This window comes from Cryptomeria japonica, chromosome 11 (genome assembly GCF_030272615.1).
Source record: "Cryptomeria japonica chromosome 11, Sugi_1.0, whole genome shotgun sequence".
In the NCBI taxonomy this organism is placed as follows: Eukaryota; Viridiplantae; Streptophyta; class Pinopsida; order Cupressales; family Cupressaceae; genus Cryptomeria; species Cryptomeria japonica.
Window position 1 is genome coordinate 301,482,832 of NC_081415.1, and position 144,179 is coordinate 301,627,010.

The window sequence follows — 144,179 nt, forward strand, 5'->3', positions numbered from 1 at the left end:
GGTCGATCTTATCCTGTCGCATCATGGTGCATGCTCATTTATCATAATTTTGGACATAGTCAATCCTAATCGATGATAGAATTAGGTTTTTTTCCTCTTGTCAATCTTTCAATCATCTTTAGCTTGTTACTAATCATTTGTGATTATCAACTCGTCAATCTTGTCATTTTGTGATCGATTCATCATCGATCCTTGTCCTTTTCAATCATGTCAATTTGGATCGATTAGTCATTGTTCCTTGTCAATTGGCGCCTATCAATTTGATCTCCATGTTAATCTTGGTCAATTTGTCATTGATTTTTGTCAACCAATCTCAATCATTTATCAACATTGGTCCTTTGTCAATTAGAATCATGATCGAACCTACATTAATTTCTTATTGTCTTGACCTAATTCCTTGTCCTCTTATTTCTAGGGTTTTATGATTTGTTCATTTAATCCTTTTCTTCTTCTTTATGGGTTAAATAAATCTATTTATTTATTCCTAGGTCTCTTTCATGAATTAATTAATGGATGAAAACCTATTAATTAATTCACCTAATTTCTATTTCTCCTATTTTCTTTAATTTTTTTAATATTTCCCCTAATTTCATGGGAATGGCATTTCAATCTTGTCATACGCCTTGCATAGAAATTGTCATACATTTGTCATAATTTTGCCATTCTTGATTTGAATTTCCTTTCAAATATCTTCATTATAATCTTGTCCTCTCTCCAATATGTCTATAAATTGGATGATTTTCTTCAATGAAGGAATCAATCGATTAATCATATTTTCAAGTAACCTTATGCTACAAATTTCATTTCATCAACAACTTGCTTTCCACTTGCATTTTGCACTTGTAGGTGAGATCCACATTAAATTTGAAGGTGAAACAAGAACAACGGAGCCACATGAAGGAGATATCTGTGTCGGTTTGCTTTGATTTCATTTGATTTGAATATCTTGTCTTTATGTCTTCATTGATTGGATTAGGATTGCTTTCATAGCAACTTTAGGTTTTGTGGTTGTCCTAATTGCTATTGTTTTGATGATTTTCAATTTCCTGATCTACATTTTGGTGAACCCGATGTGAACTATCCCCTAAATCATGTTTTGAGTGCTTTTGAGCTGTTTGCAGGTGAAAAACTCAAGAAACAAGGCAACTCGGAGCTCTCTAGGCACTTCTGCACCTGTGTAGGGTACACAGGCGCATCTTGATTGGTTCTATGCCTATGTAGAGATGTTCTATGCCTGTGTAAGGTACACAGACTCATCTTGATGGGTTCTATGCCTGTGTTGAAGCATTTTGTGCCTGTGTAAGGCCAGAAACAGAGGTGAAATCAGTTGTTTTTACTTGCAAATTTGTTTGTTTTCATTCTATTTTTTGCATTCTGGTTTTTCTTTGGTGCTAATTCTCTGTGCAACATCTTGGCATTACATGTGACGAAGACTAAAAATGCAACTACTAATGAATCTTATGCAAGACGTGGTCAAAGACTCTCAATAAAAAATCTTGCTTGTGGTTTTTAAAGTAGTTGCACATTTCATTTCTTAAAGGTTAATGAACACCATGCATGTTTTGTCTGTTTTTAATTTGATTGCATGTTTTAACCCTTAGAACTGGGCCTGCCTCCCGATTTGCCTAGCACTTCGCATAGGCATTGGTGAGAGGGAACGACCCAAAGTGGTGATGGGCTAGATCCAAGCTCTTCCGAACCACTCTAAATAACTATGGATGTAACAAAAGTTGTAGACAATGGGTGCTGGAATGGTATTGTGATGATTTATTCACTAGATCAATACCCACCCGAATGGATGCCCTTACTAGAATCTCTTGTTTTTAGATGCCAAAATCCTTCTATCTATTGGCTCAGGCATTGTGATATGCACATGTCGAAGACTCCTCTCATGTACTGCTCAGTTAGAGATAGTAAGTTCTTGGGAAGTGATGCCCCTTGAACTCGAAGCTTGGTATGCTTGAGAAGTGAGTGCACTATAAGGGGGAGCCAGTGCTACCAAGCATCTAGCTATCCGGCTGAGTGTTGCATTTTATGGTTAGAGGATTCAACAGATATTACCCTTGCCAGCCATAGGATTTGTTGTGAATGTGCTTGATTGTCTTGAGTCAAAGTCAAACAAACATTTTTGTCTTCCGTGATTGTCAAAAGTTAAATAAAAAAAAAACTTTCAAAAGTGCTCATAATCAACTTGGGTTTTCAAAGTCAACAACCTTCAATTCAAAACAAAATCCAAACAAAAGTCCAAATTTGTCCAAGTATTCATCCAACATTTGAACATGGCTTGTCAAAACATTGAATGTCTTTGTTTCAAAATTCATGTCACTTTAGGCTAGGTTTTGCATAGTCCAACTTAGGTCCTAGGACATATTGTCATCTCCCTTCATTTTAGTCCTTTTCATTGCAAGAGTCCTCATTTTGTACTTAGGTTCAAAATAATTTCCCTAAGTTTGCATTTCATTGTCATATCCAAGCTAGATTTCCATTTAGGTGACATTTGTGCATTATCCTTGTCATGCTAAAATTCGGTCTTGCCTAGGTTGCATTTTGCATATTCCAAGTCATTGGTCTTCGCATATCCTTATCATTGTATTGTCATCTTGTCTTGGCTTCATCTTGTCATATCATATCCTTAGATCATTTTCATGTCATATCCTAAGTCATTGTCATAATCATTGCCTTCTTGCATTTAGTCTCAAAAATTTGGTTTGTCAAACTTGAAAAATCAAAACTTTGGATGATACCCTAAGTTGTTGTTAGGGAGTCTTGACCTTGTCTAAAATTTGTCCTTTCATTAATATCATTTTTGTCGAACCTAGCTTAGTATCCAAGCATATAGGTGAGACATTGTCAATTTGTCCTATTGTCATTTGGTCCTTTTTCCTTTAAGGTCTTGACTTCATTTCAATTTCCCAAGGTTGTGTCTTTAGCTTTGCATTTCAAAAGTTTGTCTCCAAAAATTCAAAAAGTCCAAAAACATTAAGTTGCATTGTCATCCTTTTAGGTTGCATTTGTCAATCCCATTAGTTGCATTGCATAGTGACATGTTTGTTGAAATGAGGTCTCAACCTTCTTACAAAGCCATGTCATCACAATTAAGAAATCAATCATGTCAGTCCAATCTCTACATGTCTTAGAAATTGGATCAAACTTATCATGATGATGTAAATGTCCAAATACAAAAATTGGAGGAGAAACTAGCTCAAGAAAAGGAGATTTTGGAACAAAAAGTGAAAAACATTGAGAAGAATAGATCACAAATGTCCAAAATGTTTAAAAAATTTCTAGGTTGAAATCCCAATATTGAGCCAATTTATGTAAGATCTCTTATTGAACAATCAAACATACCAAATCTCCTCTCACAAATAGAGATGATGAAACAATTTCAAGAAAAGAGACAACAACATTATGTGCCTCCAAAACAAGAACAAGAAGGTGTTTACTATTAGTCAGATTTTCAACCATCAAAACCAATTGTTCAACAATTCCAACATTTCCAACAGACACAACCAATGGTCCAACATATACAACCAACACAACCAATGGTCCAATTTCAACAATATGTCCAACCAACTGTTAATTATCGACAACAAACTCAGTATCAACAACTACAATCACAAATTCAAAAAAAAAAGTTGCAACATGCACTAAGCCAAATTTTGAACATGTCAAACCAATTTGATCAACATCTAGTTTGAAATCAAAACATGACATCAGACCAGAACCAACTCCTTTCCAAACAAGTTCAAATTCCAGATACAACTATGTCAAAACCTTGAAAGAAAGGTGGCCTTATTGCAAGGATCTTAAGGAAATTACCAAGTGAGTTCTTTGAGGAAGATCAAGATAATACACTTATGTCTAGCAATGCCTCATCCCCCACAAACAAATTGACTCTCCAGTGGCATCTATCCCTACACCTTTAGAAGTTTCACAAGAACCTTCCATATTGTCCTCATCAAACAATACACCCAAGGATGAAACTAATCAAAGGCTATCCATAATTGATTTCCAAGATAATCCAATTCATGATGCACATCCTTGTCATGTTTCAGAAATACAAGACCCAATGCCACCATGCACTTTATTGCCATTACCTGTTTTAGAGGGCTCCATTCAAAGTCCCTCTTCCTCATGTTCAAGCATTGATTCCTTTCTAGAATCCATCACAAATGTTCAAAGTGCATTTCCTTCATGCCAAAAAATTGATCCCTTGTCAGAATCCCCCATGCATATCCAAAGTCCAACCCCATGTCAAGAGGATAATTTAGAGCATGAAGAAATGTGTCTTAAAAAAGATCAAGATCAAGATCCCGAAACCTTATCATCCCATCCAATTGTTGACCAGGACCCCATGTTCCTAGACACTCACAATGATTCCCCTATTCTTGTCCATCCTATCCAAAGTCCTATTGACACTCCATTCCCCGAGCAAGATCAAGATATCCTAGTCCATCCAATCCCAAACGATCCCCTTCCATTTCATGAAAAAAATGTCCTTTCAAATCCCATTGGCATTCCACTTCCTAAGAAAGATCAAGATATCTTTTCCATCCTTTATGATGATCCCATTAAAAGTCTAGAGCAAAGCAACTTTAAAGAGGATTCCAATGATCTTCCTCCTTGTCAAGATCAAATTATTCCTTTAAATCCTCCACACAATCCTTTTGTTCCTCCATCTCCTTGTCTTAATGCTCCATATACACTCCAAGATCTCATTTCTTTTAATGATCCCATTATTTCTCCCATTCCATCTCTTGAAGAGCCTGTCATTGAACCATGTCCACTACACAATCCTAGTCCCCCTCATGATCCTAATCCCCCTCATGATTCTAACATGTCAGTGCAAGATCATGAACCCTCAACATGCATAATGGGTTCTTCCACTTTGGTGCAATCTGATCCACTTCAAGATCTCATTATTTCTCTCATATCATATCCACCTCATAATGGACTTGCATCTTCTTCCCAAAGAAAAGACTATCTTACAAGTCAAGATATTCATAAAGGCAAAGGAGTAGATCTCCATAAGCAAGAATCCCTTCATGTTAAAGAAAATATTAAGGGTAATGGCCTTAGTGAAATTCCTCAAGATGTGCGTACCCCTACTAAATCCAACATCCCTTCAAAATCCAAACATATCCCTTCCCCTTTATTCCTTCCATCCATCTTAGGTCCTTATAATATCCCTGTGTCTTGTATGCAAGGTCAACAAAGGAACACATATTTTAGTAAATTTCATCCATCCAAAAGAACTCCATTTCATTCATATCCATCCATGCATTCCTTTCCCCCTCCAAGCAATTTGGATGGCAAGTATAAAAGTCATAAGTCTAGAAATCCACATGTATTCAAGGATCAACATGTCCAATCTAATCAACATGTCAAAACAAAGAAAAATATGATCCAAAAAGAAAAGAAAAAATCCAAAAGGTCACAAAGGCCCATTGCTCAAAAACAAAAGTCAAAATATATATGGGTTCCTAAATCCCTTATGCAATCAATGCACTCCAAGGAACCACAAAAGCATGAAAAATCAAAAACCATGTGGATCCCTAAGAGACTCCTTGAAGCACAAAAGCCTAAAGAAACATCTAACTTGGCATCCAAAGTTTCTATTCCTCCATCACCTTCTTCATCCATTTTGGGCCCTAATGTCCCAAAATCCCAAGCTATTCCTCCATCGAGATCTCACAATCTGAGATCCATTTTTCCTCCATCAATCGACCACCCCTCAAGGTGTGTTCCAATGGTGATCTTGCCAACATTTCCATCCACCAAAGCCCAATTCTTCCAATACCCTATCCATTATCCAATGCATATTTTCCATCCTTTGATCCCTTTGATCCTATCCTTTGCATAAATCCTTGCCTTAATTTCATCTCTTTTTCCATGTCCTTATCCTACCAACATCTTTGAGCATACTTTTAAAGGTCATGGTCCATTTTTTTTTCAAGGCTACTATCCCCCCAAAAAAAAAGATACTTGAGTCCTTCTTCCATCCCCTATCATGTGTCCATATTTTATTGAAAAAGTCAAAATACAAAAAAAAAAAAAGTGAAAAAAAAAGAGACGAAAGAAAAAAGTAAAGCAAAAATAATTCGTCCACTGGTGAAAACTTGGCAAACAGGTGCCTTGGGAAAGTAGTGTGATGAAAACCTGGCAAACAGGCGTCATGTGTAATCCATGAATTTCTTGCATGTCATATTTGGGGGTAGGTCTCCTCCTTCATTATCTTGTCATATCCTATTACACTTCATTATCCTATCATGTCTCGTTACCCTTCATATCCTATTGTCCCTCATGTACATATCCCCTTTTCCACCTTTGATCTTGACAAGGCTGAGGATCTTCATGAGCATCATGGATCTTGTTTGCAGCTTTTAGTCCATCATAGCTTTTGGTATTTATCCATTTGCTTATTACAACCTTTCATCCATATTCCCTGGCTTATTGCAACTTTTTGCCACTATCCCTTAGCCTACCTCGACCTTCAGTCCATGTCCCTTATCCATTCTTGGTCTTTCTTATCCTATCCATATCTTATCACTATCCATACACTCTTTTTCATTCCTTGATCTTGAACTGACATAAGGACGCAAAATTTAAACATGGTTTCAAAAACCTCTTGACATGTCCCTCATGCCATGTCATTGCTTTACATTGTCATATCTAGTCTCTTGTCCCATTGTCTCCATAATAAAAGGCCTTTGTCTTCCCTCTATCCACCAACATTTCAGAAAGCCTATTTATTCACCTGTCATATTTCTTGCCTTGCTAGACACTGGGGGCAAAATCATAAAAATTGAAAAATGTCCTGAAATAATCATAAAAATTGAAAAATGTCTTGAAATAATCCAAAAACATTCAAAAACATCAAACAAATCATGTGTCCATTTTCAACTAAAATGTCAAAATCCAAAAAAATCATATAATGTCCTAAAAAAATCCAAAAAAATCATATAAATGTCCTAAAAAAATCCCTAAAAAAATTCAAATAATGTCCTGAAAAAATCCCTAAAAAAATTCAAATAATGTCTTGAAAAAATCCCTAAAAATCAAATAATGTCCTAAAAAAAATCCCTAAAAAGTCAAATAAAGTCCTAAAAAAATGAACAAAAAAAAAAATTTTAAAAAACTCGAAATTCCTACAAAGTGAAAAACATCAAAATCCAAAAACAATTTCTTTGGCATTTTGCATTTTGTCAATAAATGGTCTCCTTGTGCATAGACAGATCATTGAGCATACATCCAATGACAATCAATCAAACATTGTGCTTTAATGAAATCACGCATTAACAGATAAACTGTTCGACCAAGCAAGCATTCAACCTGATCATAGTTGTCACATCAATCCAAATAGCATCAACATTACCATTGGTCCTTGTCAACATTATCATGGGTCTTATACAGGGTGTGGTATACTCGAAACCAGACTGTGTCCTATCTTCGACGGGGTACCGCATTCCCTAAAACCAAACAGCATGATCATTCTTGTTTTCCACTTTTGACAATGACGATCAAACTGTTTGTTTGACTTGATTGAATTTGTGCATCTTATCTTTTTACTGATTTATCTTTGGCTTCGATCATGTTCCTATGTTGCTCGATGATGTCACTGAGTGATTTAGAGTGACCGGGATCGTTCATGGTCCCTTTTCTTTTTTGTTGTGTTTGTTGTTTGTGGAATGTTTGTCACAAACTGGGGCAACTATATCATTGGGTGTCTGTGATAAGTATGTTCGCTTTGTGAACGCTGCACATACCTCGACCCTTGATGTATGCACCCTAGGATGCTTCACTCATTCCTTGTGTGCGATGTGTGTATCTTTTGCAAAAGGGGTTGCGTTCCAGCTCTGGCCTTCAATGCCATGATGCTCTGCATCCACTTTGCTACAATAAATAAAGGTTCTCACCTACTTCTGTGCATTTGTGAAAGCAAGTTTTCCTTCATCTGTAACTGTCCTCTGTCTAATTTCTTCTTACTAACATTTCTTCTGTCAATCTTCGAAGTCGGCTCAAACCTATCGTCTTCTGTCATTCTTATCGATCACTTGGCCTCTTTTTTGGATTTTTCTAGCCAATTCCTCGAGGGGGCATGCATATGTTATTGTTATTGTCTGGGGCATTTTCATTATTGTTCTTTGAAACAACGCTTAGAATCACATTGCCTCAAAGAGGGGCAAAATGTAGACATCTAAAAATGGTCAATGCTTGTGGAGTCATACTTTAACATTTGCGAATTGCCTTATTTTAGGGTTCTTGCATTGCATTAACATTTCTTCTATGTTGCGCACTTGGTCTTTATCATTTGTGAGCATTGAGTCTTTCTTCTACATTCCTCATTTTTATCGCTTTCGAATTAGGACTTGTCAATAGTAATATTCAGTCATGATTTTGGTCGATCTTATCCTGTCACATCATGGTGCATGCTCATTTATAATAATTTTGGACATCGTCAATCCTAATCGATGATAGAATTAGGGTTTTGTCCTCTTGTCAATCTTTCAATCATCTTTAGCTTGTTAGTAATCATTTGCGATTATCAACTCGTCAATCTTGTCATTTTGCGATCGATTCGTCATCGATCCTTGTCCTTTTCAATCATGTCAATTTGGATCAATTAGTCATTGTTCCTCATCAATTGGCACCTATCAATTTGATCTCCTTGTCAATCTTGGTCAATTTGTCATTGATTTTTGTCAACCAATCTCAATCATTTATCAACATTGGTCCTTTGTCAATCAGAATCATGATCGAACCTACATTAATTTCTTATTGTCTTGACCTAATTCCTTGTCCTCTTATTTCTAGGGTTTTATGATTTGTTCATTTAATCCTTTTCTTCTTCTTTATGGGTTAAATAAATCTATTTATTTAGTCCTAGGTCTCTTTCATGAATTAATTAATGGATGAAAACCTATTAATTAATTCACCTAATTTCTATTTCTCCTATTTTCTTTAATTTTTTTAATATTTCCCCTAATTTCATGGGAATGGCATTTCAATCTTGTCATAATTTGTCATAATTTTTCATACGCCTTGCATAGAAATTGTCATACATTTGTCATAATTTTGCCATTCTTGATTTGAATTTCCTTTCAAATCTTTTCATGCTAATCTTGTCCTCTCTCCAATTTGTCTATAAATTGGATGATTTTCTTCAATGAAGGAATCAATCGATCAATCACATTTTCGAGTAACCTTATGCTACGAATTTCATTTCAACAACAACCTGCTTTCCACTTGCATTTTACACTTGTAGGTGAGATCCACATCAAATTTGAAGGTGAAAGAAGAACAATGGAGCCACGTGAAGGAGATATCTACATCGGTTTGCTTCGATTTCATTTGATTTGAATATCTTGTCTTTATGTCTTCATTGATTGGATTAGGATTGCTTTCATAGCAGCTTTTGGTTTTGTGGTTGTCCTAATTGCTATTTTTTTGATGATTTTCAATTTCCTGATCTACAGTCAATATGTTGAAGAGGCATGAACCGGCATGAGCCTTATGTAAACTGGCATGAAGACATAATGATATTGTATGTTGTCATTGATGTCAATATGAGACATGGTAAGAACCGGCACATGTGATAGGTGAAGAGAGAAGAACTGACATATGTATGAACCGGTTTATATGCCAAAGTGAAGCGGCACATTTGTTCAAGGTGAACCAACATGTAGTGATGTGAACCGGCACATGGAAGCACTGTATGGTTACCGGGTTGTAGGTAGCTTCCACTTCAGGGTTTTCGGTTGGAGCAACTCAAGTGACTCAATCGATAATCTTTGTGTGATGAGTTAGCAGTATGATGGAGGACAGATCATGTTGCCACATAAGCTCTATGCATGTGAAGGATCTTGCATGAAGAAGACTATTCCTATCCACCTCGGGAAAGTGCGAAGTCTGTCAAACGGTGATAATGCGTGATGGGTTATCAGCTGCCATGAAAACGGTGGATAATGGACGATGAAGAATGTCTCGAAATCAATTCAAGATTGTTGCATTTAATGCAGTATGATTCAATGGTCAGGATCAAACCATTTGAATTGCTTAGCCTAACAGGTTTAGGGTTTAGGGTTTTTTCTACCGACCTGTATGTTTGCTATAAGGTCGATGTTGGGCTTCTATCTGAGGTTGTTGGCAAAAGTTGCGAGTGTGTATCCAAGGGAAGTGATACGTGATTCTTGCCAGACTAAAGGAGAGAATAGATATCTGCAAAGTGAATGTGTAGAAGGTGAAGAGGAGCCAAAATAGATTTGCATTAGCATTGAGTGTTGTCAACAGATCATTGTAATACCTGTTGATCTCTAGACACTTCAACAGTTGTAAAATCCCCTAACAGGGTAGCCTTAACTAGTTTGATTCAAAATCCCTTAAATTGGGTGGTCTTAACCGGCTTGTTTCAAATCCCTTAATCGGGAAACTCGAAGCTAATGAGTTCTCAGAAGCTAGAGAAGCTTAGGAGATCCTTTCAGCTATTGAGTTCTTAAAATCCTCTAACAAGGTGACCCTACCGAGTTTTAACCCTTAACCGAGTATCCCTTAACCGGGTGATCCCTAACAGAATCGGTTCCTACTAGAACCTATTGAAATGTTCTTAACCGGACAAGGCTCCTAACAGAGTAGACTTCTAAAGAGTTCAAAAAGCAGCTTGTGGGTATTCATCCCCACTGTGGTTTTTCCCAATTGGGTTTCCACGTGAAAAATATGTGTGTCATGTGAAATGCTTTTGTCTTGTGATGCTTTATTTTATTTGTTATGCACATGAATTTTCTATGTTTTATGCCCGTCTATAAAACATATTGAACTCACTTTTGTGAAGATTTGATGGTTAAGTCTACTAGTTCATGCATGTGAATATTATGATAATGTGGTATTGAGCTAAGAGAAAAGCTTATTGGGTGACCGGTTCATGACTGATTGAGCTATACTCGATGTTACCAGTTGCACTCTATTTTACCAGTATCTTTGTTTATCAATCATTTGGAGTGTTTGTTGTCAAACCGGTTTTGGACTGTATTTGTGTTTGTATTGATTCACCCCCCCCCCTCTCAGTACCGGTTTGGTACTAGTGGTTCATCATTGAGTTATCAATTGGTATCAGAGCGCTCCAGGTCCTCTGTGTTGTAAGCTTAACCACTTGAGGAGAAGATCCTAGCCAAATGATGAAGAGGGAAGGTCCAAAGTTCAACAGGGAAAACTTTGGCATATGGAAAGACAGGATGAAGATATTCATCAAAAGCATGGGTGTTCAACACTGGAGTTATGTTGAAAATGTATATGTTGTTCCTACCGGTACTCTCACCGATGACCAAAAGAGAGAGATACAAGAAAATGGGCAAGTCATGGAAGCCCTCATCAGTAGTCTATCTGACATTGAGTTTATTGATGTTCAGGACAAGGCAAATCCCAAAGAAGTATGGGATGCTCTTGAAAATATCTATGGTGGTGATGAGCATGTAAAATAGGCTAAGGAAGAGAGCTTGAGAGGAAAGTTTGAAGACATGAGGATGGTTGAAGGAGAGACCATTTAGCAGTATGGAATAAGAATCAAAATAGTTGTTGGAGAAATAAAAAGTGAAGGTGGCAAAATAGAAGATTCCACTATGGTTAGTAAAGTTCTGAGATCCTTGTTGTCGGTCTATGCAATAAGGGTTGCTGCTATTCAGGAGTTGAGATCAATAGATAAGTCTAAGGCATCCTTGGACTCCATCATAGCCAAGTTGACAGCCTATGAGCTGAATAGTTTTGATGGTAGTGTTCAAAAGTCAGAATCAGCTTTTAAAGCTTCTGTTGTACCATCCAAAAAAGGAAACGAGGCTAGCACTAGTGGTGAACCTAGTCAGAATAGAGAAATGAAGGATGAAGATTTTCTGATGGAATTTGAAGCTCTTCTAGCTAGGATATTCCCAAAAGGAACTAGTAAATACAAAGGTAAGCTACCTTTGAAATGTTTCTCCTACAACAGGATAGGACATATTGCTATGAACTGTCCTATTAGTGACAACAAGGACAAACCGGAAAGGTTCAAGAAATTCAAAGAAGGAAACTGGAGAAATTGTTTTGTGGTAGTTGATGAAGGTGTCATAGATGAGGAATCAGAAGATGAAGAAAATGAAGACATTGTGTTTGTTGTTGTAAAGGAAGATGTGGTAGACAAGAAGGCTCTTGTCTCCCGGTTTGAAAATTCCAATGAGTGGATCATTAACAGTGGCTACTCTCACCATATGACTAGTGACTGGAGTAAGTTTCTATCATTAGAAGAGTATGATGGTGGTGTGGTTCGCTTTGGCAATGATGCACCATGCATGGTCAAAGGCAGACAGTCCATCTCCTTGAATGGAAAGAGTTGTGCTGACAATGTGTATTGTGTTGATGGTCTCAGACACAACCTTCTAAGTGTTGCCTAGTTAAATGACAGTGGACTCACTCTACAATTCAAGAATGGAGTCTGCAGAATCAAAGGTGAAGATGGTAAATTGGTAGCCATTGGCATGCAGACTAAAGGTAACCTATTTCATCTAAATGCTAATATAAGTACATGTCTTATGGCTAATCTTGATGATAGTTGGATATGGCATAGGAGATTCTATCATGTGAACTTTGACAACATTGTGAAGGCTAGTAAGATCAAGGCAGTTAGAGGGTTGCCGGTGCTGAGAAAACTGAATAATACCTTGTGTAGAGAATGTCAATTGGGGAAAAAGTCTTCCTCAAACTTTAAAGGTAAATCTTTCACTATTGACAACTTGCTTGATCTTGTGCATACTGATTTATGTGGTCCCCTGAAAACTAGAAGTGTACAGGGTGATAGGTACTTCATGATTCTCACTGATGACTGCTCAAGAATGATGTGGGTCACATTCTTGAAAGACAAGTCTGAAGCTTTTGGGAAATTCAAAGCATTCAGAGCATTAGTGGAGAAGGAAAGCGATAAAAGGATCAAATGTCTCAGAACTGATCAAGGAGGGGAATTCACTTCCAGTGAATTTAACAAGTATTGTGAAGAATTTGGCATCAAGAGATAGTTGTCTGCCCCCCGGACTCCATAGCAGAATGGCCTAGTAGAGAGGAATAACTGAACTATGGTTGAAGCAGCTAGAACTATGTCGATCCAAGGAAAGGTTGCTCACACCTTTTGGAGAGAAGCAGTGAGCATGATAGTTTACACTATAAACTGGGTACTCATCAAAAAGGGTAAGGAAAAAACTCCTTATGAGTATTGGACCGATAAGACCCCTATGGTAAACTACTATAAGGTATTTGGTAGCAAATGTTACATCAAGAGGAGTGAACATCAGGGCAAATTTGAAGCTAAATGTGATGAAGGAATATTTCTAGGATAGTCCACCAAGAGTAAAGCCTTCAAGTGCTAAAACAATAGGACTCAGAGAATTATGGAAAGCATCAATGTAAGAGTTGATGAATCCTCTAAGAAGAATCAGAAAACCGGCAGTGAGCAAGTTGTAAATGAACCGGTTGCAACCTTCTGGGAACCGGTTGTCAGCTAACCGAGTACCAGTAATAGTGTTCCTGAACCGGTGAATGTTGATACTGATGAAGATGAGGATGAAGAAGAAAAGCAAGAAAAACCAATTAAGACCATTCCTCGGTATGTCAAGTTGAATCATGATCACAAGCAGATCATAGGTGATAAGGATGCAAAAATTCTTACTAGAAGAAAGATCAGAGAAAACTTGTGTATGATATCTGATTTTGAGCCTAAATCATTCAAAGAGGCTCATAATGATGAAGACTGGATCAAGGCAATGGAAGAAGAACTTGACTAGATAGAGAAAAATGGTACATGGTCCTTGGTACCTAGACCAGAGCATAAAAATGTCATTGGCACCAAATGGGTGTTCAGAAATAAGTTGAATGAGGATGGCACAGTGATTAGGAATAAAGCCAAACTGGTATGCAAAGGATATGTTCAAGAAGAAGGTGAAGACTATGGGGAAACCTTTGCTCCTATAGCCAGATTGAAAGGAGTTTGTATGCTTCTTGCATATGCAGCTTTTAAGAGATTCAAGGTATATCAAATGGATGTAAAATCTGCATTCCTAAATGGTGTACTTGAAGAGGAGGTATATATTGAGCAACCAGATGGGTTTACCTTATCTGAAGACAGTGACATGGTATGTAGGCTACATAAAGCATTATATGGTCTAAAGTAAGCACCTAGGGCATGGTATGAGCGCCTACATTCCCATCTTGTGAAGATTGGATTTGAGAGAACAAGTGAAGATAGCAATATCTACTTGAAGTCTGAAGAAGATCAGATCTTGATCTGTGAAGTTTTTGTTGATGACATTATCTTTGGAGGAGATGACAAGATGAGTCATGAGTTTGCTGATGAAATGAAGAAAGAGTTTGAGATGTCACTCATAGGGAGATTAAGTTCTTCATTGGATTGTAGATCCAGCAGATGAAAGATGGAATCTTCATCACTCAGTCCAAATATGTCAAAGAGGTGTTGAAGACTTTTCGCATGGAAGATAGAAAACCGGTTGGTACAGCGATGGTGACTAGTTGCAAATTGACAAAGGAGGATGATTTCGCACTAGTTGATGAGAAGGAATACCGGTCAATGATTGGTAAGTTGCATTATGTAGTGCATAGGAGATTGGATATTGCACATGTAGTTGGCATCATTGCAAGGTTCTAGAAGAGTCCAAGAGAATCTCACTTGAGTGCCCTCAAGCGGATTCTTAGGTATTTGAGGGGAATAGTTGACTATGGATTGTGGTACCCATACAACAATAATTTCAGTCTGAAAGTATTCACAGATGCTTATTGGCCCGGTAATGTGGATGACCGGAAGAGCACAACCGGTGGTGCATTTTTTCTCGGTGGTAGACTGGTCTCATGGATGAGTAAAAAGCAGAGTTGCATCTCTCAGGCTATAGCAGAAGCGGAGTATGTTGCAGCTTTCATGAACTACACTCAGACAATCTGGATGAAGCATGTATTGGAAGGCTTCAAGATCCCTGTATCTGAACCGGTAAGTATATTCTGTGATAACACAAGTGCTATCAATATATCAAAGAATCTGGTTTTACATTCTAGAACCAAGCATTTTGAGCTTAAGTATTATTTCTTAAGGGAAAAGGTTCAGAGCAAAGAGATTGCACTAGAGCATGTGTCCAATAAGGAGCAGTTAGCAGACATATTCACCAAACCTCTCCCAAAGGCAACATTTGTGCATTTGAGAGGTGAATTAGGGGTATTGCCCCTTTAGGAGGTGAACTAAAAGTGATTGTTCCACATTAGTCAGGTACTGAAAAGACATATCTTTTGTTGATTGGTGTGTTTATGAATGCTACTCCTCAGGGGGACTAGCATGATGAAACATTGATGATTGTACCTCCACTTTGGCATTGTTGTCAAAGGGGGAGAAGGAGTGAGAGTGAAGTGAAAAGATATCTGCAGCAAATAGGGAGAAGATGTGAAGCAGAGAAGATATCTTTTGTATATTGCCATCAATGCCAAAGGGGGAGATTTTTGGCATTATGTGAACTTGCATGAGCCTTATGTAAACTAGCATGAAGACATAATGATATTGTATATTGTCATTGATATCAATATGAGACATGGTAAGAACTAGCACATGTGATAGGTGAAGAGAGAAGAACCAACATATGTATGAACTGGTTTATATGCCAAAGTGAAGCGACACATTTGTTCAAGGTGAACTGGCATGTAGTGATGTGAACCGACACATGGAAGCATTGTATGGTTACCAGGTTGTAGGTAGCCTCCACTTCAGGGTTTCTAGTTGGAGCAACTCAAGTGACTCAATTGGTAATCTTTGTGTGATGAGTTAGTAGTATGATGGAGGACAGATCATGCTGCCATGTAAGCTCTATGCGCGTGAAGGATCTTACATGCAGAAGACTATTCCTATCCACCTCGGGAAAGTGCGAAGTCTGTCAAATGGTGATAATGTGTGATGGGTTGTCAGCCGCCATGAAAACGGTGGATAATGGATGATGGAGAATGTCTCAAAATCGATTCAAGATTGTTGCATTTAATGCAGTATGATTCAACGATTAGGATCAAACCGTTTGAATTGCTTAGCCTAACAGGTTTAGGGTTTAGGGTTTTTGCTACTGACTTGTATGTTTCCTATAAGGTCGATGTTGGGCTTCTATCTGAGGTTGTTGGCAAAAGTTGCGAGTGTGTTTCCAAGGGAAATGATACGTGATTCTTGCCAGACAAAAGGAGAGAAGAGATATCTGCAAAGTGAATGTATAGAAGGTGAAGAGGAGCCAAAACGGATCTGCATTAGCATTGAGTGCTGTCAATAGATCATTGTAATACCTGTTGATCTCTAAACACTTCAACAGTTATAAAATCCCCTAACAGGGTAGCCTTAATTGGTTTGATTCAAAATCCCTTAAATCGGGTGGTCTTAACCGACTTGTTTCAAATCCCTTAACAGGGTAACTCGAAGCTAATGAGTTCTCAAAAGCTAGAGAAGCTTAGGAGATCCTTTTAGCTATTGAGTTCTTAAAATCCTCTAACAAGGTGACCCTACCGAGTTTTAACCCTTAATCGGGTATCCCTTAACTGGGTGATCCCTAACAGGATCGGTTCCTACCAGAACCTATTGAAATGTTCTTAACTGAACAAGGCTCCTAACAGAGTGGACTGCTAAAGAGTTCAAAAAGCAGCATGTGGGTATTCATCCCCATAGTGGTTTTTCCCAATTGGGTTTCCACATGAAAAATATGTGTCATGTGAAATGCTTTTGTCTTGTGATGCTTTATTTTATCTGTTATGCACATGAAGGTTCTATGTTTTATGCCCGTCTATAAAACATATTGAACTCACTATTGTGAAGATTTGATGGTTAAGTCTACTAGTTCATGCATGTGAATATTATGATAATGTGGTATTGAGCTAAGAGAAAAGCTTATTGGGTGACCGATTCATGACTGATTGAGCTATACTGGATGTTATCGGTTGCACTCTGTTTTACCGGTATCTCTGTTTATCAGTCATTCAGAGTGTTTGCTGTCAAACCAGTTTTGGACTGTATTTGTGTTTGTATTGATTCACCCCCCCCTCTTAGTACCAGTTTGGTACTAGTGGTTCATCATTGAGTTATCAGAACCGGCATATGTGAGAACCGGTATAACACTGTGAACCAGCATTTGTGCCAAAGTGAAGTGGTGTGCTTGTTCAAGATGAACTGGCATATGGTTATGGGAACCGGCACATGGAAGCGTTGTATGACTACCGATTGGTAGTCTCAACTTCAAGGTTTCTGGTTGAAGTGCTTCAAGCCTATATGGCTCAACCGGTGATCTTTGTGTAATGAGTAAGTAGTATAACAAAGAACAGATCATGTTGCCATATCAGCCTTGCACACGTGAAGGATCTTGCATGAAGAAGACTATCAGTATCTACCTCGGGAATGTGCGAAGTTTGTAAATGATAAAAATGCATGATGGATTATCAGCCACCATGAAATCAGTGGATAATGAACGATGGAGAATGTCTTGAGATTTATTCAAGATCTACTGCATTTAATACAGTACGAGCAACGATCAGGATTGAACTATTTGAATTCCTTAACCTAACAGGTCTAGGGTTTAAGGTTTATGCTACGGACCTATCTGTTGTCCTATAAGGTCGATGTTGTGATTCTTTCAGAGGTTGTTGGCAAAAGCTGTGTGTGAGTATCCAAGAGAAGGGATATGAGATCCTTGCCAGACCAGAGGAGACAAGTGATACCTGCAGAGTGTAAGTGCAGAAGGTGAAGAGGAGCTTAAGAGGATTTGCATTGGTATTGAGTGTTGTTACTAGATCACTGTAATACATGTTGATCTCTAGCCACCTCAATAGTTGGAAAATCCCCTAACAGGGTAGCCTTAACCGGCTTGTTGTAAATCCCTTAACAAGGTAACTCAAAGTTATTGAGATATGGAAAGCTAGAGAGCTCTGGAAATCCTTTAGCTATTGAGTTCTTGAAATCCTCTAACAAGGTACCCTTAACAGGGTTTAACCTTTAATAGGGTTTAACCCTTAACTGAGTATTTTAACCATCCCTTAACCGGGTGATCTCTAACAGCATCGGTTCCTAGCAGAACCTATTGTAATATCTTTAACCAGACAAGGCTTCTAACAAAGCGGACTTCCAAAGAGTTCAACAACAAGCTTGTGGGTATTCATCCCCACCGTAGTTTTTCCCAGTTGGGTTTCCATGTGAAAAATATGTGTGTCATGTGTGATGCTTTTATCTTGTGATTCTTTGTTATTACCTGTTAAGCATATGATGGTTCTTTGTTTTATGTCTGTCAATAAAACATGTTGAACTAGTTGTTGTGAAGATATGATGATAGATTACCTGTTCATACATAAGGGTGAAATGGTAGTGTAGTTATGAGTTGAGTGGAAAGCTCAGTGAGTAATCAGTTCATGATTGTTTTAGTTGTTCTGAGTTTTACCAGTTGCACTCTATTTCAAACCGGTGTCATTGTTTGCCAGTCATTTGGAGTGATTGCTACTGAACCAGTTTAGGTTTGTATTTTGTCTGTACTGATTCACCCCCACCTCTTAGTACCGGTTTGGTACTATTCATTCATCATTGAGTTATCAATTGGTATCAAATCTCTCTAGGTCCTTTGTGTTGTAAGCTTAACCGCTTGAGGTAAAGATCCCAGTCAAATGATGAAGAGGGAAGGTCCAAACTTTAACAGGGAAAATTTTGGTATATGGAAAGATAGGATGAAGATATTCATTAGAAGCATGGGTGTTCAACATTGGAGTTATGTTGAGAATGTCTATGTTGTCCCTACCGGTGCTCTCACCAATGACCAAAAAAGAGAGATACAAGAAAATGGGCAATTCATGGAAGCCCTTATTAGTAGTCTATCTAACATTGAGTTTATTGATGTTCAGGACAAGGTAAATCCCAAAGAGGTATGGGATGCTCTTGAAAATATCTATGGTGGTGATGAACATATAAAACAGGCTAAGGAAGAAAGCCTGAGAGGGAAGTTTGAAAATATGCAGATGATTGAAGGTGAGACCATTCAGCAGTATGGAATAAGAATCAAAATAGTTGTTGGAGAAATCAAGAGTGCAGGTGGTAAAATAGAAGATTCTACTATGGTAAGCAAAGTCCTGAGATCCCTATTGCTAGTCTATGCAATAAGGGTTGCTATTGTTTAGGAGCTGAGATCAATAGACAAGACTAAGGTATCCTTAGACTCCATCATAGCCAAGTTGACAGCCTATGAGCTAAATAGTTTTGATGGCAGTGATCAAAAGACTGAATCAACTTTTAAAGCCTCTGCTATACCATCCAGAAAGGAAAAGAAGCTAGCACTAGTGGTGAACCTAGACAGAGCAGAGAAATGGATGATGAGGAGATTCTGATGGCATTTAGAGCTCTCCTTGTTAGGAAGCTTCCTAAAGGAACTGGTAAATACAAAGGTAAGCTACCTTTGAAATGATTTTCTTGTAACTAGATAGGACATATTGCTATAAACTATCCTAATGGCGATAACAAGGACAAATCAGAAAGGTTTAGGAAATTCAAAGGAGGAAACCGGAGAAACAATTTTGTGGCAGTTGATGAAGGTGTCACAAATGAAGAATCAGAGGATGAAGAAAATGAAGATATTGTGTTTGTTGCTATCAAAGATGTGTCAGACAAGAAGGCTCTTGTCTCCTAGTTTGATAATTCCAATGAGTGGATCATTGATAGTGGTTGTTCTCACCATATGACTGGTGATCGGAGCAAGTTACTATCCTTGGAGGAGTATGATCAAGGTGTGGTTCGCTTTGGCAATGATGAACCATGCATGGTCAAAGGCAGAGGGTCCATCTCTCTGAATGGAAAGAGCAGTGTTGACAATGTGTACTGGGTTGATGGTCTCAGACACAACCTTCTAAGTGTTGCCCTGCTGAATGACAGTGGCCTCACTCTAGAATTCAAGAATGGAGTTTGCAGAATCAAAGGAAAAGATGGTGAATTGGTGGCCACCGGCATGTAGAACAAAGGTAACCTATTTCATCTGAATGCAAATATAAGTACATGTCTTATGGCAAAGTTTGATGATAGCTAGATATGGCATAGATGACTCTGCCATGTAAACTTTGATAACATTGTGAAGGCTAGTAAGATCAAGGCAGTTAGAGGGTTGCTGGTGCTAAGAAAATTGGATAATACCTTGTGCAGAGAGTGTCAATTGGGGAAAATGTCTTCCTCAACCTTTAAAGGTAAATCTTTCACTGCTGACAACTTGCTTGATCTTGTGCATACTGATTTGTGTGGTCCTATGAAAACTAGAAGTGTGTAGGGTGATAGGTACTTCATGATTCTCACTGATGACTACTCAAGAATGATGCGGGTCACATTCTTGAAAGATAAGTCTGAAGCCTTTTTTAAGTTCAAAGCTTTCAGAGCATTAGTGGAGAAGGAAAGCGGTAAAAGGATAAAGTGTCTTAGAACTAATCAAGGAGGGGAATTCACTTCCGGTGAATTCAACAAGTATTGTGAAGAATTTGGCATCAAGAGGCAACTGTCTGCCCCCTGGACTCCATGACAGAATGGCCTAGTAGAGAGGTATAACCAGACTGTGGTTGAAGCAGCTAGAACCATGTTGATTCAAGGAAAGGTAGCTCACACCTTTTGGAGAGAAGCGGTGAGCACTGCAGTCTACACAATGAACCAGGTACTCATCAAGAAAGGTAAGGACAAAAATCCTTATGAGTATTGGACCGATAAGACACCTGTGGTTAGCTACTTTAGGGTATTTGGTAGCAAATGTTACATCAAGAGGAGTGAACATCAGGGTAAATTTGAAGCTAAATGCAATGAGGGAATATTCCTAGGATATTCCACCAAGAGTAAAGCTCTCAAGTGTTACAACAATAGGACTCAAAGAATTATGGAAAGTGTCAATGTAAGAGTTGATGAATCCTCTGAGAAAACTGAGGAAACCGATAGTGAGCAAGTTGTAAATGAACTAGTTGCAACCTTCTAGGAACCGATTGTCAGTCAACCAAGTACCAGTAACAGTGTCCCTGAACCGATGAATGTTGATACTGATGAAGATGAGGATGAAGAGGAAAAGAAAGAAGAACTAGTCAAGACTATTCCTCGGTATGTCAAGCTAAATCATGATCCTAAGTAGATCATAGGAGATAAGGGTGCAGGAATCCTTACAAGAAGAAAGATCAGAGAAAACTCATGTATGATCTCTGAATTTGAGCCTAAATCATTCAAAAAGGATCATAAAGATGAAGACTGGATCAAGGCAATGGAAGAGGAACTTGACCAGATAGAGAAAAATGGTATATGGTCCTTGGTACCCAGACCAGAGCATAAAAATGTCATTGGCACCAAATAGGTATTCAGAAACAAACTGAATGAGGATGGCACATTGATTACGAATAAAGCCAAATTGGTGTGCAAAGGATATGCTCAAGAAGAAGGAGAAGACTATGGAGAAACCTTTTCTCCTGTAGCCAGATTGGAAGGAGTTCGTATGCTTCTTGCATATGCAGCTTTTAAAGGCTTCAAAGTATATCAAATGGATGTAAAATCTACATTCCTAAATGGTGTACTTGAAGAGGAGGTGTATATTGAGGAACGAGATGGGTTTTCCCTATCTGAAGATAGTGACATGGTATGTAGGCTACATAAAGCCTTATATGGTCTAAAGCAAGCACCTAGGGCATGGTATGAGCGCCTACATTCCCATCTTGTGAAGATTGGATTTGAGAGAACAAGTGAAGATAGCAATATCTACTTGAAGTCTGAAGGAGATCAGATCCTAATCTATGAGGTATTTGTTGATGACATTATCTTTGGTGGTGATGACAAGATGAGTCATGAGTTTGCTGATGAGATGAAGGAAGAGTTTGAGATTTCACTCATAGGGGAAATTGAGTTCTTCATTGGACTACATATTCAATAGATGAAGGATGGAATCTTTATCACTCAGTCCAAATATGTCAAAGAGGTGTTGAAGACCTTTGGCATGGAAGATAGCAAACTAGTTGGTACACCGATGGTGACTGGTTGTAAACTATCCAAAGAGGATGACTTTGCATTGGTTGATGAGAAGGAATACCGATAAATGATTGGTAAGTTGCATTATGTAATACATAGTAGACCGGATATTGCACATGCAGTTGGCATTACTACAAGGTTCCAGAATAGCCCAAGAGAATCCCGCTTGGTTGCAGTCAAGCAGATTCTAAGGTATCTAAAGGGAACTATTGACTATGGATTGTGGTATCCATATAGCAAGGACTTCAACTTGAAAGTGTTCACAAATGCTGATTGGGCTGGTAATGTAGATGACCAGAAGAGAACAACTAGTGGTGCATTCTTCCTTGGTGGTAGACTGGTCTCATGGATGAGTAAAAAGCAAAGTTCTATCTCTCAGTCTACAGCAGAAGCGGAGTATGTTGCAGCTTTTATGAACTGTACCCAGACTATTTGGATGAAGCATGTATTGAATGGCTTCAAAGTTCCTGTATCTGAACCGATAAGTATATTCTTTAACAATACAAGTGCAATTAACATTTCCAAGAATCTAGTTTTACATGCTAGAACCAAGCACTTTGAACTCAAGTATCATTTCTTGAGGGAAAAGGTTCAGAATAAAGAGGTGGTATTGGAACATGTTTCCAGTAAGAGCAGTTAGTAGATATATTCACCAAGCCTCTACCAAAGGCTTCATTTACCTATTTGAGAGGTGAATTAGGGGTACTACCCCTTCAAGAGGTGAACTAAAAGTATGTGCTCCAGATCAATCAGGTATTGCAGTGTCCAATCTTTTTTAGGATTGATGTGTTGAAGGATGCTACTCCTCAGGGGGAGCAACATAGTGGAACAGGGAAGCTTGCACCTCCACTTTGGTATTGTTGTCAAAGGGGAGAAGATGTGAAGAAAGGAAGATATCTATAGCAATTTTGCAGCTTTCATGAACTGTACTCAAACAATTTGGATGAAGCATGTACTGAAAGGCTTCAAAATCCCTGTACCTGAACCGATAAGTATATTTTGTGATAACACAAGTGCTATCAATATTTCAAAGAATCCGGTTTTACATTCTAGAACCAAGCACTTTGAGCTTAAGTATCATTTCTTAAGGGAAAAGGTTCAGAACAAAGAGATTGCACTGGAGCATGTGTCCAGTAAGGAGCAGTTAGCAGACATATTCACCAAGCCTCTTCCAAAGACTACATTTAGACACTTAAGAGGTGAATTAGGGGTATTGCCCCTTCAAGAGGTGAACTAAAGGTATATTATCCACATCATTTATATATTGCATAGTCAAATCTTTCTTCAGGATTGATGTGTTGAAGGATGCTACTCCTCAGGGGGAGTAGCATACTGGAAGCGAGAAGCTTGTGCCTCCACTTTGGCATTGTTGTCAAAGGGGGAGAAGATGTCAAGCAGAGAAGATATCTGCATAAATTGGGGGAGAAAATGTGAAGCAGAGAGATATCTTTGTATATTTCCATCAATGCCAAAGGGAGAGATTGTTGGCATTATGTGAACCGGTATGTGGACATAATGACATTGTATGTTGTCATTGATGTCAATATGTTGAAGAGGTATGAACCAGCATATGTGAGAACTGGTATAACACCGTGAACTGACATTTGTTGCAAAGTGAAGTGGTGTGCTTGTTCAAGATGAACTAGCATATGGTTATGGGAACCGGCACATGGAAGTGTTGTATGACTACCGGTTGTTAGTCTCAACTTCAGGGTTTCTGGTTGAAGTACTTCAAGCCTGTATGGCTCAACCGGTGATCTTGTGTAATGAGTAAGTAGTATAACAAAGAATAGATCATGTTGCCACGTCAGCCTTGTGTGCGTGAAGGATCTTGCATGAAGAAGACTATCCCTATCTACCTCTGGAATGTGTGAAGTTTGTAAATGGTGAAAACACGTGATGGATTATTAGCCACCATGAAATCGGTGGATAATGAATGATGGAGAATGTCTTGAGATTTATTCAAGATTGGTTGCATTTAATATAGTATGATCAACAATCAGGATTGAACTATTTGAATTCCTTAACCTAACAGGTCTAGGGTTTAGGGTTTATGCTACCGACTTGTCTGTTGTCCTATAAGGTCGATGTTGTGATTCTTTTAGAGGTTGTTGGCAAAAGCTGTGTGTGAGTATCCAAGAGAAGGGATACAAGATCCTTGCCAGACCAGAGGAGAGAAGTGATACTTGCAGAGTGTAAGTGCAAAAGGTGAAGAGGAGCTTAAGTGGATCTGCATTGGCATTGAGTGCTATTACCAGATCATTGTAATACCTATTGATCTCTAACCACCTCAACAGTTGGAAAATCCCCTAGCAGGGTAGCCTTAACCAACTTGCTGTAAATCCCTTAATAGGGTAATTCAAAGTTATTGAGATCTTGAAAGCTAGAGAGCTCTGGAAATCCTTTAGCTATTGAGTTCTTGAAATCCTCTAACAAGGTACCTTTAACAGGGTTTAACCCTTAACCGAGTATTGTAGCCATCCCTTAACCGGGTGATCTCTAATAGGATTGGTTCCTAGCAGAACCTTTTGTAATGTCTTTAACCAGACAAGGCTTCTAATAGAGTGGACTTCCAAAGAGTTCAATAACAAGCTTGTGGGTATTCATCCCCACCGTGGTTTTTCCCAGTTGGGTTTCCACGTGAAAAATATGTGTCATGTGTGATGCTTTGTTATTACCTGTTAAGCATATGATGGTTCTATGTTTTATGCCTGTCAATAAAACATGTTGAACTAGCTGTTGTGAAGATATGATGATAGATTACCTATTCATACATAAGGGTGAAATGGTAGTGTAGTTCTGAGTTGAGTGGAAAGCTCAATGAGTAACCGATTTATGAATAATTTGGTTATTCTGAGTTTTACCGGTGTCACTGTTTGCCAGTCATTTGGAGTGATTGCTGCTAAACTGGTTTAGGTCTGTATTTTGTCTATACTGATTCACCCCCCCCCCCCTCTCAGTACCAGTTTGGTACTATTTGTTCATCATTGAGTTATCATTTCCTACAAGATAAATCACAAGCATTTGACAGATTCAAAATCTTAAGGAAGATGGTGGAGAAATAAAGTGGGTGCAAGCTTAAATGTCTAAGACTAGACCAAGGTGGAGAGTTCACATCAAATGAGGTTGAAGATTACTATGAAAATCATGGACTTAGAAGGCAATACTCAGCCCCTAGAAAACCACAACCAAATGGTGTTGTAGAAAGAAAGAACAGGACAGTCAAGGAGATGACCAAAACCATGTTAAATGAGGCCAGCTTGTCAGACATATATTGGAAGGAAGAAGTTCATACTGCTACATATACCTTGAACCAGGTTCAACTAAGAACAAACAAAAGAATGACACCTTATGAGTTGTGGTATGACTGGAAACCATCAGTCAAGCACTTTAAGGTATTTGGAAGCAAATGTTTTATCAAGAGAGATATGGATGGTTTAGGTAGTTTTGATTCGAGAAGTGATGAAGGAATCTTCCTTGGTTACTCATTTAACAGGAAGGCCTATAAATGCTACAACAAAACAATAAGAAGAGTCATTGAGAGTGTACATGTAAGAGTTGATGAGAATGTGCACAAAGGAAGACAATCACAAGTAAGCCAGTATGATGATTCTAGTGATGAAGGTGAGGAAGCTCAGTCAGACAATGAATTGGAAGAAGCATCCAGAAAGGCTCCTAACTGGTATGTGCGGATGAACCACCTTGAAGAATATATTTTGGGTAATAAGAGTGATGGTGTGTAGACTAGAAGAAGACTTTCCTGGAATGTTGAAAAAGTCAACTTTTGTCTCATGACTCAAGTAGAACCTAAAACTTTTAATGGGGCCAACAAAAGACTAGAATGGATGGATGCCATGGAAGAAGAACTACAACAGATTGACAAGAACAAGACTTGGGAATTAGTCTATAGGCTAGAAGACAAGAACATAATTGGCACCAAATGGGTCTACCGGAATAAGATGAATGAACAATGTAAAATTTTAGGCATAAAGCTAGACTTGTGTGCAAAGGTTACTCTCAAGTAGGGGGCATTGATTTTGGAGAAACATTTGCAACAATAGCTAGATTAGAAGCAATTAGAATGTTTCTAGCCTTTTCTATCTATAAGGGTTATAAAGTGTATCAAATGGATGTAAACTCTGCCTTCTGTTGGCATTTTTGATGATTGATGCTGTGATTGTCATTGATGGACACGCACTTGATTTGAGATCACTTTTTGTATGTATAAGTTAAAGCTCAACCAATATTTATTCCAACCTGTATGATGTATTATAGTCTTTAGACTATTGGTGTTTTGCAGAAAGTGTTTACCGATCTGAAGCGGTATGAAGACCTCAAGCAGTACAAAAGAACGAAGCGGCACAACTCATATTTCCCAGTCTTCATTTTGTCAAACTGGCAACCAGTATTTTTCTTTAACCAGTATTTTGTATGAACTATTAATACTCTATGATGAGTTACCAACTGACATTTTGTGATGAGTTACCATCCACCGATTGTTTGGCGATGCTGACGCTTTAACGGTGCTTTTTGTGTCATGTTACAGAATATGTCTAGATGCATTGAACCTAGGAAATTGTAATGTAATCCTATTGGACCGACATGAAATCAGATTCCTTTATAAATACATCATGTCTAGGGTTTTATGTTGTTGCTAGGGTTTAAGGTGGTTGATGAGTTTTTGTAAAGGGAAATACAGAAGAGAAGATTAGGTCTGTGAGAAGAGGTAGAGTGTGAATGTGTGGAAGACTGAAGTAATGCTGGAATGCATTAGGAACGAGCTATCAAGGATCTAACCAAGCAATTTGTGCTATTTGCTAGATCACTCACTTGTTGATTACTCACATCTTCGACAAGTTTGAAGCCCTTAACTAGGTAGGCCCAAAAGCCTTTTGTAAATCCTCTAAAAAGGTGGTTCACATCTGTGGATCTAAAATCCTCTAGCAAGGTAGTCCTTAACCGGACTTATCTCCTAATAGAGATTGAGATTCCTAACAGGATCTATTTTGGTAAAGAACATTGTATGACCTTAACCGGTCTAGTTCCTATTCTGCAGATAGTTACTTGTGAGTTCCATCTCACCATGGTTTTTCCCATTTGGGTTTCCACGCCAAAATCTCTTGTGTTATGGTGTTTGTGCTTCTATGGGTGAATGCATTATTTACTATTTGGTTTGCATGTGTGCTAACCGGTTTGTCTGCTAAACTGTTTTATCGGTTTACTGGTAGTCTAGTAAAGTGTTTAAGTATAGTGATTTTTGGCATACTAATTCACCCACCCCCTCTTAGTATTCATCAATTGGTATCAGAGCCAACCTTTCTATAAGTATAACCACTTGGAAAGAGATATGGGGGAATACACTATGAGGGAACTTACTCATCGGCTCACTTAGTCTGAGCAAGCCTATGATGATCTTATGGTCAAATATAAGGCCTCTCAGGCAAAAAGGAGAAAACATGCTGAAAAACTGATGGAGCTATCTGAAAATAGTTCTTTTGATGAAGCGGACATGGAAGCCTTGATTCAAGAAGTAGAAAAGCTGAATGAATCCAATTCCAACCTAAGAAAGGAGTTGGAAGGACTAACTATTCGAATGTGCCAAGAGCTTGAGAACCGGAGGAAAACTAAAGATCTGGTAAAAGAAAAAGATCATGAAATCTCCAAGCTGAAGTAAGAGATCAGTGTCCTAACTGCTCAACTCCATGCGAGCAAAGTGGAAAAGGAAGACATGCAAGGAGAACTAAACATGACTATCTCTAAGAATGCAAACCTGATGGAAACAAATGCTGCTATTTCCAAAGAACTCTCTGAGTCAAAGTAAATACTTTCTAAGTTCAACAAGAGTACTATTAAGCTAGAGCAAAAGCTTGAATCTGCCAAACCTGTCAAGAATACTGATGGACTTGGTTATTTCGGTCATGAGGAAGGTGAGACCTCTGGTACAAATGTTGGAGCATCAAAGAAACAACCAGCATCAAAGGATAAAGGTAAGCAAAAGTTTAAACCTATTTGCTTTAACTATCTTAAAGAAGGACATACTGTCAATGTGTGTAGGAGCAAAGCCTACAATAATTTTCCTTACTTTATAAACAATGTACCTAGATCCAATAAGTTCAATGGTAATTTTTATGCATGCAACAAGTTTGGGCATAGAGCATCTTAATGCAAGTCTATTATGAACAACACTGGAAGATATCCTTAGAGGACTCAAGGAGTTGGTTTGGAACCTTTTGTGAACCGGAATCACAACCGGTTTAATGCCTTTAATCATCAGTCAGGAAGCGGTGGCTATCAAGTGGCAATCGGATGGAGAGAAAACTATTTGATCTGTCATTGTCATAGTCACACTGCTGCAACATGCAGGAGGAAGAATGGTAACATGAATAATGGACATTGGAGAGCACCTGGAATGGTCTGCTATCATTGCAACAAATTGGGTCACATTGCTAGATTCTACAGAACAAGAAAGAACATATCGGATGACATACCGGTCACTGTGGAAGGAAAGATTGATATTGAGACTATTCAAGCGGATATGAACAAAACCTGGAAGAAGAAACCAACAATGTTGCAAGAAGAACCGGTTTCTGCACCTAGTGTGGAAATCATAGAACCGGCAAACTAAGCATCAAAAAAGATTAGGGGGAGCAAACGGTGAAATGTTTTGAACCCCCGGTTTACACCGGTAAAAGACCTTAACCGATATGAGATACCTGTTAGGCGACAGAAGACCAGAAATAGTAAAAGGCAAATTAGGGTTTACGCCCTAATAGTGGAGTATTTCTTATGGTAGGTGGAGAACCTGTTTAAAAGGAATTTTGAAATCATTTCTCACTTATCATTTTTTGAGCAAAGAAGTTTTTCAAGTACAGAGTGAAGGAAAGCGATTTACACCATGATTCAAAGAGTTTATCAAAAATATGGAGAAGAATCTAAAGCTATCATCTGTTGAAGGAGTGAAGAATGCAAAGCAGTATTTCTACTACCGAAGGAGTGTCAAGCGAAGTTCAAATTGTGAAGCCCTAAATCTCAATTTGTGAAGGTACTTCTCATAATTCTTCATTTATCATGGCTTCCACATCTCATGATAGTTCTAGTGCAACTGTTGATTCTATGGACTTCATACAATGAAAGTCAAAATATAATGCCTTGTCTCAAGTACCGGCTGGTGTTATAGTAGAAGAAGGGATTTCTGATTTCATAGACTGCAAAATCGAAGATCTAGGGTCTCTTGTGATCCATTCCTAGCTGAGCTTATTTTGCAAAAAGGATAAGAAGATTAAATCGGAATTCAGCATTTTGGAGAAGAAGAAACTCCAAAATGTAGTTTACTTTCTTGAAGAATTTTTGGATGATCACATTTGCATTATTCTAAGCAGGGTACACGGTGATAAGATGTACCTAGAGCAGACGCATGATATCACATCGGAAGAGATTCATGCCGTCACTGGTTTCTACAATACAGGGGAAGTGTTAGCCCTAAGGAAGGTCAACAAGACTTAAATGTCCAAGCTCACCAGTTCAATGAGTGACTCACATGGCATGACCATCAACTCAATCAAGGACGATCTGGTCAAGTATGCTTGCATGGTGATAGGTTACCGGACATTCTCTGCTAGTAGAATTCATTCTGTCTCTGCTGCAGTGGTAAATGCTACTTACAAGATGATCAAGGAGGATGCACCATTTGATCTACGCACTTGTATGCAAAGACAACTTATGTTGAATCTTAAGTTAATCAAACAAGACAGTGCACTGAGATTCAAGTTCAAACAACTATTGGTTGGGTTGTTCTTTAACTTTCAAGGCTACTTTCTAGGAGTAGGTGACATTCAGTGGTCTGTCGACCAACTGGTAATAAAACAAATCAAGGAGAGCCTACAAGCAGTTGGAACCGACTATCCGAAAGCACTAAACAAATACTTTGATGAGTTCAAACGTAAGACGAGCCAAAGGATAAGAATATCTAGTGATTTAGTCAAAAAGTATGAGGAAGACATCTACTTTACTAGCAAAGTGGATGAATGCTTAATGGAGGCTGTTGAGCCTAGGTAGGAAGAAGTAGAGCCTATGGGCTATGAGGTAATGAATGATATGTTGGACGGGTATGCTTCTACCCTAATCACCTCACCCCTTGATCCTAAGGCAAAGAGAACTGGCACCTATTTGGAAAGGGTTGCACCGGTTATCGAACCTTTTGAAAAGAAAGGAAAGGTAGTGCCTTCAACATCAACATCGGTTACTGCAGCCAGTCCCAAAGTGACCAATTGGTCACCAGTTAAGAAGAAACCAGAAGCGGCACCTACTAAAGTCTTCGAGAGGAAGCGAAAGACAAAAAGCAATACACCTAACTCAGAAGAAACTGTGTCAAAAGAACTGCCTAAGAAGAAGACTAGGCAAACAAAGAAAAAGACAAAGAATGAACCGACATCATCTGCACTGGTAAATATTGACATTTCTTCTTACAAACCTTTGACACAGTGTCAAAGAACTATAAAGAATATTAGGAGAAAAGTGCTGAATGATTTAATTGATTGCTTTGATGATTTCAATGATGATGAAAAGGAAGCAGTTGAACAGGAAATCATTATGTATTTATGTGTTAATGACCGGTTGCCTTCAGAAATTAGATCTAAGACATCAGATTCTTTGTATAATTCTTTAGACAATAAATGGCATATTGCCATAAAAAAGGAATAGGAAATGAGGGAGAAAATATTTGCTCAACATTTTCCTGATGTATCAAATTCAGAACTCTTCAAAGTTATGAATAAATACAAAGGCCTCTTCTTCATGAAAAGAAGAAGACTCCTATTATTGGAAGGAAAGGGTTAAGAAGTGATCAAGGATACACATACTCATGCTCAAGAAGCTCTTAAGATGCATCAAGTGGCTGAGGCGAATAGGAAAGTTGAGCGAGAACCGGAAAATGGCAAACCGGATGTATTGTATGAGAGTGAAGAAGAACCAGTCATAGAACAAATGGACCCCATTGATGTAGATGCCTTAGATGGTGAAAATGTAACTCAGGATGCACCATCAGAAGGAACAGGATAGGAAAAGATGGAAGAAGAAGAAAAGAAGCAACGGGAAGCTGAAAAGAAGAAACATGCAGATGAAGAGGATAAGAGAAAAGTAGAGGAAAACAAGAAACAAGAGGAAGAGAGGAAGAAGAAGGAAGAGGATAAAAGAAAAGAAGAGGAGAAGAAGAGAAAAGAAGAGGAAAACAAGAAACAAGAGGAAGAGAGGAAGAAGAAGGAAGAAGAAAAGAAAGAAGAGGAGAAGTGGAAAGAGGAAGAGAAGAAACAGGAAGAGGAAAAGAGGAAGAAGGAAGAGGAGAAGAAGAAGGATGAAGAAGAGAAGAAGCAAAAATATGAAGAGAAGAGACAAGAAGAAGAGAAAAGAAAGAAAGGAGAAGAGGAGTAGAGGAAGGCTCAAGAAGACTAGCAAAAGCCAAGGACAAGGAAGTAGCAAAAAAGAGCACACAGGTGGAGACTCCAATGGCAACCGATAGTCAGGCTAAACTGGCTACAATTACCAGTCCTATTGATCTCCAGTTTGCAAATGACTCAGATCTATTACAGAGCATTAAGCTTGCTAAGGAGTGATTGGATGCTCTAAGGAGGAAAAAGGAGGAAGATGTTATCCAAATTGCGGTGGAAACACTTACCAGTTTGATACCTGGTACGAACCTTCCCAGTATCGATTCCTCACTTGCACAATTGAAGCTCCTATGCTCACTTGTAGAAGATCAGGTACAAAGCCTGGAAGAGGTCACAGAAGCAAATGCCAAGAAGGCACATCAAAAGGCTCTGGACACTGCCCTGGTGAAAAAGCTAATAGAGCTCCAACCTGATCTCCGAAAGGCACAAAAGGCCATTAGAGATGCAATGAATGAGGGTAATCTTCTACTCAGCAAGATTTGCCAACCTCATTTATTCTGTGATGATGTGCTCATTCAGAAGAACAAACTGCAATCTGATATGCAGTCATATATTAGTATCTTCAAGATGCTATATGATTGCTTTTCCACATATGGTCAAACTATTCACCAGCTTCAACTGCAGTCTGCAAGACTAGAGGCAGAGATAAGAAACAGGACACAAAATTCATAGGAACTTCAACTGGTCCTACTGCCAAGACTGCAAATTCTCCAGAAGTGCTACCTAAATCTTGATGCCCTAACGGTCACTCAAGAGATGAGCACGATAGATGCCATGGAAGAACAGGTCTCCCAGATGCAAATAGAGAAAGAGGTGACTACATCCCTACTTGACTCTTGGTCCTTATCCATGAAGCAATTTTTGTAGGACTTCAAATCAATTTTTGACAAGTTTTACTCTTTACTGTCATAAACACTTATTCTTTTAATACTAATGAAACAGGGGTTGATCTACAATATTATTTTTGTTGTCATTGTTGACAAAGGGGGAGAAGTATAAATTTTGAATGTTTTGATGTATACTTTCATGTCATTTCTGTTAAGAAGTAGTATACATTGTATTTTCTACAAAAGGGATAGTGTATATTCTTAGGGGGAGTAGTTTTGATTATGGCATATTTTTGTTGTAAAACACTTAGATGTAAAAAATTTCCTAACTGTTGCCATCAATGCCAAAGGGGGAGATTGTTGGCATTTTTGATGATTGATGCTGTGATTGTCATTGATGGACACACACTTGATTTGAGATCACTTTTTGTATGTATAAGTTAAAGCTCAACCGGTATTTGTTCCAACCGGTATGATGTATTATAGTCTTTAGACTATCGGTGTTTTGCAGAAAGTGTTTACCGATCTGAAGCGGCATAAAGACCCCAAGCGGTTCGAGGATCTCAAGCGGTATGAAGGAATGAAGCAGCACAACTCATATTTCCCAGTCTTCATTTTGTCAAACCGGCAACCGATATTTTGCTTTAACTAGTATTTTGTATGAACCGGTAATACTCTGTGATGAGTTACGATCCACCGATTGTTTGGTGGTGCTGACGCTTTAACGGTGCTTTTTGTGTCGTGTTATAGAATATGTCTAGATGCATTGAACCTAGGAAATTGTAATGTAATCCTATTGGACCAACATGAAATTAGATTCCTTTATAAGGACATCATGTCTAGGGTTTTATGTTGTTGCTAGGGTTTAAGGTGGTTGATGAGTTTTTGTATAGGAAAATACAAAAGAGAAGATTAGGTCTGTGAGAAGAGGTAGAGTGTAAATGTGTGGAAGACTGAAGTAATGCTGGAATGCATTAGGAATGAGCTATCAAGGATCTAACCAAGCAATCTATGCTATTTGCTAGATCACTCACTTGTTGATTACTCATATCTTCAACAAGTTTGAAGCCCTTAATCGGGTAGGCCCAAAAGCCTTTTGTAAATCGTCTAACAAGGTGGTTCATATCTGTGGATCTAAAATCCTCTAGCAAGGTAGTCCTTAACTAGACTTATCTCTTAATAGAGATTGAGATTCCTAACAGGATCTATTCTGGTAAAGAACATTGTATGACCTTAACCAGTCTGGCTCCTATTCTACAGATAGTTACTTGTGAGTTCCATCTCACCGTGGTTTTTCCCATTTGTGTTTCCATGTCAAAATCTCTTGTGTTATGGTGTTTGTGCTTCTGTGGGTGAATGCATTATTTTCTATTTGGTTTGCATGTGTGCTAACCGGTTTGTCTGCTAAACTGTTTTACCGGTTTACTGGTAGTCTAGTAAAGTGTTTAAGTATAGTGATTTTTGGCATACTAATTCACCCCCCTCCTAGTATTCATCACCTTCCTCAATGGAAATCTTGAAGAAAAAGTGTACATGGAGCAACTGGAAGGATTTTTGTAACATGATGATGAAACCTTTGTGTGTTGGTTGAAGAAAGCCATGTATGGTTTAAAGAAAGCTCCTAGAGTGTGGTATTCAAAGCTAGATTAGTACTTGAAGGAGAAAGGATTGAAAAAGGGGAGTGTTGACAACAACTTATACATCAAGAAATATGGAAACCACATGAGCATTGTGGTTGTGTATGTAGATGACAATATTTTTGGAGGAAACAAGGACACCCTTTGCAAATAATTTTCTAATCAAATGCAGTTAGAATTTCAGATGTCAATGCTTAGATAATTGACATACTTCCTTGGTTTGCAAATATCACATCAAGGTAAGGGAATGTTTATCTCACAAACCAAGTATGCAAAGGATATGTTGAATAAATTTCAAATGGAGGACTACAAACTAGTAAGTACCCCCATGGTGACTCGGAGTAAATTAAGCAAGAATGATGAATCACCAGCAATGGATCAGACATTGTATAGATTCATGATAGGAAGCCTATTGTATCTTACTACTTCTAGACTAGATATAGTACAGGTAGTGTGCATGGTGGCTAGATTTCAAGCTGCACCTAAGTAGTCACATATGAATGTTGTAAGAAGAATTTTTAGGTACTTGCAAGGAACACTCAGTTATGGATTGTGGTACCCTAAACAAGGGGAATTCATCTTGAAATAATATAGTGATGTTGATTAGGCAAGTTGCATTGATGACCGGAAGAGCACAAGTTGTGGTCCACTCTTCCTAGGTGACCCATTGGTCTCATAGCATAGAAAGAAGTAGGATTCAATCTATGTTGGTATTTTGGATATGTTGATATGGTTTTTTTCATTGATGTCAACACCTGTCATCACTTGTCAACACTTATCAGCACTTGGAGATCTTTGGTTATGTTCATCGGCAGATTATATTGTTCACCGACATTTGGAATGACTTGAAGGCTACTTGTTTATGTCGAAGACATTATTTGATTACTTGGTTTTGGTGATTTGGTTATTAGTTTATTCGAGTTTTCATATTTGTTGTTACCGGCAAATAGGTCTAGGATATGCATCGATAGGCATATCTATTCCAGATCAGCACGACACGTTATGGAGATGATTTATTATTATTGTAAATGCATTGAGCCGACATCATGCATCGGATATTGATTTTATTGTAATATCTTTTAGTGAGCCGACCTATTTGGTTGGTCTTAGGTTATGGTATAAATATAAGATCTCATTTGTGAGATTGATATGCGATTGGGAAAAGTATTGTAATAAGGTATATGCAAAAATAAGCAAAGCTATACACGTAGACATCATTTGAAGGTTGAAGGAAGATTTTTGTGAAGGCAATCAAAACTAAAATGGTACTGAATCTAGCATATGAAGATGTTATTTTATGCAGTACATCATCATTGGATTTAACCATCCAATTGTAGTAAGTGAGACTCTGATTTTGTGATTGAGCAGTGAGCTCTAGGTAGCTGGCCTTTCTACATGTGCAGAATCCATATTGTACACACATACTATCTACAATAGTATCATTTGATTGTGGGTGAGGCTTCTCACTATGGTTTTTCCCCTTACAGGGTTTCCACGTACAAATATTTGTGTTATGTGTTGTGGATGTTATTGTCTTTCTATTTCATGCATTAATCTTTACCGGTACTGCAATTAACTGATAAAACTGTCTACTGATATAAAGTTTGGTTTACCAGTATTAAGCATTAAATTTTGGTTAAGTTAATTTTGGTTGAATTTATTGGACAATTGATTCACCCCCCCCCCCCCCTCTCAGTTGTCTCTGGGACCTAACAATTGGTATCAAAGCCTAGTCCTCTTTTTGCAGAAGTCTAATAGCTTGAGGAGATCCAATGTCTTCTAACTATTGCAGGAAGGACAGTTTGAAACTTGATGGAACTAACTATGGCATATGGAAGATCAGGATGGACACACACCTGAATTGCATTGGAAAGGACATATGGGATGTTACAAAGAATGGCTATACTGCTCCTACTCAAGGTCAACCTAATCCACCTACCTTGGCTAAAGATGAGGAAAATGATTGCAAAGCAAGAGAAGCACTTTTGAGTGCATTATCAGATCAACAAATCATGGGATTATTAGACAGATCTACTGCTAAAGCTATTTGGGACAAACTGGAAATATTGAATGAAGGAGATTCCACAGTCAAAATTGCAAAACTTGAATGGTTCTGGGTCAGGTATGAAAGTTTGAAAAAAGAAGAAGAAGAAAAAAGAATTTCTTCTTTTATAGAAAGAGTAAATGAAATTGTTTTGGGTATACAATATTGTGGAGGAACCTTAAGTGAATACGAGATTGTTTCTAAAGTTTAAAGAGATTTTCCACCGGCATATAAAATGAAAGTTACTGCTATAAATGAATTGAGAACAATGCCTAATGCATCAGTATCTAGACACTTTGGTTGGAAAACTTTCAGCTTTTGAACTTGAGGAATTTGGTCCTGTTACTACTATCAAGACAGATCTAGCTTTCAAGGCAGCATCATCATCTGATAAATCTGATTGGAAAGCCTTCTATGCAAGAGAACTTGAAGAACTTGAAGCACTATTTGCAAGGAAAATTCCTAAAGGTCCAATTGGAAGTAAGTATGAAGGTAAAGTACCCTTTAAATGTTTTAACTGTAATAAGATTGGTCATATGGCTTCTAGATGTCCTGATAGACATGCAAGATTAAGAGAAGAAGCTAAAAGAACATATAAGCCTAACCCTGATTATTAGAAATACAAGTTTAAGAATAATAGAGACAAATCTTGTTATTATGTTGATGAAGGAGTTACTGATGATTTTGATGAGGATCCGATAGACAATGGATGGGATTTTGTTGCTATAACAGAAGATCAACCAACACCTACTGTTCAACTGGTAGAGCAGGCCCTAATAGCTAAAGTTCAAGATAAGGATGAATGGATTATTGATTCAGGATGTTCACATCACATGATTGGTGATAAGAGTAAATTCTTAACCTTTTAGGAATAAAATGGAGGTCTAGTAAGATTTGGAGATGATAAAGCTTCTTTGATCAAAGGAAAAGTCACTATATATTTTGATGGTAAGCACAATACTGATAATGTTTACTACGTTGAAGGTTTGAAGCATAATCTTTTGAGTGTTGGTCAATTAGTTGAGAAAGGATTTTAGTTACAATTCAAGAATGGTAAATGCAAAATCTTAAACAGAACTGGTTTGGAAATTGCAACTGGTAATCAGACTAGAGGTAATATCTTTCATTTGAACAACAATGAGAAAGCATGTTTGATTACATATATTGATGAAAGTTGGTTATGGCATACGAGACTTTGTCATGTAAATTTTGAATGCATTGTGAAAATCAGTATAACTAAGGCGGTAAGAGATTTACCTAAGATTGTTAAACCTCACAACTTGGTATGTAAGGAATGTCAATTTGGAAAGCAAGTTAGAGAAACTTTCAAGGGTATTCTAGAAAATTATAACAATGTTCTTGATTTAATTCATATTGATTTATGTGGTCCAGCAAGAACTAGAAGTATACAAGGAGATAGGTATTTTATGCTAATCATTGATGACTATTCTAGAATGTGTTGGGTTACTTTTCTCAGGGAGAAATCTGAAGCATTTAGGAAATTCAAGTTATTCAAGGTTATGGTAGAAAATGAAACCAGCAAGAAAATCAAATGTTTGAGATTAGATCAAGGAGGAGAATTCACATCTAAGGAATTTAATAAATTCTATGAAGTGAATGGGATTAGAAGACAGTTATCAGCACCCTGGACACCCCAGCAAAATGGAGTTGTGGAAAGGAAAAATAGAACTATCTTGGATGCAGCCAGAAGTATGATATCAGAAGCAAATCTACCTCATATATACTAGAGAGAAGTAGTCAATACAATAGTTTATTTATTCAACAAAGTTCACATCAGAGGTGAAACTAGTAAGACCCCACATGAACTATGGTTTGGTAATACTCCTACTCTTAAATATTTCAGAATATTTGGAAGTAAATGCTATATTAGAAGAGATAAGTATATTGGCAAATTTGATCCTAGAAGTGATGAAGGAATATTTCTTGGTTATTCATCTAAGAGCAAGGCATATAGATGTTTTAACAAGAGATTGCAAAAAATTGTTGAGAGTGCAAATGTGAAGATTGATGAACAGTTTAGAGGAAATTCAAGGTACACAGACTCTTAATTGACAATAGAGATAATCACAGATGAACCTATTGTCAATACACCAGTACAGAATGGTGATCCAGTTACACCGGCATCATCTGAAGATTCAACGGTCACTGAAGAACAACAAGAAGTAAAAACACCCCGATATGTAAGATTGAATCATTTTGAAGATCAGATAATTGGAAACAAATTTCAAAGAGTTGTGACTAGAGGAAGATTGGAAAATGAAGAGGTATGTCTTATTTCTCAAATTGAACATACATCAATTAATGAGGCATGTGAAGATAAATATTGGATTAAAGCTATGGAAGATGAATTGGAACAAATTGAAAGGAATAACATTTGGTCATTAGTTCCTTGGCCTAAAGACAATATTGTAATTGGAACTAAATGGGTTTTCAGAAATAAACTTAATGAAGATGGTAAGGTAATCAGAATCAAAGCAAGATTAGTGTGTAAGGGATATTCATAGAAAGAAAGAATTGATTACAATGAAACCTTTGCACCGGTAGCTAGAATTGAGGTAGTCAGACTTTTATTGGCTTTTGCAGCACACACGAACTATAAAGTATATCAAATGGATGTTAAATGTGCATTTCTTAATGGAGATATTGAAGAAGAAGTTTATATTGAACAACCTGATGGATTTTCTTTGATAGATAACAAAGACATGGTTTGCAGGTTAAGGAAAGCTTTATATGGATTGAAACAAGCTCCTAGAGCTTGGTATGCTAGATTGGACAAATATCTTTTGAAGCTTGGATACACTAAAGGTAATGTTGAAAGCAATCTATACTAGAAAGTGACTAATGATGACATCTTGGCTATTAAAGTTTTTGTTGATGAGATAATCTTTGGAGGAGAAGATGGTTTGTGTAAAGACTTTTCTAACAAAATGCAGCAACAATTTGAAATGTCTATGATTGGAGAGAAAATTATTTTTAGGATTGCAGATTTCACTGACTGATAAAGGTATATTCCTATGTCAATCTAAGTACTTGAAGGAATTACTAAAGAAATTTGGCATGGAAAACTGTAAACTAGTGAGCACACCTATGACTACAACTGATAAATTATCTTTGAAGGATGAATAGACACCTATTAATCCGACTAGATACAAGTCTATGATAGGAGGTTTACTGTATTTGACACAAACAAGACCTGATATTATGAATGCAGTATGTATTGTTTCAAGATTTCAGAGTAATCCTAAAGAAAATCATGAATTAGCAGTAAAAAGGATTTTTTGGTACCTACAAGGCACTACAAATCTTGGTTTATGGTATCCTAGAGATAAATTTTTTGACTTATGTGCATACACAGATGCTAATTAGGCAGGAGATGTAGATGACATAAAAAGCAGAACCGGTGGAGCATTTTTTCTTGGTAGTAGACTAATTTCATGGTTGAGCAAGAAATAGAGTTGTACAAGTCTATCAATAGTAGAATCATAATATGTTGCAGCAACAACTAACTGTACACAGGTATTATGGATCAAACAAATGTTGAAGGACATAAAGGTAAAATGCAAGGAACCTATAACTCTTTACTGTGATAATATGGAAGCAATTGATATATCAAAGAACCCGGTATTTCACTCTAAAACTAAACATGTTTCTATCAAATTCAATTTTCTAAAGGAGAATGTTGAAGCAAAAGAAGTGAAATTGGTTTATGTGAATACTAAAGAGCAGATTGCAGATATTTTTATAAAGCCTTTGCCTAAGGAGACTTTTGAATATCTCAGAGAGCAACTTGGAGTCCTACCCCCACTGGTAGAGACTTAGACAGTTAATGTTTGTCATCAACCAATAGAATTAACAAAGAAATCTTTTATTCCAGCTTTGATGAAGAGAGCTACTTCTCAGGGGGAGTATTTGGTATATTGACTGAGTTGGTATTTTGTATTCAAACTGGTTTTTGTAATGCTTTGGCATTTGATGTCAAAGGGGTAGAGATTGATATGGAAAAACACATTATCCCTTGGGGGAGAGATTGTTACTTTGGGGAGAGATTGTTGGGGAGATTAATTACTCTCTGTATCTGTATTTTCATTTCTGGTTAATGATCTCTTTGGGAGATTGTTGGTTTTTGGTTTTCGACATTTCTATTTTGGCACTTTGATGGTTTTTCCATCTTGTGTTGCCATCAATGCAAAAGGGGGAGATTGTTGGTATTTTGGATATGTTGATATGGTTTTTTCATTGATGTCAACACCTATTATCACTTATAAACACTTATCAGCACTTGGAGAACTTTGGTTATGTTCACCGGCAAGTCAGAGACTTATGCACAGTCACCGGTATTTGATTCACCAGAAGATTATATTGTTCACTAGCACTTGGAATGACTTGAAGACTACTTGGTTATGTTGAAGACATTATTCGATCACTTAGTTTTGGCGATTTGGTTATTAGTTTATTCGGGTTTGCATATTTGTTGTTATTGGCAAATAGGTCCACGATATGCACCAAAAGGCATATCTATTCCAAATCAGCACGACACGTTATGAAGATGATTTATTATTATTGTAAATGCATTGAGCCAACATCATGCATCGGATATTGATTTATTTGTAATTGATTTTATTGTAATATCTTTTAGTGAGCCAACCTATTCAATTGGTCTTAGGTTATGGTATAAAGATAAGATCTCATTTATGAGATTGATATGCAATTGGGAAAAGGATTGTAATAAGGTATATGCGAAAATAAGAAGAGCTATACATGCAGACATCATTTGAAGGTTGAAGGAATATTTTTGTGAAGGCAATCAGAACTAAACCGGTACTGAATCAAGAATATGAAGATGCTATTTTATGTAGTACATTATCATTGGATTTAACCTTCCAATTGTAGTCAATGTGACTCTCATTTTGTGATTGAGCAGTGAGCTCTAGGCAGCTGGCCTTTTTGCATGTATAGAATCTGTATTGTACACACATACTATCTGCAATAGTATCATTTGATTGTGGGTAAGGCTTCCAACCATGGTTTTTCCCCTTATAGGGTTTCCACGTACAAATTTTTGTGTTATGTGTTGTGGATGTTATTGTCTTTCTATTTCATGCATTAATCTTTACCGGTACTGCAATTAACTGATAAAACTATCTACTGACATAAAGTTTGGTTTACTAGTATTAAGCATTAATTTTTGGTTAAGTTAATTTTGGTTGAATTTATTGGACAATCGATTCACCCCCCCTCTTAGTTGTCTCTGGGACCTAACAATCTCCCTATCAACTGCTGAAGCAAAATACATTGTTTCTGCTACTTGTTGCTCTTAGGTGCTTTGGATGAAGCAAACCCTCAAGGACACATAGGTGGACATCTCTAATCCTATTCCCATTCAGTGTGATAATTCAAGTTCCATCAACATATCAAATAATCCGATGATACATTCCAAGACAAAGCATATTGCCATCAAGTATCATTTTCTCTAAGAGAAGGTTTTAGGACATGAAGTAAAGATGGACTATATCCCTACAGGAGAACAAGTTGTAGATATTTTCAGCAAACCATTGTCGGTAAACACTTTTGAGTACATAAGACACAAGTTGGGAGTTGTGTCACCTGCCTTATGCAATTAGGTTAGTAAGGAGTTATATGGTTTAGGGGGAATTCATTGTAGCATCTATAACTCTTGAACCACATGTTTATCATAGGGAAACGTCAAGGTTGTATGTCTCAGTACCGGTTGTAATCACTAAGAGAATATTTGGCTAACAGGGAGATAGGTATGAATCAAAGGGGGAGTATAAAGTACCCTGACCCTTTGTCATTGTTTCAAAGAGGGAGAAGTCTACTGGTATGAAGTCTAGTAGTAAGTTGGCATCAATTCCAAAGGGGGAGATTGTTGGCATTATTGGCATTAAGTTGTCCTTGATGTCAACTAGTTTGGCATGCTCATCGGTGAATAAGAAATGGTGACCAGTATAAGAGAAATAAGACATGATGATGTCAATCCATATGTGAGTAATCAGACAAAAGGAAGATTACCGGTACACATGAATTGTGTCATATGCTAGTAAAGTCGGCTCACCGATAAGGCGAGCAAGCAAACAAAAGAGGAATTGAAGAATGTAAACTGGTATACTCAGAGAAGGTTAATACTCTTGGTAAATGGAAAAAGTAGTAGGACCAACATGTTTGATGGAAGGCCAAGTTGATCCACTGATAGAGAAGAGGTTTGTAGGTATGAAGGCCTACCGATGGAGTTAGGTTATACCGGTAAGGTGAGTTGAACCATTAGTCAATCTTGATCAACAAAGAATGTCAAACCGACATGGAAAACCAAGAAGAGGAGCATGTCGACAAAGATGACAGCTGGAAGCTAGGTGGTGATCATGCATAGGTCAGTGAAGTGTGCATCGATGTAATAGTCAGCAAGAAGGTTGACTTTTATGAAGAACTCGCAAGTTATGGGAGTATGGCAAGAGATTGCGTCTCAAGGAAGACAAGTTGGCAAGCAATTGAACTTTTCCTACAAGAAGATCTCATCTTCATACTCGCTTGATGAAGGAAAAAACTGAGCCATTAATGGTGTTTGATAGAGTAACTTAGAAAATCATGGTGCAGACCTCCAGATATAGAAAACACACAATGGAATGTGAGGCATTGGTGGTGTTGATCGATGACATATAGATCATCTCTCAGGAAAATAAGATCAATTCAAATCCAATATGAATCGAGTTGGTGAAGGAAAAACCTAACACAACACTGTTTGAATGTGGTTTTTGGCGGGAACCCTAGATGATAAATATGTGAGCTCGAGATAGAAATCAGTTGATGCTTAATGTGAAGAGTGAGAGAGAAGAGAGCTTGAGAAAGGAGAAATATCATCTTCCTTTGAGTTCATTCTAAGAAATTTGCAAAGTGAGTTAGCAAGTAAATCAGTGAGTGGGTCTAAATGATAGAGACAGAGTAACAGGTAAGCTATTGTGGGTATAATAGTGAAGCTAACCGGTGAGGTGTGATTGTCAAGAAGGCATCTGAGTGTGACATAGTGTGGTGTGAGCCTAAGAGAGAAATAAGAGAGGCTAGGAGTAACCGATGAGTGATCAAAGAGAGAGTAATCTAATAATCGACAATGTGATAACCAGTGAAGAAGAGGAGGTTGTTAACTGGCAGAAATTCATTGTTCAGGTGTTGCAAAACTCATTTGCAATGAGGTTCTATAACTGTATCTAATTTATATTTCATTATATAATACTGAGTTGGAGCTTGGTGCAGGGGTTTGTGCTCCTTGGGTTGGTGCCCTAAATCGGTAGGGGTTGGTGCTCCTTGGGTTGGTGCCCTAAATCATTGTAATCCATTGTTTTACTTGTGAGGTTAGATTGTAGCAGTAGACTCTAGCAGCATTTATCACTGAGTTTTTTCCCATATTGGGTTTTCTTCGTACATCTGGTGTTGTGGGTTGTATTTGTATGTTTGCCTCTTTTGATATCTATATTTATCTTACCAGTTTGATTGTTTAGTGCTTAGGGTAATAACTGGTATTCCAAGGTTGTTTAAAAACAAAAGAATTTAGGAACCACTGAATAACCCCCCTCTTAGTGGCACATTGTGTTCAATAGAGAAAATAAGAATAAATAAGAAATAGATCCTAAAGATAGTGAATTGTACGTAATTGAGCCTCAAACTAAAACTCTGCATGAAGAAACCCTTGGGTGAATTTTCCCAAAGTAGTGTGCAAATGGCATGCATAACTCTATCAAAAATATCCTCTGTCGCTAAAAATATCTACTCCTCTTTTACTTTATAATAATTTTATTTTAATATTTATTGAAATAAAGTAATCAAATTTTAAAGCCCCATTTTTATATATAAGTAAAAATCTTTATAAAACACTTTAGGCTTTTTTAAATCCTAGGTCGAAGACTATAAGTCTTGACCATGGTCATTATTTTTTACATGCAATGACTTTTGTTTTATAAAAATAAAACTTCAGAAGCTGATTTGGATTTTAAAAATAGGGCATGCATCGAAAGTATAGGAAAATTTTGAAACCTAAAAGCATTATTCATCTTTTGTCTTCACTGAAGAAGAATCTTTGAGGCCGCCAACATGTACTTGAACTAGGGTTTTTATGTCACTGTTTGATCTGGATTTGAAGGTATGAATAGAAAATATGAGGTTTGAACTGGAGCTTCAAATCATAATCTCGGACTACTCTATATGTAAGGTGTGGCATGTATAATATTCTTCCTTTTGTCATGTAGATTTATTTCCTTTTCAAAAGCATTTTTTTTAGGGTTTAAAATGAAAATCCCTTTTTATACCCACTATGGCATTATTCAAACTGTAGTTTGAATATTTCTTCTGCACTGTGCTTTCAACTATTAATTTCTACAAGGGTATCACTCTGTAGATAATACTAGGGATTTTTGTAGGTAGAAAAGGGGATTTATGGATTTCTTTTAATTGAGATTTTGACTTAGTCCTTGTATTTTATTTACTCACATCAAGATTATGAAAGGAGGACCTGGAAACTCTAGGGTTTGAGAAGACCTTTTAAATCTTCATGCTAACCATGTTCTCTTGAATTGTTATTTGCCATGCACTCTGAATAGTGTCTTCATGTTTTTTCCATATCACATCGACATTGGTCTTTAAGCTCTAAGGACTGCCTTTGAAAGAGTATTGCTATCATGCTAATAGTATTTCTATGATTTTGGTTGTCTGGTAACTTGAAGTTCTTTATGGTTCTCTTACTAGTATTCTCCCTTTGGTGGCTATAATTTCTATATATATTTTATTTTATGTGCCCACTATTCATGATATTGAATAGGATTGCAATGATGATACTCTTTGGTTAGAACAAACACCACTATCCACTATATTTTTAATGGCTGCACGGGGTCATTGTACACTCATCATTTTTTTTCTTTGGGTTGTTATCATGACCTTAGGACTACATTTTTACATTATTCGTTGTTTCTTTATATTTTATTCACTATCATTTGAATTTACATAGTCCTCTTCCTAACCACCATCTACCATTCACTATTCTTGTATGGTGACAACTACATAGTGACATTATGATGCTACTTCTATGAGTATTGATGCCCTTAATAGATTGTGACAAGATATTTTTACTTTAGCTTCATTCAATGTATTCTATGTAGTGATGATAGAATTGATGCTCTAAAATATTATCATTAGCTTCATGTGCCCTAACATATTTCCTTTGAGATAGCTTTATATGATGATTTATTTGAAGCATTGTATCTTGTCAACTATCCATTGGGACTATGTTTGATGTTCCATTTCTTTTCTCTAATACTTTTGATCATATATGTACTTTAATCTGCAACTTAATTCTCAGGTTTGGCTATTATTGGCTTTGAATCAAACCTTGCATTAAAAGCATGAAGATCTATCCTAATTGCACATTTACTATGTTGTTGCACATAACCCAACTATGATGACTGCGACATGCTCTTAAACTTGTGATTATTGTATAATTGTTGTAGCATGCTCTTGACTGTGATTCAAGATTTCTTTTTAGTTATTATGATTGTTTTGGTTACTAAGATATATCTATTTCAACCTTTTGTGTTCTTTATGCCCATTCCTCTATTAGTCTTTTGGACTGGGAATAGATGATTGGCCCTATAACCTGCTATAAAGGACTTTGACTGTCTTCATAGAGTTGGAACTTCTCTCTATTGCATATGGACTTTATACATGCTTTGGACTAAGATCCTTTTCTAACTCGGTCTTTATTTTGTAATAATGGCCTATCACTGTATTATAAATTCCTTTTTGTAAGTTGAATCTATGTTGTTTCCCTTTTGAGATTCTTTTGTTGAACACAATATGCCACTGAGAGGGGGGGTGAATCAGTGGTTTCCAAAACTCTTTAACCTTTTGATCTTAAGAGAGATTATGGGTTACCAATCCTAATTCCATGTTAACCTACCGGTAAGAGAAGGAAATATATCATAAAGAAAGCACACACAAATGCACATCACATGACACTGATATATATGAGGAAAACCCAAGATGGGAAAAACCTCGGTGAGAAGTGTTGCTGGAGTCTACTACTCCAATAAAGCCTCACAATGAAAACCCCAGTTACAATATTTATGGCATCAACCCCTACACCAAGCTCCAACTCAGTGATCTATAATGAATATAATCAATTGCAAGAGTAATAATCTGATTACAAGTGAATCTTGTAACCACTGCATACACTTTACCTTGTTGGTTTCTCACCTCCTCTGTCTTACCGGTTGACTCCTACTCTTCCTTCTATCTTTCTCTCTCTCTCTATCTCTCTTCTCCCCTTCACTTGCTGCTATTAATACACCGATTTTACCTCTTCTTGTTAAATGAACAGTTAGATCATATACCATCTTTTGGTTACTCTGATCACCGATTTATCCTTTCTCTACTCTTCTACCTACAGGATCTTTTCTCCCATACACACATACAACTGCTTCACTCTGCACTGCCTTCTACCTAGATTGAACACCACTGGTTCCCTTTGCACTTCTCCTATCTTTATGCTCTACCGGTTAGTTTAGAATTTACCGGTTGACTCTTTTTTAAACCCTCTTACCGGTTTAACCTTCCTTAATGGCTCTCTACTTTAGATACTGAGTTCCCTGACTCTTCTCAGACTTATATGCTCTCTACTTTGCTTAGGATCACTCTCCTCCACCAACCAACATCACACAACTTTAATCTTTGATCAACATAAATATCAGAGCTTTCCTACCAAAGCATGAGTTTGAACTTTTGCGTGCTAGGGTTTGCTTACTAACCAAATTGGTGTACCAGATCTAATCAAATATCTTCTTTGATATTGTGGACCTACAACAAGTAATCCATCACTACCAATCTTGTGGCTTCCAATGCATATTTTCTATGTTTAGCAAATACGATAGACTGATCACTCACCCACTTCTATCCATCACATTAAATGGTCTCACAGTTACCTTTTCTAGAATGATAAGTCAATTAGATCTCCTGCTTCAATCAACTCACTTAGGGGTGTCCTTTGATTTTCCTTGAGCCACAAATTCTACAATTCCCCATGATTGTCACAATCAACATTAAATATTGACCAATGCCAACAACCTCACCGACACGACACTTCACCAACCTCTACATGCTTGCCACTTCAACTCCACATAGCATCTATGTCAGTATTTGTCAGCTTAGACCTTTGTGTCGGTCTAGATAGGATGACCAACCAAAAACTTAACCGGTGTACACCTACCAGTCATCTAACCCTACTGGTACACCTCACCTTACCAGTTAACCATCTTTCCATACAGTCTCCTGCACAACCGGTGTGTCACATCTATCAATCATCACCTTGTTGACCAACAATAGATATCCATGGTGAGTCATCATGTACCTTACCACCTGATTATGAGTACTCCACTTTTCCTCTTGAATCTTTGTTACATACTGGTAAACAACTTGTTTACTAGTTGACATGTTTCTACCTTCATACCAATAATATGCATGATGTCTTCATACCATCAACCCCCAACAACTATGCATCTATGGCAGGACCTTTCCACCATTTGCATCCCAGTCACTCCATGTGTAAAACTGCAAAGCCTTATCTTGATTTGATAGGTTCTCCTCTCAACTAGTTTGCCAAGGTGACAAACACATCATCTCAACTCCTCCTTCTCTGTCCTAGGAGCAAATCATGTCTTCACATGTTGATCTAGTGTACATCCCTAATCTCAAACTCTGGAGGCTTCCTCATCTTGTACTTTTGTCACCTGATCTATGCATCCAATCACCTACCTTCATTTACTTTGACTACCTTATCCTAGAGTGTCATGAATTATTCTATATGTTGTGGGATAAGGAAGGTATTACCACTTACAGGTGGGAAGAATAGACAACTGCACTTCACTCCTACACACTGATGGAGGAAGATCTATGTCACCTTCCGGTAATGATGTGACTTCACTGAGGAGAGGATAAATCTCCAACTTGACATATATCCCAGTACCTTTTCCATATGTCATCTTTTCTCACTGAAGTAGCACATTTTCTATCAACCTTCATTTCATCTGGTGGGAGTCCTCCTAGATGGCCTCACACTAGCATATTGGTTGCACTACTGACCCTTCATTAGCTCATCTTTCAGCAAGCTCTACTGGCCACATGCTTTCTGGTTCTCATCACTCACCGACCACTTCTCTATAATTCTTATTCAGCATCAGCATGCATACTCACTAACTAGTTCCTTCTTCCCAATACTGACATGTAAACCTGCTACTCCAACATGCTTACCTATTGGCTTCACTATCCATACTACCGATTAATAACACTAACAACATATCAACTATTCTTCCCATACCGGATGTCCTGCTATATCAGTAACATGCTATATCAATTGATATCAATGACAACACAATGCCAACAATCTCCCCCTTTGGCATTGATGTCAACATATGTAGTATTCGGTATACTACAGATTATTTCTCCCCCTTTGACAACAATGGCAAAGGGTCTTGACAGTTGGTATACTACAAGCTCTCTCTTCCTTTTTTTGATGAGTTGCTTATTCCCTTTTTACCACTATGCTCTGAAACCTCTCAACTAGTAGCACTTGAACTAGAGAACTACCACCAATTGTCTATACCGTCCTGATACTGATGGCAGAATCAACCAATTATTGAAAAGTGTGTTAGTGAATACTGCTTACCTACTGGTCAAACAACATTTTTCCCATCTTCTTAATCGGTCTTAAGAATCAAATATGATTGTACTATAAGTGCTACCAATTGTAACCAATTGTTGATGCAGACATTGATACACATTTGATATCAATGAAATATTCTTCCTCTATAGGGGGTTTCTCTGACACCAATCTATTTGACATATTCTCCCCCTATGCAGGTAACTCACATCTTTGTTCACATCTCCCTATATACCGGTCCATGGTGAAACAACAATGATACTTGATTTCCTCTTTGTCAAGTGTATTAGATACCGATCATAAGATATGATTGTGAACTCCCCTAAATCACAACCCTCTAGTCTTCATTTTCTATCAAGTCCTAAAATGGTACCCCAAATTGCACTTTATATTGGTGGAAGTGAGCATCTATAAATGCTTATGGTATTTCACTTTCATGACATCCATCCCATCTTTATGACATGGTCTTACCTGACCACAATGCCAAGTCACATTGACTTCATGTCAACTCTCACACCAGTCGACATCATGATGTCTCATACACATGGGATTGGCTACTAGTCCAATATGTTGTCATTTAGGACTACTTCTAATATCATCAGAGACATAAATTTATCTATCAAGGTCACTAGAGCCACCACAATGTCACCAGAATGCATTGCAACACATATCTTCAATACCAGTAACTGTCCCTACAGGCAACATACTGCACATATCGGTTTACTTTACCAATCCAATATCTCTACTAGTATACTTTGTCCACTAGCCCTCCTTTTGGTGTCACATCCTACTTTGACACTTGTAGCAGTGATACATCTTGCCTGTGTGAATGTGTAGCCAAGATATTAATTTCACACACTCATTCATCTCAACTTATCCCTCATGTCGGTAACTGCATATCCTTAATCTTTGTCCTTCTCAGTGTTTGGGGGTGAATGAACTGATCAATATGTATCTCCCCCTAAGGATCTGCATCTCCTTTAAACTTTAGGAGATATCACCTATGCATTGAATGCACAGTGTTGGTTCATGGTCATGTTTTCTTCCTTCTTCCTCCATACCTACTTGGACTCCCTCCTCTTCTCATTTGTATCCATTAGAGTAGGTCTCATCTTCTTCTGCTAATAAATCTTTTCTTTACCAAGTTCTACAGTATGACTAGATACATTTCTATAGAAGCATACTGCATTCATCCCAACTGGATGATTAGAAGACCTTTTATCAGACTAATTTGATCTTCTTCTTAGGGTCATGCCATTGTAGCTCACACCAATTTCAACTGACTTCTTGATTTTGCAGGTGTGGTTCTCCTTTGGGCCTATCTATTATGTTGGTTTCCATGTGCATGAATCATCTTCTTCTTGCACTAATTACTTCTATGGCCAGATCCATTGCACTTATAACATATATAATTCATATTTCTTGAAGTAGCTAATAGACTCTGGTTAACATAACTAGGGGTGAGAATATGCATGTTTCTACATTCTAATGTTCTATGCCCAAATGCATTACATCTTTTACAAACTGAATTTCTATTCTTAGGAAAAACAACTTTTCTATTCCTAGACATCATTTTGCATTCCTTTGCCCTATGGCCATATCCTTTACAAGAAAAATAGTAACCAAAGAATAGAAACTTATTACTTACAAATTCATTCTGCCAAACATGAGGTTATATGACCAGTTTGGCTTCTTCGAGGTGCAACATCTCTTTGTTTTCCACCGGTGGGGGATCTTTTAGGCTTCCTTCTTGCATTCTTATTTCTGATGAACCTATCTTCTCTCAGCTCTCTTTTTCCTTTAGAATTTGTATTATTTATTGGCATTGTGTTGTCATTCATGTCAACCAGTATAGGATGTTATCAGTATCACAAACTTTGATGTCAACTAAGTGAACAAGAGATTGTTGGCATCAGAGTGTGATATCAACCGGAATAGAAGATGGACTGGTAAGGGAGAATAAATGGTGTGATCTCATTGGTGACAACCTGGTGATCATCTTCATGTAGAAGGAAGAACCAACATGTACTGGTATGCTAAAGGTGTAGTATGATAGTATGATGAAAGAACAAGGATCCGGTCAACTACTGAGAGGGGGGGTGAATTAGTAGATAGAAAAACTTACATTAAATTTTACCAATCTCAAAATCAACCTCTCAAAGTAAACTTAGAATTATCAATGCAATATTATTGTCAAGATTAAACTGTCAAGTTACATCGGTTGTATGTTACAACAGATTAATAGTTAACAACTTGAAACTCATAAACATCCAAATACATTTACTGACATAAGTAAAACTTCATTTCATATTGCTATCAGTTATCATGACTTATTAAAGAGGATTAAGTAGTTAAGAAAATCAACCATAATAAAACATAACCACAAAAACATTCACCACTTGACACAATATTTTTAACATGGAAACCCAAATGGGAAAACCCATGGTGAGATGAGACTTACAAGATAACTATCTAAACTCTTCTGAAGTTTGCCCTATTAGGAGCCAAGCCTGTTAAAGCTTTACAAAAAGTCGTGTTAAGAATAGATCTTGTTAGGGACCACCCGGTCAAGGGATTGACTATAATGCCTTGTTAGAAGCAATACCCTGTGAGGAGTAACCTCATTAGAGGATTTGAAATCCAAGCTAATGGACCACCTAGTTAAAGGATTTGAATAGCACCAAGCTTGTTAGAGCTTACCCGGTTAGGGGATTTTAACTGTTGTAATTGTTAGAAAATAACATGAGTTTGCTGATCTATTTGAATAACACTACACTTTCTTGTTCAGATCCTTTTCATGCTCCTATCTGCCTTTACTCAAACTATAGATACATCATCTAGTTAGACAACCACACACTCAACTAAAACTTTGCCAACACTTAAAAAAAACAATTCATCAACCTTATAAACAAATCAAATAGGTCGGTAACACAAAAAAAACTTAATTCTCTCATAGAGATTACAAACAAGTCGGTTCAAGTATGATTGTTGGATTACATAACAATCTCTACACATCATTCAAGAAAGCCTCAACCTCTCCTTGACCACCGCTTCATCGAACTCAGTAACTCATCACGTGCTTTGCATTACATGCAATGTACTTGCTCATTCCCTAGACAAAAACCGTTACCTCAACGTGCCAAAAACATTTTGAAACTCTCTATTATCAGTAATTTGGGTGGTGTTGTAATATTTCTGACATCTCTGAAAGTTTTTGCAAATTTTCAATGTTCCTAGTCTACAAGTTAATGGCTTCTAAGGGTTTTGGGTTTAATAATTTAAATCGTTAAAAAAAAAACCTTTATGTCTCTTTTCCTAAGGGAAGGTATTTTTAATCGTTACCTTTTTCACCACTTAACCGGGAGGGTTATTATGTCATTGAAAGGGGCCATTTAAGTCTTAAGCCTAGGTGGTTTTTGTTTCTATTAAAGTTGGAGAGCTTTATTCTTTCCCTAAGTCTTAAGTAATACCTTTAATGCATGTATCGAGTTCTTAAAAGTCGACGAGATCAAAGAGATCCAACAGTAGTCGTAAGATCGCAATGGGAAGTTGCATGTTGAATAGTCTTAGAGAATCAGCGACAAGCTGCTAGTGGTGGGGCCGGGTGGAGATCCAACGGTGGAGTAGTGGCAGTCAAGAAGAAAAGTATCTTAAGGTTTGAATGATAAGGAGTTGATCCAATGGTAGTTGTGAGACCACGATGGGAAAATGCAAGCCTTTTACCCATCGCGACTCAGTGACTAAAGGTAGACAGATATAGTATGGTGGGCCCTATTCGCAAGACCTAAGAGATTAAAGGGCAAGTTAGATTTGAATGATCTAATGGTTGTCATTGAACCGTGAATGAGAGTTGCAGGTTATTTACTCTTTGCGGATCAACAACTGAAGGAAAAAGCACACTAAAAGTCCCTTATGTCCGTTGGAGCAGAAATTTTGAATTTCAAATGAATTAATTGCAGAGCATGTGGCTTGGTTAATGAGAATTAATGATGATTCACTGTCGAGGTTGCTTCATTAAATCTTGTTTTTTGATATTTTTATTGTAAAAGGCTTTCATGAAGGGTTTGCAGAGACAAAGTTTGAAGCTTCTGTGAGCTTTCTAGTGACAAGTAAATTGTTTTTTGACTGCTATATTTGCAATTTCTGCTCATGTGTTGGCATTGTCTACTTCTGGGAAATTTGAAGGGTTTTTTGAATCAAGAGGTTAAAATAAGATAAACCCTAAATTATCAAAATGGCACCACGATTGGAATTCAAAGGGAAAATAGATTATCAGGAAAGCGCTATCTGTGATGATTTTTTAGAACAGTTGGTTCAGTCTACGAATAGTTCTACCAAATAGAAAGAACTTGTACCCAAATCTCCTCGCTCAAAAATTGGTGATGGTTTGTTTGACAAAGGATATTGTTTAAGAGATCCCCATATAGGCATGTCTAGTTTAGGTCTTTTTAGGGTGGGGTTTAGTCAACAAAATGCATCTGCTCCTTCAAACAACATATGGCAATTAGATGTCAGGAAATTGGTGGTCCCTGGAGTTTTTATGGATGTTGACTTGTTGACCCAAATTGCAAAGAATTATGACTTTATTACCAGAATTGTAAAAATGTAAGTGGAATCCCTTTGATTGAAGTTACAGCTGATGAGATTAGAAAGGTTTTTCGGCTAAATGAATCTTTAAATTATCTAGAGCCAATTCATTTTGAAATGTCAAAGAAGGTTTATGATACTCAAAAAGATCATCTTAGGGGTGGACCAATAGGGAATTCATCGCAAAAATAGGAGGGCTAACATTGGTAGGGCCCACTATAGTTGAACCTTTTCCTATGGATTTTTTCACTTTGAGGGCTAAAGGAATATATTGGTCTCTGTGTCAGATTTTTGGAGAGGATGCAAAAAATGCTATGCCCACTCACTATATGCTCATGATGGCACACATTATCAATCCATCTATAGCAGTAGCTTATGACTATGCACCTTATTTAGCAAATGTGATCCATGAGGGTTTGATTGGGATTAATAATGCCTTCGTTAATGCACATGTTCTTGTTCAATGGTGTAGATTATTTTGCAAAGGGTATGGACTTAGTGAGAGTCAAAGATGGTGAAGACATGCTAGTGCAGGTATGGAGTGCAGATATATCCTTGGATAAAGAAGATACCAGCTACTTAAAGTTTAATAGATGTTTTGCATCAAGGTTAAGAATTCTCTTATGTCAAGAGAACCCCAGGATCCCAAAAGTTCTTCTTGAATTTATAAGACCCAAGGAATTTGCAGAAGATATCAAAATTGTGCATAATTGGGGTGATATAATTTTGTATCCCGGTTCTTCTATTTTTAGAGTGTATGGATTTAGGGGAACTCCTTATTTGCTCCCTTATCAGGTCCCCTTAAAAGTAGGTATTGCTAAGATCATAAGGCAGATTGGGGGTCTGCGGGAAGTAGAATTGACAAATAAGGGCAGGGGAACAATTTTTTCAACCATTACCAGTGCACACCAATTTTTGATTACTAAATGGGGTTGGTTGCATTTTGACGATTTCTTCAAGCCCTATAGATTGGCAACAACAGTTGTAATATTTGCTGACCTAGAGGATTTTTTCAATGGTATGTTCAGAAATAAGGTCAGGTGTGGTGCAAAAGTTCATCAATTCCACTTCCCTAAGGATTTAATAAGAAATGAGTTTAATCTGGCGGACCAAGAGGTGAAGAAAGAAAAATGGTTGGTATATAAGAAAACTCTTGACTTTTTCCAGTATTTTGATAAAAGCTATGATCCACTAAAGAGCTTTCATCCATTTGGGGAAAAGGTAAAGTTTTTAATAGAACATTTTGAGGACACCATGCAAACCCTAAATGAGAAAAAAGATGTAGTGATAAAGGAAGACCCTGAAAAGGCCAAACTCATCTTGAACAAACCTATTTTTGCTAAGATCATTCCTCCTGGTGAATATGTAATGTATAAGAAATTAGGCTATAATGTGGTGATGCCTAGGAAGGATGAGCCTTCTACATCAAAGGGAAAAGTGCCAATTGAGGATGCTCCTAAGTCTTAGACTTCCCCAAAGAGGCAAAGATTGGAGGAAGAGGCACAACCAAGTGAAGCTATGTCTTCATCTTCCCAATCCCCATTACCTATATGTGATGAGCAGGCCGTAGCTAAGAAACTAATGAAATTAGGAAGCTTGGGACAAATTTATTTTACTTATGAAGAATTGAAGGAGGGAGTGCCAGAGGAGCCAACAGGTGCTGAAATGGATTTAATTGTTGAGGAATTTTTTGGGAGAGAATCAGATCCTGTTATAAAATAGGCTTGTGATGATTTTTTGGCTGATGACAATTTGGTGAATTCATAAGCCTTTTTGCAATTTGTTTGGAGAAAGCATATGGATCAACTTAAGGAGAGATGTGAGAAAAGAAAAGTTGAACAACCAAATAAAGATCCCTCTTCTATTGAAGTGGAATTTAAACAGGAAATGCTAAAAGAATTTGAGTTGATTACCCCAGAGGAGGGGAGAAAACTAATTGAAACTGTTGGAGTGTTGATTCTCCCAGAATGGGATATAGCATATGTTTTGGTTTTTGATGCAATAAGAAAAGAAACTAAGCCCCTGGAGCCGATCACCTATAGTAATGACCATGCAGCTCTTGTAATGTGGTCATTAAAAAGAGAAGAGAACAGAAAAGGGGGTGAATCCTCAAGGTCTGATTACTCAGGGGGGTGATAGTGAAGAGGGTTAAAGATATAGGTATAAGAGAAGCTACTGACATGACTTTAGAGTCTACTAAGTTTGGTATGGCAGTGGCCGAGAAGGAGGAAAAGGAAAAGGTTGATGTTTAGGAAAAGTTAGAAGTAGTTCTCAAGGCTTATAATGATGCAAAGCTTGAAATCACTTCTAAGGACAAAACAATTGCAGAATTGAAAGGTAGATTGGAAGGACAATAGCAAAAGGGTAAGTCCTCTCAATTAATGATTGCCTCTTCTCCTGCCAAGCCTGCTCCTTCTAGTCCTATCATTGAATTTCCTCTTTCCCCCATGACTTTTGGCTTTCAGTCAACAGAGAGTGCTCAAGATGAAATTGAAAAGTTAAAGCAGGCCCAGTCAATATTGGCAAAGATGTATGAAGAAAAAGTCAGAGACACTATTTTGAAATTTGTTGATACTGTTCAGGTAGCAATTGTATATTTGAACATGAAAAGAATAATGAATCTCTTGGATTCTTTGAAGGAGGAAAAGATTACTTTGGAGCCAGTCTTAGACAAGTGGATTGCAAGAGAAGTAGACTTAGAGTCAATATATTCATTGTCTCAGGAAGAAGTAGATGTTGATGATGTAATTAAGTCTACTTATGAATTAGTTAAAGACGTGTCTAGGTTTGCAGCTAAAAGAATAGACATTCAAAGAAAGGCAGGTTTATTCCGAAAGGAATATGCCATTGAAAATTTCGAATTGTTTCTTGGAGGTTTCTTAAGGGAAAACAAGATGAAAGACAAGGAAGTGTGGATTGAGGAGCTAAGTCACAGGTTGTCTCAAAGGATAAATAATATCATAAATATGTATAATACCTTTTTGTTTATTCAAACTATTGAGGAAATTGAAAAGGTAAAATCATATTTTGGCTTTTCTAGAAAAAGAGGTTAAACAATTAAGGATGAAATGGAAGAGATAGGAGAACAAGAAGGTCCTGCTGATGCTCCAACATGTGATAGTTCATTGGCATCCTGAAGCAGTTGGTTTTTTGTAACAAATTTTGAGTAATAGGAACCTTGAAGAGTTGAGGACACCTAACTCCTGATCCGTCAGTATAGGGGGGTTAGTTATCTAAAAGATGTTGCACGTTTGCTTTAAAAGGAACACTAATATCTCCACCATAATTAACAAATTGATAATCAAAATATCTTAAGACAAAGGCACCACATGTTAGGAACTTGCCCTTTTTTCCATTTTCCAGCTGGATGACCAAACAGTTATAGAATCACGTGTTCCTAAAAGCAGCTATGATTCTCCCTCAATGCAGTCTTTTAGTTAGTGTAACTTTGGGAGGGAATTATTGTTAGGATAGTAATATTCTTCTAGGTAAATCCAAACCTTGTTGCATCCAAAATTCTATAAAAGGATACCAGGACTACCTAGAAATAGATCACAAAATTTTTATAGCGAAGCTCTGGTGAAATATATGCAGACTTTATTTTGGCATTTGGAATCATTCTTATATCTTTTAAATCTTTGATGAAGGAATAATAATATGTAATGCCCCGCTAGGAAACCCCGAAGGGTTAAAGCTAAAACACTCAAATGGAGTGTAAATATTATTTTTTTTTATAATAATAATAAGAGTGTTAATATTAAGTCACAACAATAAGATACATTGGAGTTATCTAACGCATAGATAACACAACGGAAGACTAAACGAACCTAAGGAGTTTCCCCGACGTGATTACATAACTTAACACCTAACTCAACTCATGACATTAGATCCAATTAAACTGAATAACTTAATTACATGTTATTACTTGGAACATGGATATGATTTGTTCAGTGAATTAACATTATAGAGATTATGAAGCGTTCATCTATTATGATTGCAGAAGCGGCTAACAAGAGGGATTTTACCCAATGAAGTTAAAACATAGTTAACTTAATAATTCACCCATTAAGGTTTAAGTATGGTTAACTTGACGAGTCCATCCATTTTAGATACAATGTAACCAATATATCAAGGTTCATTTATTTAGGTTTAAAAGTAAACAACCAAATGAGTTCATCCTTTATAGTTAAATTATGACTAATAAGAGGAGATTCTTTTAGTAGGGTTTAAAATGTAAACTAACATAATGAGGTTCATCAATTAGGGTTAAAACATAACTAACTAATAAGTCATAGTACATTTATAGAGGATAAAATGTAAATAGCCTAATGGGTTCATTCATTAAGGTGTAAATGTAATATAACCACATGAGTTCATCCAATTAATTTAAATATAGCTAATAAGATGAAATTCATTCATTAAGGATTAAATATGTAAATAACATAATGGAGATCATCCATTGGGGTTAAAATATAACTAACTCGATGAGTTCACCCATTATAGATAAGATAGAGTTAATATGATGCGGTTCATTTATTAAGATTGAAATATAAATAGCTAAATGAGTTTCCCCTTTGTTAGTTCAATTATAGCTATTATGATGAAGTTCATTTATTAAGGTTATAATGTGGATAACCAATTGAGTTCATCCAATTATAGTTAGAATGGAGCTAATTTGGTGAAGATTATTTATTTAGAATAAAACATAAATAACTATTTGGATTTCATCCAATTTAGTGAAATTTAACTAATATGACTATGTTCATTTGTTAAGATAAAAAGGTGAGTAACTAACATAAGTTCATCCATTAGATTTACAATTTAGGTATTATGACAAGTTAATTCCATAATTGATATCCATTCATTGCATTCAAATTACATGCTTTATGACAAGTTAATCCATTAATTGCAACCTAGTGAGTTCCCTCCCATGCTTACTTCTTTTCATTAACATTAACAAAATACTTTTCATATTCATATCTACAATCTTTTATGATCATAATTACCATGTTTAACAAGGGGACTATATACCTACATTCTAAATTTAACTTCATCTAATCCCCATTACACACTTACAAAATACATCCATACATACTAACACTAAGAATGAAACAAGAGAGACAAAAGCATCACATAACACATAAATGATCTCAGAGTTCACTCCTAGAAGGCTACATCTCTGAGTCTGCTCAATTGCAAGACCCCTCTGGCAATTAATATAGTTAAGGGTACACAAGTTCCATGTCATTTACATCTTGCCTTATAGGCGAACACAACCACTATAAAACGACCACTTCGGTCAATCAATACATAAATGATTCCTTCATAGAAGCTGATCCAACTGAACACATCAAAAGCAATTACAAAGGTCTCTTGTTTGATGGTTCCCTAACTAGGGACTTGATTGACTATGACCAAACACAAGCAACCAGACAGATGACAGAGTCTAAACAAACATAGCAGGGTCTTGCCATCACTTTAAATTAAGCGAATACTAATAAATTAAACTTGCCATATTTCCATTTGTCTATTTCCCAATGTCGAGCATGAGTAAAACTAACCCATTTATTTTATCAAATGAGATATCATTAACTTACTAATTTTTCCAAAGGTACATTATTAAATTTCCGTTATTTCTAATAGCATCTCATTTTAATTTTCAAAAGAAAGATTCAATGATAAAACATTTCATTTTCCAATTACTCCTAAACTTTAGTATTCCACTTCTAAAATTACCAGATGACCTATAACATTAAAATCTGAAAATAATATATCCTTGGATAATATATTATTTTTAAACATCACCAAATAATAATTATATTTTAATTCAAAAATCTCCCATAAAAATATAATCCCCTTGCATATACTAAACAAATGAATTAGCATATACTTCTCTGTGTATATACGTACCTAAATTAATAAAGCAATGACTAAACAATTATTATTATTCGTTTGAAAGTATACTCCAAATTAGGAATCAACAATTAATATATATTTATTAATATATATTATTATAAAAATTATCACAATTAACATATAATTAAATCTATACATTAATTAATAATTAATATATAATACATAACTAATAAAATATATTAATTAAAATTTAATAACATTAAAACATTTTATTTATTTATTTATTTTTAAATCAAAATTTAAATTTAATAAAAAAATAAAATTTGTTTTAATAGCCACACGGTTTTTGTCATTTCTCAAAAACCCAGAAATTTATGTTTACGTAATTTATACAAAAGTTATAATATAAAGTCACGAAGAAACCCAAAATTTTTTGTAGAAACACAGTTTGAAAATTTGGAGATATTGTCAACATTCTAAAACAACATTTTCTGTCATTTCTCAAAAACCTAAATCTCATTCATTCACAGTCACAGATATATATATTTTTCCAAAATGTTCAAAACAATAAAATGGGGAAATTTTCCAGCAAGTTCATGATTTTCCCAAAAAACCAATAGCTTTTAGATAACAAGATTTTCTCAAACATGAAACCATTTAAACATTCTTGAACTCAAAAACAAACAATATTCACAACTAATACTCAAATTTTAAGAGCATTCATGGATATTTTTAAACTAGCATTTCATGAAGATCCACCAAATACCATTTTTATTTTGATTTAGCAAAGAAACAAAAGGGAAAAATCGGGATCCTACATCTTTAGCATTCCTGGTAAGATGCGAAGAAGAGCCCCCAACCTGCGGCTGTAGAAATCCATCCTTGGCAAAATCCCCATATCTCCATCCCCATATTTTTTCTTTTCCAAAAATTCAACAACCCCCAAAAATATTTTTCAACCTAGGCTAAATGGGAACCAATTTTGACCTAATTTCTAATTTCAAAATTTAAGCCCTTTTAAAATAAAAAGAAATGATAATTCTTTTCAACTATTAAATTGATTTAACTTGATTTTCTAATTAATATACTTCTCTCTTATTTTAATCTTAATTTTAATTTCTCAATATTAATTAAGCCAACATTTATATTTCGAACTATTGACAAGGGTAAAGTATTTAAATTACATTAATTTCCGAAATCAATCTTTTACACTATATCAAACTTTACAAATTAAAAATGATTTTCTTTAAATAATAAAATTTACCCTTTCTTTTCCAAAATACAAAAGTGGTTAAATTAATTATATTTCAAATAACTTTAAATATTTCCTTTTTTTTTAAAACGCATAAACTAAATAAAATCATTATTTAAAACTAACCATTAAATTAAATTCGCTACAACATAAATAAAGCGATCCTTTTAATTAATGATTAATCACCTAAAATAAACCTATTTATTTTGATTTCTCAACTACTAATGCGTAAATGAACACATTAATTGGAATTAAATACTTAGGATAACATACTCCATTTACCACACGCAAGGCACACAAACCAAGAAAGTCCACCAATCACACGACATGCAACCCAAATGACAAAGGAACCCTACGGACCACACAAGACGCTCACCTGATCATGACTAAGGCAAGACGAGAGTTTTATGACCACCTAATCCAAATCCTAAGCATGAAGGAGGTATACTCCACCCTACGAATCCTGAAGGAGATGAACCTCGCACCTAGGCGGTATAGTACCTGCAATCTCCTGCAACCATGAGTCATGCAAGCATACATATAAATACATATTCAATGAAGGCGTTAGCTCAAGATTTATAACAAGAATTAGGGAACAATTACATTTACACAAGAATCGATGCAAAAGCACACTAATAGGTACACATAATATTCATATAGTCTAATCTACAACATTACATAATGGTAAATCTACCATTCAAGAGTGCCATGTAGGAAGTCAACCAAGGTCAAACGGGTTTTACAAGGCTGACTAGGGTAGGGCATTACATTCTCCCCCCCTAGGCTCCGACTTACTCCTGGAAGTCGCAAGGCTAAGTGGAAGTCATACAACACGTATTAGCCCTTAAACTCAATTAACAATTATCAATTTGCATAAATAACTATTTTGTCAACAATTTAAAACATTATTTATAAATTCTCTATGAATGTCATTATCCATTAGCAGAATGCATCTAAAATCATACACTTCTTAAAATATTCTAGAATTTACACACAATCATAATAGAGAAACGAGAATTTTTCCTTCCTTTCATTACACCAAACTAAAGCAATTAAAAGATATAGACAACAGTTACCATACTCATATATCAAACATGACAAGTAAACATGCCATCAAGATCAAATTCTTTCACCCATACCTCTTTCAACAAAACTTTATCACATAGAACTAGCTTCAAATATAAATTTCTATGACCAAGTTAACTTTCAATAAATAAGAGCAATGTATATAACTCAATTGTTTACACTTTTCAGGTATATAAGAACTTTTCCAATGACTATGTCCCATAACATAGTGACAAGTTAACACCATTTAAACCATGATTACACATAATAACCATCCACATAACTGGAATTTGCACAACACAAAAGGCCACATGTGAGCATGTCTAATGCTCGGTCAAAGGTAACATGCACGATCAACATCTCTATGCCCGATCTCAGAACAAATAACATGATCATCAATATCCAACATCTCACTCAAGGGCTTGATGGTGCTAGGGTACACCATAGCGGTGCTACCTTCCATACAAGACCCTCGTGAATATCCCTTGTTGCGTAAGGTGTTTAGCCTCCAAGAGATAGTCACCACTCATAGGTAGGTAGTGGATCTTAGCTGTCTCACAGCCTCACATACCTCCATCCTCAAGGTTCCCTACATCTACTTCCTCGTATACACTCATCCAAGACCGTCTCCTACGTTCTTGGAGAGGAATTCACATTGCAACACAAGACTAGCTTACGGAAACAATAATGATAAACTAGTTTAGCCACCAAAGTATAGAAGAATAAAGATAATAATCGTCAATTCCAACAGTAAGGTAAGAAAATAATTTTGGAATTGCAACATCAAATAAAGTAAGAACAAGATTGCAAGAACGTGGCTAAACCTTCAAGGTCAAAATAAAATAAATTTGCTGGCCCACAGGGAAATAAATAAATAAATAAGTAATAAAAGAAAATCATAAGTGCACATTACATCACTACGTGACTAGTAGCTAGCCACCAACGAGGAAGGAAGGAACAATCGTCTAGCTATCATAATAGCTCATCATGTGGTGTGGCCAAGTCACACATCTGCATGGCATGACAGTGTGCACCTCGACATCACCCCACATCACGTCGTCACGTGGCATGGCTCTACCCTATACCTGTCAGTAGGTCGCATGGCAATGTTTACTACATCCCGCATCGTGTCTCAGCACGACATGGCAGTACTCCGAGCGGAAAGGGCATGCAATGGATGTATCCCGGATGGCAGTGTACCTCGCGGATAAGGCATGCATAGGTCACACCCCGCATAGCGATGTTCCTCTCAGGATACTCATCGTAAGCCAGAGGTATACATGGCTAAGGTCTACCCACAAGTCTACCAACACTACTCAATTGGCAGCTCATGTGAAAAATAACACGCCTCTCATGAAGACAAGGCAAAAGATGCTCCAATAAAATCCATCATTATGCTCAAGAACTATCATCTATATGCTCAAAATAAAGGATAGGAATTAGGCTGGCACACATGAACTTCATAAATTGATTCATCATAAGGGAAGGTATTGAGTACACCTATAATACAGTTTCATTATATAACTATATTTTTCCTCGAGATAGGGAAGCTAAAGTCACTTCGCGTCGACATTACTCATACACCATTCATACTATTCAAGGAATGGTGACTTCTAATACTACCCCTTCACATACTGACTTATCAACAACCCGTGGCTTGGCACTCAGTAAGGGAACAAATATGCAACATCACATAAATAGTATGGTTTCCCATACTCATAAGCAAACACATCCCCCATGGTTGATTACTTCACCATCCCATGGGCACACATAGCAAGTACGGGTTTCTTACAACACACAAGGAGTAGCACCATTACTGGTTTAGTCACATTTACGGGGAATACTTTTCAATACGCTATCATCTACTTAAGGGAAGTTTTAATTATGCTTTTCACATGAATCACTAAATAAAGTTTACTCTAGATACATGTTCTGAAATTCTTAACAATTAAAATTTACACAAGGAAATAACATCATTCTGATATCTTTCTCAAATTCCACTAAGCATTTTCATTCACATTACTAACTATGCAATTTTATTTTCCTCAGCGAAAAACTTTCCTCTTTCAATTAGAAGCCAAAAGCAAACATACAATTTCATATGCGTTAAAAAAAAATCTTCTTAAATCACTGCATTCTTAATAGTATTTCAAAAACAACAAATCCTATAATTTAGGCAAGAGGAGGAAGAGAGTTGGAAAATCAACTATTTCCTATGAATACACAAGATCAACAAGATCACACTATATGCTCAGATATAAGTCTATTATTTTAGTTGCACAGTTTTCATTTCGCTATCTTTTAGGAGGGTGCCAAAGCAACCTAACATGACATTTCTAATTATTATTGTTGCAATATAATGTTCTAGTTTTCCGAATCAAGAAATCTAGACAAACAATTTTTCGGTAATACAAGTCCTCTTGAGAACACTCACTATTCATAATACAATACATTAATACCTCAAACCTAACATTGAAAATTCAAAATACGACAAGAAGGTAAATGAGGAGCTATCTACTAAATATTACACATTGATGCATACAAATTAACAAATCTTTCATTTGATCTTTCTAAACACAAAAAGACAATTATCTATATCCAAAGGCAAGTTAAATGGAGCATTGCTAAAATAGGTCCTAAATCAAACTAGTTTGAAGAAGCACATGAAACAATCTTTCAAAAAAAAAACACATTAATACACTCTTGAAGCTACTATAACATGTTCTCTTTTGGTACTTCTTTCACAATAAAACAATTTTCACAAAATCAGCTATGCACATATTAATGCACCTTACTTAAGATGGAAATTTAATTATATTACTCCTACCAAGCACATGGAGAATCCTTAATGTAAACATACAATTTTCTCTCAATAACCAATATTAGCTTTCCAACCAAATCCCTTTCACAATCTAAAAACACATAGCATTATAAGGCTCAAACAAGGGCTTGAGGAGTCACAACCTTTCTTTTGCAAAGAGAAAACTCATATTTAAGGGATAGTTACACATATAACAAGCATTTTAAATTTCTAGAGAGAGAGAGGAGAAAGGGTGATAATCGTTCAATTTACTACATAATAAGCATTTAATATTTGCCATACTAGTCCTTCAAGTGGAAAACACTAAGATAGATCATAACCATAAAAAGCACATTTCATACTTTTAGATTCAAGACAATACCAACCAACCCAGACGGATTAATCAAAAGAGTAAAACAATTCAAGAACGAAGGTACATACGACTCTCTTTCAGAATAAGAGTAATTGTAGACCAAGACCGCAATAAGTAAATAAAGCACATATAATCATTCCAAAACACCCACATCAAGAAGGTGACAACAAGGTGTGAACACACGCATTACACACAAGTAGGGTTTGTTCAATCACACTCACACATCAACGAGGACAAGCATATAACATAAGGTCGACACACCACACACCAACTAAGGGCACAAGCGTAACTAGAGATCCCAGTGTTGCAACATGGGCACTGATACCAAGTGTAATGCCCCGCCAGGAAACCCCGAAGGGTTAAAGCTAAAACACTCAAACGGAGTGTAAATATATATTTATTTAATAATAATAATAAGAGTGTTAATATTAAGTCACAACATTAAGATACATTGGAGTTATCTAATGCATAGATAACACAGCGGAAGACTAAACGAACCTAAGGAGTTTCCCCAACCTGATTACATAACTTAACACCTAACTCAACTCACAACATTAGATCCAATTAAACTGAATAACTTAATTACATGTTATTACTTGGAACATGGATATGATTTGTTCAGTGAATTAACATTATAGAGATTATGAAGCATTCATCTATTATGACTGCAGAAGCGGCTAACAAGAGGGATTTTACCCAATGAAGTTAAAACATAGTTAACTTAATAATTCACCCATTAAGGTTTAAGTATGGTTAACTTGACGAGTCCATCCATTTTAGATACAATGTAACCAATATATCAAGGTTCATTTATTTAGGTTTAAAAGTAAAGAACCAAATGAGTTCATCCTTTATAGTTAAATTATGACTAATAAGAGGAGATTCTTTTATTAGGGTTTAAAATGTAAACTAACATAATGAGGTTCATCCATTAGGGTTAAAACATAACTAACTAATAAGTCGTAGTACATTTATAGAGGATAAAATGTAAATAGCCTAATGGGTTCATTCATTAAGGTGTAAATGTAATATAACCACATGAGTCCATCCAATTAATTTAAATATAGCTAATAAGATGAAATTCATTCATTAAGGATTAAATATGTAAATAACATAATGGAGATCATCCATTGGGGTTAAAATATAACTAACTCGATGAGTTCACCCATTATAGATAAGATAGAGTTAATATGATGCGGTTCATTTATTAAGATTGAAATATAAATAGCTAAATGAGTTTCCCCTTTGTTAGTTCAATTATAGCTATTATGATGAAGTTCATTCATTAAGGTTATAATGTGGATAACCAATTGAGTTCGTCCAATTATTGTTAGAATGGAGCTAATTTGGTGAAGATTATTTATTTAGAATAAAATGTAAATAACTATTTGGATATCATCCAATTTAGTGAAATTTAACTAATATGACGATGTTCATTTGTTAAGATAAAAAGGTGAGTAACTAACATAAGTTCATCCATTAGATTTACAATTTAGGTATTATGACAAGTTAATTCCATAATTGATATCCATTCATTACGTTCAAATTACATGCTTTATGACAAGTTAATCCATTAATTGCAACCTAGTGAGTTTCCTCCCATGCTTACTTCTTTTCATTAACATTAACAAAATACTTTTCATATTCATATCTACAATCTTTTATGATCATAATTACCACGTTTAACAAGGGGACTATATACCTACATTCTAAATTTAACTTCATCTAATCCCCATTACACACTTACAAAATACATCCATACATACTGGTACTAAGAATGAAACAAGAGAGACAAAAGCATCACATAACACATAAATGATCTCAGAGTTCACCCCTAGAGGGCTACATCTCTAGGTCTGCTCAATTGCAAGACCCCTCTGACAATTAATATAGTTAAGGTTACATAAGTTTCATGTCATTTACATCTTGCCTTATAGGCGAATACAACCACTATACAATGACCACTTCGGTCAATAAATACATAAATGATTCCTTGATCCAACTGAACACATCAAAAGAAATTACAAAGGTCTCTTGTCTGATGGTTCCCTAACTAGGGACTTGACTGACTATGACCAAACACAAGCAACCAGACGGACGACAGAGTCTAAACAAACATAACAGGGTCTTGCCATCACTTTAATCTAAGCAAATACTAATAAATTAAACTTACCATATTTCCATTTGTCTATTTCCCAATGTCGAGGATGAGTAAAACTAACCCATTTATTTTATCAAATGAGATATCATTAACTTACTAATTTTTCTAACAGTACATTATTAAATTTCCGTTATTTCTAATAACATCTCATTTTAATTTTCAAAAGAAAGATTCAATGATAAAACATTTCATTTTCCAATTACTCCTAAACTTTAGTATTCAACTTCTAAATTTACCAGATGACCTATAACATTAAAATCTGAAAATAATATATCCTTGGATAATATATTATTTTTAAACATCACTATATAGTAATTATATTTTAATTCAAAAATCTCCCATAAAAATATAATTCCCTTGCATATACTAAACAAATACACGATCTAAAGGTATGAATTAGCATATACTTCTCTATGTATATACGTGCCTAAATTAATAAAGCAATGACTAAACAATAATTATTATGCGTTTGAAAGTATACTCCAAATTAGGAATCAACAATTAATATATATTTATTATAAAATTATCACAATTAACATATAATTAAATCTACACATTAATTAATAATTAATATATAATATATAACTAATAAAATATATTAATTAAAATTTAATAACATTAAAACATTTTATTTTATTTTATTTTTAAAAATCAAAATTTAAATTTAATAAAAAAAATAAAATTTGTTTTAACAGCCACACGATTTCTGTCATTTCTCAAAAACCCAGAACTTTATTTTTACGAAATGTATACATAAGTTATAATGCAAAGACACCAAGAAAGCCAAAAAAATTCGTAGAAACCTAGTTTGTAAATTTGGAGATATTGTCGACATTCTAAAACAGCATTTTCTGTCATTTCTCAAAAACCCAAATCTCATTCATTCACAGTCACAGATATATATATTTTTCCAGAATGTTCAAAACAATAAAATGGGGAAATTTTCCAGCAAGTTCATGATTTTTCCAAAAAACCAATAGCTTTCAGATAACAAGATTTGCTCAAGCACAAAACCATTTAAACATTCTTGAACCCAAAAACAAACAATATTCACAACTAATACTCAAATTTTAAGAGCATTCATGGATATTTTTAAACCAGTATTTCATGAAGAGCCACCAAATACCATTTTTATTTTGATTTAGCAAAGAAACAAAAGGGAAAAACCGGGATCCTACCTCTTTAGCATTCCTGGTAAGATGCGAAGAAGAGCCCCCAACCTGCGGCTGTAGAAATCCATCCTTGCCAAAATCCCCAAATCTCCATCCCCATATTTTTTCTTTTCCAAAAATTCAACAACCCCCAAAAATATTTTTCAACCTAGGTTAAATGGGAACCAATTTTGACCTAATTTCTAATTTTGAAATTTAAGCCTTTTTAAAATAAAAAGAAATGATAATTCTTTTCAACTATTAAATTGATTTAACTTGATTTTCAAATTAATATACTTCTCTCTTATTTTAATCTTAATTTTAATTTCTCAATATTAATTAAGCCAACATTTATATTTCGAACTATTGACAAGGGTAAAGTATTTAAATTACATTAATTTCCAAAATCAATCTTTTACACTATATCAAACTTTACAAATTAAAAATGATTTTCTTTAAATAATAAAATTTACCCTTTCTTTTCCAAAATGCAAAAGTGGTTAAATTAATTATATTTCAAATAACTTTAAATATTTCCTTTTTTTTTTAAATGCATAAACTAATTAAATTCATTATTTAAAAATAACCATTAAATTAAATTCGCTACAACATAAATAAAGCGATCCTTTTAATTAATGATTAATCACCTAAAAGAAACCTATTTATTTTGATTCCTCAACTACTAATGCGTAAATGAACACATTAATTGGAATTAAATACTTAGGATAACATACTCCATTTACCTCACGCAAGGCACACAAACCAAGAAAGTCCACCAATCACACGACACACAACCCAAACGACAAAGGAACCCTACGGACCACACATGACGCTCACCTGATCATGACTAAGGCAAGACGAGAGTTTTATGACCACCTAATCCAAATCCTAAGGATGAAGGAGGTATACTCCACCCTGCGAATCCTAAAGGAGATGAACCTCACACCTAGGCAGTATAGTACCTGCAATCTCCTGCAACCATGAGTCACGCAAGCATACATATATATACATATTCAATTAAGGCATTAGATCAAGATTTATAACAAGAATTAGGGAACAATTACATTTACACAAGAATCGATGCAAAAGCACAATAATAGGTACGGACAATATTCATATAGTCTAATCTACAACATTACATAATGATAAATCCACCATTCAAGAATGCCATGTAGGAAGTCAACCAAGGTCAAATGGGTTTTACAAGGCCGACTAGGGTAGGGCACTACATAATATACAATCAAAATATTTTGAGCTCATATATGTGTTGTCTTTATGTTTGCATGTTGGTTTTCATTTTTAATTAGATAATCAAGGATTGTTTAATTAGATGATTTGCAAGGCAATTAATGGGAATGTTTTAAGTCTTTTTCTCAAGGAGGAAAATTAAATATACTTAATTCATATTCATTGATATCGATATATTCACATGAATTTTATGACTAGGTCTAGTACAGATTGGAAGTCTGTGTATGTCAGCCATATACAGATTTAATAGATCAAAAATAGTGGTATGTATATGAGTTCTATTGTTAGATTTCAATCTAGTTTTTTATGTCTCTAATGCATGGATAAGGCACTGGTCTAAATTGTTAGTGTTTGTGACATTTTTTTGGTCCCCCACAATCAAAACAAATGTTTCATTCATGTTTGGTTGCACTAAATTGAAGAAGTTTGCAGAGACTTGCACTAGCTTTTTGTAAACCATCTACTAGGTTGTGAGAGAGTAGTCACAATTAGGTTCACCCGCCTAAGCTTTGTAAAGCTTGAAGTGTAGGAGGTTTTTTCCTTGTAAACCTTATTAATGTTGTTTTGTTTCCTATTCTTGTTGTTCTCTTCTTTTGTAAATAGAGGCATAATTTGTGAAGAGAAAACAAAGTAGTCACAAATTGAGACCAACACTCTCTTCATACAATATGCATACATGTCATAATGATTACCACTCATCATCAGATCATAAACCAATATAACCAATTCACCAAACTTAGTCGGTTAGGGTTTATCAAATCAACAGGTAGGGTTTACCAGTTCAACTCTCCAATACTTAGCAATACTGGTTCACTCCACAAACTTACCTACTGGTTACAGTTCCTTTCACTAGTTCTTCCTACTTTCAAAATAACATTACAACAATATAATTACCAGTTAAGTGACGTCAATGACAACAAAACATATCATTAATGCAATCTTCATACAAATGCGAACAATCTCCCCCTTTGGCATTGATGGCAATACAAATATCAATACCATTGATTGTTTTGATTGTGAATAGGAATCCTAGTTTACATTTTACCATGTACTCTTCTTGTCATCAACTTGTCTTCCTTCAGCTACCAGCTATAGACCTTCTCTCTGTCAATCATACAATTCATCTCCCAAAATCACATAGTTCTTCTTCCCCTTTGACAACAATGCCAAATTGAAAGTAAAACATGCAATGTAAAACTTCACTGTTCAGCATCAATAACCTACAACTTGATGCTCCCCCTGTGGAATAACTCCACTTCTACACTAATCCTACTATTAAATTATGCAATTATCTTCGGGACTAATTTACTTTACATCATGCTCAATTTACCTCATGAAGGAGTACAACCCCTAGCTGAATTCTAAGATACTCAAACGTAGTCTTAGGCAAAGGTTTAGTAAAGATATCTGCAAGGTGCTCCTTGGTAGAAACATGCTCGAAGATCACATCTTTACTCTGCACTTTTTCCCTCAAGAAATGATACTTCAATTCAATATGCTTGGTTAGTGCATGTAAAAGAGGGTTCTTGGAAATATATGGCATTGCTATTGTTGCATAAGATCCTTAAAGGTTCTGTAAACTTCATCTTGAAACCTTCTAAAATGTGCCTCATCCAGATAGCCTGGGTACAATTCATATAAGTTGTAACATACTCAGCTTCAACAGTAGACTGTGATATACAACTTTGCTTCTTTCTACTCCATGAAACAAGTCTTCCTCCAAGAAAGAATTCTCCACCGGTTGTGCTTTTCCTATCATCAACATTACCTGCCTAGTCTGCATCTGTGTACACCTTCAAGTCAAAGTTTCCTTTATATGGATACCATAATCCATATTCAATGGTACCTTTCAAATATTTGAAAATCCTCTTGGTTGCTATCAAATATGTTTTCTTCAGATTCTTCTGAAATCTAGCAACTAGACCAATTGCATGAGCTATATCCGGTCTGATGTGAACAAAATAGTGCAATTTTCCAATCATTGACCTGTACTCCTTCTCATCAATAGATGTGGCCTCATCTTCCTTAGACAACTTACAACCTATAACCATTGGTGTCCCAACTGGTTTACAGTCACTCATACCAAATGTCTTTAATACCTCTTTCACATACTTAGACTATGTGATGAAAATACCACTCTTCATTTGTTGTATTTGCAAGCCTATGAAATTTTTTTATCTCTCCCACTAGAGACATTTCAAACTCACTTTTCATTTCATTTTCAAAGTCATTGCTCATGTCATCATTACCTCCAAATATGATATCATCTACAAATACTTCACTAACTAGTATCTTATCTCCTTCAGATTGGAGATATATATTGCTATCTTCATTGGTTCTCTGAAAACCTATCTTCATCAGGTGTGAATGAAGCCTTTCATACCATTCTCTCAGTGCTTTCTTTAATCCATATAGTGCGTTGTGCAACTTACATACCATGTCTTTCTCATCAGTCAGAGCATAACCATCTGGCTTCACAATATATACTTCTTCTTCTAGTATTCCATTCAAAAATGTTGACTTCACATCCATCTAATATACTTTGTATCCCTTATGTGTTGCAAATGCAAGTAAAGTTCTGACACCTTCTAGTCTAGCCACTGGTGCAAAATTCTCACCATAATCTTCTCCTTCTTCTTGTGCATAACCTTTGCAAACCAATCTAGCTTTGTTGTGAACTACAACACCATCATCATTCAACTTGTTCACTAAATACCCACTTAGTACCTATCACATTTTTATTTATCAGTCAGGGTACTAGGGTCCATGTATTGTTCTTCTCAATTTGTTCAAGCTCCTCCTCCATAGCTTTAACCCAATGATCATCTCCAAATGCTTCTTTGGCAGTTCTAGGCTCAATAGTGGAGGTCATGCAAGAATTTTCTCTAATTCTTCTTCTAATTAGCACTCCAGCATCCTTATCTCCAATAATTTGTTTAGGATTGTGATTCAGTCTCACATACCTCAGAATAACATGATCATTATCTTTAGGTTCATCTTCTTCATTATCATCATCATCTTCTAAATCTACCTATTCTAGTTGAGTTGGTACAACATCATTCTCTTTCCCGGTTTCAGGTTTCACAGGTTGTGGTTCCAAAAATGAAATGCAGGTATCTTCATCCTTTTTATCCACATTGGTTTCCCCTGAGACTTTAGGATACTCATCCACTCGAACATCGACACTCTCAATGATTCTCTATGTCTAGTTGTTATAACATTTGTAGGCCGTACTCTTGGTGGAATAACCAAGAAATATACCGCCATCACTTTTAGCCTCAAACTTGCTAACATAGTCATCTCTCTTAATAAAATATTTGGTGCCAAATATCTTGAAATAACTAACATTAGGTGATCTACCATACCAGTATTCATAAGGAGTCTTGTCCTTACCTCTTTTTAACAAAATCCAGTTCATAGTGTAAACAACTATGCTGACAGCTTCTCTCCGGGATGTATTTGCTACACCTCCTTGTATCAACATTGTCCTAGCTACTTCAACAATAGACTGATTGTTTCTCTCTGCAATACCAATCTATTGTGGTGTCCTTGGTGTAAAAAGTTTCCGTTTGATACCATTTTCTTCACAATATCTAGTGAATTCCTCAGAAGTAAATTTACTGCCTTGATCAATCCCCAGACATTTTATCTTCTTACCACTCTCCTTTTCGGCTGAGGCCCTGAATGCCTTGAACTTACTAAATGATTTTGTTTTATCCTTCAAGAATGTGACCCACATCATTCTTGAGCAATGATTAGTGAAGATCATAAAGTATCTGTCACCTTGAATACTTTTTGTCCTTATTGGTCCATAGAGGTCTATATGAACCAAATCTAATAGATATTCTACTGAAAAAGATTTTCCCTTGAAATTCAAGGATGTCATCTTTCCCAACTGACATTCCTTACACAGACCATTAACCGGTTTGTCCAACTGAGACAAACCTCTCACTCTCTTGGACTTACTCACCTTAACAATGTTATCGAAATTTATAAGACAAAATCTCCTATGCCAAAGCCAACTATCATCTACTTTAGCAATTAAACAATTATTGACTTTAGGATTTAGGTGAAACAAGTAACCTTTAGTCTGCTTGCTGGTTGCAATCAGTTCACCTTTGCTCCCATATATTTTGCACATACCATTCTTAAACTCCAATGCATATCCTCTACTATTAAGTTGAGCAACACTCAAAAGATTGTGCTTTAGACCTTTAACCCAGTAGACATCATCTGCACTACTGTTTCCATTATGAGAAATAGTTCCCTTACCTTTAACCATGCAAGGTGAGTCATTACCAAATCTTACAACTCCGCCATCAAATTCCTTCAAAGAAATAAATTTTCTCTAGTCACTAGTCATGTGATGTGAACAACCACTATCAATGATCCAATCATCAGAATTATCCATACGAGAAACTAAAGCTTTTCGATTAGATGTTTCCTCTGTAATGGCTACAAACACAATGTCTTCATTAGTATCACCATCAGATTCCTCATCAGTGATACCACCATCAACTGCAATAAGACAATTTCTTTTTCTTTTTCCCTTGTGCTTATTATCACCATTAGGATAGTTAGTTGCAATGTGTCCAATATTGTTGCTTGCAAAACATTTCAAAGGTAATTTACCTCTATATTTACTAGTACCTCTGGGCAACCATTTGGCCAACAATGCTTCAAGCTCAACCAAAATGTCTTCATCATCAACTTATCTGCTAGATCTAGATTCATAATTGTGACTAACATCTCCTTTTTCTCATAGATGGGTTAGAAATTGAAGCTCTAAATATAGACTCAGATTTCTGAGCACTACCATCATAACCATTTAATTCAAAAGAAATAAGCTTACCAATGATGGAGTCAAGGGTTACCTTATTTTTGTCAATAGACTTTAGCTCATGAATGGCTGCAACCCGGATAGTGTAGACTACTAGTAGGGTTCTCAATACCTTACTAACCACTGTGGTATCTTTAGCTTTACCACCAGCACTCTTGATCTCACCAACTATCTCTTTTATCCTTTGACCATATTGTTGGATATTCTTACCTTTAGCCATCTGCATGTCATCAAACTTTCCTCTTAGACTCTCTTCCTTGGCAATATTCACATGTTCATCACCATTATAAATATCTTCAAGTTTCTTCCATACCATATATGCAGTCTCCAGACCATGGACATCAACATATTCTCATCAGACAAAGAACTGATAATAGCCTACAGTGTTTGATTGTTTGATTGTTGCTCTTTCTTCTGATAATCAGTCATAATCCCACTAGGTGCAACATATTGAGTACCAACATGTTCCTAGCATTGATTTCCTAGATTCTTGATATAAATTTTCATTCTATCACTCCATATTCTATAATTCTTTCTATTAAACTTTGGACCTTCCTTCTTCATCATGTTCTACAAGATCTTTAACTCAAGTTGTTAGGCTTAGACCTTAGAGGACCTAAGATGTTTTGATACCAATTGATGGTATGATGAAAGAACAAGGATCCGGTCAACTACTGAGAGGGGGGGGTGTGAATCAACAGATAGAAAAACTGACATTAACTTTCACCAATCTTAAAATCAACCTCTCAAAGTAAACTTAGAATTATCAATGCAATATCACTGTCAAGATTAAATTATCAAGTTACACCGGTTGTTTGTTACTATAGATTAATAGTAAACAACTTGAAACTCATAAACATCCAAATACATTTACTAGCATAAGTAAAATTTCATTTCATATTGTTGTTGGTTATCATGACTTATCAAAGTGGATTAAGTATTTAAGCAAACCAACCATAATAAAACATAACCACAAAAACATTCACCACTTGATGCAATATTTTTGATGTGGAAACCCAAATGGGAAAACCATGGTAAGATGAGACTCACAAGATAACTATCTGAACTCTTCTGAAGTTTGCCCTGTTAGGAGCCAAGCCTGTTAAAGCTTTACAAAAAGTCTTGTTAAGAACAAATCATGTTAGGGACCACCCAATCAAGAGATTGACTATAATGCCTTGTTAGAAGCAATACCCTATGAGGAGCAACCTCAGTAAAGGATTTTAAATCCAAGCTAATGGACCACCTGGTTAGAGGATTTGAATAACAACAAGCTTGTTAGAGCTTACCGAGTTAGGGGATTTTAACTGTTGTAATTGTTAGCAAATAATAGGAGTTTGTTGATCTATTTGAATAGCTCTACACTTGCTTGTTCAGATCCTTTTCATGCTCCTATCTACCTTTACTTAAACCACATATACATCATCCGATTCAGAAACCACACACTCAACTAAAATGTTTTCAACACCTAAAAAAAATGACTCATCAACCTTACAAACAAATCAATTAGGTCAGTAACACAACAAAAACCTAATTCTCTCATAAACATTACAAACAAGTTGGTTAAATTATGACTGTTAGATTACATAACAATCTCTACACATCATTCAAGAAAGCCTCGACCGCTCCTTGATCACTACTTCATCAAACTTAGTAACTCATCTTTGCATTACATGCAATATACTTTCTCATTCCCTAGACAAAAACTGTTACATCAACGCGCCAAAAACACTTTGAAACTCTCTTCATACAATATGCATACGTGTGATAATCATTACCGCTCATCATCAGATCATAAACCAACATTACCATTTCACCAAACTAAATCAGTTATGGTTTATCAAATCAACAGGTAGGGTTTACCGGTTCAACTCTCCAATACTTAGTAATACCGATTCACTCCACAAACTTACCTACCGATTGCAGTTCCTTTCACTAGCTCTTCCTACCAGTTACAAAACAACATTACAACAATATCATTACTGATTAATTGACATCAATGACAACATAACATATCATTAATCCTATCTTAATGCAAATGCCAACATAGTAAAGTGACCACTCCACTCAGAAAAAGGGTTGTTGATATGGTGGTGCATACAACCAAAATAAAGAGACTACATGATGGATATTGATTGTGTTGAAGTGGTGGAATGCTATTTGGATCACATCTACACTGGAGGTGAAGTTTGAGCAGGACACTAGATTGTTAGTGTAAGGATAACTAGGAGGACTCCCACCGAATGATGAAGCTTTCACAGGCTAGGTGATAGGTTGACAGAGTATGTTGCCTCTATGTGTAGGATAACATATGTAAAACCATCAAGACATACGTCATGTTGAAGATGTATCCTCCCCTTGGTAAAGTCACACTTGTATTGGCAGAGTGATTCCTTGAGATAGGTAGGCAATTGAATGTAGAGACCAGATATACAAGTGGAAGATAAGGAAGCCCTTGGAGCATGAGATAAAAAATGCACACTGGATAAGCAAGTGAAAACATGGTGTGCTACCGGGAGAGTGAAGGAAGAATGTGGAGTTGAGATGGTGTGTTTCTCATCTTGACAAACTAGTTGAGAGGAGAAACATTTTGATGAAGAAGGATGCTAGTGTGTCTACAGGAATATACATGGTGATACCCAGGTGCTCAAGGAAGGTTGATGTAGAATAGTTGGATTGTGATGACTTGGTGTCATCAATGTCTCTCACTGGCAAGAAGGAAAATATGTTGTCCATCGATAGACATATCTACCTGAATCTGCATTGGTGATGGTTGACATACTATGTCAACTGATGAAACATCAAAGAAGAGACAAAGAAGATAAGGTTCTAACCTGATAAAGAGGAGTGCAACAAACTGAAGGATAAGGAGAGTTGTTAGAGTTTCTATGGTGTTGGTAAGTGAACATATTCACAAAGGTGTTTCACCAGCAAAGAAGTGAAGTATAGACATAAGGGTTACACCGGTAGGATAGAAAAGGAGATGGTAGGAAGGATAACTGGCAAGGTGATTTGTGTCGGTAGGGTCAGTGGACCGGTATATGTGTATCGGTTATGTGGGTGGTCAATGACTAATCTGAACCGACAAAGAAGTATGCCAATGTGGATATTGATAGTAATGCCACATGGAAGTGAACTGGCAAACTTGTATAGGTCTGTGTAGAGTATCGATGAGGTAGTTGGTAGTTGGTCCAACATTAATGGTGACTGTGAAGCTCAAGGATGATAGCAGAGGGGTTGTGTCTCAAGACAGGATGGATCTGACCATATCCATGGCATGCACTGATCGATACAGATTTCTGGATGTAGATTAGAGTTGTTGAGGCATCCATCATGCCATTAGTGGTGATTGACCAAGGGGTGTGCCAACATATTGATTGTAGGTTGTTGAAATAGGAAGGCATGTTGTGAGGCCTCACCTTGACTCAGTCTGACATTCAGAGGATTTTATATTTAGACTATTATGGATACTTTATTTTGATGCATTTTGAGACTTAGAACTTATATGATTTCAGGATTTGGATAACATTGCTATGATTTGATGAATTACTTATATGCTTTATGAGATAGAACACTACATGATAGTTAGATAGGATGATATTGCAATGATAGATGTCGTTATTGAATTTGCAGGACTTTACTATGAATATAGAACTATGATGTATGGTTAGTTAATGTGAATTGGGATGAAATTGCTTATATGAATTTGCTTGATAAAAGATGTATTTAATCTGTGCAGATGAAAATTGTATGCAAGTAATGATGTGTATTGTTATATTATTGAATTATATTATATATGGATATTTGGAAGTACTAATGTGTAAATTGAGATGCGCAGGAAATTTACCATGTGACCATGGAAAATTACAGAGAACCAAACCTAGACTTATGTATGTTCGTAAGCCAGGGGTTGTCTATTTGGAGAGACAACACCCCGTTTGTGTTGTATTTTATTCGTAACAGTATATGCTACATGAGTGTTAAGTGTTATTTAAATTTAATGTGTAAAAACCACAAGAGACAATTTCATGTTTTATTTTGTAAAAGTGTTTTATTTGTGTCACTTGACACATGTGTGGATTTAAATTTAAATGTTTTATTTTTGTCTCTTGGTGGGAAAGTGTTTAACTATAGTTTTTCTTAAATAATATAATGTGTTGTCATAAATACTTTGGGAATATAATCTTTGGGGTGGTCAACATATGTTTGACCCGAAAATAAACTTCAGAGGGGTTTAAAATGGGTTAAATGAACACCTAGGGGTAGTTTAATAGGGTTTCCTAAAGCCCATAAGGTATACCTAGGGGTTAGGGGTAATTTTAGGCAAGTTTCTACTTTTTAATGATCTTTTTAACGCTTTAAAAATTGACTTTTTTGAGTTGTGCGAAAATTGAAAATTAGAAGTTTAAATCTAATTGAGATTTTTCCTTTGGAATGAGTGTCTTTTTGCATTCTACTTTTCTTTCCTTTTTGGTTTTTAGAAACTTGTGAGAACTTAGGGAATGAGCTTCTTAAGCAAGATTTTTGGGAATTGGAGGGTAATCACCCACTCTCCATTTTTGGAGACAAGAGAAATTTTGAAAAGAAAAGAATAATGTTGGAATAGAAAATTTAACTAAGGGTAGAAGGAAAAAGATTCGTGGATTGGGCAGCTCTTCCTCAAATTTCAAAACTACCATTGGGCAGATTAAGGTTGGTTTGATCATTCCTTAAAATGGTTATTTTCTTGCATGTGTTTGAGTGTATGAATGGTGAAAGAAATCTGTGTTTTTGTGTATGGCTTGTTTTAGAATTTCATTTGAAAATCCTTCTTTATGCTTGTTGTGTTTTGGGAGTTTTCTCAAGACCTCTTACTCTTGGGAGAGAAGAGAATCTTGTGGGTGGTAGCAGTGACAACCCTCGAGTGAGAGACTCTCATTTGAGAGCGATCACAAGGGATCTTTGTGTGACCCTTGCTGCATGGCCTGTTTGTGCAATGGGGGTCATAAGGAGGGATATAAGGCTGAAATGCCTTTGGGGGGCATAAGGAATAAGGGGTTGAGATTCTTGATATGTTTATTGTGCCATGAGGTGGCTACTTGTTTTTCCATACTTGCAGTTCTCCTCAGGGTATTGGTCCACTACCACCCTTTGAAAAGATCATCACCAAAGTGTGGTGCTGTGAAGCCAAGTTGGGAGTGTGTCTGAAAATCTGTATGTATTATGCCTTCTATGTGTTTGCTTGTTTGTTACCCGTCTAGGAATTGGTTCTCCGAGCTCGGGGGTGGCTACCAGTTAGCCTAGGCTGGGAGGTGAGCACTCCGTGGTCATTTTGTGATTTATTATGCAGGAAAGTCAGGAGAAGAGAATAGGAACAGTGAAAAGATGCAGAAAATTATTGTTGAAGATACTTAAATCTATATGCAGTTATTTGTTTAAATTTGTTAGTAGAAATTTACCTCATTCGTTGAATGAGAGGCAAGTTGTAATTTTGAGATAGGACATGTGATTTAATATTGTAGATAAATAAAGAAACATCTTGTAATATTTGCAGAATATTGAAAGAGTTGTAAAAAGCTAGATATGTTTCTATTTCTATTTGAAAAGTAAAGGGATTGCTTGATTTGCATGCAAAAGCTTCTTTTGTAATATAAAAAAAAAATATATCAGTTTTATTTAAATCTGAGATCTTCTTTTTAGCTGAAAATCTATCTCTATTTTAATTGCATAAAATCATGATTTGTGTTAGCTGTTAGCATGTAAATCAATTAGTTGTTTAATTAGTTGAGAAAACAATGAATCTATTTATTATAGAAAAATATATTGTATTTCCTAGATTGCATTTCTAAACTGTATTTCAAAATAGTGTTGATAAATAGCTTAGCAATAAATTTACTTCATTCTTCTTTTTATCAGCAATTAAAATAAATAAAAGAATAGAGCCTAAGCTTATTTGCAAATTATAAATATATATATATATATATATATATATATATATATATATATATATATATATATATATATATATATATATATATATATATATATATATATATATATATATATATATATATATATATATAAATATAAATATATACATTTATATGTGCACATGTAATTTGATTTTACTCAATGTTATTCCTTTGTTATTTTTGTTTTTAAAAAAAAATTGCATGTAAATCTTATTGAAAAAAAATATATATATATATTTCCACACTTATAATTTTTATATTTATAAATTTATATAAATATAAATATAAATATATATAAATATATATATATATATTTATATAAAGAAAAAATAAAATATTTTAAAAAAAAAATAGTTTTTTTTTAAAAAAAGGGCTTTTGGTTGCTTGCGGACCCACTGTGTGTGTACACAGTGTGGGCCGCGCGGCATGCTTTGTGCAAACACACAGTGTGGCCGCTTCGGCTCCCACTGTGTGGACACACAGTGGTGCCGCGCCACCACTATGCGTTCACACAGTGGCGCCCCTCCCCGCCGCCCTTCTTCGAACCTGCATCAAAAATGGCCGCTGCCGTTGTTCGGCCCTGTAAAAAAAGAGATCAAAATAAGGGTTAAACCCTAGCCCGGGTAGGGCTGGGGTGATAAATTATAATAACCAGTTTAGTTGATTTGGTTTTAGAGTCATTTTATATAAAATTAAAATCCCTAATTAGGGTTGGAAACATATTGACTATTGTTTTGGAAAGTTATTATTTTTAAAGGATTATTATATATATATATATATATATATATACTAGTTGTGATTTGGAGTAAATATTTAATAGAGGTTTTAATATTTAAATACCTCTGTTTGTATACCAAATAGAAGTAGAAGGAAAGTGAATTATATTAATCTAAGATTTTTAAGCCTAGCCTTATAATTTTGTGACTATGCCCTAGTTATTAGAGCATTAAAATTTAAAAATGGATGTTTATGCTATATAGTCATATTGGAGATTGAATTAATTTTCCTCTCCTATTTTCTTTAACATGATTGATTCAATAAAATTTAATGACTAGGTATCTCGTGGAGATAAGATTAGACCAGTTAGATTTTCGCAAATATAATTAAATAATAATCAATGCTTGGTTCATTTCAGAATTAGCTCGAATATAATTATGGCCTATTCATTAACGCTTGTCATGTGAGCAAACTTGTTAATTAATTAGTATTTTAAAAAAAAAAAAATTCGTTCCGTTTTTGCCCTAAAATTTTGGGCATGACACATGTTATGGAAGGCATGAAAATTGCAGATATGTGCACATAGTCATCTCTGAGTTGTGATCTGATCATATTTGATTAGATTCAGTGTGCCTCATGATCTGTGGATAAAACCCTAACCACCTATGATTTGAATTGGCTTTTGGCGGGAATACTGAGATATAAATATGCAAGCTAAAGAGATTGTCAAGTGCTTTTGAACAAAAGAAGACATAGTTGTTGCACGTGAGAGTAGATTAGTCAAGTGCTCTTCAAGGAGATAGAGGAGATACTGACTATGTAGAAGAACTAGGTTTAAGTGTTCAACCGGTAGAAGTGTAGAACTGATAGTGTCCATATCGGTAGAGAAAAACAAAAGGTAACTGCAAAGAAGGCGAGAATAAAACCGGCGGAGTGTAGTACCGATGGAGAGAAGCAGAGCAGCTAAAAGAAGTGAGTACTGGAAGAGAGAGAGGTGAATCGACAAAGGTGCAATAGCAAAGAGAGTAGTGTACTGGTGTAGCAGAGAAGGTGTCTCACGAGCAGTGTAAGGTATATGAAATTGTTACAAGACTCACTTGTAATAGAATGATTACTTTTGTATTTGATGCTATCATTGTGATCACTAAGTTGTAGCTTAGTGCAGGGGTTGTAGCTCCTTTGGGTTGTAGCCCATTAACAAGTTATGGGTTGGTGCACTAAATCAGGGGTTGGTTCTCCTTGGGTTGGTGCCCTAAATCAAGGGTTGGTGCTCCTTGGGTTGGTGCCCTAAATCAGGGGTTGTAGCTCCTTGCATTGTATCCCTAAATGTTGTAATATATTTCATTATGAGGATGGATTGGAGCAGTAGACTCAAGCAACATTGCTCACCAAGGTTTTTCCCATCTTGGGTTTTCCTTGTACATGCTAGTGTTATGTGATGTCTCTTTATATGTGATTGCATTTATGATTAGTCTCTCCACTAACCAATATGTCTCCATTGTGTTAGATCCCATAACCAGCATACACACATAAGTTAATTTAAGAGAAAAAGTTGAGAATCACTGATTCACCCCCTTCTCAATGGTGCATTGTGTCTAACAATTGGTATCAGAGCATAGGTACCCTTTTTTTTGTTGGCATATGATGAACTGGTATGATAATATGATGATAATATATGTTGTCATTGATGTCAATAAGTATAGGTCAACCTGTATGAAGATTGGAAGAAGTTGTTATTGATGATCAAGTTGGAGAACCGGTATGAAGAGATGCAGTGAACCAGTGTCAGGGTTTCACTAAGTGTGACTACCGGTTGGTAGTCTCAGCTCTAGGTTTTCTGGTTTGGAAATCTAGCTGGTGTGATGCAACCGGTGATATTATGTGATGAATAGGCTAAGAAATAAGGATGAGATCGAGATGCCATGCTAGTTTAGTGCAGATGAAGGATTTCCTTGAGGATCTTGCATGTGAAGAATGATTGCATTAAATGTCTACCTCGGGAATGAATAATCTTCTTAGCAATATGAGAAGAAAGTGTGATGGGTTACTGATTTCTATGTGCGGTGAAGAATGGACAATGTAGAATGACTTGTGATCTGTTTGAGATTGTTTCATTCTATGTAATGTGTTTGGATAGTTAGGATTGGACCACTTGTAATTGTAAACCTAAATTGATTAGGGTTTAGGGTTTATGTTACCGACCTAATTGTTTTCTATAAGGTCGATGATGTTTGTGATTGTAAGTGTTTGCAAAAGTTGTGTGTGTATCTGAGTGATGAGATACTTGCTAGACTAGTGAGTGAAAACTGCAGAGTGTGATTATAGAGTAGATGAGCTGAAAAGGATCTTCCTTAGCATATAGTGTTGTTATCATATCAGAGCTTTATCTATTGTCTTCTAACCATTTCAATAGTAGGAAAATCCCTTGACCAGGTAGCTTTAACAGGCTTATTGTAAAACCTCTAACCAGGCGACTCAAGTTCATTGAGTTCTTCAAATCCTCTAGCAAGGTAACCTTTAATAGGGTTTCAACCTTTAATAGGGTATATAGCCATCCTTAATCGGGTGATCTTTAACAGGATCGGTTCCTAACAAAACCTTATTGTAAAGTCTTTAACTGGACTAGGCTCCTAACAGAGCAAGCTTCAAAAGAGTTCAAAACAAGCTTGTGGGTATTCATCCACACCGTGGTTTTTCCCATTTGAGTGTCCATGTGAAAAATATGTGTGTCATGAGTTGTACATTTTTCATGTGATGATTGAGCATTCTTTGTTTAGGTGATTATGCATGCAGAGCTAATGGTTATGGTATTACTGATACAACACATGCATATATATATGGGTGAAGTAGTTATCAATTTTTAAATGATATTTGAAGTATTTAGTTTTACCGGTTTAGTTGTCTGAAGCATTTTTGTGTTTAACCGGTATATACATGGTTAAGTTCAGTGATGAAGACAACCGGTTCTCATTGTTTTTACTTGATAAGTTGTTGAGAAGTTTTTGTATGTACTATTTCACCCCCCCTCCTATCAATTCTAGTAAGGGTATTTGTTGTTCATCATTATTCATTAATTGGTATCAAAGCGTCTCCAGGTCCTTGGTGATATAAGCTTAACCACTTGAGGTAAAATATCTTTCTTTAATGATGACGAGGGAAGGTCCTAAGTTGAATAGAGATAACTTCAAAATATGGAAGGATAGAATAAAGATTTATATCAAGAGTTTGGGTGCTCAACACTAGAGCTATGTTGAGAATCCCTATGTAATCCCCACTGGCACTCTAACCGATGATCAGAAAAGAGAGATTCAAGAAAATGGGCAAGTCATGGAAGCCCTTATTAGCAGTTTGTCTGATATTGAGTTCATAGATGTACAAGATAAGGAAAATCCTAAGGATGGATGGAACACATTGGAAACTATTTATGGTGGTGATGAGCATGTCAAGAAAGCTAAGGAAGAGAGCCTTAGAGGAAAATTTAAAGACATGAGGATGGTTGAAGGAGAGACCATTCAACAATATGTCATAAGGATCAAGACTATGGTTGGAGATATCAAGAGCACTGGTGGAATAATTGATGATGCCATCGTTGTCAGTAAACTTTTAAGATCGTTGTTACCGGTCTATGCAATCAGAGTTGTTGCTATTCAGGAACTAAGGTCTATCGACAAAACCAAGGTATCCTTAGACTCTATCATTGCAAAGTTGAGTGCATATGAGTTGAATAGCTATGATGGCGGTGTTCAGAAGACTGAGTCAGCTTTTAGAGAATCTATTGCACCAACCAAAAAAGGAAAAGAAGTAAGTACCAGTTATGAATCCATGCAAAGCAGAGGTATGGATACTGAAGAGATTTTGATGGAGTTTGAAGCTCTTCTTTCCAAGAGACTTCCAAAAGGCACTAGAAAATATAGAGGCAAGATTCCTTTAAAATGTTTTTCCTGCAATAAGATAGGACATATAGCTGCTAATTGTCCTAACAACAGCAATAAGGATAAACCAGAGAGGTTTAGAAAGTATAAAGGAGAAAATAGAAGAAATTATCATGTTATAGTTGATGAAGGTGTTACTGATGAAGAATCTAAGGATGAAGAGAATGAGGACATAGTGTTTATATTTATAAAGGAAGAAGTGTCTGAGAAGAAAGATCTTGTCTCTCACATTGACAACTCTAATGAGTGGATTATTGATAGTGGTTGTTCTCACCACATGACTGGCGATCGGAGAAAGTTTCTATCTCTAGAAGGATATGATGGAGGTGTTGTCAGATTTGGAAATGATGCACCGTGCTTGGTAAAATGTAAAGGATCCATCTCACTGAATGGAAATAGTAGTGGAGATGATGTCTACTGGGTGGAAGACCTTAAGAAAAACCTTTTGAGTGTTGCTCAGCTAAATGATAAAGGACTCATTCTGGAGTTCAAAGGTGGAGTCTACAATATAATTGGAAAGAGTGGTGAACTTGTTGCCACTGGTAAGAAGACCAGAGGTAACTTGTTTTAGTTGAATGCCAAGATTAGTCGGTGTCTGATGGAGAAGTTTAATGACAGTTGGATATGGCATAGGTGACTTTGTCATATGAAATTTGATAATAATGTAAAGGCAAGTAAGATGAAGGCAGTAAGAGGATTGGCTTTGCTGAACAAACCAGAGAATTCTTTGTGCAGAGAATGTCAACTTGGGAAGATGTCTTCCTCAACTTTCAAAAGTAAGTCTTTTTCAGCAGAGAACTTACTTGATCTTGTGCATACCGATCTATGTGTTCCAATGAAAACTAGAAGTATTCAGGGAGATAGGTATTTCATGATTCTTATTGATGATTTCTCAAGAATGATGTTGGTCACATTCTTGAAAGACAAGTCTAAGGCATTTGGAAAGTTCAAAGCCTTTAGAGCATTAGTAGAGAAGGAAAGTGGTCAAAGGATAAAATGCCTAAGAACTGATCAAGGAGGTGAATTCACTTCTGATGAATTCAACAAGTACTGTGAAGATAATGGTATCAAGAGGCAGTTGTCTGCCCCAAGGACACCATAGTAGAATGACATAGCAGAAAGGAATAACAGGACTATAGTTGAAGTGGCCAGAACAATGTTGATCCAAGGAAAGGTTCCTCACACTTTTTGGGGAGAAGCGGTGAGCACTGTAGTCTATACTATGAACCCGATACTCATCAAGAAAGGTAAAGATAAAACTCCTTACGAGTATTGGACTGGGAAGACTCCCACTGTGAGTTATTTTAAAGTATTTGGTAGTAAGTGTTACATCAAGAGAGGTGAGCATCTAAGCAAGTTTTATGCTAGATGCGATGAAGGAATATTTATGGGATATTCCATGAAAAAGTAAATCTCTCAAATGCTACAACAATAGGGCATAGAAAATTGTTGAGAGTATCAATGTTAGGGTTGATGAATCCCCTGAGGATCTTGAGGAAACTTGAAGCGAGCAAGTGGAAGATGAACCAAGTATAGCCTTTTGGGAACCAGTTAAGAAAGAAACAAGTAAAGACCTCAGTGTTCCTATACCGATAGAAGCTGCAGTAGGTGAAGAAGAAGATGGAGAAGAAGAAGAAGAGGAAAAGCAAGCATAACTAGCTAGAGTCATTCCTAGATATGTGAAACTACATCATGATCCAAAGCAGATCATAGGAGATAAAGATGCAAGGATACTCTCAAGAAGAAAGGTGAAAGAGAACTCTTGCATGATTTCTGAATTTGAGCCTAAGACTACTAGAGAGGCACTTACAGATGAAGACTGGATTAAGGCAATGGAAGAGGAGCTAGACCAGATAGAAAAGAATGCAACATGGTCTTTTGGTATCCAGACCGGTACACAAGAATATCATAGGTACTAAATGGGTCTTCATGAATAAGCTAAATGAAGAAGGCATAGTTGTAAGGAACAAGGCAAGACTTGTATGCAAGGGATATGCTCAGGAAGAGGGAGAAGACTATGGAGAAACTTTTAATCCTATGGCTAGATTGGAAGGTGTTCGAATGCTACTTGCATTTGCAGCATTTAAGGGATTCAAGGTATACTAGATGGATGTGAAGTCTGCATTCTTGAAGGGAATCCTAGAAGAGGAAGTGTATATTGAGAAACTAGATGGGTTTGTCTTATCAGAAGATAGTAACATGGTTTGTAGATTACACAAGGCTCTGTATGGATTGAAACAAGAACCTAGGGCATGGTATGAATGTTTACACTCTCATCTTGTGAAGAGAGGATTTTAGAGAATAAGAGAGGATAGCAACATCTACCTGAAAGCTGAAGGTGATCAGATTCTGATCTGTGAAGTGTTTGTAGATGACATAATCTTTGGAGGAGATGATGAAATGAGCCATGCATTTGTAGATGAAATGAAGAAAGAGTTTGAGATGTCTCTGATTGGAGAGATAAAGTTCTTCATTGGTCTACAGATTCAGCAGATGAAAGAGGGTATATTTATTACCCAATCCAAGTATGTCAAAGAGGTATTGAAGACCTTTGGCATGGAGGAGAGAAAACCAATTGGTACACTGATGGTGATCAGATGTAAATTGACTAAGTAAGATGATTCAGCATTAGTGAATGAGAAGGAGTATCGATCAATGATCAGTAAGCTGCACTATGTGGTGCACAGCAGACCAAGTATTGCTCATGCAGTGGGAATAGTAGCTCGTTTTCATAAAAGTCCAAGAGAATCCCACTTGGTAGTAGTCAAGAGGATTATTAGATACCTGAAAGGGACAATCAATTATGGATTGTGGTATCCATAAAATGGTGATTTTAATCTCAAGGTATTTACCAATGCAGATTGGGGAGGTAATGTGGATGACTGAAAGAGCACAACCGATGGAGCATTCTTTCTTGGTGAAAGACTAGTCTCATGGAAGAGAAAGAAGTAGAGTTGTACTTCTCAGTCTATAGCTGAAGCAGAGTATGTGGTAGCATTTATGAACTGCACTCAAGCAATTTGGATGAAACATGTATTGGATGGTTTCAAAGTACCTATATCTGAATTGGTGAGTATATTTTGTGATAACACAAGTACAATAAATATTTCCAAGAATCTGGTATTGCATGATAGAACTAAGAACATTGAGCTCAAGTATCATTTCTTGAGAGAAAAGGTTCAAAATAGAGAGGTTGTATTACAACATGTTTTCAATAAGGAGCAGCTAGCAAACATATTCACTAAGCCCTTACTAAAGACTACATTTACCTATTTAAGAGGTGAATTAGGGGTTCTACCCCTTCATGAAGTAAACTAAAGATGTGTGCTCCACATCAGCTAGGTATTACAATGACAAATCTTAAAGGATTGATATGTTGAAGGATGCTACTCCATAGGGGAGTAGCATAGTGGAGTATGGGAGCTTGTGCCTCCACTTTGGCATTGTTGTCAAAGGGGGGAGAAGATATTTGATGATGAAGATAGTTGCACTAGTCTATGATGTTTATAATTACAATGCTACACTGAGTATTTCCATTAATGCCAAAGGGGGAGATTGTTGGCATATGATGAATTGGTATGATAATATGATGATAATATATGTTGCCATTGATGTTAATAAGTACAGGTCAACCAGTGTGAAGATTGGAAGAAGTTGTTATTGATGATAAAGTTGGAGAACTGATATGAAGAGATGTAGTGAACCGATGTCAGGGTTTCACTAAGTGTGACTACCAGTTGGTAGTCTTAGCTCTAGGGTTTCTGGTTTGGCAATCTAGCTTATGAAATGAAAACGGTGATATTTTTAGATGAGTTAGCTAAGAAATAAGGATGGGATCAAGATGCCACATCAGTTTTGTGCACGTGAAGGATTTCCTCGAGGATATTGCATGTGAATATCGATTGCATTAAATGTCTACCTCGGGAATGAATATTCTTCTTAGCAGTATGAGAAGAAAGCATGATGGGTTACTGATTTCTATGTGTGGTAAAGAATGGACAATGTAGAATGACTTGTGATTTGTTTGAGATTGTTTCACTCTATGTAATGTGTTTGGACGGTCAGGATTGGACCTCTTGTAATTGTAAACCTAAATTGATTAGGGTTTAGGGTTTATGTTAACGACCTAATTATTGTCTATAAGGTTGATGATGTTTGTTATTGTAAGTGTTGGAAAAAGTTGTGTGTGTATCCAAGTGATGAGATACTTGCCAGAACAGTGAGTGAAAACTGCAGAGTGTGATTACAGAGTAGAGGAACTAAAAAGGATCTGCCTTAGCATATAGTGTTGTTATCAGATTAGAGCTTTATCTATTGTCTTCTAACCATTTCAACAATAGGAAAATCCCTTGACCGGGTAGCTTTAACAAGCTTATTGTAAAACCTCTAAGTAGGTGACTCAAGTTCATTGAGTTCTTCAAATCCTCTAGCAAGGTAACCTTTAACAGGATTTCAACCTTTAACAGGGTATATAGCCATCCCTTAACTGGGTGATCTTTAACAGGATCGGTTCCTAACAGAACCTTATTGTAAAGTCTTTAACCGCACTAGGCTCCTAACAGAACGAGCTTCAAAAGAGTTCAAAACAAGCTTGTGGGTATTCATCCCCACCATGGTTTTTCCCATTTGGGTTTCCATGTGAAAAATTTGTGTGTCATGAGTTGTGCATTTTTCATGTGATGATTGATCATTCTTTGTTTAGGTGATTATGCATGCAGAGCTAATGGTTATGGTATTACTGATACAACACATGCATATGTATATGGGTGAAGTAGTTATCAAGTGTTGAATGATATTTGAAGTATTCAGTTTTACTAGTTTATTTGTCTAAAGCATTTCTATGTTTAACTGGTATATCCATGGTTAAGTTCAATGATGAAGATAACTGGTTATCATTGTTTTAACTTGATAAGTTGTTGAGAATTTTTTGTATGTACTGATTCACTCCCCCCCCTCTCAGTACCAATTAGGGTATTTGTTGTTTATCTTTATTCATCATTTTCAAGCTTTCTCTCACTTGGGTAGATTCTTCTTTAAGGACACAATGGTCTGTTTAGTGTCAATCCCTGCTCCAGTGTTTTATGTCTCAAACTATTCTATTTGGAGTTATAGAATGGAAGTCTACTTGTCCTCCCTAGGTTATGATGTCTAGATGGTAGTTGTTAGTGGTCTTCCTAGGAATGTTTGTCCTCCCACTGTCTCTGAAGATGAAAGAAGATGCAAGTGCAATGAAGAATCCATGAAGGTTTTGTTCAGTGGACTAACTGGTGATGTTTCTTCACAAGTGGATAAATGCAGATCGGGAAAAAGTCTATGGCACAGACTGAAGAATATTTATGGAAATGAGCCATGCACTATTGAATCAAATTGTGGAAGCATGAAGAACAATAAAGTAGACACATGTGGAAGTGTTGATAGCAAATCGGTCAGTTGATGTAGTTTTGATGAAGAGGAAACTTATCTCTTCATGGCACAAGAGACAGAAAGTGAAGTGCACACATCAGAGTGTGACAAGGCAGACAGACCCCACCAACAAGATGTGTTTAGGAGTGATGATGAAGATGAAGCTGAAGTACAGCTTGAAAGTGAACTGGTAAGTGCACTAGATGAGCTGCAAAGTGTTAGAAAGGATTTTAAAATTAGAAAGATTTAGTTCATGATGAATGCAGCCGATTGAGAATATGCCTTGAAGAATCAAATAACAATATCTGCATATTGACATCTCAACTTGAAGAGGCAAAAGAATTGACTGGTGAGTTGAAATCTATCTTAAGGAGAGAAGATGTGAGAATCTCCAGCGATAAGTGGAAACAAAGGACAAAGAGTGTCAGAAGCTGAAAGAGGAAATGGAGAATCTAAGGAAAGACCTTGAGAAGTACAAAAATGAACTCGAGGTAAGAAACTGGTATGATGGTAGCACTGATGCCTTGGATAAAATGTTGAATAGACAAAAAACATTCCAACGATGCTAGAGGATTAGGATGTGCTTCTGGTGATTGCTCTACAAGTAAGGAGACCTCCCACAAAGATATTCGATTTGTCTCCTCAAATGGAAATGGAAAGGGTCAGACCTTCACTGTCAGAAATGCTCCAAAGAAAAGGATAGATCTAACTACAACTGGTGAGGACATGACGATGAGGATGAAGAATGGTGCTGCATGGAGGAATAATGCAAATCTGAAAGGAAAAGGGAAAATAGAAGAAGATTGCTTCACTGGAAGAAAGAACATGAGAAGGTAGCCTGGAAGGCCTTCCACCAGCAGAAGACAAGGAGATGTTGCTGCCCACACATCATGTCAAGTATGGAAGAAGAAGGGACCTGATGGAAGACCTGCAGAGAATGGACAACCCTAGATCCATTCTTGGAAAATCAGAAATGGAAATGCCAAACTAGTAAGATCACCTCATGTTTGGTAGAATAAATTTGTAAGCAATAAGCCTCCTCTCTCCGATTATTGTTTTGCATGTAAAAATTATGGCCATAGGGAAGAAGAATGTAAAATGAGGTCTAGGAATAGACAGAGTGTTCTTCCTAGGTATAATAAATCAGATGGTTATAGAGTTCATGCATATAAGAAGAATGTTTCATAGAGTAGAAACATGCATGTTCCCTTTCTCGGCTTTGCTAACAAGAATTATTGCACTACTCCTAAAATGTAAACATTGTGTGTTATAACTTTAATGGATTATGACATAGAAGTCATGAATGCACGAAGAAGGCTATGCATTCTTATGGAAACTAGAGGATCAATCATGCTTAGTATGAAAGCACTTATAGGGGATATGAGCAGTGTCTACCCCAGCTATAATGATAATAATAATACCTCTAATTGAAATCTCAATCCAAAGTTTGGACATTCATATGGGAGAGTTTACTATTTTCATGGCTGGTGTTCATTTAGTTATCAATCCAAGAACGTAAAACTTGAAATGGGTCTACAATATATATGCACTAAGCTCCTTAAAGGATTATTTTGTATTACTGCAGTAACTAACATTATGTAGAAAGGAAAGGCAGGAATGGAAATCATAAAAGGCTACATGAAAGCTTCACAAAACACTGTTGAAATCATCTAATGAAAATAACAGAAATCACACCATTCTATCTTGGCTGCAGGAATAGTCAACGGATCTATTTCTAGTGGCTGCAGGAACAATCCAGTCATGAACTTCTACTGCAGCTAAGTAAAAACTAACTTCAATAATCATAAACACAAGATCACTCACCAAGTGGGCCCCCTTGGATGAGTGATATCAAACTCCTAGCAAAGTACTATTAACAAATCAGAAAAACATATTCTTATTCATTTCTTCCTGAAAATGATTACATATTCTAAAAGAGAAAATTCGGAATGCTTGTCAAAACTCTGCTCAATTCCTTTCCATCTTGTCTAACTCTAAGAAAGAAGGAAGAGCTTATTATAAAGAAAAGATCAACTACAATGGACAACTCAAGTTACACCCAAAAAAAGAGACGGATAATTGTTAGATGAAGGAGATAACTGAGAGCTTGGCTGTAGGACCCGTGGATCTGAAACCGAACCACAATCTTTGCATGCCAAAGCAATATTTTGTGAATTCAATATGAACCAGAGTTAAACTCCCATGGTGAAGTATAACTGCTCTGATTATGGCATAGATTGTGCTTGCTCAAATCCGCTTCAGTTTGACCTTTAGTTATCTGAACGTGATTCTCCAGTCCTTAGGTGCGAAAGGAAATCATCCACTGCATCATCAGTTATTATCTGCACTAAAACAAAAACAACATACAAGGACATGCATGTGTATCTTACTCAATTAATACATTCATTAACTCACATATGACATTATCCTAAATAATCTGCATATCACAGGGACAAATCATTTGGCTGCAAGAATAAATTGGCATGGTTGTAGGAATTAACCGACAAAGTTCAAACATGATTTCTTAAGTTTAGTAAAACATGGATTGCATATAGTCAATTCACAATACTTTACTATCACAATGCAACCCAAAAGATACCAAAAAAACCTAAGAGTCATGATAAATAACATGTCAAAGCATCGACTTATCATGCCCCCCAACTTTAAGGGTTTGCTGCTCCTACAACAAAAAGAAAATTTCTAATTTTTGCTGAAACTTTGAAATCACCAACAGTGTCACGTCCGATTCCCTTGGAAGGCAAATTCCAATAAAATCCTTTCATTTTCTCCAACCTGGACCACCTAGCTATTTCTTCTACAACTACATCATAATTCTGTTCTATTGGTTGGCATGCCAAAAGTGGCCACATAAGGATCGGAGGCTGAAAGATCAATGGCAACTAGTTATTGGCTTTTTCCCTACCTAGTTGTATGTATCTGGAGGCTCTTTGTATGGCTGCATTAAAATTCTGTAATGAGTAAGGTTCTTCCAGTTTTAAATGATCTGGTAGATGATTCCAGTGTTGAGTTACCCCTTCTAGTGTGATTGTCCTATGGGTCTGAACCAAATGCTCATACGCTTGATAGACTTCCTCTCTCATTGGAAGTACTATCTTACTAACATCATCTCTTATTAGAAACTTTTGCCAATCATAATATAGAACCCTGGGTGCTTCTGATTCCCTTCTCAATGGTAATGGACAGTCAAGCTCTAATTTTTCAAACTCCTTAGCTTGTGGTCCTATGATCATCTCATTTTGGATCCATGACATTAAAGCTCTAAGATGGATATCCCCAATATACAATAAAGGATTCCATTCTCTGTCTTGGGGTACAACATAGTTATGTAAATATAATTCACATAACAAATTCCTTACAACATGTGGAGAGGTTTGATAAGCATGATAGAATTCCTCAGGTGTTTCTAATTATGGATTAAGCTCCCTAACAATGTGGTTTAGTCTGAAATTCAGATACCGCTCTTTCAAATGTACTGCATAAATTCTTGGGGGTGCCCTACACAGCATCATCTTAGGAACCATACCATAAATCTCTTCTACCTTAGCTTCTAATTCCTTAATTCTATTATCTTTCTTTTCAATATCTTTTTGCTGCTTACTAATTATCCCCTGCAACCTATCCTTCTCTATTTCCCATTGCCTAAAAAATGTTAAAGCAATTGACAAACTACTTAGGGACGAAGGAGGTCTAATAGGTCCTACCTTAGACCGTGGGATTTCTTCAACAAACTCCTCATTCTGAGTTGACATATCTCCCAAATTTTCTTCAGGTTGGTGTAGAACATCTTCAACAATCTCTTCACATTGTAATGCCATAGAAGCAAGATTTGCTAGCTTATCCATTACAACTTCTTCCTGAATTTCTTCATGGATTTCTTCTTCTGCAGGGTTTTCTTGAATTTTCTCTTCCATAGGGTTTTCTTGAATTTCCTCTTCCACAAGGTTTTCTTGCATTTCTTTCTCTGCAGCATCTTCTTCTTCTGAAGTTTCTACTGCCATAACCTCTACTGGATTACTCACAGGTTGAGTCTTCTGTGTCCTCCTTCTTGTTCTTCTTACATACACTTTTGAAATGGCTACAAGAGTTTTTGTTTTTTTTTTACGCCTCTTAGCTACAGGAGGAATCTGCGTTTCCTATAGCCGGATAACAAATTCTTCATCTGATTCATCCTTTTCCAATTCTTTTCCTTCCCTTTGCAAAACAGGTGAATCTCTTTGAAGAGAAGTAGAGGGTTGTTCTTTGATTGACTCTGCTTCAATATTTCCTTCCATAATAATTGTGACTCCTTCAACAACCAACAAACCCTCATCTTCACCAGAAAGATCTTCTGCAACAATCTCTTCTTGAGCCAATGGATTATTCATAATAGGGGCTTCATCAACCCTAAATTGCAGAATATCCTCAAACACACCCCATTCCATTTGTGAAACATCTCTCAGGGACTGTTGTATAAGCAACTTAACTAGTCCATGATGGCTAATAGAGCGATTTCCATATTTTTGAGTCTCCTTAGCACTTATAGAAATGAGATGGTACAAGAAATTTGGGACATTAACTTGTCGGCCATGATGTAGATGACTAAGTAACTTAAAATGAGGTGAATACAGATTTGAATATCGCCCTTCACATGTAATATATTTCATAACATACAAAGCTACCTGAGGCCAATGTGCTGGTAAAGAAACCCTTCTAGTCCCTTGTCTATCCACCATTAAGGGTCTGTCAGTGGAAATTGTGAACTCTGCCTTGGCACTTCTTGTGTCTTTTGATTCTGGAAAGAGTTCTCCTTCCTACAACAACCTTGTGACCTCTGCAATTCACTGCTTTGTAGCAATTACCCTCAACCCTTTAACTATAGCTTCTCCTTCATCAAAGGAATGCATAAATTTCACAGCTATTTCGTCGTTGTAATCCCTAATTTTCAAGAAATAATCCAACCAGCCGTGATTTCAGAAATAATGCTCACAGACAACATCCTGCAGCAACCCTTCATGGACCGTTGGCTCATGGCAAATTAGATCACCACCCATCTTTTACTCTGATACTTCCGTAGCTTCACCAAAATTTTTGACAGTTTCACAAAAAACTAAAATCTACATATCTTAATTTTGGCGCCAGACCTTATTATTCACTTGCGTGAAATAATAATCATCATAAGTAATGTCAGTTAGGAAATCAATTCGAGATATAAAAAAAATTGATAATAAATCTTATTGGAAAAAGGACAATAAAGTACCCCCCCAACTTAACCTAGCACGTGTCCACACAGGCTGATGAGATTTCGGGTTTGGAGTGGATTTAAACAGGATAAAAATCATAATGAACTAATAAATGCATAATTAAAATAAAGTACAATATACATGTACCTGTAATTGGGTGAAAATGATGGTGAAATGAAATGAAGTAACAAGTAAGAAAGTGGAATGATTGCGACCTCTGTGTTGGTCGCGACCCGCACAGGGTCTGCGTGCCCTGCGTGGCCCTTCCCAAATAAGTCTCATTTTTTTTTTTATATTTATATATATTTTTTAATTATATATATATATATATATATATATATATATATATATATTTTCAAATATATTTTACATGCAATTTTTTTTTGAAAGAAAGGTAATTCATTAAGTTTAAAAAAATCTTTATATATATATTTAAGTTTATATCTACATTTGTTTCGCAAGTAAATGTTATGATATGTTTTATATATATGTATATATAAATATACACATGAAATCTACATGTATATAATTATATATATTTATATATAACTTATATTATTATTTCTTTTCTTATAATAAAACCGAATTCATGGAAGATTCTGATTTAGATATCAATTTCTGAAACTAAATATTGCCAGTATTTAAAATAAAAGTCTAACTTTCTGAAGTAAATGGAAGGATATTTTCCAGAACTTTATTGTACTTTATTGCTTTTACAGAAAATAGAAATATAAAATTTATTTTTAATCTACAATATGCATGCAAATCTAATTTATGCCTTTCCTATTTAATTTTATTTAAAATGCCTAAGAATGGAATAAATTTCCTGCTAAACTATTTATCATAACACCTTTTTTTTCTGAACTTAGGGAATACTAATTTAGGAATACATTATTCTTTTCTACAATAAATACATTTACTAATTCTGCAATTTCTACAGCAACTGACTAGATATTTTTATTAAAATCTAACAATAACTACAACTCATAATTTCTGCAATTAAAATTAAGACAAATTCACAGATTAAAAAGAAAAACACAGAATTAAATAAAACTGATTTTCATATTTCAATGACTATTGCATGCAATTCAAAAGTAATTCTTTTCAAATAGAAAATAGGAATATATCTAGCTTTTTACAATACTAAAGATATTCTACAAAGTTTACAAGATGTTGCTTTATTTAAATACAATAACTAATCTCATGTCTATATTTCAAATTTACAATTAGCCTCTCATTCCAATGAAAGAGGGTGTATTTCTCCTTTTAAAACTATTAAATACAATTGCAATTAAATTTCTGCAACAATAATCTCCTGCAACTTCCCACTTGACCTATTCTTTTCTCCTGACAATCCTGCATAATAAATCACAAATATGACCATGGAGTGCTCACCTCCCAGCCTAGGCTAACTAGTAGCCACAATTGAGCTCGGAGAACCAAGCCCTAGATGGGATACAAACATGCAAACACATAGAAGGCAAAAATACACATAGATTTCAGACACACTCCTATCCCGGCTACATTGCACCACACTTTGGTGATGACCTTTTTAAGAGTGGTAGTGGACCAATACCCTGAGGAGAACTGCAAGTATGGAAAAAATGTAGCCACCTCATGGCACAACAAATACATCAAGAATTTCAACCCCTTATTCCTTATGCCCCCGAAGGCATTCTAGCCTTATATCCCTCCTTATGACCCCCATTGCACAAACAGGCCATGCAGCAAGGGTCACACAAAAATCCCTTGTGATCGCTCTCATAACGAGAGTCTCTCACTCAAGGGTTGTCACTGCTACCACCCACAAGATCCTCCTCTCTCCCAAGAGTAAGAGGTCTTGAAAAAAAACTCCCAAAAACACATACAAAACATAATACACAATACCAAATGAAATTCCCAAAAAGGACCTACAAGAAAATAGAGTTCTTACACCAACATACCTTCAAAACACATGCAAACAGAAGTCATTTAAAGAAGAATGTAACCAACCTTTATCTGCCCAAAGGTATGATAGTATTTGAGGAAAAGCTGCCCAATTCCATGGATCTTCTTCTTCTACCTTTAGCCAAATTTTACTATTCAAATCTATTCTATTCTTTTTCAAAAATTCTCTTGTCTCCAAAAATGGAGAGTGGGAGATTACCCTCAAATTTTCAAATTCTTGCTTAAGAAGCTCATTCTCTCAGTTCTCACAAGTTTCTAAAAACTAAAGAGGAAGGTAAGACAGAATGGGAAAGAGAACTCTCATTCGAAAAAGAAAGTTTACAACTAGGTTCAAACTTCTAATTTCAATTTTCGCACAACTTAGAAAAGTCAAATTTTAGAATGTCTAAAAGGTCACTTAGGAGTAGAAACTTGCCTAAAATTACCCCTAACCCTTAGGTATACCTTATGGGCTTTAGGAAACCCTATTAAACTACCCCTAGGTGTTCATTTAACCCATTTTAAACCCCTCTGAAGTTTATTTTCGGGTCAAACATATGTTGACCTCTCCAAAGATTCTTTTCCCAAGGTATTTATGACATCATGTTACACTAAATGAAAAAGCTATAGTTGAACACTTTCCCACCAAGAGACAAAAATAAAACATTTAAACTTAAATCCACACATGTGTTAAGTGACACAAATAAAACACTTTAACAATTTAAAACATGAAATCGTCTCTTGTAGATTTTACACAATAAATTTAAATAACACTTAACACACATGCAGCATATACTGTTACGGATAAAATACAACACAAACGGGGTGTTGTCTCTCCAAATAGTCAACCCCTGGCTTGCGAACATTCATAAGTCTAGGTTTGGTTCTCCGTAAATTTCCATGGTCACATGGATAACTTCCTGCGCATCTGAATTTACACATTAGTACTTTCAAATATCCACATATAATATAATTCAAAGGAATAATAATACACATCATTACTTGCATACAATTTACATCTGAACAAATTAAATACATCTTTTATCCAAGTAATTTCACCTAAGCAATTCATCCTAATTCACCTTAACTTAAACATACATCATAATTCTATTATCATAGTAAAGTCTTGCAATTTCAATAACGACATTTATCACCGCAATTTCATCTCATTCAAAAATCATGTAGTGTTCTATCTCATAAGCATATAAATAAATCATCAATATATAGCAATGTTATGCAAATCCTGAAATCATATAAGTTCTAAATTCCAAAATGCATCAAAATAAAGTATCCATAATAGTCAATATATAAAAATCACTGAAATGTCAGACTGAGTTGAGGTGAGGCCTCACACACATCACATGACACTGGTATATACGAGGAAAACCCAAGATGGGAAAAACCTCAGTGAGAAGTGTTGTTGGAGTCTACTGCTCTAATACAGCCTCACAATGAAAACCTTGGTTACAATATTTAGGGCACCACCCAAGGAGAACCAACCCCTAATTTAGGGAACCAACCTAAGGAGTACCAACCCCTACACTGATCTCCAACTCAGTGATCTATAATGAACATAATCAATTACAAGAGTAATAATCTAATTACAAGTGAATCTTATAACCACTGCATACATTTTACTCTATCGGTTTCTCACGTCCTCTGCCTAGCCAGTTGATTCCTACTCTTCCTTCTATCTCTCTCTATCTCTTTGCTTCCCTTCACCTATTGTTGTTAATACACCAATTTTACCTATACCTGTTGGATGAATAGTCAAATCATATACCTGCTACCGGTTACTCTGATCACCAATTTATCCTTTCTCTACTCTTCTACCTATAGGATCTTTTATCCCATACACAAATGCAGTTGCTTCACTCTTAACTACCTTCTAGCTGGCTTGAACACCATTGATTCCCTCTATAGTTATCCTATCTTGTTGCTCTACTAGTTACTTTGGACTTTACCAGTTGACTCACAGTTAAACCTTCTTACTAGTTTAAACTTCCTTACTGACTCTCTGCTTCAGATACTGAGTTCCTTGACCCTTCTAAAACTTATCTGCTCTCTACTTTTCTTAGGATCACTCTCCTCTGCCAACCAGCATCACACAACTTCAATCTTTGATTAGCATAAATATCAGAGCTTTCCCGCCAAAGTGTCAGTTTGACCTTTTGCGTGCTAGGGTTTTCTTACCGACCAAATTGGCGTATCAGATCTAATCACATCTCTTCTTTGATATTGTGGACCTGCAACAAGTAATCCATCACTACCAATCTTGTGGCTTCCAACGCATATTTTTTATGTTTAGCAAATACAGCAGACTGATCGTTGACCTGCTTCTATCCATCACATTAAATGGTCTCGCAGTTATCTTTTCAAAGATGATAAGTCGATCAGATCTTGTGCTTTGATCAACTCACCAGTGGGCACCCTTTGATTTGTCTTGAGTTGTAGTCTTCTGCAATTCCCTGTGATTGGCACAGTCAACATTAAATATCAACCAATGCCAACAACCTCACTAATATGGCACTTCACCTACCTTTGCATGCTTTGCACTTCAACTCCACATGGAATCTCTGTCGGTATTCGTCAGCTTAGACCTTTATGTCGGTCCAAATAGGATCATCGACCAAACACTTAATTGGTGCACACCTACTAGTCATCTAACCCTATCGGTACACCTCACCTTACCGGTTAACCATAGTTCCAATAGTCTCTTGCACAATTAGTGCATCACATTTACCGGTCATCACCTTGCTAACCAACAGTAGATATCCATGGTGAGTCATCATGTACCTTACCACGTGATTATGAGCACTCCACTTTGCCTCTTGACTCTTTGTTGCATGCTAGTAGCCACCTTGTTTACCAGTTGACATGTTTCTGCCTTCATATTGGTAATATGCATGATGTCTTCATGCCATCAACCCCCAGCAGCTATGCATCTATGGCAGGACCCTTTCACCATTTGCATCCCAGTCACTCCATGTGTACAACTGCAAAGCCTTATCTTCATTTGATAGGTTCTCCTCTCAACCGATTTGTCAAGGTGAAAAACACATCATCTCAACTCCTCCTTCTTTGTCTTGAGAGAAAATCATGTCTTCACATGCTAATCTAGTGTATATCCCTAATCTCAGACTCTAGAGGCTTCTTCATCATCCACTTTGGTCATTCAGTCTATGCATCCAATCACCTGCCTTCGCTTACTATGACTATCTTATCCCAAAGTGTCATGAAGTATGCCATGTATGTTGTGGGATAAGTAAGGTGGTGCAGGGGCACAAGCCTCAATTTAATAATTTATTTTTTGAACACTTCATGTTTTTTATAGAAAAGTGTTGGGAAGGATCAAAGAATCCTTTTTTTATGTTTTGTTTTGTAATAAGGTCCTAATTGTCCATTTTGTAAGGCCTAGTGGCCTAGGGTGCATTATAAACCCTATGGTCAACTATGGTAAAAGGGACTTAGGATGAGTAGAACTAGGGATTCAAGGTTGTTTTGGTCTATTTAGATCCATTTCAATGTGTTTAGGTCCCTAGGTTGATAATAAAATTAGTTTGAATGGCAAAATGCAAAAATTGTCAAAAATTGACAAAGTTGTCAATTTGTAAAGCAACTTTTCAAAAAGTTGTAATTGGTTTCCCAATGTTCATAATAATCTAAAATCAGTTTTAACATGTTGGTAAAACTATAAAATGCCTCAACAAACTCATGTGGGGGTTGTTGTGGGTGGAATTTGTAAACTTGATATTTGAAATCAATTAAAAAACTGCATTTTTCCAGAACATTTGTTGTTCTTTCAGTTGGTACGGAATTTCACAACCTCCAAACTGAAAAATTATTTCATTAGGAGTTAGAGGGGTGAAATAATTTTCTTTTTAATCCAACTATAGGTTTGGAGGTGGAGTGTTGAGGGAGAAAAGTTGTAACATATCCAAACAACCTGTGAAAGTGCCCTTTCCTAGGGTTTCAACTTCAATTTCCCATTTCTTCTAAATTCACCATGGGAAAATTCTAAAACTTGGTGAAATGGAGGATTTGGGAGTGTATTTTATTATCCAAAAGGTTTCAGACTAAAAGGATGCAGTTTGGGTGAGATTTTGTTAAATTTGGCCAGGCATCTCTATGTGACTGGTTGTGGGAATTGAATAAAATTCATGAACAGTCCCAATAACTTTAGTTTTAATGCAAACCAAAAGCTATAACTTGGTATTTGGTGGTTATTTGGATACCAAAAGGTGATACAATAGTTAATTTGGTGGATTTGTAGGTTTGGAGGGTAGTTCCTTTGTTAAGTGCTTAAACTAGCCCTTATTAGCCTAGATGAGGGTTTAATAGAAATGGTACTTGCAAGAGGTTCCAGAACTTTTCCTTTGGTAGAAAGGGTTTCCCCAGGATGGTGTTCAATAAAATCAAACAATATATGCCTTTCCTTTTTATTTTTTGGGTGGGAAGCCAAAAAGTGAGTTTTGAAGGCTAATAGGTCTAAGGAGCCAATTTGCACTTTGTGACTTTTGGGACTTGAACAACCAAATCAGAGGGTTGTTTGGCATCATTTGAGTTCTTAGGAACCTATGAAACCTATCTTGAGCCTTTTTTGGCCTATAAAACCATTTGGAGGGGTTGTGAGCAATGTGAGCCATTTTGAGCACTTTCGCCTGTGGGGTTTGAAACCAAATTTTGATAACCTTGCACATTGTCCCATTGTGGGGTTATGGGGATGAAAATAGGTGATATGGGATGTTGAATTGATACTTTTAAAGTTGTGATTCTTGGTTGGAGTGAATCCTTAAAATCAGGGTTTGTTGTTTGGTTGAGCAAGTGAGTAACTTGGAGCATTTTCAAGTTGTTTGAACCATACCTCTACATCAATTGGTATCAGAGAAAGTGTGATCCTTAGGAGAAGGATTGTTTCAATTTATCCATGTCAGGGGAAGAAGATGAGGGTGATTTTTCCTCAAGGATGACTAATGCACAGATAGTAAAGTTTTTGAAGGATCAAAACTTGGTTCACAAGATTGATTCATTGCAGAAGGAGGTTGATAGACTTAATGGGGAACTTGGTAAGAAAAGTGGTGGAAACTCTGATGTTTTTGAAGAGGGGAGTGATGAGGAAACCCTTGAGCATAGTGATGAAGAAGAAGTGCCTTCTGATCAGAGACTACTTGTGAAGACCCTAAAGGCCATGGAGAGAAGGACCATGGATGTTAGGTTGGACCTACCTTCCTATGATGGAAATTTGAATCCAGATGTTGTTGTAGATTGGATTGATGCCCTCACAAGCTTCTTTTAATGTGAAGACATACCTTAAAGTCATAGATTTATGATTACTAAGTCAAATTGAAGGGACCAGCCCTTACGTGGTGGAATTTCACTCAAGATGATAGGGTGAAGGAGAAGAAGAATCCAGTGACCACTTGGAAGAAGATGGTTGCATTGATCAGGGATGCATATGTTCCTGAGGATTATCAAGTCCAAATTCATAAGAGGAGAATGAGTTTGAGACAAAAGGAGATGAGTGTCTCAGATTATACTCAAGAGTTCCACAAATTGGTGATGAAGTCCAAGGTAGTGGAGCCTGAATGTGTGAAGCTTACAACATACTTGCAAGGGTTGAGAGTTACCATTCAAGATGAACTCAGTCTAAGGAGCCTTCCCACAGTCCAAAAATGTTTTCAACTTGCTTTGAAGGTTGAAGAAAAACTCAAGAGGAAGAGTGATCAAGGTGGAAGAGGGAGAGGGCAAAAAGACTTTGGTGAATCAAGTCAAGGGAATGAATAAGGGGAAGGTAGTTCTAGAGGATCTTTCAGAGGAAAGATAGGAAAATTTAGAGGAAGAGGTGGTGGAAGAGGCCTAGAAGGCATAAAGTGCTATAGATGCCATCAAATGGGGCATGTTGCATCCAAATGCCCAGAGAAGGGAAAAAAACAAGCTGAAAGGAGAGCAAATTTGGTGAGAGATGAGGACACACATAGTGTTCACTCTCATGGATCCTTTGTGCAGCCTGAACAAGGAGAGATCATGATGATAAGAAGGACATTGATCAAAGCACCTAGTCCACCAAAGCCACCCCAAAGGAAGGCACTTTTCAAAACTACTTGTAGAAGTGGTGACAAAGTATGTAGTGTGGTGATTGATTTAGGTTCTACTGATAATTTTCTATCCATTGAGGCAGTAGAGAAACTGAAATTTAAGAGGATTAAACATCCAAGACCCTACAAGGTATCATGGCTCACAAAGGGGTAGCATATCATCATAGAAGAGCAAGCATGGGTGGAGTTTTCTATTTGCAAGTACAAGGACAAGGTAATTTGTGACATTGTACCCATGGATGCATGCCATTTGCTTCTTGGAAGGCCATGGCAATATGACATGAAGTCAAAACATGATGGTGAGAAGAACACATACACCATCTGGTACAAAGGTGAGAAGGTAACACTACTACCCCTCCCTGATAATGGTGAAGAAGAAAAAGACTCTAAGTTTTTGTTTGTAGGAGAGAAAGAGTTTTTAGAATGTTTGAAGAAGGAGGATACTCCTTGTTATGCTTTGGTTGTATTGCCAAAGCAGGAAGAAAGAAAGGTGCACAAGAAAAAGGAAGAACCTAGGAGGATAGGACCAAAAGAGGTGGTAGATTTGCTTGAGACCTATAAGGATATTGTAATCAAAGAGTTGCCTAATATCCTACCTCCAATCAGAGAGATTAGCCATAATATTGATCTAATCCCAAGGGCTACACTCCCAAATAAGACTGCCTATAAGTTAACACCCCAACAGAATGAAGAGATGGCTAGACAAATCCAAGAACTCTTAGATAAGGGTTTGATTTCTAAAAGTTTGAGTCCATGTGTTGTTCTAGCCATGCTAGCACTTAAGAAAGAAGTTATATGGAGGTTATGTATGTACTCAAGGGCCATTAACAAGATCACTATAAGGTATAGGTTCTGTATGCCTAGGATTGAGGAATTGTTGGATCATCTAGGGGGTGCAAGGTGGTATTCAAAGGTGGATTTGAAGAGTGGGTACCATAAAATTAGAATAAGGGCTAGAGATGAATGGAAGACAGCCTTTAAGACTAATGACAACATTTATGAGTGTAGAGCGATGCCATTTAGCTTGTCCAATGCACCTAGTACATTCATGAGACTCATGAATGAAGTTCTAAAACCGTTCTCTGGTAATTTTGTTATTGTTTACTTGGATGATATTCTTATTTTCAATAAGAATAGAGATGAACTTATGCAGAATTTGAATTTGGTCCTTAAGAGATTGCATGAAGAAAAGCTCCTAATCAATGTGAACAAGTGTCTTTTTATGCAAGAAGAATTTGTGTATCTTGATTTCATAGTTTTAGGTGGAAGCATCAAAATGGATCCTAAGAAGGTGGAGAGCATCTTGAATTGGCCTTCTCCAAGGTCAATGACTGAAGTTAGAAGCTTCCATGGCTTGGCTTCCTTTTACAGGAAGTTTATAAGAGGTTTTAGCCAAGTTTGTGCACCTATCCTGGAAACAATCAAAGGGGGGTAGAAGTGCAAATTTGTGTGGACCAAGGAGGCTAAGGAGGCTTTTCAAAGTCTCAAACAAAAGGTAGCAAAGCAACCTATACTTGCTTTTCCAGATTTCCAAAAGGTTTATACAATTGAGTGTGATGCATCTAATGTTGCAATAGGGGCTATTTTGAGCCAAGAGGGTAGGCCCATTGCATTTTTTAGTGAGAAACTCAATGAAGCAAAGAGGAAGTATTCCTCATATGATTTGGAAATGTATGCCTTAGTTCAAGCCTTTAAAAAGTGGAGGCATTATCTCCTTCCAAAAGAATTTGTTGTTTTTACTGACAATCAGGCACTTAGCTTCTTGAATAGCCAAGAGAAGTTGAGTCATAAGCATATGAAATGGGTAGAATATATCCAAGCATATACCTTTACAATCAAACACAAAAAGGGAGTTGCAAACAAGGTGGCAAATGCCTTGAGTAGAAGATCCTTGACAGTGCAAGAGGTGAAGTTGCAAAGTGTGGGGATTGACTCCTTGAAAGGTATGTATGAAGGTGATGAAGACTTTCATGAAATTTATAAAGTTTGTTCTAATTTTTTTGAAGCATACCATGTTGAATATGTTGATTACTTGATCCAAGATGGTTTATTGTTCAAAGGGCATCAACTATGCATTCCTAGGTGTTCAATGAGGGAGAATATTATGAAAGAAAAGCATTGTAGAAGCATGAGTGGACATTTTGGGTTGGATAAAACCTTTGAGAAAGTAAGAAGACACTAATGTTGGCCTAAGATGCAAAGTGATGTGAGAATATTTGTTGAAACATGCACTATTTGTTAAAAGGGAAAAGGTACTTCCACCAATGCAGGTTTGTATCAACCATTACCCATACCTACAAGGCCTTGGGAAAGTTGTAGCATGGATTTTGTAATGGGATTGCCTAGGACTCAAAAAGGCTTTGATAGCATCTTTGTTGTTGTAGATAGGTTCAGTAAGATGGCACATTTCTTTCCATGTGAGAGTACTAGTGATGCAACCTATGTAGAAAATTTGTTTTTCAAAGAGATTGTGAGGATTCATGGACTTCCTCTAACAATTGTGTCTGATAGGGATGTGAAATTAATTGGCCATTTTTGGAGAACCTTATGGAAGAGGTTGGGAACAAACTTGAACTTTAGTTAAGCCTACCATCCACAAATAGATGGGCAAATTGAAGTTGTGAATAGGTCCTTGGGAGACCTATTGAGATGCTTGACAAAGCAATATGGAGAGAAGTGGGATGTTGTACTTCCACAAGATGAATTTGAATTCAATGATCCTCTGAATAGGAGTAAAGGACAGAGTCCATTTCAAATTGTGTATGGGCAGAATCCAAAAGGCATCTTGGAGTTGAGAGACCTTCCACATGATGGGAAAACAAGTGCTCATGGTGAACAATTTGTTGATAGCATGAAAGAAGTGCATGATCAAGTAAGGCTATCCCTCCAAAGGAGTTTATAAAAGTACAAATAACTTGCTAATAAGAAAAGGAGGGATGTACAATTTCAGATTGGTGATATGGTGTGGGTTTACCTGAGAAAAGAAAGATTGCCAAAGGTGAAGCATTCAAAGTTACTCATGAAGAAAGTGGGTCCTTGCAAGGTTTTGAAGAAACATGGGTTGAATGCCTATGAGATATCTCTTCCCTCTAACATTAATATTTCTCCTATCTTTAATGTGTTTGATATAACACCCTATAAAGGGCATGTTGTTGCAGGTACAGACTTTCATGTGGAGGAGATTCAAGAGGACATTGCTAATATACCTCCTCATGCACCAAAGAAGCCTAAAAAGATCATTGATGAAAGGGCCATCAAGAAGACCAGAAATAACGAATACAAACAATACCTTTTGAAATGGGTAGGACATTCTATTGAAGAGGTAGTATGGATAGATGAGGCAGAAATTCTGAAGCATGGCACTTCATTGGACCAACTTATCTCATGTGGAAATGAGTCAGCCTACCCCGGGAGTATGGTGCAGGGGCACAAGCCTCAATTTTATAATTTATTGTTTGAAAACTTCATTTTTTTGATAGAAAGGGTGTTGGGAAGGATCAAAGAATCCTTTGTTTATGGTTTGTTTTGTAATAAGGTCCTAATTGTCCATTTTGTAAGGCCTAGTGGCCTAGGGTGCATTATAAACCCTATGGTCAATTGTTGTCAAAGGGACTTAGGATGAGTAGAATTAGGGAATAAAGGTTTTTTTGGTCTATTTAGATCCATTTCAATGTGTTTATGTCCCTAGGTTGATAATAAAATCAATTTGAATGGTAAAATGCAAAAATTATCAAAAATTGACAAAGTTGTCAATTTGTAAAGCAACTTTTCAAAAAGTTGTTGTAATTGGTTGCCCAATGTTCATAACCATCTTAAATAAATTTTAAAATGTTGGTAAAATTATAAAATTCCTCAAAAAACTCGTGTGGGGGTTGTTGTGGGTGGAATTTGTAAACTTGATATTTGAAATCAATAAAAAAACTGCATTTTTCCAGAAAATTTGTTGTTCTTTCGGTTGGTACAGGATTTCACAACCTCCAAACTGAAAAATTATTTCATGGGGAGTTAGAGGGGTGAAATAAATTTCTTTTAAATCCAACCAGAGGTTAGGAGGTGGATTATTGAGGGAGAAAAGTTGTAACAGATCCAAACAACCCGTGAAAGTGCCCTTTCCTAGGGTTTCAACTTCAATTTCCCATTTCTTCCAAATTCACCATGGGAAAATTCTAAAAATTGGTGAAATGGAGGATTTGGGAGTTTATTTTAATATACAAAAGGTTTAAATCTGAAAGGATTCAGTTTGGGTGAGATATTGTTAAATTTGGTCAGGCATCTCTATGTGAGTGGTTGTGGGAATTCAATAAAATTCTTGAGCAGTCCCCATAACTTTAGTTTTAATGTAAACCAAAAGCTATAAATTGGTATTTGGTGATTATTTGGATACCCAAAGGTTCTCCAATATTTAATTTGGTGAAATTGTAGGTTTTTATGGTAGTTCCTTTGTTAAGTGCTTAAACTAGCCCTTATTAGCCTAGATGAGGGTTTAATAGAAATGGTACTTGCAAGAGGTTCCAGAACTTGTCCTTTGGTAGAAAGTGCTGCCCTAGGTTGGTGCTCAATAAAAAAAAACAATATTCACCTATCCTTTTTTTTTTGGGTGGGAAGCCAAAAAGTGAGTTTTGAAGGCTAATAGGTCTAAGGAGGCAATTTGCACTTTGTGACTTTTGGGACTTGAACAACCAAATTAGAGGGTTGTTTGGCATCATGTGAGTTCTTAGGAACCTATAAAACCTATCTTGAGCCTTTGTTGGCCTATAAAACCATTTGGAGGGGTTGTGAGCAATTTGAGCCATTTTGAGCACTTTTGCCTGTGGGGTTTGAAACCAAATATTGATAACCTTGCACACTGTTCCATTGTGGGGTTATGGGGATGGAAATAGGTGATATGGGATGTTGAATTGAGACTCTTAAAGGTGTGAGGCTTTGTTGGAGTGAATCGCTAAAAGGAGGTTTTTCTGTTTGGTTGAGCAAGTGAGTAACTTGGAGCATTTTCAAGTTGTTTGAACCATACCTCTACATCATAAGGTATTACCACTTACCAGTGGGAAGAATAGAAAATTGCACTTTAATACTACATACCAGTGGAGGAATATCTATGTCACCTACCAATAATGATGTGACTTCACTAAGGAGAGGATACATCTCCAACTTGACATATGTCCCAGTACCTTTTCCATATGTTATCTTTTCTCACTGAAGCAACACACTTTCTGTCAACCTTCATTTCATCTGATGGGAGTCTTGCTATATGGCCTCACAGTAGCATATTGGTTGCACTAATAAACCTTCATTAGCTCATATTGCAGCAGGCTTTATCAGTCACATGCTTTCTGGTGCTCATCTGTCACTGGTCACTTCTCTATAATGCTTATTTAGCATTAGCATGCATACTCACTAATGGGTTCCTTCTTCCCAGTACTAACATGTAAACCTACCACTCCAACATGCTTACTTATTGGCTTCACTGTGCACACTACCTATTGATAACACTAACAACATATCAACTATTCTTCTCATACCAGATATCCTACTATACCGATTTACATCAATGACAACATAATGCCAACATCTTTGACTATGCTTCTCTATCCCTTGTAGCTGATATCTTTGTTATGAGATTTGACTAAAACTATTAAATGTGGTTGTTTCTATGAGCTTAGATTTGTCTACATTTTTCATTGTTATATTCTAAAACTCTTCTCTATGGTTTGATATGATATTCCCTCAACATTGCGTCTATTGCTTATTCACTTTATAAGGATGCTCTGATATTTTGCTTCAGAATTTTGTTCACTCAAGCCTACCTTGATGGCTGCTCTAAACTGTCATTCTATGGGATTGTACCTGGTGGTGTTGACTGCATTCTAGACTCATTCCTTATGGAATTGAGCTACTCTTTCTTGATGATGAGGTGATTGTCAAAAGACTGTTACCTCTATTTGCTGCTAATTCTCTATCAAAAGGATTGTGCACCATCCTTGTCCTTTGAGTGGTATTTTAGTGCCTTAGACCTTTTATATCCCTTGTCATGACAAACCATTGTCATTGTATAAATTTTAACCCACAGTGACTGTAATGCCCTATAATAGTGACCTCATTAATCTGACCTTTGATAGTGTCTGTATTAGCTCTCCCATGATGGTTGCTTTCTCAGTGATTTGGTGGATATGTGATTTTTTTTGGCCTCCTAACTATCTATTGATACTCTTTGATATAGTCTTACCACTATCAAACACCAGTTTGAGATTGCATTATGTATGATTGATAATCTTAGATCCATGTGTATTTTATGTATTGCATTGCATGTAGGGTAACAACTAAGATCCTTATCTGTGTGTGCTCAATCCCCTTTCTTATGAATGGACTGTCTAAAATTAGTCATTTTGATTATTTCAATGCTTCATTACATCTTTTAGGTCTAATCACTATTCTTTGAATATGGAGAAGTCTAAATTTTCCTTTGTTGACTGCTACCTTGAGGTCTTAGTAGTTGTAGCTACCTTCTTGGAATTGTCTATCTCTTTGGACTTGTATTAATTTCTATGTATCGCCATAATCATTGTAATGACTCTTGGCTTATATTACTATCTACCTTCATAAATACTGCTATTGGAGACTATCCTTGTCACTGTCACTTGGGATGGTATGACTAGAATTTTGAGTTTCATGCCTATGCTAAATGGATGCTTACATTCTCAAAGCTATCACACTGTTATAGAATCCGATAATGATCTTTGGTTTACTTGTGGATTTCATTTGAATCTTCAATCTGCTGATTCATTTTGAAGAGACTACTCATATGGATTTGTGTATCTTCATTGGTCTACTACTTTCTAATGGTGTGGTGAAGCATGATTAAGATTGCTCTATTCTTATATTATCCTTTCCAAGCTCTTTACTGTGATGTTCTTTACCCACTGCCATCTCTATCCTTATTGATTGTGTTTTAGTTATTTAGTATTTACTACTCCTTATCCCTTGTTTTATGACTAAGACTCAAATCAAAATATGTTGACCTAGCTTGAAGTTGGGACTATATTCTTCACAAGTCACTGTCATGATCTGCAACATCTTGAATGATTGCATTATTTGGTCATTTAATAACCTCATTTAATCTTTTCCTTTGCTACATAGTCTATTATGATTGTTTATATTATTATAGTTGTTCCAGAGGTCTAACTTTCATTGTCATAAGCTACTCTATAGTGTTCTCTTTGTGATAATAGTTCATTTAAGAATGGTCTCATTATTTTACTTATAAAGATGGTATTATCTTTTGTATGATTGATGATGGGGATCCCTTGGTGCTTTGATACACTATAATAACCCTTTCTTTACTATCTAGGGTTGTTGGTGTATGTTGCATTGTATCTCTGTGACTATCTTTGAGCTTTGTGATCTTATCTGTGTCCTTGTTGCTCACTGTGACTATATGGCTATCTATACCATTGTTATCATTCTGTGATTGTTTCCTTGTGATTATGATAACTCTCTGGATAAAGTTAGGGCTTGATTGATCTTTGTCTAAAAGCTTTAATAGTGGCTACTCCTTATTGCTTAAATACTTCTATTAAGTTTGTCTTCATGCTGCTTTTGACTGATCTACAGGTCTTTTTTATTCAATGGGTCTTTTTCAAACATGCATATCTTGAGATCTTGGTTCCTTGGATTGTGACCTTTCTTGGATTGTCTTTTTGAATACTATGTCTTTCAATGCTTTGAGGCTTCTTTGAAGGTCAATGTTCATAAAGATTGAAACTATTTACTCTATTCCATTGCCTGAGGTTGTGTCTATGATATGAAGAGTCATATGGATTAATGACCATATGATGCTATCTAATGATTAAAATGTTGTCCTTGTATGATCTTACACCTTTATGACAAGGGCTCACTACTCATCTATACTTTTGTTTTAATATTTCATTGAGTTGATGCTTTTGATGCTCTGCTTATTTCACATGAAACTAAGAAAACTTAGTCTTTATGAGAACTCATTAGGGATGTCCAGCCTTTTAACTTGCCAGTATGGTTTCATTGGACTCTAACATGCCATTTATAATAGTGAGCTCAAGAGTTTCACTGTTGTGGATGACTTTGACATGTTAGCATGTTGGGCTCAACCCTTGTGGGAGCCTCATTTTACACCACATGCTTGAACATGGAATATAATCACAAACCTGTACCTGCACAATGAATAAACATGTTATACAAAACATGATATCTACTACTATCTTATGGCACCTTCTCTGGGTTGATTCCTTTGCTCTCGTTTTACCATTCTAATAGTTGTAGATGCATATTTTGATATCCTTGTGCAAATAGGCTATGTATTCTGATGAGTTTGAGTGTGACATTATAGTTATCCTCATTTTTCTATCATGTTTTTCAATTCTCTTGCAGGTACTAATGGGATGAGAGTGGGAGAAGATGAAGATGGATGAATAGATGAGGATCCAACCACTCCTTCAAGCTCAAGCTCATCATTCTAGGCAATGATGAGTTACCCTACTGCTATTCTCATTCTTTTATTTGTTTATATAGCTTAGCTGAGTAATTGTATTAGAATATATGCCTATAGTTATGTAAGTTATTCCCACAGCTTCTGTGTGACACCTTACACATTTTTTGTAATAAAAAAGTTGTTTCTACGCAATCTTTTACCGTTATTTGTCTGAAACACTTGCATATATGGAATTAACTTAAGCGTTTAAACCATAATGTGCAAAATTGAATAACTTCTAAAACAATTGTGTAACTTTCTTCAATTGCAATGTGTAAGGCCTCTTTAGGCCACCAAAATTTAGCTAGTGCAAAATTTAAGTAACAATATGTTGGAATCCAAGAACACTGAGAGGGGGGGTGAATCAGTGTTATGCCGGAATGTTAGTTTTAACCTTATTATAACATGCATTCACCAACTGGTAAACTGGTACATATATAATTGAAAGAAGTGAAGCAATAAATAAACCAATCACACAAATGAACACCATAACATAGAGAGTTTATACATGGAAAACCTCAAAGAGTAAAAACCACAGTGGGATTTGTGACCCACAATATCAATCTATTGGCCATATGAATAGGTATTACATAATATGGGGGCCTTCACATGCAGGAAGGCTTACCGCCTAGAGCACACTACTCAAAACAAAGGAGTCTCACTGATTACAGTCACTTTGAATAAGGAAACATAAAACTAAACTCATTTAATGCATCCACTATGCCTGATCGAGTTCTGGTTCAAGCTCTGACTGTTCCGGTTCTGAAACCCTAAACCCTTACTAGAATAACCTTCGCTCTATGAGAACATCCAAAATCATCTATAGATCATTATAGAATATTGATTTCTTACACAAATGACCTCATATACATGATCTCCGCATTACTAATTTAAACATACAACATCATATATCAAAATGATCTAATAACTAACCTATATACCCTTACAGTCCTTCATGACTGATGTCGGCTTACATGGATAATACAAAATGATTATACATGTCAGCTCATTACATATATACATAAATAATAAAGTGAATTTATGATGCTCGATCCACCAATGATGTCAATCTCCTATATCGGTACCCTGTTTGCCGGTTATTATCCTTGCCTGATCTGCAAATCATGTCTACTTTCAATGTTCGTACCCATAGAATCCTTCCTATCGGTGAAGATACCTGTCGGTGCTGGTGAAGTGTCTATCGGTGAAGTACCAAACCAAAGAATGAAGCTAGAATATGTTGCCATCAATGACAACATATGAAACCAATAAAATGAGTGTCAATTGCCAACAATTCCCCCTTTGGCATTGATGGTAACACTCATGTGAAAAATGATAATGGTTTTCATGTATCGGATTCACCCTGAGACTGCTCCCCGTGAGTTGAATATGTCATCTATGATCATGATCTATACAAATACTCCTTATCTATCATGTCAAGGATAGATTTTTCACCTATACCTCCCCCTTTGACATCAATACCAAAAAGCACCAAAAACCGAGATAAAGAATAAAATTTTGTACAAAGAATGTGTCCCAAAAAACCTTACCAGAGCTGAATATACTTGAAAATTTCTAGATAGGCTTTCTCCAAAATCTCTAGATAAGTGTCCCAGCCGGATTTGAATGTGTCAGATACTGATACAAGTCCATTAAGCATATGAGCATGGGACTCTTTCTCTTTAAGCTCTGTCGGTGTGGGCTTACCAATCATATCTACGCATTTTTTTCATGTACACTCAAGGAGTCCAACCAAGGACTCACCAATCCTTTGAGCCCTTTATCTCTCCTAATGATTTTGTCTATATCCCTTTCAAGAGCTGAAATTTGAACTTAAAACAACAAAATCTACCCATCAATAGATGTAGTCAAAGAATTGGAACCATCAAAAGAATTTACTATATATGCAATTTTATCTTGAGAATCTCTAATGCCTTTATCTATATTTGTAGTTAGTAATCCGATGCTATATCATACTATGTATATATTTGTACATTGCCTTAAAGAATTATCTATTAATTTTAGTTTGTCAATAATCTCTTTCTTTTTTGATTCAATCAATTGATCAAAAGTGGCTTTCTTAGCTTGAGTGAATCTTTCTGATGCCTATCAATTAGATATTTGCTACAATGATTGAAAATCCTTAGAGATGTGCTGAATAATTATTTTGAGCTTTCCAGATGGGCTTGCTCCTTTGTCAAACTGGCACTCCAAGACAAGATTGTGCAAAATTGGAATTGAGTGATCAATTGTTCCTTTGTCCACTGACCCTTCCTTCATCATCTTTTGAGCAGATATCATCATGAGCTTAGTAGAACTCATCTCAGTTATGCTCTTGTGCTCTACTTGGGAGGTGTGAATTGACAACAAAGATGTGTTGGCTACCGGTTCCTTGTCAGATTCCTCTCCCTTTCTCTTTGATGGTTTATTACCTTTAATAATATCCTCTTTTGCACTGGTGGCTTTGCAACTTGCTGTAGTATCTATTACTGTTGATTCCTCATTAACTGTATCCTCAATCTGTACATTATGTGTATCTACTGGTATATGTACAATATCTACTTTTTCCAGTATATCCTCTTTTTCTTGTACATTTGATTCAATTAGGGGATCTACATCCAATTCCTTAGCATCTTTCAAAATTGTGCGTGGGTCACCCACTACACCTTTGCCTTTCCCTTCAGCCGAGATGTCAGTAGTCTCAGTCTTAGGATTAGCTTTTGGTGAAGAGAAGAAACCAAGGTTGTTAGCAAAGAATTATACCCATGCCTTGTGAGTTTCACTGCTTATTTCATTAACCCTGCCTACCATAAGGCTAATTATCTTGTGCTTGCTACAAAAATTGGTTATGTTTGAAAGTTCAAGGGTCATATCCAATTCATTTGGAGTAATTGAACCACAAGTAGTTAATAACTCTTGAATTTTTATGTGTTGGTCCTCCTCTATAGCGGATAATCTCCTAGCATCTAGATTATTATACAGTTGTGTCGATATTTGCTTTTCAATTTCTAACAAAACCTTCTTAAATATATCTAGGTGTAACAAGACTGCTTCCTCATTTTTTTATTTTCATCATCATCTAAATGTATATAATAGTATTGTATATTTTTCAAAATTCCATCCTTGGTGATTTCATCTATCAGTTTTGCACAAGTCTTAGGAGGGATTATAGATACATTACCGGTTACAATAGCAAGGTCTATGTCTTCCTTCTTATTTCTTCTGCCAGTACTAGATGGTGCAAAAGGTGTATGAGATGTTTCCTTTGGAGCTCTTTTCTTTGCAGGTTTGTTGGTTGGTACCTTGATTGTGACCTTTTTGACTGGTTGCTTCCTTGCCTCTCCTTAGGATCCTTGCCTTTCTTTCTCAATAACCTCTTGAATGCTAGAGGAGTGTCATCTTTAGTTATAGAGTCTGATGGAATGGGCTCAATGAATATTTCAGGATCTTTCCTCTTTCTTCCTTTAGCCAAAACAACTTCCATTGAGGCCTTGATGTCTTGGGATACCTTTTCAACAAATTTGTTGGCCTTACCTTGTTGTTTCTCCCTCTTCTTTCGATTGAATTTAGTTTGAACCTCTTGCTTATTTTGCTTTACAATAGCAAAAGACTATTGAGCCTCATCAATCAATATTTTAACATAAGCATCCAGAATCACAACATCAACCTCATACCCCATCTCCTCTATCCATATCTTTCAGGGTTTAACTGCTTTCATTAAGGTTTCATCCTTTTTTATCATAAAGAAGATCTTAGTTGAGTATTTGTCAACAATGTGTTTTGGAACCCTCTCTCTGGATTTCATTTCTTTCTAAAATGCCTTGAAATAACCCCAAACCTTATCATCTCGCAGGCTTCCCAAGCTAGCAATGGATTGCTTCAATCGTCTGCCTATTGGGATGTCAAATGCCCACTGTCTCTTTCCAAAACTGGGAGTTTCATTAAGGAAAAATAGCATTAAGCTGACAATGAGATTTCCATACCGGAATACCCCCTTTTTCTCTCATTTAATCTTTCCAAGGATAATGATCAACTCATCTTTCATCCATTCACAAAGATCTATTTTCTCATTTTCCTTCATAATTTTATGTGCGGCATATATGCAGGAGCTAGAAATAGAATTGAGATGGTTGGATTGATTTAACTTATACCTAATGATCATGCTACCAAATCTAATTTCACGGTTAGTGATGGTGCTGACCCTCATCGATCGCCGGTCCAAAGTTGTGTCGGTGAGTTTGTTAACTTGATCATTTGAAATCTTTTTCTCCGGACACTTACCAACCTGTGGCAAACTAGTGATGGCCTTGATGGCCTCCTTTGTGATCTTATATGGTATGTCCAACCAAATGAACTCTCCATGAACCCTTCTCAGTACATATCAAATGATCTCATCTTCAAATTCAGGGATATCAAGGATGCTAGTAAACCCTAGATATTCAATGTGCTTATATTCGGGTTTGATCTTACTGAAGTCACCGATCAACTCATTCATGTACATATTCTTGATGTCATAGGTACCCATGATCCTCAATGTGGAAATGAATATATTCTCTAATGTCTTCCACATAAACAACTCCTTTCGAAACACGTGAAAATGCACCAACCGAATCATCCAAGGTGGCAATATGCAGGCATGGCTTCAAAATTGGTCTGGGATGATCCTTAACCTCGACAATAGGATTTGTAATGAAAATAGGTGCAGAGGATGATCCAACTTCCATGATGAGAGATGATTGCGATAAATACCTAAGAAATGGTTGTCGATGAATAACCCTAGAGAATTCTTTCGAGTGCCAGTGGAATTGCTAATGAAGATTTTTGATCACTCTGAATCACCGTAGACTCACTATGTATCTCTCTTAATCACTCAGAATGCAAGGTGATCAAAATGAGGTGGGTTCAACCTTTTAACCTTTGAGAAACCCTAATTCATTATTAATATAAATGTCTTCTGATGGAACATACCGGATCTCGGTCGGGCATCTCCATGTTGGATAAACCTTTTCCAATGTTTAGAACTTCTTCCAAATCTCCTTCCCGAGGCTTATGCAATATTTTCATGAAATTTTCCTACCCCTAAGGCATCTGCGTCAGTTACTAGATGAGCTCCCTATCAGTGCAGGAGCAATCAAATTTGTTGGTTGAGTAACTAGAGAAGTTCCATTTTCTAATTGATCAACTGACATCCTGACCTATTTCTTAGTATGATCTTGCTGAATTTCATTGATCTTTTATTTCCCTTTATCATTTGATCCATCATTGCTAACTAGTGGATTTTGATTCTACAAAACTTGGCTATATGTCCAATCTTGTTGCATGCATAACATGTAATATTTTTCTTTTGAATTGCTTTGCTATAACCGGGATAATTGCTTGACTTGTACTAATTAGCCATATGTCCAATTTTTCCACATGCATGACATTTAACATTCATTCTGTAATCTTTTGTCTTATGACCATACTTATTACATTTGGAACATTGACCGAGAGTAGAGTTATAGTTCTGACTTGCTCTATTTCTAAATTGCCTAGCCATATGACCAAATTTATTACAAACAAAGCATCTACCATTGAATTTATAAGCATTGAGCTTCCTTACCAATGTCCTCTAGTTCTGATTGTTCTGATCTTTATTTGTAGTACTGGAGCTTTGACCTTGTTCAAATCCAAGTCCTCTGGAATCTTCATTTTGTCTTTGGCTTTCCAATAGTTCATCAAGGTGTGCTAAACTAACCTTGAGTTTTTCCTTGTACTCATTTTCTATAGTCAGATCATCTCTTAGGATTATCATCTGTCTTTCAACTTCTTGTTCATTGCTTTGGGATTGTACTAATTTTGTTCTCAAAACATCATTTTGTTAGGTCCCGGAGCCAATTGAGAGGGGGGGGTGAATAAGTTGTTGAATAAATTCAAACCAAAAACAACTTAACCAACCTTAATGCTTAATACCGATAAACCAAACTTTATGTCGGTAGACAGTTTATCAATTAATTACAGTACTGGTAAATATTAATGCATGAAATAGAAAGACAATAGCATCCACAACACATAACACCAGTATTTGTACGTGGAAATCCTGTAAGGGGAAAAACCATAGTGGGAAACCTTACCCACAATCAGATGATACTAATGCAGATAGTATGTGTATACGAAATGGGGTCTGCACATGCAGAAAGGCCAAGCACCTAGAGCTCACTGCTCAAACACAAATAGGAGTCACACTGACTACAATTGGATGGTTAAATCCAATAATGATGTACTGCTCAAAATAGAATCTTCATATGCTGGATTCAATACCAGTGTAGTTCTGATTGTCTTTACAAAAACCTTGCTTCACCTTCAAATGATGTCTGTGTGTATAGCTTTGCTTATTCTCGCATATACCTTCTTCCAATTCCTTTTCCCAATCGCATATCAATCTTACAAATAAGATCTTACATATATACCATAACCTAAGACCAATTTTAGTAGGTCGGCTCTAAGAGATATTACAATAAAATAATTACAAGTAAATCAATAACCGATGCAATATCTGATTCAACATGTTGGCTTAATGCATTTATAATAACAACAAAATCATCTTCAAAGCATGTCGTGCTGATCTGGAATAGATAAGCCTGTCGATGCTTATTTTGGACCTATTTGCTGGTAACAACAAATATGCAAATATGAATATGCCAATGAACAAAATCTTCAAGACAAAGTGTCCAAATGATGTCTTCGACATAACCAAGTGTTTTCCATGTCATTCCAAATTTCGGTGAACAATATATCCTGCTAGTGTACCAGATACCGGTGACTATGCATAAGTCACTTGCTTGCCGGTGAACATTGTTGATCCTCCAAAGTGTTATAGGTGTTGACATCAATGACAAAACCATACCAAAATACCAACACATTTTCATGAGCCAGCTAGATGCATTCTTCATATCTGTCTTTCAAAGATCTTCCAAGGTTTTCTTCATTCATCATCTGGTCTTCAATAGCCTCTGACATCCTCATAGTTAGGGCTTGCATTTCATTGTTCATGATAATATTCTCTTGACTCAATTTCTGACATTTTTCTTTAAGGGCATATTTCTCTTCATTATCCTAATTTTGCAGAAGTTCCTTTCTCCTAGCTTGAATAGATGACAGCCTCTCATGTAGGATAAGAATGAATTCCTTTGTATAATTTAATTCATCTTGTAACTTCAAGTTCTTCATCCTTTTAGCATCATAATCTTCAAGTGCTACCTCAAGTTGCTTCTCCATACTCATTTCCATGGATTCTGGATTCAGGATCTCCCTCAAGCTGTTAGACTTCCTCTGAGGCACATGACTCTGATACCAATTGTTGGAATCCAAGAACACTGAGAGGGGGCGTGAATCAGTGTTATGCTAGAATGTACAGTTTTAACCTTATTATAACATGCATTCACCAACAGGTAAACCAGTACATATATAATTCAAAGAAGTGAAGCAATCAATGAACAAATCACACAAATGAACACCATAACATAGAGAGTTTATATGTGGAAAACCTCAAAGAGGAAAAACCACAATGGGATTTATGACCCACAATATCAATCCACTGGCCATATGAATAATATTACATAATATGGGGGCCTGCACATGCAGGAAGGCTTACCACCTAGATCACGCTACTCAACACAAAGGATTCTCACTAACTATAGTCACTTTGAATAAGGAAACATAAAATAGAACTCATTTAATGCATCTGCAATGCTTGATCGAGTTCTAGTTCAAGCTCTGACTGTTCCGGTTCTGAAAACCTAAACCCTTACCAGAATAACCTTCACTCTGTCAGTGCATCCAAAATCATCTATAGATCATTATAGAATATTGATCTCTTACATAAATGACCTTATATACATGATCTTCACATTACTAATTTAATCACACAACATCATATATCAAAATGATCTAATAAATGACCTATATACTCTTACAGTCCTTCATGACTCATGTCGGCTTACATAGATGATACAAAATGATTATACATGCTAGCTCATTACATATATACATAAATAACAAAGTGAATTTTTGATGCCAGATCCACCAATGATGTTGGCCTCCTATATCGGTACCCTGTTTGCTCGTTATTATCCTTGTCTGATCTGCAAATCATGTCGACCTTCAATGTCGGTACCCATAGAATCCTTCCTACCAGTTAAGATACCTATTGGTGAAGTGTATGTCAGGGAAGTACCAAACCAAATAATGAAGCCGGAACATGTTATCATCAATGACAACATATGAAACCAATCAAATGAGTGTCGATTTCCAACACAATAATTATTATCTCTAGACCTCGCACACTTAATGGGTGTTACTTGTTTTTGAAGTTGTTGCTGCTTTTTTTTTTTGCTGACTCTGTTTCATCGAAGAGTGTTGTTTATGTGTCAATAATTGAGACTATGGGGGGTAAGAGACATCAAGTGGAGCTAGATAATTGTGCTAACTGGAAGAAGAACCCTATCATTTGGCACAGGTTACAAAACGGGGGCATCACACCATTCCTGGAGAAGCTGCATGGGCATAACCAAAGTATTACCGGGCAATTTGTGAAGGGGTAGAAGAATGGTAAGGTGAATCTATATGGTAGGGTTACAGAGATTAATGAAGAGCTTATAGCTGAAGCGACGAGCATGTTTATGGAGGGGATAAAATTTTACAGAGAGAAAGATCTCTGATGTTGTCGTAAAGAAATTCCCCAAGAAAGATAAGGAGCATGAGTGCCTGGTGAAAGCAAACAAGGCCCATTTTAATTCACATCGGATTAAGGCCATTTGGAGGGGGCTCTTGAGGGCAATTATGGACTTTTTCACTTTGGATGGCAAGTTCACCAAAATCTACGGGTATCATTTTGTGCTCATTAACCATTTTCACCACAATGAGAAAATTTATTTTCCATTTTATCTATTGTCTTCTTTGAGCACTAGTATTTTTTATTTTAAGGAGAGTCCCCATGTTAATCCGGTTTTGCACCAAGTATTAATATCTCTTATTTATGACCATTTGAAGGTTAGGTCTTCTTAAGACCCTAGCAAGCCCCCTCCCATTTCTGCAGAAGAGATTGATGATAGTGAGGATTCGAAGTCGGAGGGTTGGGATAATAATAGAAATGATGGGGATTTCCTCCCCCACACCAACAAAAAGGCTAAAAATGGGTTTAAGCTAGTTGCTATGGATGTTAGTAAGGGGTCCCCTGATGTTGGTTGAGAGGGTTCAAGTAAACGACCTAAGGGGAAATCTCAAAAGACCGCCTTGATAATTTTAGATAGCTCCGGTGAATAGGAATCCCCATATCGGACTCAGAATGTTGAGGCATCTTCTTCCTCCCATGGTTTGGAACACAATTCCTAGGAGTTAATGGATTTTACATCATAGGAATTTCACCCTAAATAGGAGATCATGTTTGATGTGTTGAACATTGCCAAGGATAGGTCTCTAGAGATTTTCTGACTTTTCAGGTGGGTGATTTATGAGATTAAGAACATTAATCTCAAGTAGTGGTCTTTATCTTCCAAGATGGAAGTTGTGCAGGCTAATGTGAGTGTTGGGGACAAGTTGCATGTTGTTGTTGGTGCTCATTGGTAAGGAGGTGGTTGAGGGGGCTTCGGTGAGTGCTCTTTGGACTAAAAGCGAAAATCAAGTTATGACTGATTGAATGACCAAAAACATGGAAGCCACCCAAAAGGTGAAGGAGATCTGTGATAAAAAATTTGTGGATGTTGAAGCTAGGATTTCCAAATGTGAGGCTACCCTTGAGGGAATTATGGAAAGAAGTCATAATATTGTTAAGGCCTCTACTGAAGCTATGTCCACCATTGTTAGCAAGTTAGAGAAATCTCATGTGGAAAGTTTTGTTGTGGATGTGGATATGGAAGTGGTTGTTTGTGTTGAAGATTCGGGTCCTCCAAGTAAACGTACTCATGCTAGCCTAAAAAAGAGAGTCACTAAAGTGCCCCAAGACATTCTGGAATTGAAGAATGCTACCAAGAAGATGCATCAGCTGAGTGTTGATGTTGTTGAGAATTTAAAAAATCTGGGTTGATTTTTTGTTTCTGTTGTTGTGTCGGTGTTGGTTGTTTGCTGGATTTTTGTTGTCTTGGTGGGCTAGGTGTTCTTTTTTGTTTACATCTCTTGTCTCTCATCCCTAAGGGTTTTTTTCTAATGGTTTTGTTCTTTTTGGGCTTTAAATGATATATCCTATGTAATTTTGATGTAACGGGTTTTGGGTCCCTTCAAAACCTATTTTTTCCATAATAAAAAACAATAACCAAGATATGACACAAAGTTCATAAATCAACAACTGCCTCTACACTTTAACAATATTCTCAACTTTCCTTCACTTGAATATGATAAGAACTTGTAACAAAAGTGACATAAGAACATGTTGGCCATTTGGAGGAATTGATTATGTTTTGCATTGATGTTTTGTCATTGATGTCAACACTAGTTGTTTTGGCTACTTTACCGGTATCCTTTCTGGTCTCGCTAAGATGCTTGGTTTCTGGTTGGATTAGATCATGATGATCTGGTATGCTTCGGTATGTATGGGTTATGGAATTGGCTTATTCATGCTACTTAGATTCATGTTCAATCATTTGGTTTTAATCTGGTGATTGGATGCTATCCTATATGCTGGCAAGCTTGGTTTTTTGTTCTGGTGAGGGTTTCACTGACAGAGCTTTGTTGAAGATCTTTGATGATATGCATAAGTGGTGTTGGTGCGGCTTCTAGTGGAGATTTAGGATGCTGATGGGGATCATGTTCAAGAATTGGTTGATTGGGATCATTTCTTTAGCATGTGTGGACCTATATTGGGTCTTGGTTTATCTAGGTTATGGACCGGCTTAATGTAACGTGTGGATTGGACTTCTTGATGTGTTTCTGGGATGTCTTATGGGTTGTATATTATTTGTTTGGTCTCAGGCCGACATGTTTTGTAATTATGTAATTGTTTTATTGTCTGGTGGCTGACCTTATTATTTCTGGTTGAGGGTTTGTATATATATGATATAAGATCTCATTATAGATCATATAGGAATAAGGTATAGGAGCGAATAATGTAATAATAATTCAGGCAGAGGATTTGGTCGATCATTGGTGATCAAGTTGGGTTTATGTAAGAGGATTTAGTCCTCTGGTATTAAGATTAACCAGAACTATATTCAGGCATAGGAGATGCTATCTTTGCAGTTCATTCTTTCCTCTGGATTGTAGTCTATATTTTTATGTAGTCAGTGAGACTCCTTTTGTGATGACCAGTGTGCTCTAGGTTGTTGGCTTTCCTGCAAGTGCAGGCCCCTCAATTGTAATCACATACTTACTACAAAAGTATTATCTGACTATGGGTAGGCTTCTAACTGTGGTTTTTCCCTTTACTGGGTTTTCCACATACAAGTATTGGTGTCATGTGACTGGTATTTATTCTCTAATTGTTGTTTATGATTAATTGGTTTATTTGCTATTTTGGTAATTGGTTTGTGCATTCCAGTATTAATCTTTTAGGTTTCGGTATTAAATTTTTAATTTCTTAAGGTTCTGGTAATCTGGTGACAATTGATTCACCCCCCCACCCTCTTTGTTGTCTTCTGGTTATTTGAATTGTCTAACAGAACACTCTCACCACAAACCGCAAATGAATCCAACACAAAGTTTGGATTCCAAAAGCTTTCTTCTTATTTCATCAAGTTGCAAAATCACAAGAATGAACACAAAATTTCACTTCTCAGTTCTTCACTTGAATAAAGTTTTGGCATTAGATTAAAGATGATAGATGCGTATTATAAAAACAAACCTCATATATATAGGATAGAGGTGTTGAGAAAATCTAGGAAAAACTATGACTGGTTCAAGGAAGAGTCCTGGTTGACTTTGGACTCATGTAATGGCTATATGCAAAAACTAAATACAAAAATGACACTTCAAGTGTTAATTTCTTATTCAAAATTACATCTAACATGGAAATTTTCTAAGTGTCACAAGACAATCCATTCTAATCTTGTTTCATAAAATCCTTGAATTTTTGGAGTACATCTTTCATCTGCTTTTGATCAGGTTCTTTAGTATGACTTGTGATGACCTTGACCCGAGTGATATAATCTCTGAGGTTCATGTAACATTTCTTATGCTTCTTTAGAAGCGAAGCTAGATCATCCAGATTCACCTGGATATCAATTAACTTATCAATGGAGGATAATGAGAAAACTTTCATGTCAACCTCTTCACCAATCGGCAAACTGAACTATTTGACAATAACATCCTGTTGTAGAGGTTTCTAATTTTCATCAAGGAAATTTCATGGAAGAGTTGATATCTTCTCAGTAATGTGCTTACCCTTATTATTGCATTCCCTTTGAGCTATACATAAATCCTTGATAAGCATCTCAAGGGTATTCATTTGATGTTCTATAATTTCCCTTTGTTCAATGTACATACTCCTTGATGGGATCACACCATTGTCAACCAAAACATCTGACTTCAACAAAGATTCAAAATTATTTTCATAAGTTTCCATTTCAGTTGAGAACAAATTCAAAGTATTATGAATCTCAACCTTTACCTCATCAAGACTACTTACCAAGGTAACTATTGAACACAAGATATGAGTCCCTTGACTCAATAGCCTATTCATCCATTAACCCACTATTCTCCCATGAGAATTTATTTTCTCATCTTGACTTACCACCTATTTATCTATTGAATAAGTGACCGACTCAATTACCTCAAAGGACCTGGTAATTTTGATCAAAACCTCAGTCAACTAATCAACCGGTTTCTTCAGTCTATCTTTCTTCACCTTCTCTTCATTATACATTGACAAAAGATGTCGGAAGGAATATTCAGCATCCTCAATTGTACCCTCATGTGTTTTTTTTCCCAGATCAATCTTCTTCATAACATAATCAGTCGGTTCCACTTTATTAAGATCTGTATCTAGAGAAGGAATAGCCATTTCCACATATTTATTCTTTGACTCATCCACTCTAATTCTGGAAAGATTTTTGGCCTTCTTCTTACCCTTAGGCTTGATAGATATCAATTAATTAAAATCAAATTCATCTGGTGACACAACTTGATTTTTCCTCTTGGGAGTGTTAGATACTAACCAAGGTGGAAATGAAGAATCTTCATCAACTCCGATAGTTAAAAATTACATTGCCAACTCCTAAGATTGAACACTAGTAGTAACAATAGGTGGAGTTGAGGTGACAATAGTGGGTGGATTAGAAATGACAGGAGCCTTAGGAGGAACTTGGGTATCCATCATGAAACTATCAAATTCTTCTAACATAGAAGAAGTAACCTCAGACAAATTGGGGAGAAAAACAATATCAAGGTTGTCATCAGGTGTATCCAAGGTAGACTAACTTGTAGAAGTGGAAGGAATATTGTTAACTATAAGAGCCTAGGGTGGTAATGTCACAAAAAAAACCAAAGGAACAGTATCAATAACAAGAACTGAAGAAGTAACTATAACATCACCTGATGTAGGAGGACCACCTTCACATGTCTCTTGAAACTAGGTAGTACCAAGGGATTTTAGGTAACTCTCCATCATAAAAAATCTCCTTCAGCTTGCTCTTGTTAATTTGTTGGTTCATTTTCTTCTTGAAGTAATCCAACTTCATATGTTTCTCATTCAACATCATCAGCTTGAGTCTCCTGGTTTGAAGACTCACCTTGATCGTTTCCTTTCCCAACAAATAATTTGAGCCTAGGACCCTTAAAAGTTATAGGTTCTAGTCTATTCTTGGTCTTGAGTTAAGAAACTTTCCCTTTAGGTCCTGCATCTTTTTCTTCAAATATTCAGCTTGGAAGGGCTTCAACTGCACACCATGTAGATTCAACCAAACACTCATGTTGTTGAGGATTCTTTGAAACCTAGCCCTTACCGAAGTATTTTCCTTTTTCGACCATTGAATGAGAGGCAAAGGTAATCCAACAATGTTATCCTTTTCATATGTAGGATCAAGAATATCTCCATCTTCCTCAAGATCTTCTGGAAATTCAACAAGATCAAAATTCTCAATCTGCTCAACTGTAAGATGGCAATAATCCATTCTTCGGATATCTTCCTTTGTCCTACAATCTATCCATACATCTTCAATTCTATGTACATGGGTGAAATACTTTTTTATCTTATTCTTTATACCTCGATAGTCAAAATACTTTCTGGCCTTGAAGAACCTCATGGTTACCCTCCTCATCTCTTCCTCCATAGCATGGGATTTGTAGATAGAGTTGATAAAGTATCTCCCTATGATAATAGAGAACTTGAGACTTGTCTTATGAGCTCCTGATTGGTGCTCATGAATGAAAATCATTTGGTGTGCCATCTCCATAAGAATAATCTTGTCAGATGGGTACCTTGGTAGAATGAAGGGTTCTTCGTCAAAACAACCAATTCTGATATAAGTGAATGTAGGGAACTGCAATAAAATATAACCATACTCACTCACAAACTTCTAGGATTCATATGACACTCTCTTGTTGTGAAGATCTTTGTCGAACAAGCACATATAGTGAATGAAGAAAGAATCATTAACCCTTCTGAAATAAAATATACTCTCCTTGAGAGTCAATTAAGTGAAATATTCATAAACAAGAACCTTTCTCCTATCACCTATGGTAGACAATACTGGAAAATGCCTCATAGAGACAACTGCATAAACCAAATAAGAATTCATGTAGAATTTCAAGGTGGGCACCTTGGTCAACTGGTCACATAGGTAATCTGCAATCTATTTACCCCAATAGATCTTCTTCTTATTATGTCTGATGATATGAATATACTAATACATCCATTTGTGATAAGTATTTGAGGTCGCAAGACCCTTTACTCTAGTGAGAAGAGTAATGAGATCATTGACCTCCTCAATAAAGTCACTCCAAGGAAGAGTTTCAGGCCACCTTGAGATTGTAGGCCTAGGAGTCTTTAGCCAATTATCATTTATATTCCTCTGACACTTCTTTGAATTCTCATCAAAGTATGCCACTATTGTCTACATATTGATTTATAGGTGAACATTTGAAGATGGTATCAAATAAATCCTCATCTAGTTTGATGAGTGTTTTCTTTCCATCTACATCCTTAACAAATCTAATGGTAGAATCGTATATGTTGGCTAAAGCCAACACAAACTCTAGATTCTGTGTAGACATGGGAAAAACAACTACTAAATGTATCTCACTATTAATAGTAGGTTCTATTAGGTATGATACTAGCGGATCTCTTACTCTCTTAATAAATTCTTCAAGATCCACATGACCGACCTCCATATCCCTAATATTGTTAATATTAGAAGACATGGACGAAGGAGGAAACACTGGATAGATTTCTTTTTTTTAACTTCATAGATTTCTTGTTGGAAGAAGGTTATGACATGTGGAATAAGTGCACTGCAATGTGAAAATATCATCTTTTGACATGGTTAGCCACCATAGAAATCTTAATGTGATACAAAAAATCCATTGATTTATAACAAATTAATTAGAAATAACCAATTTGTGTGTGTGTGTGTGTGTGTGTGTGTGTGTGTGTTTTAGATGCAAATCAAACTTATAAGTCTGATTTAGATTAATTAAGTTAAAAACCAAGACAAATGCATATCGTACTTATAAGTCTAATTTGCATCATAATCTAAGACAATGTAAATTGGAGTTATAACTTCGATTTGAATTTTGGGAAAAACTAATAATGCAATGTAAATCGAAGTTATAACTCCGATTTACATTGTATAAAATGTAAACCAATCAAGTGATCTACACTTCAAAAATGAAAGTCATGATTTGATGTCGAGCAGGAATATAACCTCGATATACATCTACAAAGAAAAATCAAAAGGATGTCGAGCAGATTTATAATCCCGCTCAACATCTTCATCTCAAGAAGAACGAATCAAAGTTTTGGGTAGGGATAAAATCCTGACCCACATTCATAACAAGCACATAATAGAACAAGTAGTGGTCGGGTTTGTAAACCCCCACCACCACCACTACATAGTGGTGGGTTTCGAGGGTACGAACCTGCCACCATTAGTGCAAAGAAGGAAGTATTAAAAAGGGGTGATTGGGTATATGACCTCGATCACCACCATAGTCAGTGACTATGGTGAGGGTCAGGGTAATATCCCCGACCAACATCACCACAAAAATAAAATGAGGAAAAGGGAAAAAACAAACGGCAGGGGTGTGTACCCATTACACACCATGAAATGCATCATGTTGTGTAATGGACACACAGTTGCATCGTTTACCATGAAATACATTTCAAAAATCATGAAATCGGGTTTGTAACCCAATATATATTATGATATGTATCGGTTTTTCAAATAAGTTTTCACACAAGAACTAGGGCATAGTAAAAATGAAATCAAAAAGATTAATAAACCAATACATACCAAAAATAATGAAATGAGCTTGAGAAATCGATCCACCAAGAAAACGATAATGAGAAGATTAAGGCCAAATTAGAAAATAAATGGGTGAAGAAACCCAACTTAAAACAAACTCTGAATCATTAATTACAAAAATGTGGGTATTTAAAGTGTGAATCGGACTTATGGGTCCGAATTACATGGGAAAAATTAATTTCTAAGTGTAGAGTCGGACTTAGAATCTGATTTTATACTTAACAAAAATGAATGCAAAATCGAAGTTAAAACCCGATTATGCATCAAAACAAGGAAGTTCACTTTTTAAGTTAAACTATTGAAATTTTAACTTAATGAGGAAAATTCAACACTGAACAACATGTATTCAGTGACGAATGAGATGACCAAAATGTCTCATTTTCTTGACTTTGAAAGAAAGAGAACAAATTATAAAAAAATTATATGAGTTGTCTTGTTTTTACACAAAACAAAAAAAATAAGGGCAACACTACAATACTAAATTATGCAAAATGATGTGCAAACTATGATGAAAAGAAAAAAGAAAAAATATTAACGTTTTTTTCCTTCCTAGATTAAACTATGTGCAACTATTCTATAAAATACAAACAATGATGGTTATTTACCCTGTACTTGGTCTATGTGCAACTAAATGTGATGGAAGTAAAATGAAAACCTGCAAAAACCACTTGTTAGTAGTTGCTGAAAAATGATTTTTGAGAGTCGAGATAGGCTGCACCAAATGGTCAGAGTTAGCAGCAAAAGAAAAATATAAAAATAACCTAGCATAGGTGGAGATGTTGATGTGTAAGCGTAGACGCCGGTCAATGCAGGTGTTGAAAGAAAAATATGCCAATCTATAGAAAACAAAAGAACTATTGTTTACAGAAATCCAAACCTTAAATATTTTTTATTTTTTATTTTGAACCACCACCCAAAAGGAAATGAAATCTATTTTACTGCTAATGCTAACTAAAAAATATATACCTTAGGAGATGAAGATACATAGGAAGGGATGCCAAATGCAGAGATGATGAAACAGAGGTAGACACCATTTTGCAGACCTATAAAAACATAATTAGTCCAAAAAGCTACAACCACAAAACGTGTTAGTATTAAATGTTTCCCGCTAACTTTCAAAGCATTCGTTAATAGAAACACACACAAGAACAAGTTAGATTTTTTCATAAAATCATAATATAAGTGTATTTGTCCTACAAGATAGTTAGAATAGGTTAACAAGGTGAAGACATCATTTGATAGGTGGAGACACCAAAAGGCACAGATGCAAATGCATGATTGGAGACATCGAAGTGCAGTCTGTGACTTGTATCTTCTCGAAAACTTAAATTTTAAATATTGTTTACAAGGAACGTGGGTCCCATAGGGTATTCCAAAATGAAAACAAGGAAAATGATAAGCCTATATGTAATAGTTAAACATTCAATCTAAATGACTAACTAGACTTATACCTTCTTTACTCTATGGATAGAGCTAGAAATGGAGGCACCCTTATCCATTGATTTTCTCTTTAATATTTTGAAATCTGGGTTACTCTCCTTTTGTTGCATAGCAAGTCATCAATTTGATAACATAAGGTTATCATAAATTGTTATTATGGATATAAGGAAGGAGGCTCCAATTTATAGATTTTTGAATTTGAAATGGACGGTTGAGATTGAAAGTTGATGGATAAGATTGAGTGTGAGGAGATAAGGTGGCTTGGATTCACAACTTTGTGACAAGTGTCACAAGGTGGAGGATTTTGGGGAATATCACTTGTCATGGGGAGGAGAGCAAGGTGTGCTCACACGTATGTGAGCACATCTTGGGAAGAAAAAGAGAGTGACAAGTCGAGGCAAAAGTGGAAAAGTGTAAAAGAGATAGAGAGGAGGAACTGACAAATGGATGGAAATAGAAATTGTAGGGTGACTCTATGGGTAAGAGAATCCTCACACATGTGCGAGCACCCTTGGTCAAAGAGTGAGGTGGAGGCTTGAAAGTGACCTGTGCATGCAAATCATTTAAGAGGGGTATCACATGTGGACTTGGGTAGGTGGGATGAATTTAAAATTGGAGGAAATGATAATGAGGATTAGGATTTGATGAATTGGCTTAATAAATGGGATTAGAGGGAGGATTTTTTAGGAATCTAGGATACTAGCTAATTAATTGGAAATTAACTAACTAATATGGTTTAGAAAATTTATTTGGCTAGTGGGCTAAGGTGTAGTTCAATTTAATAAATTAAAATTTGGCCAAAGGAGAATATAATTAATTAATAAATCAATTATATTAGACGTGGGCATAATTAATTATTTGGGAAGGTAAAAAAAGGCTAACACAATTAATAAAATTAATTATGTTATGGGGATAATTAAATAAAATTTAATTAATTTTTAGGTGTCTACATCCACCATTCCACTTTTTAAGATTGATGAACTTTCTTCTATCATCAGTCATGTGATTAGAGCACCCACTATCAATCACCCAAGAAATTGGTTCCTCTTTTGCATGAAGAGAAATCCATACAATCAATGATCTTTCACTATTTTCATCAGTGGGTAGGCAACTAGACACCTTACATTTTTCAACTTTATCAACTTTTACAACTATAAAAAATGTTTAATCATTTGAATCATCACATTCCTCATCTTTACATGAGTGGCTACTTTCTTTGGAATAAAAACTTCTTTGTTATCCTCTTTGAAAGTACATTTAGATGCATAATACTCAATTCTTCCACAATTAAAACATTGGAAGGGTAAGTTACCTTTGTATTTGTCGTGGTCTTTCTTCAATCTTCTCACAAATTTTTATTCTTCAAAATCATGTTCATCATCTTGATCAACATCATCTTCTACTTTTTTAGTGGCTTTGAATGTAGCTTCCTTCTTAGGGTTATATAATTTAAATTTTCTCATCTCAAAGGCAGTGAACGCACCATAGAGTTCATCCATTGTATATTTGTCCAAATCCTTTCATCCTCCATAGAAAATACTTTTGGACTATACTATTGGGAAGATATCTAAGTATCATTTTCACTACTTCATCTTCATCTAATTTTCCACTAATACCTTTGATTCCATTTACAACTTCTATTATCTGGTGTACATAGTTGCCAATGTTTTCCTCTTATGACATTCTTAGATTCTTAAATATTCATTTGAACTTCTTGATCTATTTTACTTTGTTATCTCTAATAGATACTATTAATCTTCTCCCAGACATCTTTAGCATATTTACAATGCATCACCTTCATAAGTTTTAAATCTTCCAAAGCATTTATGATTGCATTTCTTTCTTTTCCATTGTTCTCATGCAATCTAATCTCATCCAGAGTAGTTGGAGGAGTAGGAGTAATAGAACTATCTATAAAAAGTTCCAAATTCCAAATCCCATAGAGTTCAAATATGATTCCATCCTTAGCTTTCAAAAGGTCTAGTTCATACCATCAAACTTGGGTATTGTAGTGTCCACCCTTGACTTGACTTGTTTGACTAGAGTTGACCTTTAATTCATGCGTGATAGACACTATTGGGCATAGGCTATTTCAGATGATTTATAGGATGTTGATACTATCATTAATGATCATGTGATTTATTAGACACTATATGCTTATTATGTGATTGACTATCGAAATATTATATTGATCATGTGATTTGATGAGTATAATTGTTGATGGATTTTACATGCATTACTATAATTGTGAATTATATTAATCATGCACTTGATGATGTTTTTATGTACTAACCATATTTATTGATTATCTATGATGAGTTCATCTTATGGTGTGTTTGATTGTTGTATGATTGTCTTCAGGATAGAGACAATTCCACATCACTCATTGCGAGCGGGATGTGTCGTTGCAATTCTCTAACCCTTGTCTGTTATAATATATATATATATATATACACATGTCATATCGTTTGCTTTGTGGATGCAAGATTTGTAGGTACTAGACATCGACTCCACCTAGCTCCACAAGTCTGAGCGTGTCTTTAAATCCCAATGGTATGTGGTTCGGAGTTGACACAATTTCCCCTCACATACTCTAGGTCTAAGTTGTTCACTGTGAGTCGTCATGATAGTTACTAAGCTGGGTTTCTTCTATGTTGTGAGTATGTTAGTATTGGTTGATTATTCCTTTTATGTTGAGATTGACTATTTGGTTATTGATGTGAAATTAAATAATTAATGATATTTATTTTAATTATTTTGATTAATATCAATTTGATTATTTGGTTATCTAATGTTAAATTATTAATTATTGGATTCTTTCATTTTTGGTTATTTGATTATTTGATATTTAAATGTTTATTTATTTTAATGATGATTTAATATTTTTTAATTTTTATTGTTTAGCTTATGATGTGTTTTATATTTATTTGTGATTTGACTTTTATTGGTATTTATTTATTTATTTATTTATTTAATCGCCTATGGTTTAATATTTATTTGGCTTTTAATGTTTATCTAGTTCATTAATTCATTTATGAGCCTTTGATTTATTTAATTTAATTTCCCCATTTAATTTATTTTATTGTGGCTCATGTTTTATTTATTAGTTTGACTTTTATATTAAGTGGGTTGTATAAATAATAAAATGATAAAACATTCCCACCAAATTTGTAAAAAGCATGATTTATATTTACCTTACCTACCCTCTTCTCTTACTGGTTGAATTTAAAAAGGAAGGTAAAATTATATTATATGGTGGGGTTGGTAAACTATATTATAGATTGGAATTTTTTGATTGGCTGAGATTGAGGCTAGGGTTTTTGGTTAATGTTTGTCTTTTTATTTTCTTTTTCGTGAATTTTTCTAGAAAATTTTCTCCAGCAAGTTTTCTTCTCTCTTGGATTTTGGCTGGAGCTTGGGTTGGATTTGGTTTGGCTGGTGGAATCTCTTCTTTAGCTTCTTCTATAACACAAGTTGGAGGTTGGAGATGTATTCTACCTTTTTATATTTTATTTTACAGTTTTCCTGTATGCTTCGTGTCTATAGATTGAATGTGTGAGCTTGGGGAAATGAATCTAAAATTTGTATACTGAGGAAGGAAATATATGAAGGCATAAATTTGTTGTAAGGTTTTATTCTATAGTTTGTGGGAAATATTTGTATTTCTAGGTTTGCTGAAAGCCTTTTGTGTCTTTTTGAGTCTGTGTCGTGCATAGAGTTTTGATTTAATATTGGCTTTCAAGTGTTTATTATTTATTTAATGTTGAAGTGAATTTTATTTATTGGGTAATATTATTTTACCCATTAATTAATTTAAAGGGGGGGGGGGGGGGGGGGGGTAATTTGTATTCTTTTATTTAAAAGTTATTTTCACCCCAGGTTAATGGTTTAATTTATTCTACCTACCCTTAGAATTGATTCGCTAGAAGTTTATGGTAGGTAGAAAATATATTTTATTTTCTTGAACTTTGGGAAGGTAGGTATGGAATATAATATTTTTGAAATATTTTGATTGGAGCATGGTTTTGCTTGGTTTTTTTTTTTTCATAAATAGGCCTTCATTTGCTAGTTACTTGATTGTGTGGCACTTTCTGGATTAATTCTTGTACCAGAGGCATTGTTGAGGGTGTTGATGATTTATAGTTTTATATCTGATTTTATTTGATGTATTTTGTTGGTTTCGACCATATTTACCTTCCTATGTTATTGGGGAAAGAATTGTGCTTTCATCCATATTGATGTGCTATGGTTGGTGAGTTGGAAGTGTTGTTGTTTTGGGGTAGCAAGTGAGTTGGCCTTGCTATGGTTTTACTTTCATTAATGGTAGCAAATTTAATGGCTTGATATGTCTTTGTTTATTGCTAACCAAGAGGCTCATTTTGTTATATTGATGTTGTTGTAGCCTTGCATATGTTGTGAGAGTATGTGTGGAAGTTATTGGCTGCATTGAGTATTATTTTAATGTATTTATGTTGGTAGAGCCTCTTATGATGTGTTGTTGGGCCATGTTAGGAGGAGTGGGCTTCCTTGTGATGACCGGGGTCACGAGAGATAGGCTGGCATGAGGTTCCTTGTAAGGATGCATGAAGTCTAGACCACCAGGGCACATTGGAGTTTTCCATGATTTGTAAATAAGTGATAACATTGATAATGAATTAATTGGGATGGGAAAATTATAACTCACTTAAACAAGATAATGAATAGTTTTGAGCCTCATGACTTATGTCCTAGGGAGGATGTTTTAGGATAAGCATGAGAAGGTCGTGAAGACAGTAAGCTAATCTCCCTTGGTCTCTCATAGGTTGAGATGGCTCCACATGTCCATCAGGCTAGTGCCTTGTGTTATTATGTTATTATGTTATGAGGATGGCATGTGATGACACTCCACTCCTACATGTGTTCCCCTTTTATGATTTATGATTATGCTTATTGGATGCATTTATATCCTGATGAGTTTTACGCCTCTGGGAGTTTATTCTTGTGGCTCTATGTGAGTTCTTGCTTGAGAGTCCTTATTGGTTAGTCTCTTTGGTTTTGAGTGTCAACCTAGATGTAGAGTGTGTGTTGGGACCTTGTGTCATCTCCTAGCACGGGGGGTGGTTCCTTTGGTTCCACATGGTCGGGTGGTTGGTGCTTTTAAACCATTGGGATGTTCCTGTCTTTGGATTCTTCTTGCGTGGATGAGGATGCTTCTTTAGATTATTCATGGATAATAATTACAACAAGAATGTAAATGATGATGTGAATTATGTAATGAAATTATTATGTAATGGTTGTAAAAGAGATCATGTTTATGAGAAATGATTATGTTGTTCTAGTTATAGTAATAGCTTTTGGTTATGGTATGTGATTGTAATGATGAACCTTGAGTTGTATTGTAACATATTTATATTAAATGAAATGGATGCATGAGATGTGGATAAGTATTGTTGTTTAAAACGAAATGATGTATTTTGTATTCTTGATGAGCCATGTTAAAAGTAAATTGGGTAAATGTTATGATAATGGTATTAGATTTGAAATGATGTCTTTAACTAATGATTTAAGTAGAAGAAATGTTATGTCTTGATAGGATGTATGAGTTTGAGTAATTTTGGAAGATATCTTAGGACATGTTTATGAGTTGTAATTAAAGAATTTGAAAATATATCATCATACTTCATAGTTAGTGATCTAATGGTAGGATTGAAAATCTTATAATGCTTGGGATGTAGTTGAATGTTCCTTATGAAAATATTGTATGGATGTTCTTAATGAGTGGATTACTAATCTTATTAATGGAAATCACTAGTAAGTGTATGGAAGATGATTAAATGAGTTCTTGTCTTTTAGGAAAGGATTAGAATGTATCATGTGTTATAGTTTAAGAATTATATCTCCATTTGGTGGATGCTATTAGTGGTTATGGAATTAGGATATTGTATCATAGTTTGTGTTGAGGTGAATTCATGTAGTTACCTGATTTGTAATGAGATGATTGTTGGTTAATTGATACAGTGTAAGATATTTTATGAGTACTAAACGAGCTATGGGTTAAATGTTTAAGGAGACTTTGTGAGTATTGCATTATGTGCTTCTGGAATCATGATGAAGTAATAAGTATGCTAGGAGCATAGAATTATAAGTGACTATGTAGGAGTTAATTATAAATTGAAATTATGTTAATGCAATGAAAGGGTTAATCTTGATATATGGATGGTGATGTTAATAGTCGAAGGTTGGTTAATGGTAAGAGGAACATTTGGACTTGGTATATAAAATGAACCTAAGAGAAAAAGGGAAATAGCTATGCATTAAAAGATAGAATCTCATATTAAATGAAAGATTAGGTAGGTTGCATATCATGGGTGTTAGGTATTTCTATGTTGCACCTATGTGTGTATAATGATTAAGATTATGAGGTATTGATCTGGAAGAAAGTAAATGCTTATTGCTTATGTAGGTAGATTAAGTATTGGCATTGAGATACCCTAGGGAGTTAGTAGTATTGATTTATTGTATTCCCCTTGCATAATTGTTTGAATAGCTTGAGTGAATTATTCTATGTTCATAACACTTAATTGTTGTTGTGTGCTCACTACATTGCTTAAGTGATGTTATGTGTTGTATTATTTAAAAAATAAATTAAATTAGCGTGTTTTTAGCTATATTTCTCTGGGGTATTTTTTGCGAGCATTACAAGTATCTTGCAAGAGCCATCTTGTGCGATCCCAATGTTAAATACATCTCAAGACTAAGAGGGGGTGAATCAGTCTTGATAAATCACTTAAACTTTATATTACAAATCAATTCCAACTTAATATCTTAATCTTATCGGCAACAATGAAAGATAAAACAATACTAGATTTATGTGGGAAACCCAAAGAGGGAAAAATCATGGTGAGATATAAGTCACAATATATGAACAAGATTACAATATTTGTTTTAGGTACACTACTAAGTGTGGAGGGTGAAAAATTAGGGTTTCACCATATAATGTAGTAAAACCACTAATTTTTGCTTAGGGGCCATCACAATAGGGAAAGACAAAATTTGATAGCCTTAGTAGATCTAGATTCTGATCAAATTTTTGGTTTCCTAGATGGAGTTATTCTTTCCCTTTAAATTGAATTGAATTAATTAAAAATATCAAAATCAAGGTATATGGTGGACTATTGAAGCAATTATGCATAAATAGTGAGCCACAGTTGTCAAGTGAAGCCACAAACTTGGATCTGGGTATTATATGAAGGTTTAGATCTATTCCCAGAAATATGAATTGAATTCTTAAGACCATGGTGGTGGTTGCCTTGGTCCTCCAAACATTTTTCTATCCAAAAAGGGAACCTTTTAATCTTTGTGAGTAGTGTCATTCTTCTGAAACATAGCTTTGTACCTATTACTGCACATAGTGAAAAGGGGAGAATGTTTCAGACCCCGATTTTTGAAAAATTATGAAAAATAATTGAAATGTAAATGATGTACTATAATGGAAATGCTTTCCTTTTGAGCGAAAGGCTAAAAATATCTAAAACACTAATGATATACCTTTTAATGAAGTTTTGTTTGTCTTCATAAGGAATTAGGGTTTTAAGTATATAGTCTTCATAATGATGGATATTGGTTAGTGTTGTCATTGATGTCAACATATTCTTTTGTATTCTAGTGTTTTAGTTTGGTTGGATGAGTTTGTTTTGCAGATGAGCTGATGCAAATTAAAGGGTTTCTGGTATGTTGCCTATAGATGGTTCATTCCCATTTGCAGAGGTCTGCATGATGTTTTGATCAAGTTATGAGATTTGGTATTGAGAATGTTATTTAGTTGTTTTTGTTATTCGATATTCTAGTTTGTGCTCTGAATTGCTTCAAAATTTCTATATCTTTAGTTACGGACATATGGGATATATTGTAGATGTTGATGTGTGTCCTCAATTTGACTGGTTCATGATTTGGAAATCCACACGCAAATTTTTCAAGTTGACAGCAAGTTAGATTGTGTAATACCCTAAAAATTCTCATCTAAACCATGGGCCCCTAATATCGACAACATCACCAAGGTCCTTGTAGACACCTAAAAATGGTCAAACGCTTGCGAAGTCATACTTTAACAATTGCGCATTGCCTCATTTTAGGTTTTTGCGTCGCATTAACATTTCTCCTATGTCACGCACTTGATCTTTATCATTTGCGAACATCGAGTCATTCTTCTACATTCTTCAGTCATCTCGTCCTCAAATTTGGTCTTGTCGACAACACTATCTAGTCATGATTTTGATCGATTTTATCCTGTTGCATCAATGTGCGTGCTAATTTGTCATCATTTTGGACATCGTCAATCCTAATTAGGGTTTTGTCCTCCTGTCAATCTTACAATCGATATGTCATCAATCATTGCTCTCTTTTCAATCTTATCATTTTGGACATCGTCAATCCTAATTAGGGTTTTGTCCTCTTTTCAATCTTATCATCTGGCGATCGGTTTATCAATCTTGTCGTTTTACGTTTGATTTGTCATCGATCGTTGTCATGTTCGATCTTGTCATTTGCGATTGATTTATCATCGATCGTGGTCATTTTCAATCCTGTCGTTTTGCAATCTATTTGTCATCGATTCTTGTCCCTTTTGTCAATCTTGTCATTTTGCGACCGATTTGTCATCGATCATTGTCTGTCTCAATTATGTCAATTTGGATCAATTTGTCATTGTTCCTCGTCAATTGGCACATTTTCTTAATCAAATCGTTTATCGCATTGGTCATTTATCAATTCAAAATCATGACATTAATTATCTTCAATCAAGACCTAATTGTCATTTTCGCATTTCTAATTCGTCTTCTAAGGTTTTATGATTTATTCATTTAACCTAATTTGTCATTTCTTCTTCTAGGATTACTAAATTATTTATTAATCCTAAGTCTTCTCATTACAATTAAATCTTTATTTAATTGGCTAATTATTCTTCCTCTTGTAAATTAATTAATAAATGACAAATTGTTAATTAATTTACCTAATTTCTTCTAGTTCCTAATTTCCTATTTTTCCATCAATTTCTAATTCCTAATTGTCATCAATTTCAATTTTCTAATTTTCTTAATTTCCTAATTTCAAATTCCTCCTATTTCATCTCCTAATTCTATGGGAATGACATGTCAATTTGTCATAATTTGTCATAATTGACAATCAATCAATTTTGACATAGAAGTTGTCATAATTTGTCATAAATTATCAATCAACAAATTTTGCATAGAAAGTGCATAATTTGTCATAATTTGTCATATTGATTTGCAATTTCCATTTGAATTGGATCATGCTAATCTTGTCATTTCTCCAATTTCTCTATAAATTGGATGAATTTCTTCAATCAAACCCCTTGATTCTTAATCCTTGATCCCGAATCCGAATCCTTAATCAAACTATCGAACTTATGCTTCTAGTACTCTTGAGATTTTCATCAATCTTGCTTTCAATTGTATGTGCACTTGTAGGTGAGATCCACAAATCCATTGAAGAGGAAAGAAGAACAATGGAGCCGCATGGAAGGAGCATTCAATTTTGCATTTGGTTTGCATAATCTTTCATTTTGAATGCTTTGTTTTCATATCTCTATTGAGTGTGCTTAGGATTGGATCATTGCAATGTGTGATTGAGCTAATAATGAATAATATGTCCTTTTATATATTGCTTTGATGATTCCTAATTTCTACGCTACAGTCCTAACCAAAGGCAATTAAATCAATCTTGAGCACATTAATTAATTCTTTAATCATCAAATGCCACATGGCAAATCAATAACTCAATATTAATTAAATATTTATTTATTTAATTAATTGAATCATTCCAAGAATATCATTTTGATCTATTATCCTATTTTAATTTATTAAATATCCTTGCATATTTATTTAATTAAGAAATTTGCCATTTAATCATAAAAAAGGAATTAATTTATTACAAAACAGGAATTAATCATAAAGCAAGAGTTAAATTGAAAATAAAATAAAAGAATTGAATTGAGAGAAATCAAACTTGAGATATTATTTCTTTTTCTAAATTGAGATTAACTTGAAATCAAATAAGCAATTAAAAGGAATTTAATTGCTTTCTCTAAAATTGGAACTCAAAGCTTTTTAGAAAAAGAACTTCAGTTGCATTGAAAAGACTCTTTTCTTGAATAAATCAAAGAATTATCTATTTTTATCACAAATGCATGGAACTAATTAATTATTATTTCTAATGCAACTTGAACTTCTTATCTGAATGCATTTCAATTAAGCTATAATTGGAATCTATCTCAAGGTTAACTGAATTTGATTTCTCATTTTTCTTGATCTCTCTTGAGATTCTCTAATAATTCATCCTTCAACTCTCATTCAAAACACCCTGGAGATTTTTTATTATACACTTTTGGCTCTAGAATCATTGAATATATTGTGCTTGCTTTTTGAGATTATTGCATCTTAGTTCAATTTCTTTTTGCATATTTAGTTTATTCGTGATTGCTTAAATCCATTATTGCTTGAATTCGTTATTTCCTGAATTATTCATCCATCTTGCATCCATTTAGTTTAATCTCATGCTCATATAGATTAAATCCTTCATATTGGTGTAGTCTAGTCACTGGTATTGCTTATACAAATCTGAGAGCAATCTTATACTCACATATTTTAGAAAGCAATTAGTCGATTTGTAATGGTTTTCATATTCATGCTTATATATGTCTAACCATACATGTAATGACTTAATTGAAGTGTTGTGTCTTGTAGCTATCAGACTTATTTCACTTTTTCACACACATTTCTGGTGCCCACCATGGGGTAGAAGACTACTTTTTTTCGACCTCCAAGACTAACTATTTATTTTTATTTTTTACAGATATTTGACTTTCTGGATTTTTTCCGTACAGTTACTGCATAATATCATACAATATTTTTTATATGCCAGAACGACAAACTGCAATTATCGTACGATCCTGTATGAATTATCATATGAGTCAGTGAGAATTGTCGTACGATTCTATATTTTTTTGTTAGTAAGTAAGTTTCATTCTTCGGGTTTTCTGTTCAATTTTGATTACACTGACGTTGACCCTGGCTGGTTATCTAAAGAATTTTCACAGCCTAATCAGTTTTTGCAGAACGCTTGTCGAAAACTATGCTTGTCACACAAAGACAATATGACTATTGATTCATTGTCTTTGCAAGTTGCCTGAGGAGATTCAAGCAAACATTGTGCATTCATTAATTCAATTTTTTTTAGGCACCTAACTTGCTATCTGGTTAAAAAAAAAATCTATATTACGTGTTTTAAGAAAATTCTAAGAGGTAGGAGAGTGTGCTCTTTTCTTTATAGACAATCAAAAATCCAGACTCTTGAGGCATTTTCTTTAAGTTTGATATTTGTACATCTTCAGTGGGTCTGCCCTCCTGAGGAGCTAATAACTCTATAGCCATTACAGTCGGTGAGAATGGAATGACCCAAGTGGGAATGGATAAACGCCAAGTACTCCAACCTACTATAAAATAAACTTGATTTGATGAAAATCAAGTCAATGGCAGTGCTCGGGAATAGCTCTCCTCTATACCCTCAGGTATATTAAACCTTGGTTTTCAAGGCTGGGAGACCTCTTAATTGATTTTATAACTCGATGTGCCGAACGGATCCCTTACTAGTTCTAATTAAAATTAAATGCTACCTGGTTCACCTCTGAAAGGGGGGATAATCTTTGTGCAAGAGAGATAGTAACTCTCCCAAGATACTTGTCATTTCATGCTCCCATTAGTGTTTGGAGTTGGCTAATATAGCATTGAGAATCCATTGTGTGAGACTCAATGGTCATATTTTGATTAGCTATTGGGTGTGTGCCTGAGTCTACAAGAAAAGGTTTTCTTCTCTCACCAAATTCCATAGGGTTTGCATGTTGTGATTGGATTTATTATTCATATTATATTTTTTTTGTGTTTTCATCCCTCAAACTAAAACTAGAATACCAAAACTAGAGAAAACAAGAAACAACTCAGTGATCAAAAAATTTGTCTGTGTCAAAACTAGTCTATCCTAAGTTGAAACTATGTCCAAAACTAGTCTATCCTAGTCAAAACTTTGTCTGTGTCAAAACTAGTCTATCCTAAGTCAAAACTCTATCCAAAACTAGTCTATCCTAGTTGAAACTCTGTCCATGGAAAAACTAGTCTATCCTAAGTCGAAACTCTGTCCAAAACTAGTCTATCCTAGTCGAAACTTTGTCTATGTCACAAACTAGTATACCTTACCTGTCAGAAACTCATTTCACCCCTAAATTGCTCATCTTCAGTCAATGATCAAAAACTCAATCCATCTCAAATCTGGTCATACTCAGTCATTGAAAACCTAGAATTTTGCCTCTATCCAGAAAATAGTCATACGAGTCTTCTTACTTATCATCCTGGTTCAAATTATGTGTCGTACGATATTCTATCAGTCCTAACAGTCTATCATTTGAGACTTCCTCTTGTGTCATACGAGCTCTGATTGTCTATCATCTGGTTCTGAGAATTGTCGTTTTACCTTGCATCCTATTTCGTACGATAAACCTTTGCATTGATCAGTCTGTCGTTCCAGACATAACCATTTGTCATAAAATACTAGGCAACAACTCATACGAAACACTATTTTCATTATCCTAAGATAGCATACTATCGTCTGGTCTTGTAAAACATGTCATACAAATCTATGATTTTGTCAATCCAGAAAAACCAAACTTGCCTAAAACAGTCTACAGTGAGCATAATACTGGTTATCATCATCCTTAGCATAAATAGATTAAGACAATGTACTTCTGCCATTTGTGTTACACGATTTGGTCAATCATCTTTCAGCTAGTTCAATCAACTACTTATCAAACCTAAGTCACTTAGATAACATCTTATACATGATAGATCATTCCTAAAACCAGACTGAATCTTAGTCACTTCTCTCGAATCAACTTAGATAAACATCTTCATAGGATAGATCTTTACTAAAAATAGACTAAATCTTAGTTGTTTCTCTCAATCAATATGTTAACCGAACAACTAGCTCTGAATTTTATCTTGACTTTTGCATCACAAATAGCTTTAGGTCACATCAGTCAATAAAAATACCTACTCAAACCAGAAGCTCTTCTAAAAATTATGACAAAAGTAAGAAACCCATGAATACCTTGGCTCAACAAATTCCAGTTCTCAAGAGAGAAATATATGATATTCAAGCTCAACAAAAACATTCAATGACCCCTCTTGAGATAAAATTTCATGATATCAAGAACACTAAACTTCAAGAAATTCTAAAACAATTACGTAAGATGGAATAGAAAGTAAATGAAAATCAAAAGCCAAATCTCATACAAAATCACAAGACACCTTCACCAACACAAAAATACATCTATCCCCTAGATAGACAATTTACACCTTTGGGGGAGTCTATTGAGTCAACTTTGAAAGAGCTTCTTGAGCATAATCTTATCATATTACCTAAAAAGACCACATGCGGATGTGAATTTGCGAGTAAGTATTGTGCATATCATAGACAAAATGAACATAAGACTTCAAAATGCATGGAATTAAAACATAAGATTCAAGATCTCATTGATAATATTGTCATTGAAATTGAAGATCCTAATGACTCACCTAAAGAAAGAAAAGGAACTACCTCCAAGCCCAACCAAAATTATGAACCTATGTCTAGAAAGGCTCCATATGTGGCCTCCATCTCTTCCATGAAGCCTTCATCTCTTGAAGCTTCTCAGCAACAATCCATACCATCTCCTTCAAAAAATGAACCTAATGATGAAACTTTTCATGTTGACCTTCAGGGTTTATCTTCTATGGAAATGCAAGCTATTCTCAATCTTGATATAAGTTCCTCACATGATTTAAAAATAGCAGATCCTATGCCATCATGTCGTCCAATTCCAAACATTCCCACTCAAAATGTTTCCCCACCATGCCAAAATATGGAGACCTTCCAAGAATCCCCTACACCTATGCAAAATCATATTCCTTCCTTAGAAGTGGTTCTATGCCAGGAGGATAATTTGAAGAATGAAGAAACAAGTCCTATCATAAATCAAGATCAAGACACCAAAACTCCTCAATCCCATCCAATGGTTCAAAAGGATCTTATCTCCATAGCATCCCATGAGGATCCCATTATACCTTTCTATTTCTTCCAAGATGATCTCCTTCCATCTCAAGAGCAAAGCATCCTTCCTAAGAAAGATCATGATGCCTCTTCTACCTTTTCAAACGATCCTATTCAAAATGAAGAGTCAAATACTCTATCCAATGGCCCTCTTCCATGTCAAGATCAAAGTATACCCTCATCTCCTTGTCATAATCTTCCACATTCACCTCAAGGATCCGTCATGACTAAAAAGGCCTATCGTGATCCTACAAGTCAAAATATTTATAAACGCAAAGGGGTAGACCTTCACAAGAAAAAAACTCTCCATATTAAAGAAAATATTAAGGGTCATGACCTCAATGACATTCCTCAAGATG